This window comes from Aquarana catesbeiana, linkage group LG03 (assembly GCF_042186555.1).
Source record: "Aquarana catesbeiana isolate 2022-GZ linkage group LG03, ASM4218655v1, whole genome shotgun sequence".
Lineage (NCBI taxonomy): Eukaryota > Metazoa > Chordata > Amphibia > Anura > Ranidae > Aquarana > Aquarana catesbeiana.
In genome coordinates, this window is record NC_133326.1 from 468435053 (window position 1) to 468550873 (window position 115821).

At 44.0% G+C, this 115821-nt stretch overlaps 2 protein-coding genes across 2 annotated transcripts; both read left to right on the forward strand.

Annotated features, from left to right (window-relative positions):
* The first annotated feature begins 3998 nt into the window (after positions 1-3998).
* Positions 3999-65252, forward strand: LOC141132470 (SLC35A4 upstream open reading frame protein). Its single transcript, XM_073620867.1, has 3 exons — positions 3999-4148; positions 60825-60920; positions 64540-65252. Exons 1-3 carry the CDS (start codon positions 4134-4136, stop codon positions 64735-64737), a joined length of 309 nt encoding a protein of 102 aa, XP_073476968.1. The 5' UTR covers positions 3999-4133; the 3' UTR covers positions 64738-65252.
* Positions 65253-65397: 145 nt separating this feature from the next.
* On the forward strand, positions 65398-68108 carry SLC35A4 (solute carrier family 35 member A4). The gene has a single exon (XM_073620866.1). The coding sequence runs from the start codon at positions 65492-65494 to the stop codon at positions 66458-66460; it is 969 nt and encodes a 322-aa protein (XP_073476967.1). The 5' UTR covers positions 65398-65491; the 3' UTR covers positions 66461-68108.
* The last annotated feature ends 47713 nt before the right edge of the window (positions 68109-115821 follow it).

The window sequence follows — 115821 nt, forward strand, 5'->3', positions numbered from 1 at the left end:
CCATTCACCTAGGGAAAAAAGTGTCAATACAAATAACACACTACACAGGTTTTTAAATTAATTTATCAGGTAGCTCCGGGGGTCTCTTCCAACTTCTCTGCTCTCTCTGGCCTCTTCTCTGCTCTCTCCGGCCTCTTCTCCCGCTGTCCGGTGTCTTCTGCCGGGCTCCTCCGCTATCTTCTGCTCTTTTGCCCGCTCTTTTGCTAGCGGTTGTCCGGTCTCTTCTGTTGTCTTCTTCCCTCTTCTCCCGATGTTGACTCAATGCTCTCTCCCGCTGTAATGCCGTGTGCGCAACGACTTATATAGGCATAGGGCGGGGGAGCCCGACATCACCCGGTGACCCCGCCCTATGCCTATATAAGTCGTTGCGCACACGGCATTACAGCGGGAGAGAGCGGCGAGTCAGCATCGGAAGAAGACAACGGAAGAGACCGGGCAACCGCTAGCAAAAGAGCGGGAAAATGAGTAGAAGATAGCGAAGGAGCCCGGCAGAAGACACCGGACAGCGGGAGAAGAGGCCGGAGAGCGCAGAGAAGAGGCTGGAGAGAGCAGAGAAGTCGGAAGAGACCCCCAGAGCTGCCTAATAAATTACTTTAAAAACCTGTGTGTTTTTTGTATTGACACTTTTTTCCCCAGGTGAATGAGTAGGGGTACGATGTACCCCATACTTATTTGCATAGGGTGGGGGGCCGGGATCTGGGGGCCCCCTAATTAAAGGGGGCTCCCAGATTCCGATAAGCCCCGCCCGCAGACCCCAACAACCAACGGCCAGGGTTGTCGGGAAGAGGCCCTTGTCCTCATCAACATGGGGACAAGATGCTTTGGGGTGGGGGGGCGCAGGGCCCCCTCTGCCCCAACCCCCCATGTTGAGGGCATGTGGCTTGGTATGGTCCAGGAGAGGGGGGGCACTCGCCCCCCTTTCCTGAGCTGCCGGGCTGCGTGCACGGATAAGGGGCTGGTATGGATCTTGGGGGGGACCCCCACGCCAATTTTTTTTGGTGTGAGAGTTCCCCTTAAGATCCATACCAGACCCTTGGTATGGTCTTAGGGGGGAACCTCACACAAATTTTTTTTTTAATTTTTGCAGGGTTCCCCCCTCAAGATTTTCAGCACACAAGTCGCACCGCAAGTCGGATCCTCTTGATCCGACTTCTGGTGCGACCTCTACTCAAATCAATGGGCTCCCATAGGGAACCATTGATTTTGATTAGAGACAGAAACACTGGACGAGGCTTAACACAGCGTTAAGCCTCATTAAATCGTATTTAACACCTTTTGCCGGGATCTGACGTTTTTACAGTTCTAGCGTTGGAGCCTCAGAACGCACTGATTCTGGGTTTTTTTTTTTGCAGCTTAAAAACGGCTGTGCCATTTACAGCTCAAAAACGCCATGGTGGGCATGGAGAGGCATTTTTAAGCTGCAAAAAACGCTCAAAAAATGCGGCTGTAAAAACGTCCGTAGGCATGTAGCCTAAAGGGGAAGGAAAATCCTCTGTGGTCACTGCTACAAAAGTCTTTAAAACTTTCCTCCATAATATACTTTGTATACTGTACATAGGAGAAGAAAAAGCGCTCTCCTCCACTCCACTCTGACAGTTGACTGTACCTCAGCATCCTAGAGCCCAATGCAAGGCTACGGGCTCTACATTGTTCTTGATGATGTCAAAAGAGCTGTGCCGCTGTAGTGCAGGGGAGAAGAGGATGCAGGGACCGGTCTTAGGCTCTATTCACACCAATGTGTTCTTTTATGCTTTTTTGCAGAAAAGCATGACATTATTTTTAACGTAAAATGTAAATTTTGTGACACTCTTATGAGCAGCTATGTGTTAAAGTGGTTGTAAACCCGCATAAAAAAAAAAAAAAAAAAGACCCGTAAAACAAATGCATAATGAGCTAGTATGCTATGCATACTAGCTCATTATGTAATACTCACCTGAGATTGAAGCCCCCGCTGCGGTGGCCGTACACAGCACCGGCCGGCGACATTTCTCCCCGGAGTTACTTCCGGGTATCGCGGCTCCGGCCAATTACAGCGATGACGTCACCCCTGCGCATGCGCGCGGGAGCCGACGGTGACAGCACACTCACTGAAGCAAACGGCACGTACGTGCCATTGCTTCAGAGCGCATATGCCGATGATGTTGGCACATGCAAATACAGGGGATATCTCCTAAATAGTGCAATAAGGCTTACCTGTAGCAAAAAGTGGATTACAATTGTTTACAACCACTTTTAAACTAATTTTAAAAGCTGCCAACACCCAACACACTCCCTTTTAAAATGTGCAAATAAATCACTGAACCAATTATTTCAGGGATTATTTTTAACATGGGTTTCTATGGAGCACGTTCACATCAATGCATTTTTGTGCCTCTGCCTTTTTGGAAAGGATTAGGGACCTTTTTTAAACGCTGCTTTTTTGGTTTAATAGACATCAATGGATAAGCTGCAGAAAAGCATATAGTGTATTTTTACCGCAATTTGCATTTTTAAATCTGCTCAACAAAATAATTGCAATAAAATCACAAATATAATGCAAAAAGCACAGCAAAAAGCACTGCAGAAACACTCAAAAGCAACATGCATAGGCCTTGAAGAAGATGGGTAAGTAAAAGTGATTTTTCTTTGCAGCTCCAAAGACCTAAATAAGCATTCAACCTTTGCAAGGGGTCAACCTTAAAATCTGAGGATGTCTTTAGATTAAAACAAATTGTGCAGCTTTGACTAAAGTTGAATAATGCCCATCCTATAGGTGTAGTAGGCATTTACTTACCTCATGAAGCCTGATCTGAAAACTCCCAGGATATTACTAAGAGAGGTCCAGCTATTAGACCCCTTTCACACTGGGGCTGCTCGTGCCTTAGCGGTAAAACGCTGCTCTATTTAGCGGGCGCTTTACCGATGTTTAAGCGGCACTTTTTGGCCGCTAGCAGGGCACTTTTAAGCCCAAAGAAGGGGTTAAATACGCCGGTGTTGCGGCGCTTCCGAAGTGCTTTTCACTGCCCATTCACTGCAATGGGTAGGAGATTGCCCCAAAGATGCTGCTTGCAGGACATTTTCTAACGCCCTGCAAGCGCACCACCCCAGTGTGAAAGCACTTGAGCTTTCACATTCAGGCGGCCTGGGAGGCAGTTTTCAGGCGCTTTACAGGTACTATTTCTAGCGCTAAAACGCCTGAAAACTGCCTCAGTGTGAAAGGGGTCTTACTGTTCATCTTTACCATCACAGGAGTGAGTTCTCAAACTCTGAGCTCAGAGATATTGCATCAGGGGAGAGACAGAACATGTGAAGGTTTGAATCAGAGAAAAAGCTCACGCCTGTCACGATGAACAGCAATAGCTGGGCCTCTCTTGGCAATGTCCCGTGAGTTTTTAGGTCAGTATTCATGAGGTATGTACCTGGCCTACGCCTATAGCTAGGGCATTATTCAAAGCTGCTCAGTTTGTTTTCATCTAAAGATATCCTTTATCTGTACAGGCAGTTTTTTTATTCATCTTAGCAGTCCCAAGTCGCACGACAACTCTCACAAGTGGAAACGGTGCTTTAGGCTCGTTTCCACTAGTGCAACTTTGGACGCATAAAGTCGCATGAAAAGTCACAGCCCATTGATTTCAATGGCATCCGTTCCCATCTATGCAACTTAAAGTTTCAGCGACTTTGATTGGGGTCCTGCATTGCTTTGATGTGACTATTGATGCAACTTTGATCTAGAGACTGTAAAGTTGGATCAAAGCTGCACTCAAAGTCGCATCAAAGTCACACTCTAAATTGTGCGACTTTGGGGTTGCAAATAGTGCAAACATAGCCTAAATGAAATAAAAGCCAGGTTCTGATACTCATTTTATACACTACTTGCAGAAAAGACATTACTAGCCCACATATAAAGTAATCCTATTCTGCTTTGCACGCCTCAACCTTTCCTCATCACACACATCACAGCCCACTATCACACTGTACAGCCATCCATGTACTGGCTTGTCTCATTATCGAAGCCTATACAGTTATCACGTGGCCTGAGCGCTCAGGAAAAGTAAACGCTCTCCGAATGTTCGCTCTCAGTACACGGAGTAGACCCCGGAGCGTATCGATCACCGGCAGTGTGTCTTTCAGTGCGCCTGCCCTGGCTGGACAACATGTCGGATGACAAGGTGAGTGCGGAGAAGCGGCTAGAGCTTCGTATAACCCCATTCGCTTTGTCTTTTACTAAATACTCTGTGAGATGAAAGTCTTATCTGTTCACCCGAGTGGGGCATTGAGTGTGTTGTTCTAGTAAAGGACTACAACATGGGTGATGTAACTGCTGCCCATGCACTTCTAGTTTGGGTGAAGTTACCAAAGGGGGTAAATGTGCCAATAAAAAGCACCACAAGTGCCAGAAGGCATTTTAAATAATTTAGTCGCTTACGTTGGTTGTAAAAGCTTTTTTTATTTTTAATTTAACCACTTCAATACTGTACACTGTCATCCCCTTCCTGCCCACACCAATTTTCAGCTGTCAGCACTCTAACACTTTGACTGACGATTACTCAGTCATGTAACACTGTACCCAAATTTTTATCATTTTTTTTTTTCACACAAATGGAGATCTCTTTTGGTGGTATTTAATCACCTCTGGGTTTTTTATTTTTTGGGCTACAAGTAAAAGAAAAGCGAACATTTTGAAACAAAAACTGTATTTTTTTTTTTTTTTTTTTTAGTTTCTGTTATAACATTTTGCAAATAAGTAATTTTTGTTTATACATTTGGGCCAAAGTGTATACTGCTACACTACACATCTTTGGTAAAAAATAAGCCAAATTAGTGGATATAATTTAGTCTGTGTGAGCCTAGGTTCACATTGATGCAATTTGGCACTTCAAATCAGCAGCTATTGCTGTGTTCTATTGAGAAATGCCCCCCCCCCCCCCTGTTGAAAAATGCCTCCAATAGGTCTGCGCATCAGTCCACACAGCGCATCTTAGGAGGCATTATCCGACGCTATGCAAACAGCGGAGGGAGAACGTTCTTGTCACATTCTACATTCTGCCTTGCTGTTGCGGGGTGGGTTTTGCCTGTATTCTTCTTCTTATTGTGCATACCCATGGGGGGCATTTCTCGATAGAACACCGGCAATGGCACCGTCTGAATCGGTGCGACGCCGCACTATTTCCCAAAAGTAGTTTCTGTACTACTTTTGGAGACTTGAGCCTCGTACACACAATCGGATTGTTGGCAGACAAAGCGTCAGACTTTTGTCCGAAGGGCGTGTGCCTGGATTTTGTCTTGCATACTAACGGCACACAATTGTCTGCCAACAAACACGAACGTAGTGACGTACTATGAGGGATTTCGGCTCTTGAGCGCCACCCTTTGGGCACCTTCTGCTAATTTCATGTTTGGTTTGCATTGATTCTGACCATACGTGTTTGTACTTTCAACTTTTGTGTGACGGACTTGTGTACACACGATAGGAAAATCTGACAACAGAATGTTGTCCGCCGAAAATTTACTAACCTGCCATCCAACATTTGTTGGGGAAAAGTTGGCCAACAATTGTCTGATGGAGCGTACTAACGGTTGGATTTTAGGCAGACAGTCTGTCATCACACAATTCCCTGCTGAAAATCTGATGGTGTGTACAAAGCTTGAGGGTGCTATTTCAATAAACATCTGTGCAGGGATTCAGATATCTCTGAAATCGCCCCCGAAGTCAGACTGACATGTGCGGGTATGAAATCGTGCGTGGTCAGCTGAACTCGATTTCAATCCCGCAGCAGTGTGAATCTGGTGAGCAGGTTAAGCAGGCCATACATGGGTCGAATTTCGAAAGAATTTTCTTTCGAAAATCTTATCTAAGAATTTTCGTTCGTATTTCGCATCATTTGTGGGCTGCAGCAACAGCTGATTTTCGCGAGGCCATCGAATTTGATTAATCGGACATGTTTGAAATTTTTGTGAAAAACAAACGTTTTTCTAATCGATGATGGGAGAATCATGCAAGAAATGTAATCGAAAAAGAAATGCGCACATGCAAGAAAAGAAAATTCCTGGAAAGAAAAGAAGATTCCCAGCCACGAAAATTATTTTCTGTAGCAACATGAGGTGAAATTGAAGGCTTGGTTGGCCGAATTTCGAAATCAATGGTGGCACCATCGGATCACAAAACTCACAAAATTTCTGATTTTCAAGAAAATTCTTTTGAAATTCGACCAGTCTGGCTATGGTGCCAATCATCGAAAATTGATCACACCTGATGTACTGACGGCCTATTTCATTTCTAGAGGGCCTGAAATGTCAGGACAGTACAAATACCCCCCAAATGACCCCTTTTTGGAAAGTAGACAGTCCAAGGTATTTAGTAAGAGGCATGGTAATTTTTTTTTTTTTTTTTTTTTCTTTTAAGCGCTATTTTTTTTCCCCACAATTCTTGGGAAAATAAAGAAATGAATTTTTTTACACAGAATTGTCTTAGCAAGTTATTTCCCACACACAACGTATGCATACTTCCAATTACACCCCAAAATACATTCGGCGGCTACTCCTGTGTATGGTGATACCACATGTGTGAGACTTTTTCACAGCCTGGCCACATAGAGAGGCCCAATATGCAGGGAGCACCGTCAGGCATTCTAGGAGCATAAATTACATATATAATTTCCTGAAGACCTATCTCACTTTTTGAGGGCCCTGGAGCACCAGGACAATAGAAACGCCCCCAATTTTGGAAAGCAAACACCCCAACGTATATTCTATATATATCTTTTTTTTTTTTTTTTTTTTTTTTTTTTTTTTTTAAACACGGTTGTCTATATAAGATTTTTCTAACAAATGGCATGTACATAGCAAAAATTATCCCCCCGCACCCAAAATACATTCTGCTACTCATCCTGAGTATGGCGACACCACATGTGGGAGACTTTTACAAATCGCAATCTGGATTCAAACCCCCCCTTGATTTTAATCCGGCATTTCCACAATTCTGTCTAGCAAGTGCAGAGCCGTTCTCTGCTCAGAGCTGTAAAAAAAAAAAAAAGCCGGCAAATGTTTAGCAACATTGCTGATCAATAACTACAGTGCCTTGAAAAAATATTCATACCCCTTGAAATTTTCCACATTTTGTCATGTTACTACCAAAAATGTAAATGTATTTTACGTGATAGACCAACACAAAGTGGCACATAATTGTGAAGTAGAAAGAAACTGTTAAATGGTTATCAAACTTTTTTACAAATATGTGAAAAGTGTGATGTGCATTTGTATTCAGCCCCCCTGAGTCAGCACTTTGTAGAACCACCTTTCGCTGCAATTACAGCTGCAAGACTTTTTGGGTATGTCTCTACCAGCACATCTAGAGATTGACATTTTTGCCTGAAGGGCGTGGCCGTGAACTTGTCTTGCATACAGACTGTACACAATTGTCTGCCAACAAACATGAATGTAGTGATGTACTATGAGCTGATAAAGAGGAAATTCAATTGTCAGGCGTCACCCTTTTGGCTCCTCCTGCTAATTTCAGGTTAGTAGAAGTTTAAGTGTTGATTCGCACTTTTCATTTCGCGCTTTTCAGTTTTTTTCTGAACGGCTGTTCAACCAGTCATGTTGCGGAATCGGAGGAGATGACGTGTTTAGTATTGGCCTTGGAGTTATTGCTTTTACCCAAGTCCAGAACAGGGGGAGGATTTCTTGGACCAAAAATTGTGCCCAATTATGTCATATGCCTTTGCTGCGGGAGCTCCAGGAGAATAATCCGGATGATTTTTGGAATTATCTCCAGATGACGGATCCCTGCTTTCACCAACTCTAGGCATTGTTGACCCCCTATATTAAGAAGCAGGACACATGTATGGGGCCTTTTTTTTTTTTTGGTTGAATGATTTGATTTGTTATATTTTTGAATGCATAGAATGCACTTTTTGGTTAAGTTCTATTGGCAGATAGCATTATTAATTTTATTTGTTTTCTTTTTTTTAATGCACAATAAAAAAAATTGTGTAGAATAATACTTGGCTATGTGTTTTACTTCAAATTACAGTTTGGAAGTAGACACTTACATTTTAAAAAATACAACCTAAAATTAACAAGGGACACCAACTTAGTTGTATCTTTGATCTTAAAAACTATGGGATAATGGTGTTGTGGTCTTGTAAAAAATAACAAGCATAACAATTTTATTCTTGATATCACTATCAAGAAATCCCATGGATAAAAGGGGGGACATGCTGCTAAAGAGGGCTTGGGATGCCTCGTCAGTTGGGCTAAAGCCAACCCTTGCAGCTACTTGCGTGACCAGAAATCTGGAGTGCTGACTAACGCAATTACAGTCCCACTTTTCGGCTGGTACATCTAGACAGCAGCTTTTGAAATCATTTCCCTTACTATTTAAGGTGGTTGGCTTCCTGGCAGATGCCTCTGCAGGGTCTGTAAATTTTGGCTGCTATGTCAGCCGCACTACTAAATGCAGCTAGAAGGGCTGTATGGCTAAAGGCCTGGACAGGCGACGCCGCCTCAAAGCTTAAGCTTTGTGTGTTACACTTTTCGGGTGACCGCCTGTTTGGGCCCAGCCTCCAGGAGGCTCTGGAATGTACTCAGGACAGGAAGAAAGCATTTCCTGAGAGAAAGAAGAAAAGCGAGGGCAAACGCTTTTTTCGAGGCCCCAGGCAACAGGGCCAAGGAGAGGGATGGCCGCCCCAGGAAACATTGGACAGGCTATAAGGGGCGTGGGAGAGGAGGAATCCTATTTAATCCTCCTCAAACCACCGCAAAACCCCAGTGACTCCTGTGTCCAAGTGGGAGGGAGACTGGGAGAGTTCCTCTCACAATGGACCAGCTCAACTTCAAGTCCGTTCATTTTAGACATCATAAGGAACGGTTACAGATTGGAGTTCAATTTGGTTCCCCCCTCAAGTTATCAGGTTACCCAGAGACCGGGAAAAAGCGAAAGCTCTGGGTCTGTTATTAGGGGACCTAGTGGATCAGAGAATCCTTATGCAGGTGCCCCAGAAGGAGCAGGCTCAGGGTGTATACTCCCATGTGTTGTGAAAAAACCTTCAGGGAAGTTCGGACTAACCCTGAATCTCTGTCCCCTGAACCAGTTTGTAAGGTACAAGCGATTCAGGAAGATGTCAATATTTACTGTAACCAACCTCCTGTTTCCAGGCTGCTATATGGCCACAGTAGATCTCAGGGATGCCTACCTGCATGTCCCTATACATCAGGAATTTAAAAAATTCCTGAGACTTGCAGTCAGAATAAATTCGGAAGTTTTGCACTTCTAGTTCCGGGCACTGCCTTTTGGTCTGTCCTCTTCGCCGAGAATCTTCTCAAAGGTTCTAGCAGAGGCTTTAGCCCCGCTAAGAGTCAGGGCCATTACAGTGATCCCCTACCTGGACGATCTCCTCCTGTTTGTGGCCCCCTCTTTTCTTCAACTAGAGAGATTCACAGGAGGCCCAGAGTTTCCTGCTATCTCTCGGGTGGCTAATCAACCAGGAAAAGTCCCAGCTGACCCCGGCACAGGAGGTCCTGTATTTGGGGTACAAAATCTCTTCAGTAGAGATGGTGTTTCTTCCCAGGGAAAAGATCCTGAAGGTGGATCAGGCAGTAGCCCAATCAGGTAGCCCTGATCAGAGAGGTTATGAGAGTTCTGAGTCTGATGACATCCTGTTTCCCGGCAGTTCCTTGGGCAAGGTTTCATCAGCGCCCTGTGCAGAGTCCTCATGCTGCGTCACTGGGACGGCAGAAAACAAAGCCTAGATCAACCTATGCTCCTACCAGCAAAAATCAAAAGGACTTTATGGTGGTGGCGAGCTCATCACAGTCTAGAAGTAGGTCTGTCCTGGGCCCGTCTTGTGGCCATAGTGGTGACAACCGACGCCAGTGCATTGGGATGGGGCGCCCACCTGGAGGTGTCCTTAGCACAGGGAGCCTGGTCACCAGTAAAGGCCAGTCGATCCTCAAATCAGAGGGAGCTTCTGGCGATTCTGAGGGCTATAGAGGCTTTCCAGTCCTGGATAGGTGGACAGTGCCTACAGGTACGGACAGACAATGCGGCGGCTGTCGCATATGTGAACAAGCAGGGGGAACAAGGAGCCCTGCCCTACAGACCATAGCAAACAAGATTCTGTGCTGGGCCGAGGTGAATCTGTCCTCGTTGTCAGCCATTCACCTAAAAGGCTCTCAGAATTCGCTGGCGGATTTTCTCAGCCGCCTGCATGTGTCAGGATGAATGGTCCCTCAACATAATGTTTTCAGGGAGATTGTGCAGTGTTGGGGACAGCCGGAGGTGGACATCTTCGCTTCGAAGGGCAACAAGAAGGTGGCACAATTCTTTTCCATCCACCCGCAGGATCAGGCCACAGGGATAGAGGCCTTTGCTAATCCTTGACAGTTCAACCTGTGTTATGCCTTTCCTCCAGTGAGGCTGATAGCTGCTGTTCTCCAGAGATTTCAGGCAGAATCGACGGACCTCATCCTAATAGTGCCATTTTGGCCAAAGAGACCCTGATTTCCCAACTTGAAGAAACTGGCCATTTGCCCTCCCATTACCTCTCCCGGTCAGGGAGGACTTGATTTCCCAGGGCCCGATTCTACACCCGCAAATAGAGAACCTCAGATTAACAGCATGGTATCTGAGGAACAGCTGTTGAGAGCTCAGGGATTTTTAGAGAGTGACTAGAACTCTACTCGAGTGCCGTAAACCGGTAACCAAGAACTTTCCAAGGTATGGAAAACCAATTCCTGGTTGGTAGAGCAGGGGCTGAATCATCCTGGGATTCCTGCAGTCCTGGATTTCCTTCAGAAAGGTGTAGAAATGGGCGTTTTTGTTAGTACTTTGAAAGTTCGGACTGTGACTTAAGTATTTTCCTGCAGACCTCACTTCAGCAAAATCAATTTGTTAGGAACTTTTTCAAGGCCCTGGCGAGGTCCAGACCAGTGAGGGTGAGAGCCTGCCCCACCTGGGATCTGTCCTTGGTCCTCAGGGCACTTACTGGTAGTCCCTTCAAACCCCTGGAGAAATCCATGCTAAAATGGGTTGCACTCGAAACAGTTGTTTTGATAGCTATCACGTCAGCCAGAAGGGTGAGTGATTTGCAGGCTCTCTCTATTTAGGAGCCATTTTTGTTGATTCTGGAGGATAGGATTGTTGTTAAGACAGATCCCAGTTTCCTTCCTAAGGTAGCATCTATGTTCCATAGAATTCAGGACATTGTCCTGCCGACATTCTGTCCCACCTCAGAGGCAGATGAGGAGGAATCTTTAAGTTAGATGTTAAGAGAAGTAATAAAAAAATGTAGCGCTAATGATAATAACAATGAACCAATCAGGGGTGATATCCACTGAAACAAAAAACGCGTGTGTGACTGATATGGCACAATAAACCAATAAAGTTCAATGGTGTCCTAATAGGAAAAAATGGAATGATAGTCCCATAATGGTAGATATGTGGAATGAGTCCAACCAGAATGGAGAATCTTCACGTCTGTGTATCATTTGGTTATACGATCTTGAATAGGAAACAGATGAAATTCGCTTACCGGAAATGGTGGATTCGAATGCCGGTGACACCGAATCAAACAGGCTCAGAGATCCAAGATGGAAATGGTTGGTCCAAGAAACCTCGGATCTCAAGGGGAATCTTCCCTCTGTTATCCCAATCACGACTGCCAGTCCGGAAGGCCGAAAGGGAGTCCCAGCCGCATGGAAGTCTCAGATGAATAGGTGGTTCTCCAAAAAAATATATAAAAGCGCCAATGGTGCAGATCAAAAGATGTATTTGTTGGAAAACACCAATAATCAAAACAGTTTAAAATAGCGTGATCACATAAAAAATGTAAAATCAAGTGTAGGGAAGAGTGTAGCTCGCTTTACAGAAGCCTTTTAGTTTATTTAGAAGTCACTAGAAGCTTTAGGAACTCAGAAATCTCTTTTTGTTAATTTTACGGGGGCCCGCAATGGTTATAGGGTGTCTAAATCTTCCATTGCTAGATGGATAAGAATGGCAATCATAGAAGCTTATGAGTTGGAAGGTAGGCAAGCACCATTAGTCAAGGCACATTCACCAGGGCAGTCTCGGTTTCATGGGCAGAGAGGGCCGGTGCCTCTCCAGAGGTCATCTGCAAGGCAGCAACTTGGTCCAGCTACTCTACATTTGCTAAACATTACCGTCTGGTTTTATTGTCTGACAAGGAGCAGACATTTGGACGAAAGGTCCTCCAGGCAGTGGTCCTGCCCTGACAAAGTAAGTTTCTTGCTTATCATCTCAGAGGCTGTCCTGGAAGACGAAAGGAAAAAAACGGAGTTAGACTTACCGGCAACTCTCTTTTTCCGAGAGTCTTCCAGGACAGCCTGGTTTCCCACCCGGTGTTTTCTATTAACAGGTGTTGGAGTTATGTACTGACGTTGTGTTAGTGTGTTATGTCTTTCAGAGCCTTCCGGTAGTTCTTTGGTAAACTGAAGAGGAAGGCCTGGAGGACCACCTTTTAAGATAATTGGTATACGTGTTTCCTGTCCCGAAGGGAGGAGCCCTATGTCTCAGAGGCTGTCCTGGAAGACTCCTAGAAAAAGAGTTACCGGTACGTCAAACTCCGGTTTTTGGTCTCATCTGACCAAAGCACCTTCTTCCACATGTATGCTGTGTGCCCCACATGGCTTCTAGCAAACAGGACAACTTATGGCTTTCTTTTTGCCACTCTTCCATAAAGGCCACATTTGTGAAGTGCACAGCTAATAGTTGTCCTGTGAACGGATTCTCCCACCTGTGGATCTCTGCAGCTCCTCCGGAGTTACCATAAGCCTCTTGGCTGCTTCTCCGATTAATGCTCTCCATTGCCCGGACTGTCCGTTTAGGTGGATGGCCATGTCTTGGTAGGTTTGCAGTTGTGCCATACTGTTTCCATTTTCGGATGATGATGGATTGAACAGTGCTCCGTGAGATGTTCAAAGCTTGGGATATTTTTTTATAACCTAACTCTGCTTTACATTTCTCCACAACTTTATCCCTGACCTGTCTGGTGTGTTCCTTGGCCTTCATGATGCTGGTTGTTCACTAAGGTTCTCTAACAAACCTCTGAGGGCCTCACAGAACAGCTGTTTTTATACTGAGTTTCAATTACACACACAGATGAACTCTATACGAATTGGGTGACTTCTGAAGGCAATTGGTTCAACTAGATTTTAGTTAGGGGTATCGGAGTAAAGGGGGCTGAATACAAATGCACACCACCCTTTTTACATATTTATTTCTAAAAAAAAAATGTGAAAACCCATTTATTTTCCTTCCACTTCCAATTATGTGCCACTTTGTGTTGGTCTATCACATAAAATTTCAACAAAATACATTTACGTTTTTGGTTGTAACATGACAAAATGTTGAAAATATAAAGGGGTGTGAATACTTTTTCAAGGCACTATATAAACATTGTATCGTTTGGTTCTTTGAGAACTGGTGCCCAAAACTGAACTGCATTTGATCTAAAAGGGGTTATCGGTGAACTGTAGAAAGTGCAGAGAAGGGCAACCAAACTGATAAAAGGCATGGAGGAGCTCAGCTATGAGGAAAGATTAGAGGAATTGAATTTATTCTCTTGAGAAGAGAAGATTAAGGGGGGATTTGATCAACGTACAATTATATAAGGGGTCTATATAGGGAACTTGGTGTTGAGTTATTCACTTTACAGTCAACACAGAGGACAAGGGGGCACTCTTTATGCCTAGAGAAAAAGAGATTTCATCTCCAAATACGGAAAGTTTTCTTCAGAGTAATGCCTTGTACACGCGGTCGGACATTCCGACAAAATCCATGGATTTTTTTCCGACGGATGTTGGCTCAAACTTGTCTTGCATACACACGGTCACACAAAGTTGTCGGAAAATCTGATTGTTCTAAATGCGGTGACGTAAAACACGTACGTCTTGACTATAAATGGGACAGTAGCCAATAGCTTTCGTCTCTTAATTTTTTCTGAGCATGCGTGGCACTTTGTGCGTCGGATTTGTGTACACACGATCGGAATTTCCTACAACGGATTTTGTTGTCGGAAAATTTTATAGCAAGCTCTCAAACTGTGTGTCGGAAATTCCGATGGAAAATGTGTGATGGAGCCTACACACGGTCGGAATTTCCGACAACAAGGTCCTGTCACACATTTTCCGTCGGAAAATCCGACCGTGTGTACGGGGCATAAGAGCTGTGAAAATGTGGAATAGACCCCCTCCAGAGGTGGTTCTGGCCAGCTCAGTAGATTGCTTTAAGAAAGGCCTTAATTCTTAAATGCACACAATATAACTGGGTACTAACATTTTATAGGTAAAGTTGATCCAGGGAAAATCCGATTGCCTCAGGAAAGATTTTTTTTTTTTTTCCCCTGCTGTAGCAAATTGGATCATGCTTTGGTATGGGGTTTTTCGCCTTCCTCTGGATCAACTGTGGGTATAGGATAGGGTATTAGGGATGGGCGAACAGTTCTGCCTGAGCATAAGTTCGGGCCGAACTTGGGTTGTTCGGATGTTCTGCGAACAACGAACACTATGCGGTGTTTGGGGCAAATTCGAAAGCCGCCGGAACACCGTATAAAGTCTACGGGACACTAACGTGAAAAATCAAAAGTGCTCATTTTAAAGGCTTATATGCAAGTTAGTGTCATAAAAAGTGTTTGGGTTTTTTAAAACTGCCGTTTTTTCGGGAGTTTATTTATTCCTTTAAATATTGTGCCTGGAGGGTGTCTATAGTATGCCTGTAAATTGGCGTATTTTTCCCCTGTTTAGAACAGTACCACAGCAAAATGACATTTCTAAAGGAAAAATTGTCATTTAAAACTGATCGCGGCTGTAATGAATTGTCGTGTCTCGGCAATATAGATAAAACTCATTGAAAAATAAAAAGCATAGAATACCCCCCGCCCATTACCAGGCCCTTTGGGTCTGGTATGAATATTAAAGGGAACCCCTTAATATTGAAATTGCACAGAGCGGCCCAGATCCTCTTCTTCTCAGGTCCCTCTTTGCTGCTAGCCTCTCCCTCCTTTTGAGTGCCCCTCAGCCAGCAGCTTGCTACAGGGTGCACCCGAGTCAGAGCTCCGTGTATCCATTCAGACACGGAGCCTGACCTGGCCCCGCCCCCTCTCTCCCTTGATTGGCTGGCTGGCTGGCTACCTGACTTTGACAGGTGCGGGAGCCAATGGCGCCGTTGCTCTGTCTCGGCCAATCAGGAGGAGTGTACTGGATGGCTGAAGGGATCATGGATATCACTGGTAATTTGGGGGGGGGAGGTGCTGGGGAGGCTGCTACCCACAGAAGGTTTCTTTATCTTAATGCATAGAATGCATTAAGATAAAAAAAAACCTTCTGCCTTTACAACTCCTTTAACATGCGTTTGAATGTGATTGCTTAATTCTGAACACAGCTACATCCCCAGTTTTAAGAGGGTGTGCACACTTATGCAATCACATTATTTTAGGTTTTTTTTTATTTTGACTTTTTTTTTTTTTTTTTACATCACAGAAACCTGACATTTTAACAGGGGTAATTAATTTTTATTCTTTTTCACTCTCTTCAGTTTTGCCACAGCCAAAGGTCCCTTTCACGCGGGCTTTCCGATCAGGTCCGCCTGTCAGTTTTTCAGGCGGACCTGATCGGACCCTTCTATGTAGTGCCGAATGTCAGCGGACACGTCTGCTGACATCTGAACCGATCCTGCCCACCAAAAACAGATGGATGATGGTCTGTTTCCATCTGATTGCCCCATAGAGGAGAGCGGGACTGTGTCCACGTTCTCTGCGCATAGCGGAGCGGACACAGACCTGTCATCCGCCTGCTCAGTGAGGATCAACGGAGAGATCCCCCACTGAGCAAGCGGATTACGCTTAGCGGAGGTGCCTGTGTGAAGTGAAGTGGCACGAGTCACTGGATCTCCTATCACCCCCACATTGCTGCACTGTCCTTTCCTAGTGAGCCGCTGCCCATTGCACCATCAAGCCTAGTACACATGGACCGAATGTCGGGTAACATTGGCCGGTTCAATATAAACTGGCTGACATTTAGCCCATGTGTATGGCAGCCGGTCCAACAGAATAAATAAGAAAAAAATAATTTTTTTAAAGCTCCCCTGTGCTTGCACAGCAAAGAAACCACATACATAAGTCATGCCTGCAAATGTAAACGGTGTTCAAATCACACATGTGATGTATCGCTGCGATCATCAGAGTAATAATTCTAGCAAAAGACCTCCTCTGTAACTCTAACCTGGTAACCGTAAAAAAAATTTAAAGCGCCGCCTATGGAAATTTTTAGGTACCGTAGTTTGTCGCCATTCCACGAGTGTGCGCAGTTTCAAAGCATGACATGTTGGGTATCTATTTACTCGGTGTAACATCATCTTTCATATTCTACAAAAAAATTGGACTAACTTTACTGTTTATTTATTTTTTTTTTTTTTATTCATGAAAATGTCTTTTTGCCCAAAAAATTGTGTTTGAAAGACAGATGCGCAAATACGGTGTGATATAAAATATTGCAACGATCGCCATTTTATTCTCTAGGGTCTCAGCTCAAAAATATATATATAATGTTTGGAGGGTTCTAAGTAATTTTCTAGCAAAAAATATGGATTTTAACTTGTAAGCAACAAATGTCAGAAATAGGCTTAGGCATGAAAGGGTTAAAGTGAATCACTTATGTATTTGTACATGTTGATCATATCCCCCCCTTAATCTTCTCAAGAGAGAATAAATTCAGTTCCTCTAATCTTTCCGCATAGCTGAGCTCCTCCATGCCACTTATCAGTTTGGATGCCCTTCTCTGCACTTTCTCCAGTTCCCCGATTATCCTTTTTGAGAACTGGTGCCAAAAACTGAACTCCTTATTCCAGATGAGGTCTTACTTATGATTTGTACAGGGACAAAATTATATCTCGCTCTCTGGAGTCCATACCTCTCAATACAAAGGTCTTTTCTGGCTTTGGAAATTGCAACTTGGCATTGCATGCTATTATTGAGCTTATGATCTACCAAAACCCCCAGATTCTTCTCCACTATTGATTCCCCCATTTGTACTCCCCCCTAGTATGTATGATGCATGCATATTCTTAACCCTCAAGCGCATAACTTTAAATTTATCAACGTTAAACCTCATTTGCCACTTAGTTGCCCAATTAGACAGTGCATTGATGAAAATGTCCCTGGAAGAGATGGGGGACTCCTTTCTTTCTCGTACATCACGGGACACAGAGTAATTACTGATGGGTTATATGGTATCACAAGGTGATTGGACACTGGTCACACCCTAGACAGGAAGTTCAACCCCCCATATAACCCCTCCCCTTACTGGGGATACCTCAGTTTTTTCGCCAGTGTCTTAGGTGTTGGTCACGAATAAGATGTGCTGTGCTGAGCTCCAAAGGAATATCCTACACTGGGGCAAGCCATGCAACCGGATCCATTCAAAGTGCTTTTTCAGGCCAAATTGGATGGTACCCGGGCCTCGTGTCTGAAGAAACGAGGTTTTACCTGTAACGCTTCTCTTTTTAGAGAGCTGGACCCCGGGATCCAGTATTTGTTTTTTTCAGCCATATCCCTGGCGGGGTGCTTTACGGGACCAGAACTGCGGATCCTCCTTTTCAAGTGGGCCCCAGTCTCTGAAGGTTTTTTCAAACGGAGCCCACCGTGAGAGGTGAAGATTGGGTCTGTATAACAGAACCCTGCACCTGGATAAAGTAAGGGAGACTCCTCAAGAATTTTTTAGTTCTAGTAGGTTTTCTCCTTTAAATAAATGTATGCTATGCCTATTGTCGCCACCGGGGCTGCCAAGAGCACATACCTTTTCATGCTTGTTCTGTCTGTCTCAGTGTCCACGCTGTACGCTCCTCCAGCCAGGCTCCAGGTAGGATGGGTTGGGGGGTTCTCTCCTTAAGGATGTTTCCCCCCATGATTTAGGGGGGCCCGGGGTGGCCTATACAAACAGCGGTAGTATACCGCACTACCGCCGCCGCGTTTACGGCAGGTCCCCATCCACCGGCCCTTCTCTCTCCTCCACCCCAGCCTCCCCTCCATGCTTGTCCCGAGGATCGGAGCCTCTGCTCACGCGGGAAAGCACACGTTTTTGAAAGAAGGAGGGGGGGCAGGAGGGGTGGTCGGAAGAGGGGAGCGGAGCATTAACGCAACGTCCGGCGTGATTAGACGCCCACATCGCTGGCTACACAGGCTATAAAGTGCACTCTCTTTCAGGTGCACACAGCCTATGGAGGGACACAGCTGACGGGCGTATGTGAGGTGGGACACAGGCATTCTCCCAGGCAGCATTTACTTAAAACACCAGACTGAGCATTGGTAGCAGCGGCAGTTGCTGAACTACATAGCTCAGCAGTCAGTGTTTGTGGTACCTCCACCTTTTGTTGCTTTGCACTATGGGTAGAAGAGGTACAAATACCCGAAAACCAGAGGCTCTAGGGGATCTCCCTCAGGTTCTGAGGACCCCCCTTCGGCAGCACCTTCCCCCCCTGAAGGACCTGGGATGGCTGGCCAGGGTGAGCCGTCGGGGTCAGGGGCTGCATCTGCTTCTGGCACTTCAGCCCCTGTATACATTAGGCAGGAGGTTTTTTCCTCAACCATTAATGGATTAGAGGAAAGACTAATGGCCTTAATTGCATCTTCACTCAGTGGAAGAAAACGCACTAGGTCTCCCTCTGTTACCCAGGACCCTCAAGCAGAGGAACTCTGGGAAAAAGGAGAGGAATCCCTCTCAGAGGATCGGGATGAGACTTATGATTTCTCTTCTTGGGAATCAAGTGGAGAAGGGCCCTCTTCAGCTTCTCAGGTTGAGAAGGTGTTAGTGCAAATTCTTGCTGGATTTGTCCGCTCCACATTTAAGTTGCCCGTATCTTAGTCAAAGAACCCTCCTCTTCTTTGGGTTCACTGAAGCCTCCTCAAACAACACATTATTTTCCTGTTCATAGTTTGCTAGAAAAGCTCATTTATTTTGAGTGGGATCACCCAGATAAACATTTTTTTTCAAAAGTTTTCAACACTTTATCCTATGGAGGAAAAATTTAGAAAAATGTAGGGTATACCGGCAGTTGATGCCGCCATTTCCTCCGTAAATAAAAGTCTGACTTGTCCTGTCGACAATTCTCAGATGCTTAGGGATCCAACTGATAAAAAAATGGAATTCCTGTTAAAAAATATTTTTTCCTTAGCAGGTTCAGTAGCTCAACCTGCAGTGGCAGCAAACGGAGTCTGTCAATACTTGAGAGACCATGTTAAACAGGTCCTCAAAGTTTTACCTGAACAGCAAGCCCGGGGGTTGGCCAACCTTCCAGCGGCTTTATGTTTTGCTGTTGACGCAATCAGAGATTCCATCATCCAAACCTCTCGCCTTTCGCTTGGTTTGGTGCATATGCGTAGAATCTTATGGTTGAAAAATTGGTCAGCCGAGTCACCATGTAAGAAGCTTCTGGCTGGATTTCCATTTCGTGGTGCAAGGCTGTTTGGAGAGGATTTGGACAATTATATCCAAAAGATCTCTAGTGGGAAAAGCACACTCTTAACAGTTAAGAAAAGGAGTAAACGTCCCTCTTTTAAACGGGCTCTTTCCCCAGTGCCAGGGGCATCAGCCTCCAGGCAGTCGCGACGGCCTCCTCCGAGTCGACCCCAGGGACAAAAGAAGTCCTGGGGGAAGAAGCCTACTAGACAAGACGCTAAAGCCTCTTTATGAAGGAGCGCCCCCGCTCGCTTGAGTGGGGGGAAGATTGCTACAGTTCTCAAAGCTCTGGCAGGAAGATTTCCAGGACAGATGGGTAGTCTCCACAGTAACTCTAGGTTACAAACGGGAGTTCCGAGCATTCCCCTCTCCTCGTTTTCTCAGATCAAATGTCCCCAGAGATCCAGAGAAAAAGCAGTCTCTCCTTCTAGCGTTAGGGCGACTATTGTCGCAAAATGTCAACTTGGTGGTTCCCACGGAAGAGCAGGGATTGGGGTTTTATTCAAACCTTTTCACGGTTCAGAAACCAAATGGAGATGTGAGGCCCATTCTGGATCTAAACCGATTCCTAAAGATTCGATCCTTTCGCATGGTATCAATTCGATCAGTAGTCTCCATCCTACATGGAGGAGAATTTCTGGCGTCAATAGACATCAAGGATGCGTACCTACATGTACCCATTTTTCCTGCTCATCAAAAGTACTTGCGTTTCGAAGTAAAAAAATGCCACTTTCAGTTTATAGCCCTGCCTTTCGGGCTAGCCACTGCACCTCGGGTGTTTACAAAGATCTTGGCTCCTCCTCTGGCCAGATTAAGGGCCCAGGGTATAACCGTCATAGCATACCTAGACGACCTGCTCTTGATAGACCGGTCGGTAGCTTGCCTGGACCAGAACTTGGTCGCCACAGTCAACTACTTGGAATACCTAGGTTGGATTCTCAACTTAGAAAAGTCTTTCTTAAAACCAGTAAGAAGACTAGAGTATTTGGGCCTGGTCATAGATACAAGCCAAGAGAAGGTATTTTTACCTCAGGAATAGATCAGTGCCTTAAAAGAACTGATTCACGTAGTCAGGACAAAAAAGGGTCCTTCTGTTTGCCTTTGTATGAGGCTACTAGGAAAGATGGTGGCTTCATTCGAAGCAGTTCCCTATGCTCAGTTTCATTTGAGAATGCTGCAACACAGTATCCTGTCTGCCTGGAACAAGAAAGTTTAGGCATTAGATTTTCTGATGCGTCTGTCTCCTACAGTGCATCGGAGCCTCAGTTGGTGGTTAATACCCGAAAACCTGCAGAAAGGGAAATCCTTTTTTCCGGTTACCTGGACAGTGGTAACAACGGCTGCCAGTCTTTCGGGTTGGGGAGCAGTTCTGGAACAGTCTGCGGTCCAAGGGGAATGGTCCAAAGTCAAGAGGACCGTACCCATCAACATTCTGGAGATCCGTGCGGCGTATCTAGCCCTAAAGGCCTTGACTCTCAGGCTACAGGGTTGCCCTATCAGGATCCAGTCCGACAAGGCCACAGCAGTGGCTTATATCAATCATCAAGGAGGCACCGGGAGTCGTGCAGCTCAGGGAGAAGTAAACCAGATTCTAGTCTGGGCAGAAAAGCATGTGCCATGCATATCGGCAGTTTTCATTCCGGGGATAGAGAACTGGCAGGCGGACTATTTGAGTCGCCAGCGGTTAGTCCCAGGGTAATGGTCTCTTCACCCCGACGTCTTTTGGGCCATATGCCAAAGATGGGGGGGGTTCCAGATGTAGATCTCTTTGCATCTAGATTCAACAAAAAGATCAACAAGTTTGTGGCAAGAACAAAGGATCCTCTTGCATGCGGGAGAGATGCGTTGGTGATTCCGTGGCATTGGTTCTCACTGATTTACGCATTCCCTCCTATTCTGCTACTGCCACGACTCCTTCGCAGGATCAGGCAGGAAAAGAAGTTGGTACTTCTGGTGGCCCCAGCTTGGCCCAGGAGAACTTGGTATGCAGAAATAGTAAGGATGACAGTGGGTTCCCGTGGACCCTACCGTCACGTCCAGACCTGTTATCTCAAGGTCCAGTGTTCCATCCTGCCTTACAAACGCTGAATTTGACGGTTGGCTATTGAAACCCATGTTCTGAACAATCGTGGGCTTTCAGGTCCTGTGATCTCTACCTTGATCAATGCAAGGAAGCCAGCTTCCATAGTAATTTATCATAGAGTCTGGAAGACTTATGTATCCTGGTGTGAATCCAGGGGTTGGCATCCCAGAAAATATGACATAAGTAGAATTCTTGACTTTCTACAAATGGGAGTAAAAATGAAGCTGGCCTTGAGTACCATCAAGGGCCAGGTCTCGGCCTTATCAGTATTTTTTCAACGGCCACTTGCTTCACATTCTTTGGTCCGAAACTTTATGCAGGGGGTGATACGTCTTAATCCTCCGGTTAAGGCGCCCTTAAACCCCTGGGACTTGAATTTGGTTCTGTCAGTTTTACAAAAACAGCCTTTTGAACCAATACGTCAAATTCCCTTGGTCTTGTTGATAAGAAAGTTAATTTTTCTGGTAGCCATTTCTTCTGCTAGAAGAGTATCAGAATTAGCAGCTCTTTCCTGTAAAGAGCCTTATTTAATCGTGCATAAGGATAGAGTGGTATTGCGCCCTCATCCTAGCTTTCTACCGAAAGTGATTTCAGATTTCCATCTAAACCAAGATATTGTTCTGCCTTCTTTTTTCCCAGATCCCTGTTCTACGGAAGAAAGGTCACTACAGTCTTTGGATGTAGTAAGAGCAGTCAAGGCCTATCTGGAAGCAACTGCTCAAATTCGCAAAACTGATGTTTTGTTCGTGCTGCCAGAAGGTCCCAATAGAGGACAGGCAGCGTCAAAGTCTACCATTTCAAAATGGATTCGACAAATGATTATTCAAGCTTACGGTTTGAAACAGAAAATTCCACCTTTTCAAATCAAGGCGCACTCCACAAGGGCTATTAGTGCTTCTTGGGCGGTGCATCTCCGGGCTTCTATGGCTCAAATCTGCAAGGCCGCAACCTGGTCTTCAATGAATATGTATATAGATGGGATAATGGCGCTCCCTAAGGCTTAATTAGTCGGGTGAATAGTGAAAATGACTATAGTAGTAGGGACCAGTAACCTGGCTCCAGGCCGGGTCGCCCCACCGGAGTAAGAAAGATACCTGACAGCAGTAAGGTAACAACACTCCCTATAGGGGATATACAGCAAAGGTGAGTATGCAAATTGAATAAAGATATAGAATGATGAGAAATCATAAAATAATAAAAAATATAATAATAATAAAAATGATTACAGCCTCTTCACCATAAGTGATAGTATTGGTAGGTAAAACTACCCTGATTATACATACATTACATGTGAGTGAGACCATACATAGTGCCTTGTATAGTATAACCTTCCATATACGTGCACCCACTTTAGTGGTATATAATATTACACCTGTGAAAAGATATAGGTGGTGATAGCCTCAAAATAACCAAAATTAACGGTAAGCCTATAGGTGACCATATACGTAATCAGTGAACAAAAATCATTTAAACCTTGAATTAGTTTTAACTATTAATCAATTTGTAAATTTGTTTGTAACAATACATGATTAATAGGCAGTCCATAATTGTGAAGAAGTCTTCAACATAGTGAAAAATAAAATAAAAAATAACTCAAAAACGTGACTTGAGTGCATTCAACGTCCTGGTGACTTGGTGCTCCCCCTCAAGGATCCCCACTCACCAGATCCATTCACCCCAAAGGGGTAATTCGCATGCAGATGTGGCCTCTACGATCTCCCTGCCAGCGTAGTGGATGGGTTTCCCGGGGTGGTCCTCAGCATACACAGGAGAATGGAGCTTTGTCACTCATATAAAAAGAAGGAATGGTGGACTCCCATAGTGGAGTAATTAAAATTGAATGTATTCCAACATAAAGTTCTTCATATAAAAATACTACAGTCCAGCGCAGCTGGCTGTAGTAGTACAGCAGCAAACAGTATATTTGGATATACACACATCAAGGGCAGAGGTTTATGGGCTTGATGTGATTACCGCGAACTGCTCTAGTGGGTGAAAACTAACCGAAAAGCCCGTAGCACAGGATGGAAGTAAACCGAGCGTCTGCGCTCCACCTGCGTTCCACCGGCCTAGTTTGCGGAAATGACGTGTGCGTGGCGCCATCGTACGCGTTTCGTCATAGACGTCCTCAGCGACCTACCTTTCTACTATTCATCCGCTTAATTAAGCCTTAGGGAGTGCCATTACCCCATCTATATACATATTCATTTTTGAAGCACCTCTTGGGTTTTCCTTAGGGGGGCCGCATACCTACACATTGTCCTAAGCGCAGTCATCATACTTTATTCGCAACCTGGTCTTCAGTCCATACATTCACCAGATTTTATCAGGTGGATGTGGGAAGGCATGAGGATATCGCCTTTGGGCGTAGTGTGCTGCAGGCAGCGGTACGAGGTCCTCAGGTCTGATTACACCCTACGTTGTGTGGTCCCCTCCCCTCAAATAGCATTGCTCTGGGACATCCCGTCCGTAATTACTGAGGCCCTGTGTCCCGTGATGTACGAGAAAGAAAATAGGATTTTTATAACAGCTTACCTGTAAAATCCTTTTCTTTTGAGGTACATCACGGGACACAGAGGTCCCGCCCCTCTTCTAATACACTTATATTGCTTTGCTACAAAACTGAGGTATCCCCAGTAAGGGGAGAGGTTATATAGAGTGTGGAACTTCCTGTCTAGGGTGTGACCAGTGTCCAATCACCTTGTGATACCATATAACCCATCAGTAATTACTGAGGCTCTGTGTCCCGTGATGTACCTCAAAGGAAAAGGATTTTTACAGGTAAGCTATTTTTTAAAGTGATCCACACTGCCTTGGGGATAGAGAAAGAGAAAAGGGAGCTCTCCCTGCATGACCGGATGTACGCAGGTCTAGGAGACTCCCAAGATTGCACTTTTCCAGTCCATTCAATCATCACAGACCTGATTAAAAAAAAATGGCTGGAGCCAGAGAAGAAACCATTATTTTCACTGACCCACCCAATCTTTTCGGACGCTAGCCTTTAGTTATGGCTAAGGACTAACGTCCAAAACGCGTAGGCTGTTTCACAGCTCTGTACATGTATTTAATAAAGCAATACTATTTTGGAAGTCATCCTGAGTGCTGACCATCCCTTTTCTTATTCTGGTACATTGGAGGTGTCAGTAGCCTCAAGGTCTGCACCGTGCGGAGCTTTTATGTGAAAATGTTGCAGCACCTATACACTTGCCTTCCAATCTAGTTTTGGAACTTTGTTCCAGACGGAATCAGGATTTTCTTCAAATGGGTATCTTTTGTGGGTCAGTGAAAATAATGGTTTCTTCTCAGGCTCCAGCCATTCTTTTTGCTGACCATCCCTTTCCTTATTCCAAAACTAGAGTCTGCCTTCTCGCAGATTTCTAAGTCAACTGACCTTGCCTTTGAAGGGCATGCTAAAGGAGCCCATGGATAAGGGGATGGACCTACTTCTTAAGAGCCTGGCAATCGATTATGAACAACCTGAAGCCAGCGATGGCAACAACATGCGTTGCTAGGAATTTAGATCTCTGGATTATTCAGAGAAAATCTCGTATTACAGCGGATTTCCCAAAACAGGAGCTTCTGGACTCCTTTGCAACCTTATCGGCAGCAGTGGCATGCATTGCTGATGCTTCAGCAGAGTCCATACGTATGTCGGCTAGGTCTGCTGGGTTAACTAACTCTGCTAGGAGGTCCCTATGGCTAAAGACCTGGCCCAGAGATGCAGAATCAAAGAACAGGTTGTGTGGCATTCCTTTTGCCGAGGATTTGCTGTTTAGATCAGAACTAGAATCCATCCTTGACCGTACAGCCGATAAGAAATAGTTTCCGGTCAGGAAAAAGAAGGTTCTGACACGCATGAGTTTTTTTTTTCGTCCTCAGAGGGCTCAGCAAGAAGATAAAACACGGGGAAAAGGAAGCCACGGTCCTTCTAGAAGCCCAAAGGTAGGAGTGGAGTGCTCTTCAATCCTCCTGCGACTTTCAAAAAGTCACAGTTGACTCCTTCCTTCCAGTCAAAGGAAGGCTCCAGGAGTTTCTTCCACACTAGAGAAGCATTACACCAAACCAGTTTATTTTAAACATGCTTTCCCAGGGTTATGTAATTGAATTCACGGAAAAAACCTCCAAAAAGTTTTTTGGTGACTAACGCTCCTAGGGATCCATCCAAAGCTCTTGCCATGAAGTCCCCAATTCAGGAATCGAGATCTCAGAGAGTCATTGTTCCCGTCCCGCCAAAGGAGTTCTTCCAGAGTTTCTACTCACATGTGCTCCTCATTCAGAAACCCTCAGGAAAGTTCTGCCTCGTTTTAAATCTCAGTGCTAAATTGCTCAGTAGAGTACAGAAGATTTCGAATGGATTCCATCTTCTCAGTCAAAAACCTCCTGAACCAAGGGTACTACATGGCATCAATAGACTTACAGGATGCTTATCTCCGCATACCGATTGCCACCAGGTCCCAAAAATATCTGAGGTTGGCATTGAACATAGGGAAGACAGTGCTACACCTGCAGTTCAGGGCGCTCCCATTTGTCCTGTCATCGGCCCCAAGGGTGTTTACAAAGGTAATGGCCAAAGCATTGACACCTCTGCATCTAGAAGGAATCTCCGTGATTCCTTATCTAGACTCATTTTTTATTGTTTCGCTCAAACCAGTGAGATGCTTCAGCAGAACTTGGCCAGAGCTCATGCTCACCTATAGTCCATAGGTTGGATCTTAAACCTTCAGAAATCAAACCTTATCCCCTCTCAGGAGGTATTATTCTTGGGGTACCATATCAACTCAGTAGAGCAAAGAATTTTTCTTCCAGAGGAAAAGGAGAAAAAGCTGGTGGAAGTAGTGTCTCTGTTGCACTCCAGTCAGCTCCTGCCCATCAGAAAAATCATGTCAGCTTTGGGAACCCTGACCTCCTTCCATACCTGCAATTCAGTGGGCAAGACTTCACTGCAGACCCCTGCAGAGTTTCCTGTTGAGGGCTTGGGATCACCATCCAGATTCGCTGCACTCGCTAGTGAAGATCCCCACCTCGGAGAAAAAGGAGTCTTTGGTGGTGGAAGAACCACACAAGGTTTTCAGCAGGTCTGTTATGGTCCTTCTCATCAGAACCCTTAGTGTGTAGATTCTTCAGGATCCTCATCCGGTCCAGACTGCCGGTGATCAGATGCTTCTCAAAGTGGGACTTATCAGTTGTTCTACAGGCCCTGACCAGGGAACCTTTTGAACCTATGGATTTGGCCTCACTGAGACTGATTACATTGAAAACTAAGCAAAGAATTAGTGAGCTTCAAGCCTTGTCAATTAGAGAATCATTATTTTTGTCTCTTATTTTCAGACAGAATTGTTCTAAAAACCGAACCCTAATTTTTTTTCCTAAAGTAGGTACGGTCCAAAATCGGGCTCAGGAGATTATACTTCCTAAGTTTTGCTCTAATCCATTGGGGGGAAAAAAGGAAGAATTATTCCATACTTTGGATGTTAAGAGAGCAGTCTCAAGTTACCTGGAAGCCACTAAGGATTCAGGCACATTATTTGTTTTATATGCTGGTAGTAAAAAAGGAAGACAAGCTACCAGGGCAACCAGTGCCAGATGGCTGAGAATGGCTATCACAAAAGCCTATTCCTTTTCAGATCAAGAGTCCAGCTGGTATTCGTGCTCATTCTACAAGAGCATTAGTAGTAAGTTGGGCAGAGAATGCTGGTGCCATCCCCGAACAGATCTGTAAAGCAGCTACGTGGTCGAGTCTGTCGTCCTTTGCCCGTCATTATAGGTTAGACCTCCTGACGGCAGGGGACCAGGCTTTCGGTAAGAAAGTCTTACAGGCTGTTGTCCCACCCTTATGGGGTAAGTCTTGATTATCCTCTCGGTTGCTGTCCTGAAAGACGTTTTTGGAAAATTCTAGTTAGACTTACCGGTAACTTGTTTTCCAATAGTGTCTCAGGACAGCAATGACCTGCCCCTTTTTTTTTTTTTTGCTGTATACCAGAGATATGCAATTAGTGGACCTCCAGCTGTTGCAGAACTACAAGTTCCATGAGGCATATGACAGCCAGAAGCATGAAACCCAGAGGCAGAGGCATGATAAAAATTGTAGTTTTGCAACAGCTGGAGGTCCGCTAATTGCATATCCCTGCTGTATAGTATGGTTTAACTGTTCCTTATATGTTTCAGCTGGGGCTGGAGGTTCTCTACAAACAGCTAAAGGAAGCGGAGGTGTTCCCTGTTAGGGAGGAGCCATGATCTCTTGGGTGCTGTCCCGAAAGACTATTAGAAAACAAATTACCAGTAAGTCAAACGTTTTAATTTTTTCTAGCAAGAACTCGTATATGTGGTCTTTTATTAAACTCTCCAGTATCTTCCTGACTATAGAAGTTAAACTAACAGGTCTATAGTTACTTGGTAAAGACTTTGATCCCTTTTTAAATAAGGGAACCACATTGGCCCTATGCCAATCCAGTGGTACCATTCAAGTCATTAATTCCCTAAAAATTGGAAACCATGGCTTTGAAATGAGAGCTCAATTCTTTTAGTGGGTGGATGCCATTTGTTCCAGGTGCTTTATCCACCTTTTATTTTGTCTAAATATTTCTGGACCATATCACTTTTGATCCATTGTGGATCATTTGGGACTGTGTCAATACCATCCCCATTATTATGGACATGAGCTCCCCCATGCTCCTTTTGTATACACAGAGCTGAAGTAGACAACGGCGCAGGCGCACTGAGCGTGCCATTAGTGAACGCGATTATGCCGTCACTGACGGCTCCCGCGCGCATGCGCCTTAGTGATGTCATCGATACTCCGACCAGTCACACCGCCGGGGCAGCGATACCCGGAAGACACTGAGGGTATCATGGCGGCGACAGAAGAGGTGAATGAGGATTGCTTCGGGGGCTTTGATCTCAGGTAAGTAATTCATAATGAGCTAGTATGCTATGCACACTAGCTCATTATTTGTCAGTGGATCCGCGCTTCAGGATAATTTAGCAACTGCTGCCCCTCAATAAATAGGGAACACCTCCGTGTAACCCCAAGGGATTGAAATCAAAAGTAGGGAGTGGCGCTGTGCTATAAAGAGGGAATATCGGTATCTAATAATCCTACTAATTAAAGTGACTAGTGTATCTGTGTAAAGATTCAATCCTCTCACAAATATAAATTAACAATGTGATATTGAGTAGGTGCAAATTAATGATATAAAAATTGTTTTAAAATTAGATGCAATAGTGTGTACTTCACATATAAAGTGATAAATATTCCTTAGTGGAAAAAATTATGAACTATATATAAATATATTGGTGCAGTCATGATCCCATCTACTCAATAAGAGAGAGAGGTCATGGAATATAAGCGCTTATTGCTTTTGTGATATTCCGTCTCGTATAAATCAACCTCCAATATAAAACAAAAATGTCTGGTGCAAAATTAAAAAATTAAAAAATATATTTTAGTATATCAACCCCTATAAAGTGATGTGCAAAAATCCTAAATAAACTCAGATAATATATTGCATATTCTATAATAAATCTAAATGGACTGAAAGAGAATCTGTTATATTGTTGTAATAAATCCTCAGCTGAAGAAAAAAGTCCCATATAACGTGCAGCAGCAAGTGTTCATAAAGTGATATATTGTGTCTTCCAACCGAATTCTTCCTTTCAAATAAAAAACATGCAGTGGTTCTTAAGTCTCCCCCCGATATGATTGCACTCACCGGAGCGCTATACCCCTGCAGGGGTATAAGGGTGAGATGTTGTTTCCCAGGTTCCGATGTCCTTCCGAATCCTCAGGTATCGATATCCTTCCAATATCAAATGGCTCAATCTGGGTCATCCACCCATAGGAAGGGGGTACGTAGGGGGGAGGATACGCTGTCCCTTATTCCAATCCAATCCCATCGGGACATCCACTTTAGTATGTTATATAAAAATAAAAATGATCCACATAGCGTAACTCCGTATTGGTAACTTTATTTGTAAATGCTGATAAAAAATCCAAGGAGTACAAACAGAATCCAAGGAATGGTGTTTAAAATAACGAGCAAATAAGCACTCTTATTCTACTCGCAATCCGGGGACGCAGCGCTGCCCAAGCCCACTGCTTGCGTTCCACCGGCCGAGTAACAGTAACCACGATCTCAGGATGTGACGTTGTGCGTGCCAAGATAGTCCCGTCTTACGCGTTTGGTCATACGGACGTCATCGAAGGCGCTGCCATCTTGGTCCTCTCAACGTCTTACAACGTCTAGGGTGTATTCAACGCTGCAGCCAATCCCCCGCTAGATGCTGTTTGACGAGCGTCATGCGGATCCAATTAAAAAATTACTCACTAGGGAGATACGAGCCCAGACATCAACTTACTTTCAACCTCATGGTATTCAGAGGGATATCAGTATGTATACATGTAAGAACTCTTTAGGCGCCATCTAGTGGTATATTACAAATAATATTATTACTTTCGTGGAGTGGCAGCGATGAAAAAAACCCCTTGCAAACCAGATATTGTCTAATAAAACCTTATATAAATATTAAATATTAAAATCCTATTCAAATAACACTCGGGTATCATTAAAACCAATACATATAGGAAGAGGTGTAAAAAGATTAGTTCCAGTATACCCAAAAAAATCAGTTAAAAAATTGTATATATAAAAAACGAAGGGTAAAAAAGAAAAAAGGGGAAAAAAGGAGAAAAAGAAAAAATCTATATACCAATAAAAAATAAATATATATATATATATATTTCTTAAAAAACTGAAAATAAAATTTCTATTATGGTGAGTGTATATCATATAGTCAGAGCATATATAAATGGGAGGATTAAAAATTTTTCCGTTAGTATGAGAAATCAAAAATTCCTATCTGAAACCTTGTATATTTTCTGTGTATTGTGTTAAGGAGATCACTAAGGGGAAGATGCATTAAATACTGTATGTTATTTGAAAAATCTCCGGAACTTCTACAGAGATCCAAAAACAAGCTACATGTGAGAACCAAAGTTGATGTAACAAGTATAAATTCCACTTGTTTAAAAATTGGATAAAAAGCAATTCAGATCAATATCTAAATTCAGCCCCCTAGGGACCAAACTCCCTAGGCGGTATATCCACTTAGTTTCGTTCTGGGACACTTTTATCCTTTTATTACCACCCCTCCAGTGGTCTTTGATCAAATCGATACCGTAAAAAATTAGTCCCGTGGGGTCTCTGTTGTGGACCTCATCAAAGTGCCTAGAGAGGTTGTGTTTTGGAAAGCCTTTTTTAATATTATTAATGTGTTCTCTGATCCTGACACAAAGAGGCCTGGTGGTTCTTCCCACATACTGTAACCGGCAGGGACATTCAATCACATATGTGACGTGAGTACTTTCACAAGTAATTAATTCCCTGATTTGGTACTCTCTCCCAGATCTAGATTTAAAAGATGATTTTTTCTTTGGCTGTTTTTTGCTCACTCGACAGGGCAGGCATTTTTGACATCTATAAATAAATCTTGGCTTCTTTTAAAGTATTTCTGCCAAAACTCTGTCGGATTTTAAAATTGGCCAATATTTCCTGATTATATGTTCGACCGAACGATATTGGTTATTGAATCCGGTAATAAAAGCCATATCCATCCCGGAGGAGTTGTTATCTTTCTCCTTTTTTCTCAATAGGGAATCCCGATCCAGACCTCCTATTTCCATCATATGCCTAATTAGGGTTTCTTTTTGGTACCCTTTATCAATAAATTTCTTGATCAGAGTGTCAGCTTGTGTGTAATAGTCATCTATCTTATAGCAGTTTCTTCGTAACCTCATCAGTTGACCTTTCGGAATATTCTCCTTCCACTTGGGGTGGTGGCAACTAGATGTTGGAATGTAGCCATTGCGATCCGTTGTTTTGAAAAAAAGTCCTAGTGTTTAATTCGTTGTTCTCCTTTAAAAATCTGCACATCTAAGTAATCTATTTCTTGGGGATCGCATTTCCCACTGAAAGAGATGCCGTATTGCTTCTGGTTCATCATTCTCAAGAATTCCTGAAAGGAGTCTGCCGTACCTCTCCACACGATGATCACGTCATCTATATAGCGACAGTAGAATTCAATCTCTGGGCGTAATCTCTTATATATGTATTCTTCTTCCCACATGTCCATAAATAAATTCGCCACGCTCGGGGCATATTTTGCCCCCATGGCGACGCCCTTAGTCTGAACATAATAATCCTTCTGGTACCAAAAAAAATTACTTTCCATCGCTAGTTTTAAAGCTTCCAAAATAAAGTTGATCTGTTCTTGTTTCAGGTTAGCATCTCCATGAAGTGCTTTCTCTACCCCCTTAATACCATGGTTTTGTATAATACTAGTATATAAGGAGTTGACATCTATCATCGCGAGAAGGCAGTCACCAACCTCAGTCACATGTTTCAATTCATTGATCAATTGCGTACTATCCCTTAGATATGACCTTCCTTTTGCCACCAGTGGTTTCAGAAAACAATCAATATATTCCCCCAATCTGGAGAACAGGAAATTAATTCCGCTTACAATCGGTCTTCCTGGGGGCTTCTGTAGTCTTTTATGTACTTTCGGTAGATAGTATATAACTGGTGTCTTCGTGGACTCGCATATCAAATATTTTGCTTCCTTTTTGTTTAAAATTCCTCTATCCTACCCTTTTTTCACGAGAGCTCTCAGTTTCTTACCATAAAGTTGTTTTGGATTTCCCTTAAGTTTCTTATAGGTGTTTTCTACTGTAAGGAGGTTCTTCATCTCTTCCTCGTAGTCTTCTTTTCTTAATATGACCAGTCCGCCCCCTTTGTCTGCGGGGCGTATGACTACTTCTTTTCTTTTTCCAATTTCTTTAATTGCTTTCCATTGGAATTCTTTCTTTCAAGTTTTGCAAGATCGCTTTCTACCATCTTCTTGAAAGCATTCATACATTGGTCCCCAGGGACCTTTGGATTAAAAATGGAATTGTTCCTAAGATTGGTGTGCGTAAATCTAGATGGTTCTTCTACCGGTTTCTTATCCTTATTTAAAGCGTAGTGTTTTCTTATTCTTAATTTACGCATACATATCTGCAAATCAATGAAAACCTCAAATTTATCAATATTCCTGTCCGGTGCGAATTTCAATCCTAGGTCCAAAATCTTTAGTTCCTCATCAGAAAAAATGGCATCACTCAAGTTGAAAATCCCTTCTAATACTCTTCTTCTTTTTCTTCTTATTTCCTCCTCATTTTCCTCTTGCCTGTAACCTCTTTCTATATCTCTTGGGGTTTGGTCTGGTCCTCTGTCCTGGTTCCTGTTCAGTCCATTCCTTGTCTGTTGTGGATATCCGTAAGTCCCAGTATCCCTCTGTTGTGGATGTCCGTAAGTCCCAGTGTCCCTCTGTTGTGGATGTCCGTAAGTCCCAGTGTCCCTCTGTTGTGGATGTCCGTAGGTCCCAGTGTCCCTCGGATCTCTGTGTATGGGTGGGCCTCCTAGCCTCTGGAAGTCCCTGTTGTTCTTTCCATCCCTGTCTTCTGTAGGGAGGTTGTGCTTTCCATCTTCCAGGCGGGCTACCCCTGTGAAAATCCCTATTTTCCCAGGGAGGTCCCCTATTGTGGGGATTGTTATAGGTGCCATAATATCTCCTTTCTCTCAGAGGTGAATACCTATTTTGAGTAGGGATACTATATCTTGGAATGCCCGGGGATCTTCCATTCATAGGTTCTGGGGGGTATTCATCCCTTCCCCTCATCCAGGGTCCATTTATTCGATAATTAGGTGTACGTGGCATCTCGGTGCGTCTCATAGTGGGAGTATGTTGGAATCTAATTTGTCTCATAACATCTGATGTTTCTTCTTCCTCTACTGGACTTTCATCCATAGCTCATTATGCCTTTGTCATGCAGGGTGTATTTTTTTTTTTTAGAGAGGGTTTACTTTTTCTTTAACTGTCCCAGCAGTGCCATTACTCCAGTTAATTTCCGGGTAGTTTAAATCCCCCATTATCATCACTGTCCCAGTCCTTGCAGCCCTTTCCATCTATGCAAGGAGCTGAGTCTCCACCTCCTCGTTAACGCTGGGAGGTCTTTAACAAACTCCAAGGTTGGAGAGAGGGAGAGAGACCCCCCCCCCCCCCCCCCCACCGTGTTTTCATACTTTCATACTTTCATACTTTCGGACTGGAGGAAACCATATTTTTATATATAAATATATATGGAACACGCTATTGGGGGGGGGGTTCAGACATACATACATGACAAGCATTTGCTTGATCTCTTTCTTAAGATCGTCCGCTCAAACTAGTGGCTATTATGCAGTATTTTTTTTTCTGAATTGCTCAAACAGAAAAAATACCACATTATGGCCACTAGATAGAGCTGCCAATTATAGGAAATTACAGTATTAATAAAATACAGTCAGAATTGATTGCTGGTGGGCGAATGCTTGTCACATTTGTTTAGCAGTTTTTTTTTTAATGAGTAGACCTCTATGTATGCACATTGATGACAGTAAACCGATACGTTTGAGCATCTCCTGTCTGTCATTACACTTCTGCATAAGTGTGCTTAAGGGAGAAATGTACCTACCTAACCGCCTCTTCTAGAGAAAAATTTTTTTTGGCATGTCTGAATGATTTGCCTTTTGTTTAATATGCATTGCACCCATTATCACTTTTAGGGCAATAATGTATCCATGTGTCCACTGTCAATATTCCTGTTTATTCCTTAAGAACCAATTTAAAGAACTAGGCTGCAAGTTAAAGGGAAGGACCTTCAAAGTGATATTCTCTGAAATATTGCCTTTGCCATGCGCAACACAGGAAAGGCAGGCGGTCATTAGCGAGCTGAATGCATGGCTAAAGACTTGGTGTAAGGAGGAGGGATTTGGGTTTTTAGAGCACTGGGCTGACTTTTTTTCATTGGGGTGCAACCTATAGGCTTCATGTACATAGGACGTTTCTAAACCTCTCCTGAACGCTGGAACATCACAGCTAGTAATCCACGTTTAAAAACGTGTGTTTAGCAGCGTTTACAAGCCGCGTTTAGCTGCGTTTGCGTTCAGGAGCGTTTACTAAAGATAACCTCAGGAGACCCTCCCAAATGATTAAAAAGCACTAAAAACAAGTATTAACTATTTCAGCCTTTCTGTGAGAGAACAGTGTGAGTAGCAGCTGAGAAAGCAGTGTGCTTGTAGCTAGCTGTTATTTTTTTGGTTGGTTTGTTAATATGGATCCCATAATGAGCATGTGTGAGGAAATGCTCCTGATGTTGCTTTTGCTGAGGCTCCAAAGATGTAAAAAATTGTGTGAGGGGACCAGAGTTCGTCAATACTGGACACATCCATTGATGGCTCAACGCATATCCACAGGTTACTTTTCTAATATGTATGTAACTTCAGCGTCAAGTAATGCAAGTTGTGTATTGTACAGCATAATTGGCTGATGAGGGGTATATCAAGCTTGCATACAGTGATAATTAAATTTTTGGTGTGTTTTTTAGCATTTTCAAGGCTCAAAAGTAATGAATAAAATGTTTCCCTTTTAAAAAACGCTACTAGAAGAAAATGCGGTTAGCCACGTTTAGCGTTTGAAATGTCTCTAAACACAGCTTCTGAACGCATTTTTTTTGGATTCCAAAAAAAGCCTCTAAACGCAACTAACTGCCTAGAAACTACTATAAACTAACCTGTGTACATGTACTGATAAGATAACATAGAGGAGAGTTCAGGAGCAGTTGAAAAAAATGCCCAACTGCTCCTAAACGTCTGTTTACCAGAAACGGTGTACATGAGGCCATATGCTAAAGATGGTTTGCACCTAAATGAAAGGGGGTCTACTGCGCTGGGGGGAGAGGTTTATGGGAAGGCTGGAGGAGTATTTAAACTAGGATTGTGCGGGGAGGGTGAATTAGATTATAATGAGGCAGACAGGTCAAACAAGGGCCATCCCCTATTGGTGGGAGGAATGGGGAAAGATGGGGGAGGGCTATTTTTATTTTATTCTATGGGAGATGATATAAAGGTTCCTATGATACAAACAACCATTGAAAATGGTACTATTTGTACTAAAATAAAAAATATGCAACATACGTTTGCAAAATGTGACAATGAATTAAAGTGTTTGTTCACCAATGCCAGAAGTCTGCCAAGCAAAATAGTTGAGTTGGAAGCATTGCTGAATCTGGCCTTCATTCCTCTCTTGACTGGGCTATTAATATTTCTGGCTATGCTCTTTTTCGGAAAGACAGGGTAAAACGGAACGGTGGTGGTATCTGTTTTTATGTGAGAAGTGATCTCAAAGCGAGTGTGAAAGAGGACCTAGTTGATGGAGAGTGTGATGAGTCTGAAGCATTATGGGTGGAACTGTGCATGGGTGTGCGTACTACAAAGTAGAGCTGCACGATTAATCGTATAAAGATCGCAATCTCGATTCACACACACACACACACACCCTGCACGATCTCCAGGCTGGATTAGCTTGATATTCCGGATCTCCCCGTCAGAACCAGCGTGGAACGCAAATTGCGCCGATATCGGAACTGACGTCAGCAACCGGAACTGACGTCAGTCAGCAGAGAGCATAGTGCCCGGCCTGGACTGCGCAAGCGCAAACAACACACTGCTCGCTCCCGATGCTCGGGGCTGGTTATTCATTTAAATACAGCAAGGTGCGGATGCTTTTCTCAAAGGGGTGGATGTATGGTTATACATTGAACACAATCAACACGATGCTCGGGGCTGGTTCTTATAATGGGCGGATGCTTTTCTCAAAGGGGCGGATGTATTAAACCCTTAAACAGAGGGGTGGCTGTGGACGTGGTATACTTGGATTTTGCAAAAGGGTTTGACACAGTTCCCCACACACAGCTAATGTGTAATGTAGGTAAAGTCTACAGGCTTGGAAAGATAAATTTGTAAATGGATAGAAACCGGGCTAAAAGACAGGATTCAAGAGTGTAGTGGTTAAAGGGGTTGTAAAGGTATACATTTTTTCACCTTAATGCATTCTATGCATTAAGGTGAAAAAACTTTTGATAATACCGCCCCCCCGTTTTACTTACCTGACACCTCGAAACTCGGCCGCTCGCTCCCGACCTCCATTCAGCCGATCAGCCTGGTCGCTGATTGGCTATAGTGGGTGGATTGAAAGCAGCGCAGCCATTGGCTCGCGCTGCTGTCAATCACATCCAATGACGCGGCGCGCCGGGGGCGGGGCCGAGTGATACAGCGAGCGGCTATAGCCGCCGGCTGTATCACGGGAGCGCGCCCGCAATAACTAACCACCATGCGAGGGAGCTCGCATTAAGGTGGTTAGTTATTGCGGGGAGGAGCTGAGACAGCCGCCGAGGGACCCCAGAAGACCAGGTTTGGGGCCACTCTGTGCAGAACGAGCTGCACAGTGAAGGTAAGTATATCATGTTTGTTATTTAAAAAAAAAAAAAAATTTACATTTACAACCCCTTTAATGACACTTACTCTGATATGATCTGGTCTAAGGTTATCGGTGGTGTACCCCAAGGTTCAGTGTTGGAACCCTTACTTTTTAACATCTTTTATAAATGATATAAGGTCTGAGATAAAAAGTACCATTTCTGTTTTTGCAGATGACACTAAGCTATGCAGTGGAATAACATCCTTACAGGATGTCTCCAATTTAAAAGTTGACCTCAATGCACTGTCTAATTGGACAACTAGGTGGCAAATGAGGTTTAATGTTGATAAATGTAAAGTTATGCACTTGGGGGCTAAGAATATGCTAGGGGGAGTACAATTAGGGGAATCAATGGTGGAGAAGGATCTGGGGGTTCTGGTAGATCATAAGCTCAATAATAGCATGCAATGCCAAGCTGCGGTTTCCAAAGCGACCAAAGTTCTTTTTTGTATTAAAGTGGTTGTAAACCATTACAACACACTTTTTGCTACAGGTAAGCCTATAATAAGGCTTACCTGTAGCTACCCTGGATATCTCTTAACCACTTGCCGACCGCCTAACGTAGATATACGTCGGCAGAATGGCACGGGCAGGCAGAATCACGTACCTGTACGTGATCTGCCTCCCGCGGGCGGGGGGTCCGATCGGACCCCCCCCCCCGGTGCCAGCGGCGGTCGGCATTTCACTGGGAGCGTTGGGAGGCGAGGGGGAGACCATCCGATCGTGGCCCCTCCCTCGCGATCGCTCCCAGCCAATCGGAATCCTCCCCTGCCTGTGTGTAGTTTCACACAGGCAGAGGATGTGATGTCATCTCTCCTCGGCTTGGCAGTTTCCGTTCCAGCGCCGAGGAGAGAAGACATGTAAGTGCACAAAACACAAACACACACAGTAGAACATGCCAGGCTCATAAAACACCCCCGGACCCCCCCCCCCCCGCGATCGCCCCCCGATCCACCCCCCCCCTGTCACAAACTGACACCAAGCAGTATTTTTTTTTCTGATTACTGATTGGTGTCAGTTTGTGACAGTTACAGTGTTAGGGCAGTGAGTGGTAGCCCCCTTTAGGTCTAGGGTACCCCCCTAACCCCCCCTAATAAAGTTTTAACCCCTTGATCACCCCCTGTCACCAGTGTCACTAAGCGATCATTTTTCTGATCGCTGTATTAGTGTCGCTGGTGACGCTAGTTAGGGAGGTAAATATTTAGGTTCGCCGTCAGCGTTTTATAGCGTCAGGGACCCCCATATACTATCTAATAAATGTTTTAACCCCTTGATTGCCCCCTAGTTAACCCTTTCACCACTGATCACCGTATAACCGTTACGGGTGACGCTGGTTAGTTCGTTTATTTTTTATAGTGTCAGGGCACCCACCGTTTATTACCGAATAAAGGTTTAGCCCCCTGATCGCCCGGCGGTGATATGCGTCGCCCCAGGCAGCGTCAGATTAGCGCCAGTACCGCTAACACCCACGCACGCAGCATACGCCTCCCTTAGTGGTATAGTATCTGTACGGATCAATATCTGATCCGATCAGATCTATACTAGCGTCCCCAGCAGTTTAGGGTTCCCAAAAACGCAGTGTTAGCGGGATCAGCCCAGATACCCGCTAGCACCTGCGTTTTTCCCCTCCGCCCGGCCCAGCCCAGCCCACCCAAGTGCAGTATCAGTCAATCACTGTCACTTACAAAACACTAAATGCATAACTGCAGCGTTCGCAGAGTCAGGCCTGATCCCTGCGATCGCTAACAGTTTTTTTGGTAGCGTTTTGGTGAACTGGCAAGCACCAGCCCCAGGCAGCGTCAGGTTAGCGCCAGTACCGCTAACACCCACGCACGCACCGTACACCTCCCTTGGTGGTATAGTATCTGATCGGATCAATATCTGATCTGATCAGATCTATACTAGCGTCCCCAGCAGTTTAGAGTTCCCACAAACGCAGTGTTAGCGGGATCAGCCCAGATACCTGCTAGCACCTGCGTTTTGCCCCTCCGCCCGGCCCAGCCCACCCAAGTGCAGTATCGATCGATCACTGACACTTACAAAACACTAAACGCATAACTGCAGCGTTCGCAGAGTCAGGCCTGATCCCTGCGATCGCTAACAGTTTTTTTTTGTAGCATTTTGGTGAACTGGCAAGCACCAGCGGCCTAGTACACCCCGGTCGTAGTCAAACCCGCACTGCAGTAACACTTGGTGACGTGGCGAGTCCCATAAGTGCAGTTCAAGCTGGTGAGGTGGCAAGCACAAGTAGTGTCCCGCTGCCACCAAAAAGACAAACACAGGCCCGTCGTGCCCATAATGCCCTTCCTGCTGCATTCGCCAATCCTAATTGGGAACCCACTTCTGCAGCGCCCGTACTTCCCCCATTCACATCCCCAACCAAATGCAGTCGGCTGCATGAGAGGCATTTTCTTTATGTCCTCCCGAGTACCCCTACCCAACGAACCCCCCCAAAAAAGATGTCGTGTCTGTAGCAAGCGCGGATATAGGCGTGACACCCGCTATTATTGTCTCTCCTGTCCTGACAATCCTGGTCTTTGCATTGGTGAATGTTTTGAACGCTACCATTCACTAGTTGAGTATTAGCGTAGGGTACAGCATTGCACAGACTAGGCACACTTTCACAGGGTCTCCCAAGATGCCGTCGCATTTTGAGAGACCCGAACCTGGAACCGGTTACAGTTATAAAAGTTAGTTACAAAAAAAAGTGTAAAAAAAAAAAAAAAAAACACAAACAAAAATATAAAATAAAAAATAATAGTTGTCGTTTTATTGTTCTTTCTCTCTCTATTCTCTCTATTGTTCTGCTCTTTTTTACTGTATTCTATTCTGCAATGTTTTATTGTTATTATGTTTTATCATGTTTGCTTTTCAGGTATGCAATTTTTTATACTTTACCGTTTACTGTGCTTTATTGTTAACCATTTTTTTGTCTTCAGGTACGCCATTCACGACTTTGAGTGGTTATACCAGAATGATGCCTGCAGGTTTAGGTATCATCTTGGTATCATTCTTTTCAGCCAGCGGTCGGCTTTCATGTAAAAGCAATCCTAGCGGCTAATTAGCCTCTAGACTGCTTTTACAAGCAGTGGGAGGGAATGCCCCCCCCCCCCCCCAACGTCTTCCGTGTTTTTCTCTGGCTCTCCTGTCTCAACAGGGAACCTGAGAATGCAGCCGGTGATTCAGCCAGCTGACCATAGAGCTGATCAGAGACCAGAGTGGCTCCAATCATCTCTATGGCCTAAGAAACCGGAAGCTACGAGCATTTTATGACTTAGATTTCGCCGGATGTAAACAGCGCCATTGGGAAATTGGGAAAGCATTTTATCACACCGATCTTGGTGTGGTCAGATGCTTTGAGGGCAGAGGAGAAATCTAGGGTCTAATAGACCCCAATTTTTTCAAAAAAGAGTACCTGTCACTACCTATTGCTATGATAGGGGATATTTACATTCCCTGAGATAACAATAAAAATGATTTAAAAAAAAAAAAAAAATGAAAGGAACAGTTTTAAAATAAGATAAAAAAAATAATAATAATAAAGAAAAAAAAAAAAAGCACCCCTGTCCCTCCTGCTCTCGCGCTAAGGCGAACGCAAGCGTCGGTCTGGCGTCAAATGTAAACAGCAATTGCACCATGCATGTGAGGTATCACCGCGAACGTCAGATCGAGGGCAGTAATTTTAGCAGTAGACCTCCTCTGTAAATCTAAAGTGGTAACCTGTAAAGGCTTTTAAAGGCTTTTAAAAATGTATTTAGTTTGTCGCCACTGCACGTTTGTGCGCAGTTTTAAAGCATGTCATGTTTGGTATCCATGTACTCGGCCTAAGATCATCTTTTTTATTTTATCAAACATTTGGGCAATATAGTGTGTTTTAGTGCATTAAAATTTAAAAAAGTGTGTTTTTTCCCCAAAAAATGCGTTTGAAAAATCGCTGCGCAAATACTGTGTGAAAAAAAAAATGAAACACCCGCCATTTTAATCTGTAGGGCATTTGCTTTAAAAAAATATATAATGTTTGGGGGTTCAAAGTAATTTTCTTGCAAAAAAAAATTATTTTTTTATGTAAACAAAAAGTGTCAGAAAGGGCTTTGTCTTCAAGTGGTTAGAAGAGTGGGTGATGTGTGACATAAGCTTCTAAATGTTGTGCATAAAATGCCAGGACAGTTCAAACCCCCCCCAAATGACCCCATTTTGGAAAGTAGACACCCCAAGCTATTTGCTGAGAGGCATGTCGAGTCCATGGAATATTTTATATTGTGACACAAGTTGCGGGAAAGAGACAATTTTTTATTTTTTTTATTTTTTTTTGCGCAAAGTTGTCACTAAATGATATATTGCTCAAACATGCCATGGGAATATGTGAAATTACACCCCAAAATGCATTCTGTTGCTTCTCCTGAGTACGGGGATACCACATGTGTGAGACTTTTTGGGAGCCTAGCCGCGTACGGGACCCCAAAAACCAATCACCGCCTTCAGGCTTTCTAAGGCCGTAAATTTTTTATTTCACTCTTCACTGCCTATCACAGTTTCGGAGGCCATGGAATGCCCAGGTGGCAAAAAACCCCCCCAAATGACCCCATTTTGGAAAGTAGACACCCCAAGCTATTTGATGAGAGGTATAGTGAGTATTTTGCAGACCTCACTTTTTGTCACAAAGTTTTGAAAATTGAAAAAAGAAAAAAAAAAATGTTTTTTCTCGTCTTTCTTTATTTTCAAAAACAAATGAGAGCTGCAAAATACTCACCATGCCTCTCAGCAAATAGCTTGGGGTGTCTACTTTCCAAAATGGGGTCATTTGGGGGGGGTTTGTGCCACCTGGGCATTCCATGGCCTCCGAAACTGTGATAGGCAGTGAAGAGTGAAATCAAAAATTTACACCCTTAGAAATCCTGAAGGCGGTGATTGGTTTTCGGGGCCCCGTACGCGGCTAGGCTCCCAAAAAGTCCCACACATGTGGTATCCCCGTACTCAGGAGAAGTAGCTAAATGTATTTTGGGGTGCAATTCCACATATGCCCATGGCCTGTGTGAGCAATATATCATTTAGTGACAACTTTGTGCAAAAAAAAAATTGTCATTTTCCCGCAACTTGTGTCAAAATATAAAACATTCCATGGACTTAACATGCCTCAAAGCAAATAGCTTGGGGTGTCTACTTTCCAAAATGGGGTCATTTGGGGGGGTTTTATGCCATCTGGGCATTTTATGGCCTTCAAAACTGTGATAGGTAGTGAGGAGTAAAATCAAAAATGTACGCCCTTAGAAATCCTGAAGGCAGTGATTGGTTTTCGGGGCCCCGTACGCGGCTAGGCTCCCAAAAAGTCCCACACATGTGGTATCCCCATACTCAGGAGAAGCAGCTAAATGTATTTTGGGGTGCAATTCCACATATGCCCATGGCCTGTGTGAGCAATATATCATTTAGTGACAACTTTGTGCAAAAAAAAAATTGTCATTTTCCCGCAACTTGTGTCAAAATATAAAACATTCCATGGACTTAACATGCCTCAAAGCAAATAGCTTGGGGTGTCTACTTTCCAAAATGGGGTCATTTGGGGGGGTTTTATGCCATCTGGGCATTTTATGGCCTTCAAAACTGTGATAGGTAGTGAGGAGTAAAATCAAAAATGTACGCCCTTAGAAATCCTGAAGGCAGTGATTGGTTTTCGGGGCCCCGTACGCGGCTAGGCTCCCAAAAAGTCCCACACATGTGGTATCCCCATACTCAGGAGAAGCAGCTAAATGTATTTTGGGGTGCAATTCCACATATGCCCATGGCCTGTGTGAGCAATATATAATTTAGTGACAACTTTTTGTAATTTTTTTTTTGTCATTATTCAATCACTTGGGACAAAAAAAATGAATATTCAATGGGCTCAACATGCCTCTCAGCAATTTCCTTGGGGTGTCTACTTTCCAAAATGGGGTCATTTGTGGGGGTTTTGTACTGCCCTGCCATTTTAGCACATCAAGAAACGACATAGGCAGTCATAAATTAAAGGCTGTGTAAATTCCAGAAATTGTACCCTAGTTTGTAGGCGCTATAACTTTTGCGCAAACCAATAAATATACACTTATTGACATTTTTTTTACCAAAGACATGTGGCCGAATACATTTTGGCCTAAATGTATGACTAAAATTGAGTTTATTGGATTTTTTTTTAGAACAAAAAGTAGAAAATATCATTTAAACGGCAGAGGTGATCAAATACCATCAAAAGAAAGCTCTATTTGTGGGAAGAAAAGGACGCAAATTTCGTTTGGGTACAGCATTGCATGACCGCGCAATTAGCAGTTAAAGCGACGCAGTGCCGAATTGTAAAAAGTGCTCTGGTCAGGAAGGGGGTAAAACCTTCCGGGGCTGAAGTGGTTAAACCTGAACAGTTTAGGGGATATCCCCTGTATTTGCATCTGCCGACGTCATCGGCACATGCGCACTGAAGCAATGGCACATACGTCCGCATGCGCAGGAGTGACATCATCGCGGCTCCGGCAAATCACAGCGACGGATCCCGTGATACCCAGAAGTAACTCCGGGAGCGATGTCACTGGCCGGAGCAGTGAACGAGGACCACTGCGGGGGCTTCGATCTCAGGTGAGTATTACATAATAAGCTAGTATGCTATGCATACTAGCTCATTATGCCTTTGTTTTGCAGGTGTTCGTTTTTTTTTTTTTTTTTTCAAAGTGGGTTTACAACCACTTTAATGCCGTGTACACACAAGCGGACTTTTAGACTGGACTGGTCCAACGGACCGTGTCCGGCGGACAATTTGACCATGTGTGGGCTTTATCGGACCTGCAGCGGACTTTTTTCGGTCAAAAATCTGACAGACTTTAGATTTGGAACATGTTTCAAATCTTTCCGAAGGACTCGAGTCCGGTCGAAAAGTCCGCTCGTCTGTATGCTAGTTCGACGGATGAAAACCGGCGCTAGGGCAGCTATTGGCTACTGGCTATCAACTTCCTTATTTTAGTCCGGTCGTACGTCATCACGTACGAATTCGTCAGACTTTGGTGTGATCATTTGTAGGCAAGTCCGTTCGTTGGGAAAGTCCGTCAGAAGTCCGCTGAAAGTCTGTCAGACCATCGGACCAGTCCAGTCGAAAAGTCCACTCATGTGTACGCGGCATAAGAGAAGTATGGACTCGAGAGAGATAATTTTGCCCCTGTACAAATCATTAGTAAGACCTCAGTTTTGGGCACCAGTTCTCAAAAAGGATATCGGGGAACTGGAGAAAGTGCAGAGAAGGGTAACCAAACTGATAAGAGGCATGGAGGAGCTCAGCTATGAGGAAAGATAAATGGAACTGAACCTATTCCCTCTTGAGAAGTGGAGCTTAAAGGGGGGATATAATCAACCTGTACAAATGCATTAGAGATCCATATAGTGAACTTGGTGTTGTTATTCACTTTAAGGTCATCACAGAGGAAAAGGGGGCTCTCTTTACATCTAGAGGAAAAAAGATTTAATCTCCAAATATGGAAAGGTTTCTTCACAGTAAGAGCTATGAAAATGTGGAATAGACTCCCTCCAGAGGTGGTTCTGGCAAGCTCAGTAGATTAGGAAAATAAAAAATGGGGTGTGGCGCCAACTCCAATATCATATGCTATCATGAATTGATGCCGCACCTAAAATTAGTGATGACTAATAAACATGCGGAACAATAAAGGGCAAAACAGTTGAGCAGTATCAAATAAACTAAATACTTATTATGTGAAAACACCATGGATTAACGTGAAAAAAAGTCCATATTTATATATAAAACATTGCTGTGAAACATGAATTAATGAATCTTCTATATGTACTCCAATCACTGGAGTACTAAAGTGCAAAATGCTTCAAATAAAGTTCTTCACCCGAAGTGGTATATCAAAAAGCTCACCAGATTGCGTCAGCTACCAAGTGACCACCAGGCTTGTAGTAAACAGAAAATACTTCTTTCCAAAACGGAAAAGGAGCGGCCGCCATTGTTCTGGTAGCAGAGGAGTGCCTCAGCCATGTCCTCTATAGGAGAGGCAGCACTTCCGGGTCGGCGCGCGGCGTCATTTCCGGCTGCAAAGCTCAGAGGGGGAGGGCAGGGTCACCTGGTGCCTTACGTTCCGGTTCCAGGTCAGCGCAGCGGCGTTTTTGAATCTGGAACTGGCGTTTCTCTTCGCCATGCGTCCGCAGACAGCTATGGATAGCGATGCAGCGGATAAGGGGGCAAGCCAAGGCACCAGCAAGGTCAAGTTAAGGGTCTGTGTCCTCTGTTACTCTGGGCCGTTTTTCTGCTGTGGGGGGTCATTCACCCTTTCCCCCCCTCCCCCCACCCCCCATCTCCCTGGGAATGTTTGTTGCAGTGGCTAGTGTTAGCTTATCTGCCTAGCAGCAGGAGACCTTAGGTGGTGGTGGCTTGCTGGGCACACCGAAATAAGATGTTGTCTTTCCTAGTGCACCTGGGTGTCTTATCTGTGCTGTGTAGCAGCCTTTTAAGCGTGGTTCCTTGTCTCTTTTCTGTTTGTCCAGGCCAAAGGTTCTGCCCAACTAGTCAAGAGAAGGTGCCCTGTCTGCAAAGAGAAATTAAGTGATGTTTGGACCAAAACACTTTGTGTAGATTGCTTTGCAAAACTAGTCAGTGAGGCATACGTGATGGGATTCACGGAAGAACCTCCAAAAATATTCTTGATGACAAATGTCCCAAGGGATCCGGTCAAGGCTTTCGCCAAGTCCCTAATTCAGGAACTAAAAACCCAGAAAGTCATTGTTTCAGTCCCAACAGGGAAGTTCTTCCAAGGTTTCTACTCGCATGTATTCCTTGTTCAGAAACCTTCAGGAAAGTCTCGTCTCATCCTGAATCTAAAAATGCTTAACAAATCAGTAGAGTACAGAAGATTTTGAATGGATTCCATTTTCTCAGTAACAAACCTCCTGTATCAAGGGTGCTACATGGCATCAATAGATTTACAAGATGCCTACCTCCACATTCCTATTGCCCCCAGGTCACAGAAATATCTGAGGTTAGCACTGAAAGAAGGGTAGAAGGTGGTACATCTGCAATTCAGAGCACTCCCGTTCGGTCTATCATCATCCCCAGCGGTGTTCACGAAAATAAAGGCCGAAGCATTGTTGCCTTTGCGCCTAGAAGGAATCCTTATCTGGACGACCTGCTGTTTTTTGCTCAAGCCAGAGAAGGTCTTCAAGAAAACTTGGTCAGAGCTGGTGTTCGCCTATAATCCATGGGTTGGATCTTAAACCTTTAAAAATCAATGATTCCCTCACAGGGAGTGTTATTCCCGGGTTTCCGTATCAACTCCTTGGAGCAAAAAATTTTTCTTCCAGAAGAAAAACAGGAAAAGTTGGTACAATTGGTGTCACTGCTACAGTCCTATCAGATTCTATCCATCAGGAAGATCATGTCAGCATTGAGAACCCTGACCTCTTCCATGCTGGCAGTTCAGTGGGCAAAGCTCCATTTTAGGCCTCTGCAAAGTTTTCTGTTAAAAACCTAGGATCACCAGCAAGATTCACTAGATTCACTAGTGAAGATCCCTACAACAGTGAAAAGAAGTCTTTGATGGTGGAACAACCAGACAAGATATTCAGAAGGCCTGCTATGGTCCTTCCCAACCCAGGTAAGGTTAACAACCGATGCCAGCTCCTGGGGTTGGGGGACTCACACGAACGGTCGGTGGGCCCAGGGCTTGTGGTCCACAAAAGATGCACTGAGGTCCTCAAATTGGAGGGAACTAAAGGCAATAGAAATAGCCTTACTGACCTTTGCAAAAGAAGTCCAGGGACAGCATACTCGGATCCTGTCAGACAACGCCACGGCGGTGGTCTACATAAACAGGCAGGGGGGAACCAAAAGCAGAGTTCTGCAAGACCTAGCTAGACGCATTCTATGTTGGACAAAGCTCCATACTCTATCCTTGTCCGCGGTCCACTTAAAAGGGACTCTAAACAGGTTAGCAGACTTCCTCAGCAGGAACCAGGTATTTGAAACGGAGTGGCAATTGAATCCAGAGGCCTTCCATTTGATCGTGAAGAAATGGGGCGGCCAAGAGTGGATCTCTTTGCGACTCAGGAAAATTCTCAAGTGTCTCGCTTCTTCTCCCTGAACAGGAACGAGTCATCACTTGGAGTGGATGCTCTGGAGCACAGTTGGAAGTTTCACCTCTGTTACGCATTCCCCCCCATTTCAGCTTATCCCTCATATCATAACAAAAATCCAGGAAGAAGATACAACAGTAATCCTCATCACTCCCTTCTGGACCAAAAGGCCTTGGTTTTCATCCCTTCTACAGATGCAACTAAAACCATATTGGCAGCTTCCGTTAAGATCAGACCTCCTGTTACAAGGTCCTCTGCTTCACCAGGAAGTAGCAAAGCTAAAACTTACAGCTTGGCTTCTGAGGAGCAGCTCTTGAGGAGAAAAGGTTTCTTGGATAGATTGGCTACCCTCCTATCTAGCAGAAAGAAGGTTACAAGAACAATATATTCCAAAGTCTGGAACGTCTTCAACTCCTGGTGCACAGCATCCGACAAGATTGTCAAAACAAATTTCCTCTTTTCTGGAATTCCTGCAAGATGGAGCAGACAAGGGCCTAGTGGTCAGCACCCTCAAGGTTGAAGTTGCTGCACTGGGGGTATTTTTGGAAAAATCCATTTCATCAGAACCCTTAGTGATTAGATTCTTCAAAGCTCTCACCTGGTCTAGACCAGTGGTATTTAAAAGTTGTCCAGTATGGGACTTATCAGTTGTTCTACAGGCCCTGACCAGGGAACCTTTCGAAACCATTAATTTAGCCTCCCTGAAATTAGTTATTTTGAAAACCGTTTTTTAAGTGGCTATTACAACAGCTCGAAGAGTCAGTGAGCTGCAAGCCTTATCAATCAGGGAGCCATTTTTTTCCATTTTTTTCAGACCGAATTGTTCTGAAGACGGATCCTAATTTTTTTACCGAAGGTCGCTTCAGTCCAGAATCGAACCCAGGAGATACTTCCTACATTTTGTTCTAATCCATCGGGTAAGAAGGAAGAAGAATTCCATACCCTGAATGTTAAAAGAGCAGTCTTGTGTTACTTGGAAACCACTAAAGACTTTAGATGTTCAGACGTTTTATTCATTTTATTTTCTGGTAATAAAAAAGGAAGACAAGCTTCCAGAGGAACCATTGCCAGATGGTTGAGAATGGCAGAAGCCTATTCCCTTACAGGTCAAGAGAGTCCAGTGAGTATCCGGGCTCATTCTACAAGAGCTTCGGTCACGAGTTGGGCAGAAAAAGCCGGTGCCACCCCCGAACAAATCTGTAAGGCAGCTACTTGGACAAGTCTGACAACCTTTGCCCGTCATTATAGGTTAGACCTCATGACGGCTGGGGACCAGGCTATTGGAAGAAAAGTCTTACAGGCTGTTGTCCCACCCTAAATGGAGTAAGTCTCGATAATTCTCTTGGGTGCTGTCCTGAAAGACATTTTGGAAAAATGCAAGTTAGACTTACCGGTAACTTGTTTTCCAATAGGCTTTCAGGACAGCAGTAACCCGCCCCTTTTTTTATTATGTTGCTGTAATACTATGATATAACTGTTGCTTATGTGTTGCAGCTGGGGCTGGAGTTTCTCTACAAACAACTGATGGGAGCAATGTGGAGGCCTCCTATTAAGGATTTAATTGATGAGATATTTCCTGTGGGAGGAGGAGCCATGATCTCTCGGGTGTTGTCCTGAAAGCCTATTGGAAAACAAGTTACCGGTAAGTCTAACTTGTATTTTTCGTCTGATGTCCCATTCGTGGGTCTTACAGTATAAGCCAGCTGTTTATGGAGCAACTGGATCTCAATCCAAGCAAAATGGTGTGTATGTGTATATATATATATATGTGTGTGTGTGTGTGTGTGTGTGTATATATATATATATATATATATATATATATATATATATATATATATATATATATATATATATATATATATATATATATATATATATATATTAATTATAATTTGTGTGTATGTATAACTCCTTAGTAAAACCCGTTCACATCCAAATCATCTGCAAAGGTGGATCCTCCATGAAAGGCCACAGAAAGGCATGGATAGTTTAATAAAGTTTTTTAATAGCTTGAAAAGCAACACTTAGAAATCCAGTTCGTTCAGTGTAAGGTAGAGGAGGGCAGAAGCTGATCTGATACCATGCAGGTGATAGTGCTCGGCGTGCAGAAGCTGAGGACCCCTATAATGAAGGTGAGGCTCGACACGCATTATATGAGTCCTCTGCTTCCGCACACAGCTGAGACGCACGCTGAGCACTATCACCTGCATGGTGTCAGATCGGCTTCTGCCCTCCTCTACAGCTGCCTCTTATATCTGCTGTACCTTACACTGAACAAACTGGATTTGTAAGTATTGCTTTTTAAGCTATTCAAAAACTTTATTACACTATCCATGCCTTTCTGTGGCCTTTCATGGAGGAGCCACCTTTACAGATGATTTGGATGTGAATGGGTTTTACTAAGGAGTTATACATACACATATATATACCATTTTGCTTGGATTGAGATCCTGTTAATCCATAAACAGGTGGTTTATGCTGTAAGACCCATGAAGGGAACATCAGATGAAAGAAGTATTTTCTGTTTACTACAAGCCTGGTGGTGACTTGGTGGCCAACGCAATCTGGTGAGCGTTTTGATATACCACTTCAGGTGAAGCACTTTATTTGAAGCATTTTGCACTTTAGTACTACATGATGATTGGAGTACATATAGAAGATTCATTCATTCATGTTTCACAGCAATGTTATATATAGAAATATGGACTTTTATTCACGTTAATCCATTGTGTATGCACATACCGTATTTATTGGCGTATAACACGCACAGGCGTATAACACGCACATTCATTTTAAGAGGGAAGTTTCAGGAAAAAAACTTAAATTTTAAATAAGGAACTTTGAAGCAAAATAAGGGTCAGTGCCCATCTGCAGCCTCACCATTGCCATCAATGCAGCCTGATCAATGCCCATCTGCAGCCTCACAAGTGCCATCAATGCAGCCTCATCAGTCCACATCCATGCAGCCTCACCATTGCCATCAATGCAGCAGCCTCACCATTGCCATCAGTGCAGCCTGATCGATGCCCATCTGCAGCCCAGAGGGGACAAGGAGGGGGGCGGGACGAGCGCCGACAGATTACATACAGTGAGAATCTCCTATGATAGACAGAACAGTGGCCCAATGGTGGCCCAGGAGACGGGACTTCCTATTACAGAGGCTGCCAAGTAAACAGGAGATTCTCACTTTATGTAATCTGATGGTGCTCATCCTGCCCCCCTCCCTGTCCCCACCGAGGCAGCTAAAATTGAAGTATTGGCGTATAACACGCACCCACTATTTGCACCTGATTTTCATGGTGAAAAAGTGAGCGTTATACGCCAATAAATACAGTAATAAGTATTTAGTTTGTTTGATACTGCACAACTGTTTCGCAGTTTATTGTTTCGCCAGCTCGGTAAATTGCTTTTTAAAAAGGCCTGGATTCTTTCCTAAGAAATTTCCTAAATTTTATTCTTTCCTAAATTTATTTTTTTAACTAGATGGACTTGTCTTTTTTCACCCTAACTATGTTTGTCTGGGAGAGGAATCAGAGCTGCAAAACCTAAACTTTGTGTAATTAGGAATTTGCATTTAAAGGCGAAATAATGGCCAAATCTTTTTTAAATAGTTGGTGAGGTTGAAAAAAGACTCAAGTCCAACCTATGTGTGTGATTATATGTCAGTATTACATTGTATGTTCTTGTATGTTGCGGTCATTTAGGTGCTTATCTAATAGATTTTTAAACTATCGATGTCCCCCACTGAAACCACCGCCTGTGGAAGGGAATTCCACATCCTTGCCGCTCTTACGGTAAAGAACCCTCTACGCAGTTTAAGGTTAAACCTCTTTTCTTTTTGTTTTAGTGAGTGGCCACGTGTCTTATTAAACTCCTTTCCGCGAAAAAGTTTTATCCCTATTGTGGGGTCACCAGTATGGTATTTGTAAATTGAAATCATATCCCCTCTCAAGCGTCTTTTCTCCAGAGAAAATAAGTTTAGTGCTCGCAACCTTTCTTCATAACTAATATCCTCCAGACCCTTTATTAGCTTTTTTGCCCTAATTTGTACTCGCTTCATTTCCAGTACATCCTTCCCGAGGACTGGTGCCCAGAATTGGACAGCATACTCCAGATGAGGCCGGACCAAAGTCTTGTAGGGTGGGAGAATTATCGTTATATCCCTGTAGTTAATCCCCTTTTTAATGCCAATATTCAATTTGCTTTGTTAGCAGCAGCTTGTCATTGCATGCCATTGCTGAGCCTATCATCTACTAGGACCCCCAGGTCCTTTTTCCATCCTGGATTCTCCCAGAAGTTCACCCTCTAGTGAGGTGAAAGCGAGCTAAAACCCCCAGTTGGCTGACGTCACTCAGCTGATCCAGGCTCAGGAAAGATCCTATCCATATGGTCAGGGTCCACCCAGAAGACTGGACTGACACCTGGCTCAGCCTCAGCGATTCACTGGGAGCCTGAGCCAGCCCCTCCCACCCCCCCACAGCCAGCACTCCAGTGAGTGCTGAAGGATAGAGCAGGGAGCTGCTGACCAAACAGTCACTGTTCTCTGCTCAGAGTGGAGGGGGAGAACTGAGTGATCAGCAGTGTTTGATTGCCTAGTTCTCACTGCAGACTTGGCGGGGGACAGATGCAGCATTGGATCGTTGCTGCATTTACCTGAGTATAATTTTTTTTTTTAATTCTTAACTTCTCTTTTAAGCTGATTGTTCGAAAAGGAGACTTGGTCTTTAAGTTCCTTAACCAGTTGCCAACTGGCCCATAGCCAAATGACGGCAGCAGGGTGGTTGGATAACTCTGGGATCACGTCATATGACGTGATTCAAGAAAACTGCTCCTGCGCGCCCCCTGGGGCACGCACACGGGAACTGCGCATAACGGATCACGGTAAACGGCCGCTGATCGAGGCCGTTTACCATGTGATCACTCCGTCAAATGATGGAGCGATCACATGTAAACAAACTGGCGTCATGTCATGACGCCGGTTCCTCCCTCCCCTCTCTGTACCAATCGGTACAGAGGGGGAGAGGTCGGATGGGAGCCGCGCTGTGGGCTGGATGTGTAGTGCCCACAGCGCTGCTCGATGACATGTACAGTCACATCCATCCATCCCGCCATGCTCTGCAATGCCCCGCAATACTCTGCAATGCCCCGCAATGCTCTGCAATACCCCGCCATACCCAGCCATACGCTGCAATACTCGGTGATGCTCAGCCATACCCAGCCATACCCGGCTATACTCAGCTATACTCGGCCTTACTCAGCTGTACTCGGCCTCTGTATGTGGCCAGGCTGTGGAAGTCTCACACATGTGGTATCGCCGTACTCAGGAGGAGTAGGAGAATCTCTATTTTGGGGTGTCATTTTTGGTATGTACATGCTATGTGTTAGAAACATTGTATAAATGGACAACTTTGTGTTAAAAAAAATGTGTTTTAACCACTTCCCGCCCGCCGGCCGTCATACGACGTCCTTGACTTTGTGCGGGGATATCTGAATGACGTGCAGCTATAGGCATCATTCAGATATCAGATTTTTCAGCCAGTGATTCCCTACGCTATGAGAATGATCTTAGCGGCTGTTCCGCTGCTTGATCGTTCTTACGGGAGGCGAGAGGGGACGTCACTCCCCTCTCGCCGCCCTCAGGTGCTTCTACCGACTCACCGCTACGATCGAAGTCTTATTGACCCCATATCTCACTGTAAAGAGGACCTGTCATGCCATATTCCTATTACAGGGGATATTTACATTCCTTGTAATAGAAATAAAAGTGATCAAAAAATTATTTTTTGGAAAAAAGCATCAAACTAAAATAAAGTAAAATGAACAATAAAAAAAAAAAAAAAAATTTCCCTGTGTCCCCGTGTGCTCGCATGCAGAAGCGAACGCATACGTAAGTTGCACCTACATATGAAAATGGTGTTCAAACCACACATGTGAGGTATCGCTGTGATCGGTAGAGCAAGAGCAATAATTTTGGCCCTAGACCTCCTCTGTACCTCACAACATGTAACCAGTAAAAATTTTTAAAACGTCTCCTATGGGGATTTTTAAGTAGCGAAGTTTGGCACCATTCCACGAGCGTGTGCAATTTTGAAGGGTGACATGTTAGGTATCTATTTACTCGGCATAACTTCATCTTTCACATTATGCAAAAACATTGGGCTAACTTTACTGTTTTGTTTTTTTTTTAAAGCACAAAACTGTTTTTTTTTTTTTTTTTTAAAAACGAGTTCTAAAAATTGCTGCGCAAATACCGTGCGAGATAAAAAGTTGCAACGACCGCCATTGTATTCTCTAGGGTCTTTGCTAAAAAAACATATATAATGTTTTGGGGTTCTATGTAATTTTCTAGCAAATAAATTATGATTTTTACATGTAGGAGAGAAATGTCAGAATTGGCCTGGGTGCTCCTAGAATGCCTGAAGGTGCTCCATGCATATTGGGCCTCTGTATGTGGCCAGGCTGTGTAAAAGACTCACACATTTGGTATCACCGTACTCGGGAGTAATAGCAGAATGTGTTTTGGGGTGTAATTTGTGGTATGCATATGCTGTGTGTGAGAAATAACCTGCTAATATGACAATTTTGTGAAAAAAAAAAAAGAAAAAAAAAATCTTGATTTTTGCAAAGAATTGTGGGAAAAAATGACAACTTCAAAAAACTCATCATGCATCTTTCAAAATACCTTGGAATGTCTTCTTTCCAAAAAGGGGTCATTTGGGGGGTATTTGTACTTTTCTGGCATGTTAGGGTCTCAAGAAATGAGATAGGCCGTCAGTACTTCAGGTGTGATCAATTTTCAGAGATTGGCACCATAGCTTTTGGACTCTATAACTTTCACAAAGACCAAATAACATACACCGATTTGGGTTATTTTTACCAAAGATTTTGGCCAAAATATATGAAGAAAAAATTACTAATTTGCAAAATTTTATAACAGAAACTAAGAAAAATGCATTTTTTTACAGAATTTTTGGTCTTTTTTTCTTTTATATCGCAAAAAAATAAAGAACCCAGCGGTGATTAAATACCACCAAAAGAAAGCTCTATTTGTGTGAAAAAAAGGACAAAAATTTCATTTGGGTACAGTGTTGCATGACTGAGTAATTGTCATTCAAAGTGTGAGAGCACCGAAAGCTGAAAATTGGTCTGGTTATTAAGGGGGTTTAAGTGCCCACTGGTCAAGTGGTTAAAGTGGATGTAAGCCCTCCATGTACCCAGTGAAGTAAACAGTCTCAGATGATACACAGAGATGAAACAAATCTCCCTACATAAATTTTACATGTATATCTGCTGTCTTCACCTTTTTATATACTGTTTAGAAAGTGCACATCATGTTAGAATTTTCTCTTTCTGGTTCTCCTGTACTGTATTAGGGGATGCTTGCTATACACTGTGAGACAGGTGATTGGAGGAAAGGCACACACCCCCTCCCCACACATGCCGAGCGTGTCTGTGACTAGTTTACCTGTCTGCTAATATATCTATAGCTACCTCCCCCAACACAAACTTCTATCTCCAGTCTCAGAGAGCTTGTCAAAGTTATCAGGCTGATAACAGAAGAAGGAGCAGGACAGAGCTAAGAGACATAGTGCTTTGAAGAGATAAGAAAACTCTGCAGATATGTGCCCAGCTCAAATTTCATGAATCAGGTTTACATCCACTTTAACCCTTTCACTGCCAGAACAGTTTTTACATATTTGTTTTTAAGACAGGATGTGGGTTAGTGTTTTGTTAACCTAAAAAAACAAAAAAAGATCCTGTTCCCTTAAAGCATGTTACACTGCACAGTGCTTGTGCCTTGTAATTTGGTCCCTTCTATCCCCTAAAATACCTGGCTGATCCTGCTTGGTTTTGCCCACCCCTCCGTAAACTGACCACGGTTTATCACGGCTGCTGAGCACTGACACCATGGTCCGTTTTTACGTGCCTACGTCATCCGCAGCCCTGCTCTGTCCTTCTCTGTCTTCCTACCCTTTCCTGCCTGTCTGCTCGTGTCAGTGCCCGCCCCCTCCTGCTGCACTCATAACTACTATAAAATCCTCCCATCCTCTCTGTAACATGACAATATGTGTGCCTGTGTTATATAAAATAATATGGCGATCTGTACCTAAAATCAGAGTGGCTCTCTCTCCTCTCTTCCCCCTCCTCCCCGGCTGATGTCATCAGGAGTGCTCGGCCCCGCCCGCTGGAGCTGTCAGCCAGGCAGAGGAGAGAGCTGAGGAGTCACGTGAGCACCGGGAGACGCTGTGATATAGGTACAGATTGGCATATTTTTTATATAACCCAGGCACAGGGACACACATTGTTATGTTACAGAGGGGGTGGGAGGATTTTATAGTAGTGGCTTAACAACCACTTTAAATTGCCCCAAATGGGATACAAGTAAGCCGTGCAAATCTGGCTTGAAAGTGTTTACTATTCCCAAAATTATTAAAGGCTAACTTTTTGCAGAAAAGAAAAAGCTTTCTGTATTTTTTTTTTCTACACCAGCCCTGACCTGCTTAGTCAGTGTCATGTCATTTGTACAAACAAATCAACAGGCCGATATTAACGCTCTATCACCTCGCACCTTCTAAACGCAGCTAAATCTCTTATATCTATATACCGGAAATAAAAGTAAATTCCATCTATTGTTCAATGGTTTGGAAAAATAGATGACGTATGTCTCATGGAAAATCTTGCACAGATTTCATGTAATTCTCCTAACCACCATAGCAAGATATGGGCCTATTGGTTTGTTTTCAAAACATTTAACTTAGAAAACGTTTAGATAATGGGGGTTATTTACTAAAGGCAAATCCACTTTGCACTGCACTTGGGAGTGCAGTCGCTGTACATCCGAGGGGGACATGCAAGGAAAATAAAAAACAGCATTTTAGCTTGTACATGATTGGATGATAAAATCAGCAGAGCTTCCACTCATTTCAGATCTACCCCTTAGATTTAGAGCGACTGCACTTTCATATACTTTACACTGACTTTTACACTACCAGGTTATACTGATGTGCCTATAATTTCTGTATGTCTAGTTTAGGTTTCTTGTGCACTATCTGTAAGATACTGTATATGATATGCATGCTGGATTTATCTTATGGCCTTGCCATGGTCACCTCCCTACTGTTGTTGTACTGTCAACTTGCAAAAACGTCTAATTTAAACATATATTAAACAAATTTTGCACACCAGAGCTTGAGCATTTACATGCAATTTTTGCGTGTTTTTTCTTTTTCTGTGTTTGGTTTTTTTTTTCCAAGCGTATTCAGGCTTCAGCGTTTTTGCTTTAGCCAATGGAGAGCTAGATACAATGAGGAAGATGGTTGAAAGGCCAGCCTTTCTCAACCAGTGTGCCGTCAGAGGTTCTCAGGTGTGCCGCGGGATCAGGGGAGAGAAGGGCTGTCAGATGAGCCCGATCTCCCGATCCCCTGCCGAACTGTACATCGGCACTGTGAGAAGCTCCGTCAACCTCAGCAAAGTGAAAGTAAAGTGCAGGGAAGTGTGCTATGCTCTCTGCTTCCCCCTACAGTGCAGTACCTGGCTGAATGAGGAAACTGGAAAGGTACTGTGCTAGAAGCTAGATTCGTTTTAAAAGGGCTTTATACATGTGTCTGTGTGTGTGTGTGCATGTGAGTGTCTGACTGTCTATGTGTGTGTGCATGTGTCTGTATGTGTGTGTGCATGTGTCTGTATGTGTGTGTGCATGTGTCTGTATGTGTGTGTGCATGTGAGTGTACGTCTGTATGTGTGTTTGTACGTGTGTGTGTGTGCATGTCTGTATGTGTGTTTGTACATGTGTTTGTGCATGTGTCTGTATGTGTGTTTGTACATGTGTGCATGTGTCTGTATGTGTGTTTGTACATGTGTGCATGTGTCTGTATGTGTGTTTGTACGTGTGTGTGTGTGTGCATGTGTCTGTATGTGTGTTTGTACGTGTGTGTGTGTGTGTGTGTGTGTGTGTGTGTTTGCATGTGTCTGTATGTGTGTTTGTACGTGTGTGTGTGTGTGTGTGCATGTGTCTGTATGTGTGTGTGCATGTGAGTGTCTGTATGTGCGTGTGTACGTCTGGTCTGTATGTGTGTTTGTACGTGTGTATGTGTGTCTGTATGTGTGTTTGTACATGTGTGTGTGTGCGCATGTGTCTGTATGAGTGTCTGCATGTGTGCGTGCACATGTCTGTGTGTCTGCATGTGTGTGTGCACGTGTCTGCATGTGCGTATGTACAAGTGTCTGTATGTATGTGTCTGTATGCGTGTGTGCACGTGTATGTGTCTGTATATGTGTGTGTGTGTGTATGTTACTTTTAATGCTGACACCCCCCCCCCCCCCAATTCCTGTACCATCAGAACTGCTTTTGTAGGTCTTGTTTGTGATAGCAGCAAGGACTGCTTCTCCTCTGAAAAGCAACCTATGCACAGATCGCTTTTCAGAGGCATTTGACAGGCGGTAAAGAGGCATTATGTTGCCTCCTCACCACCTGTTTTGATGTAGCATCACTACACCGCAACCGTGCAATGCACACAGTTGCAGGGTAGTTGCAGTTCAGCCCCATTCATCCTGGGTATACCTCCAGCTGCAGCCACAACATGTGTACACCCCCAGCTTTTGTCTCTGCAGCTAAAGGGGAAGAATTTGGGGGTGGTAAAAACAGCTTAACCATGTGCTTTTACCACCCCTCCAACCCGACATGTGAACAAGCCCTTGGTTCACATCTGTGTTGCTGCAGGTAGTGCAGCCCATTCATTTCAATGGGCTTCCCCAACCACAAAAATTCAGGGAAGGAAATCCCCAACCTTTTTTTTTTTTTTTTTTTTTTTTTTTTTTTTTTTTAAATTGCACTGCACCAAAAGCACCCCACATTTTCCAATGTGTGAGGTACCATTAAAAATTAATGGCACCCCTAAAGAGCAGAGCATTTGTCTGTGTGTCAGGAACGAGTGCGATTTTGCGCATGTTCCGCGACACACAGTAACGTGAACTAAGCCTTGGACTGGGGTGCCTCAAGACTGAAAATACTTTTTAAGGGTGCCCCGACTGGAAAAAGGTTGAGAAACACTGGTTTAGGCTAGTTGAAGTCTGTGGGGTCATAAATTCCCTATTATGCTTCAAAAGTAGCTCATCTACAGTCCCTTTTCTGAGCTTTAGGTGTCAAGCTGTAGGCATCTGAATGCTCATGTGATGGGTCACAATTTAAAATCATGGCATTAATGTTGTTTGAAGCTATAAGGCCTTTTGTACACTGCTGCTGGTAAACGGCCGTTCAGAGGCAGTTGGCTGCTTTTTTCAGCTGCCCCTGAACTCATCCAATGTTATCTTATGTGTATGTGTACACAGGTTCGTTTAATGTCGTTTTTAGGCAGTTGCGTCTAGAGGCTTTTTTTTTTTAAGGCAAAAAATATGAGTTCAGACGCCAAATTGTCTGACATTTCAGACGCAAAACGCGGTACCGGCGTTTAGCTGTTTTCGTTTATAAGCGTTTTTACAGGTGCCCTATTTTTTTAACATTCCAAAACTTAAAAATGATAGCAAATGATGAAAAAACACTAAAAAAAAAATGTAAAAACCTGTAATTGCTTGCTATGCTTCATAGACCATTTATATACCCCTAGTGAGCACGATCCAATGCAATACACCACTAGCATTGCTGTTAGCCAAAGTATAATTGGAATTTGATCTATATGTTGTTAGATTATAGCCAGATGACCCCACCATTGAGCTTCACCCCCGACTTGATCATACATAGTTGCATGAAATTTAGGGTTAGGGGGTTATGGTTAGGGTTCTCCCTTGAAGAACAAGTTTACGGTTATGGTTTCTCGTTAGGGTTTCCGGTTAGGGTTTCCCAGTAGGGTTAGGGGGTTAGGGCTAGGGTTTTCCCCTTGAAGAACAAGTTAGGGTTTCCGGTTAGGGTTAATTATAAGTATTTAAAAAACTGCAATTAAATTTTGCCTAAAAAAGACAAAAAAAAATTAATTAAAAAAAATTTAATTACACATACAGCTTTAAAAAAAAAAAAAAAAAAAATTCTAATAATTGCACTTTAAATATTAAATATATTAAAAAATTGCAATTTAATTTTGCATAAAAATGACAAAATAAATAAATTAAAAAAAATGAAATTACATATACAGCTTATAATAAAAAATAAACAAAAAATATACTAATCAATTGCAATTTAAAAATTAAATATATTAAAAATTTTGCTTTTTTTTTCCTCATATATGCTCATTATGGGATCCATAGTAAAAGCACCAAAATTGAGGTAGATACATGTACACTACTGCTACTCACTCTGGTCTCACAGAATGGCTAAAATAGTTAAATAATAGTTTTTTGGGCTTTGGGAGGGTCCTATAATGTTATCTTCAATAAACGATCCTAGACGCAAACACAGCATGCAAGCGCGGCAAATCTGGCGTTTTTAAACGTCGGTTTGAAGTTGTTAAAAAATTTGTTCAGAGGAGGTTGCCTCAGTGTCCTGTGTACATTAAGCCTAAGTGTAAAGTTCTAAAACGCTCAGAGTATTTAGATCTGTATCAAGCTTGGGTTTGAGGTCCCTTTTTAAAGTTGTAGGGTTTGTTAACACTTCGGCAGTGAGTTAAAATGCAAGAAGGGTCCATTTTGGCTGGCAGTGTCAGCCTGTGCACTGTTTGTGGGGTTTTTTTTTTTTCATATGTATTGAATTACACATTTTAACTGCTTGCCGACCGCCGGCCGTCAATTGACGGCCAGGCGGCGCAGCTCTCGTGGCGGGCGGGCGTCATATGACGTCCTCGCTTTCCTAGGCCACCAGGGGGCCGGCGGCGATCGCGCGCCGTGTCACTAGGCACCCGGTGCGCGTGCCCGGCGGCCGCGATGTCCGCCGGGCACCCGCGATTACCAGTAACACAGCAGGACCGTGGATCTGTGTGTGTAAACACACAGATCCACGGTCCTGTCAGACGAGAGGAGACCGATGGTGTGTTCCCAGTACAGAGGAACACCGATCGGTCTCCTCCCCTAGTGAGTCCCCGCCCCCTACAGTTAGAATCACTCCCTAGCAACACAGTTAACCCCTTGATCACCACCTAGTGTTAACCCCTTCCCTGCCTGTCACATTTATACAGTAATCAATGCATTTTTATAGCACGGATCGCTGTATAAATGTGAATGGTCCCAAATATGTGTCAAAAGTGTCCGATGTGTCCGCCGCAATATCGCAGTCACGATAAAAATCGCAGATCGCCGCCATTACTAGTAAAAAAATTTTAAAAAATAAAAATGTTATAATTCTATCCCCTATTTTGTAGACGCTATAACTTTTGCGCAAACCAATCTATATACGCGTATTGCGATTTTTTTTTTTTACCAAAAATATGTACAAGAATACATATCGGCCTAAACTGAGAAAAAATTTGTTTTAAAGAAAAAAAAATTGGATATTTATTATCGCAAAAGGTAAAAATTATTGTGTTTTTTTTAAAAACTTGTCACTCTTCTTTTGTTTATAGCGCAAAAAATAAAAACCGCAGAGGTGATCAAATACCACTAAAAGAAAGCTCTATTTGTGGGGAAAAAATGATAACAATTTCATTTGGGTACAGTGTTGTATGACCGCGCAATTGTCATTCAAAGTGCAACAGCGCTGAAAGCTGAAAAATGGCTTGGGCAGGAAGGGGGCGAAAATGCACTGTATTGAGGTGGTTAAGGATGATTTGTACTGATTGTTGTGAATATTGAGTTTTATTTTAATTATATAGACAGCAATGTATAGTATTGCACACTACAATTTATTTAGTCTGCTCTTTTTTTTTTATTGTACATTCCTCAGGGTACCCCAAAGTTAAAGGACCTTGTCTTTCTTAAAGATCAGTTGGAAGGCCTGCAACGTAAACTGGAAAATGAGGTGCAAGCCGGGGTATCTCAGGTAAAGTCAAATTTCAATCCCACCTTTTAAAATAACGAATGTTCCTTATGTTTTAAATTGTATGTTTTTCTGGCAGCAAGTTTTCCTTGTACATACATCTGTCAGAGGCTGGCACTGAGGTCCAAAATCCATACTGGCTCATGGCCAAGAATTTTGTAATTCAGCAGCCGGAGCCTGATGGGAAACTGAGAGCCTGGTTCCATTCATGACTGCTTACCAGCACAGACATGCCCTATATTTTATTCAATATAGAAAACATCAAATGTTTAAACCTGAGAAAATGTTCCATTTTAAGAAAGATAAATTGATGGCAGCAACAGGTCTCAAAGTTGGGAATGGTACCAAAAAACTGGCAAAGTGGTACTAACAGGGAAGAGCTGGAGTAACATTTTGCAACTAATTAGGTTAATTGGCAACAGGTCAGTAACATGATTGGGTGAAAACAGAGCATCTTAGAGAGTCAAAGTAATTCTGGGCAGAGGTTCACCATTCTGTGAAAAGCTGTCTTCCTCCCCCTACCGCACCCCCCACTTGAAATCTATACGGGGAGATTGATGCTTGTAACTCCCCCCACTGCCGCACCGATGACCCCTGACTGTCCCCTGTGTCCCCCTCTGTGCTCCTCCTCCACTCCCCCTCTGTGCTCCTCCTCCGCTCCCCCTCTGTGCTCCTCCTCCGCTCCCCCTCTGTGCTCCTCCTCCGCTCCCCCTCTGTGCTCCTCCTCCGCTCCCCCTCCTCCAGTCCCCCTTCTCTCGGATCTGTCAGGATGGAGAGCGGAGGAAGGAGCCAGTAAATGTCATTTAACAGCCCCTTCCTTTTCTGAAAGCAGAGTCAGTGATCACTGACTCTGTCCATTGACAACTGAGCATAGTAAACTTTATTTACGATGCTTCAGTTTATGAATGGAGAGGATCCTCAATCTCCTGTCCATTCATCTCCAGTGCAGCTGAGGCTGCAGAGAAAGGGACTGGGGAATCTCTGTCCTCAGTCCCTTTCTGTGTCCCAAAGGGGAGATGTCAGGGGTCTGTTTAGACCCCTGATATCTTACCAAAGATGGTATTTGATCACCTCTGCCGTTTTTTAATTTTTTTGCGCTATAAACAAAAAAAGACCGACAACTTTGAAAAAAAACCAATATATTTTACTTTCTGCTATAAAACATACCCAATAAAAAAATGTAGAAAAGCAAATTTCCTTATAAGTTTAGGTCAATATGTATTCTGCTACATATTTTTGGTAAGTGTATATTGATTGGTTTGCACAAAAGTTATAGCGTCTACCAACTATGCGATAGATTTATGGAATTCTTTTTAAAAAATTTTAATTTTTGCGGGACTGTAGCAGACAAATCTGACACTAATGCCCCATACACACGGTCGGACTTTGTTCGGACATTCCGACAAAATCCTAGGATTTTTTCCGACGGATGTTGGCTCAAACTTGTCTTGCATACACACGGTCACACAAAGTTGTCGGAAAATCCGATCATTCTAAACGCGGTGATGTAAAACACGTACGTTGGGACTATAAACGGGGCAGTGGCCAATAGCTTTCATCTCTTTATTTATTCTGAGCATGCGTGGCACTTTGTCCGTCGGATTTGTGTACACACAATCGGAATTTTGTTGTCGGAAAATTTTATATCCTGCTCTCAAACTTTGTGTGTCGGAAAATCCGATGGAAAATGTGTGATGGAGCCTACACACGGTCGGAATTTCCGACAACAATGTCCTATCACACATTTTCCGTCGGAAAATCCGACCGTGTGTACGGGGCATTAGTGTTTCTGTACTAAAGACACAGGGAAAGGGGCATTTAATGAGTTGAAAGACAGAGATCAGTGTTCCTGCTTAGCTTCTCTTTTTTTTTTTTTTTCTCTATACATGTACATTTTGCAAGCACGGTTAGGCAGAAATTTTTTAGGAAGGGTGACACCTAAACCTTATAAGCAGACCATACATTTTACTGCAAGGTCCACTTTAGCAATTACTATATACTGTATATGTATATATTTTTTTTAAGTGAACAGATTTTATTATTTTTTTTTTTTAATATAAATCTCTATTTAAGAACTGAATCATCCTTTCCATCAGCTCCTTGTACTAACTTAATACATATGATTGTTTAGCAACTTGCTTTGGGAAAACTGTAGGGCTGTTGGTGTGTATTCCCTGTGGTGTATTTATTGTAAACCAGCAGTCATGTCATTGAATCCTCTGGAGCTGCATTTGTCATTGTGTGTTGCAACTATAAAATAAAATAAATGCTTAGGACCTAGCCATAAATAAGCAGTAATAAATTTTGATGTCCCAACTGACCAACTGATAGACAATGAAGACGTATGACATCAGTCAAGTGGGCACTTGGTCCCTGATACTGTTATGAATATTGTTATTGTTATTATATAAGTAAACTAATTCTGTCAAATCAGAGACAAAGGTGCTGCTTTATATTCTCAAAACATCTTGCTGAATTTATTTAGGTAGCCCCTCATGTTGAAGGACTTATAGACAGGGAGATTGGGGGGGGTAGGCAGTCCTTGACTTTATATAATTAATAGTTAGCATTCTACAGATTCGGGTAGCTTCGGGGGCACTCCTTCAGAAAAAAAAAATACATAAAATGTAATAGTGGTTTAAAGCCTGGCATGTCCCTTACAGTTAAGGCCAGAGGTGTGGCCTGTCTGAGGTTATACTTTAAAAAGGCTGTTGTTTCATGGTGTGGTGTGTGTGTTTTCTTTTGGTTTTTTTTTTTGCCCGTTTACTATGCCATTTGAGCTTGACTGACATCTGGAGGGATCATACTAATTGTCCCTTGGGATCCCTTTATTCGTATTGGTCCAATAGATACTTTATTCAACAATACTAACTACTTATGAATGGGGCTTTAATAGTGAAGCATTACATTAGTTTTGTGTGCAGGATAGACTCTAGTGGACCTAATCTGACCCAATTATTTAAGTCCCCTTCCACATGGAGTGGACGCCCGCTGGGATCCTCTTTGGCAATGTTTATGGGGGGGAGGGGGTGATCTGAGAGATATTTGGGCCCCTCCTTCCACCGCAGTCTTCTGAGACACATCACAGGTCCTAGAAGACTACGGAACAATTCACAAGGTGCGGCTAGCGCATGCGCAGTAGGGAGCCAGCTGTGAAGCCACAGGGCTTTGCTTTCTGTTTCCCTTACTTGCACCTGCATCCTAAGCCAATTGAAAAATCGGTTTGGGTGAGAACATCGCTAAATCCCTGGACAGGTAAGTGTCCTTTATATTAAAAGTAATTGTACCTGCTAGGTATGCTAGCATAGCCTTGTAGGGAAGAAGTATTTGTAGCGGGTTCTTCATGCTCTGAGCTCAAAGGAAATGGGTTGAATGACACTGAGCATTATTCAGTCCAAGCCAGTGCTGGACTACAGGGGAAAAGGTGTTGTAGGGATGCTAATGGGGGGTAATGCGAATACTGCTTTGAAACTTCCTTTTTATATGTGGGGAGACTGTTTTATAGCGATTTTAGAAGGTGCTTATTATAACAAGGTTAGGTTATACATGCAAATGTGCACCCCCCCTCTCCTCCCATGTACTTTCTAAGGCTATAATATGAATTCTACTTTCTTGTTTGCAGGAAGGCTCTTTCCTCAGCTCTCCATTCCTAAAGGGGTTCCTGGCTGGCTATATCGTTTCCAAACTCCGAGCTTCTGCTGTGCTGGGCTTTGCAGTGGGAGCCTTCACAGGAATTTATGCTGCTCAGGCTTATGCAGTACCAAACGTGGAGAAGACCATCAAAGACTACCTTGGCTCTTTAAGAAAAGGGCCTGATTAAGCCAGGAGGAATATGCTGACACTCCATTAACTGCTCCTTCCATGCTTTAAGTGCTTTCTTGGAACTATATTCCATATTGGGTACCTCCTAATTGCATACCGTGTCACGTGTGCAGTTGTCTAAACTGGATATGCAGCAGGTAGTAGGAATTGGCTCAGCACGTCTGATAGCACACTGTTAAGTGCTTTCTCTAATTTTACTTTTCTAGATTCAATGCAAATTGTATTTTGGATGAAACATTACAGAGCAGTGTTGAAAAAGTGATAAGAACATTGCTATTGGCACATTTTGCACTCATTGTGGACAATCAGCAGATTGACTTAAACTGGTCATGAATTTTAAATAACATGTCTAAATCTCAGTAGTGTCATCTCTAACTTTGTGGACAAGTATTGCATATAAACCTTTTTAACACATTACATATTAACCCACACGGTACAGTCTGTAGCTTTTTTCCTTAACTTCAGCTGTGCAAATATACATGAATGTACATGAATAAATGAGATTTGATTCCACTATTGTATGTATTTGCATAGCTGTCTTCTATGTTTTAAAATACAGGGAGTGGGGTGGATATGTTAATGTTGTGAACCATTCAGTCCAGTCCACAAATAGGCATTCTAGGAGTTGCAAATCATGTTTTCCCATTGACGGCAGTAGAAAAGACATGACCATTGAACAGTAGTCTATTTGGTGCCTTGCCTATCTGTGTTCCCTATGATTTAATTCTCTCTAATGTACGGATACAGCTGTAATGATTGTGATCGATAATGTAGGTGCAGAGGTATCCTCAAGATCCCCCTCTGCAGATATGTTGAGAAGAGTACAGTGGGCAATTATGTTACTACTGTCTGTAGTCATCTATGGATCTCATGCACCTCTGATATCTATTTGTAGAGTGGATGGGGTGATACCTTTCAGTTCATCAGCAGTTGTCCTTCTCATTGAGGTATTGAAATTTATAATATCTTTGGCATGTCACTTGATCACAGAGAATAAACCATTTGATATGTCCGTGTCATGGAGGTTTGCTCTCCCCTATGCATTTCCTGCCATTCTCTATGGTGTCAACAATAATTTGGTGATTCACATGCAGCATTTCATGGACCCCAGCAGTTTCCAAGTGTTGAGTAACCTTAAGATAGTCAGTACTGCGCTACTCTACAGCATCTTGCTGGGTCAGAGACTTTCCATTCGCAAATGGTTTGCCATTTTTTTGCTGACAGCTGCTGGTGTATTCTACAGCTATGGTGGTATTCAGGATGTAGAAAAGGCCTCAGCTGCTGCGCAACTTTACATCACTCTTCCAGGGTTACTGATAATGGTTATCTATTGCCTGATCTCTGGAATGTCTGCTGTTTACACTGAGATGACACTAAAGACTCAAAAGATCCCTCTGAACTTGCAAAACATTTTCTTGTATTCCTTTGGCATTGTAATAAATTTGCTAGCCCATTCGTCAGGCAGTCACAATGGTGGTTTTTTAGACGGGTTTTCCATTTGGGTTTTTGTCATAGTCCTCAGTCAAGCTTTCAATGGTTTGATCATGTCTGTGGTCATGAAGCACAGCAGTAACATCACCAGACTTTTCATCATTTCCTGTTCCATGCTAGTGAATGGACTTCTGTCTTACATGTTACTTCAGCTGCAACTTACTTTTCTTTTCTTCTTAGCTGTCGTTCTCATTGGATTTGCTGTTTATTTGTTCTATGGCATTAGATGAAATTAGAAGATTCAACTAGTGTTTATGATAGTACTAGAGCTGCACGATTCCCAATAAAATGAGAATCACGATTTTTTTTTTCTTTTGCTTAGAATGAAGATCACTATTCTCACGGCTTAACATCTTTCACATTATACAAAAAAATTGAGCTAACTTTACTGTTTTTTTTTTTTAGATTAATTGAAGTGTATTTTCTCCCAGAAAATTGCGTTTGCAAGACCGCTGCGCAAATACAGTGTGACATTTTGCAATATGACAATGTGACAATATGTGACATATTGCAATGTCCGCCATTTTATTCTCTAGGGTCTCTGCTATAAAATGTGTGTGTGTGTAAAAAAAAAAAAAATATATACACACACATACATTGTTGATAAACATATCTGTCAGCTTTTTTTTTTTTTTCATGACAGCTCGGCTCTGCACTGTTTACATAGAATCGCGGAAACAGCTGATTAGGACCTGGAGGGGGTTGAATCGAGATTGTGATCTTTTAATGATTAATCGTGCAGCTCTAGATCGTACTATCAATTACTTTCCGTTATCCATTAACATTACATTCAGTTAAAAATGGGTGGTGAATCTTAGGTGAAAACATTGACAAATAGACCCCTATGTGCTCCAAGTTGCATATGTTTTTCCATTTTATAATGCAGCAAAAATAAGGATTCATACTGGTTAAATTGATTCAACTGTTTTGAGTCTGTCTGCTGCCTCGTTTTCTTGTAATTTACCTGTCTATACAATTACAGTAATAACTTGGATTACAAGCATAATTCATTCCCGAAGTATGCTTGTAATCCACTCATATATCAAAGCGAGTTTCCCCATAAGAAATAATGGAAACTCATAAGATTTGTTCCACAACCACTGCTGGTGTATGCAGTACTGTATGTGGCCAGAGGTGTGGGGATGCTGGTGTATGCAGTTACTGTATGTGGTCAGAGGTGTGGGGACCAGAGGTGCCCCCCGGACCTCTGGCCACATGCAGTACTGCATACACCAGCGGCTTTACTACATGGATTGTACTGCTTGTATATCAAGTCAGCACTCGCATATCAAGTCAACATTTTTTTTTAAAAATGTTGCTCGTCTTTCAAAATACTCGTATTCCGCATTACTCGTAATCCAAGGTATTACTGTATTATATGATTTTTGCTTAGTCTTCCACTTGATAGTGTGTGAATTTCAATCCTCGTTTCTTTTGTATTTCATTTTCCAAACATTAGAAGCCTGTTCTAATAAAGACTAACAACCTATACTCCATTAAAAAAAAAAAATACATTTCCAAAAGTTTAGTTGACTGTGCAGCTATCACATCCTTTGTAACTGTCAACTGTAAAGACAGCATTTTTTAAAGCAGAGCATATTGTTCACTTGTTTCTTTGAGCTTCCATATAATCTGCTGCCTTGGTAGCACAGCTCCTGTGTTCTCAGAGCAAGTATGTCTGCCACAGGTGGTAAATGGCCCACAATTTTGGGAAGCATATGAATGATATCCTGATTCTAAAAATGGGCACTTTCATTTATACAGTCTTTTACATCCCATGTATTATACCTTAAGCTGAGAATGTATAATAGGCTGGTTATGTTTAAATATATTAAATATATACTGCTGTTTTACCAATAAAATACAACTTATTTTTCATGATGCTGTTTTTATTTATGAAGGGGGCTTGCATTTTGGGATTATTTAAATTCCTATTTAAGCTCAGGTCCAGAGTTCAGCTTTAATATCAGAGGAACAGCACTAGAGCCAAGGAAATTACAGTATTTTAATCATACAGTACTGGACACAGGCTGAGTATTCATAGACACTTGGTAATAGGCTCGTACCTTCGGGTGATTCGCAAAGCTTTTGACAACACGTCCCCCTGGGTACCTCCACTTTAACCACTTCAGCCCCAGGAGGATTTGCCCCCTTAATGACGGGCTATTTTTTGCTATATGGCACTGCGTCGCTTTAACTGACAATTGCGCGTTAATGCGACGCTGTACCCAAGTAGAACGGATATCTTTTTTTCTCAAATCGCCTTTCAGGACAACCTTGAAGAGAGCGCAGCTCCTCTTTCACCATGGCTTCAGTTATTGTGGTTTCTCCGCCATGGTGGAAGTGCATGCTGGAACCAGGGAGCTGCGCTCTCTCCAAGGTGGAGAGAGAAGGCTTACCTTTGTGGAGTTGTGCAGTGACCATCCCAACACCCCCCAGTATGGGCGGGGGGTGTTCCGGAGTCCCCGGTCTCTCCAGCTCAGGGTATACAAGGGCCTGCAGGAGGCATCGGCATCATGCGCCCGGGGTCCGCTAGCAAGATCCCGGTGGCCGGGCGGGTGACGCTGCTGGTCAGCTGCATGTCACGCATGACGGTTCCGGGTCCCGGCTGGCAGGTGATGTCATGTCAGGTGACGCGGCTTCCTGCAGGGGTGTGGCACAAGTGGTTGCAAGCGCCTGGAATGCAGAGATTAGAGGGCTGGTCTGCCAACCGGCCCTCGTTGATGACACTGGGTGATTCAAAAACCAGATGGGATTTCTCAGTACCCCGCTGCGCTCTCTGCTAGCATGGAGGAGAGACCGACAGCTACGGCGGAAGCAGGCGCCCCAGGCACCGGTCAGGCCCAGGTAAGAGAGGTACAGTGGTGCCTTTATTCTTGTCCGTATGGGTTTGTGGTTGTTTTTGGGATCCTCCCTGCAAGGGAGCCTGTGGCTGCACGGTCAGAGATTACTTCGCTCGGACCCTGCAGTTTGGACTTGGTGGTTTCTGGGGGGATTGCACTGCTCAGGGCACTGTTTCCTTCTGTCTGGTGGTGGTCTAGTTGTGCACTAAGGGTTGCAAAATTGTGTCAGAGGAGGAAGAGGGCCTTTTTAGGTGAGTTTCATTTTTCTCATTGCAGGAAAAAGCTTTAGGAAAGTCCGAGCATTCAAACCCACCAAGTCTGAGGAAATGTCATTCCTGCAAGAATCCCCTCAGAGATTCATGGCAGAAGGCAATGTGCAGGTCCTGTGTTAAGGACTTGGTTGAAGAGGAAAGATCCCAGCAATACAAGGACTTGTTCTCTTCAGTACGGGAACTTACAAACTCGTTGAGTTTGGTCAAGTCTATGCTGGTATAGGGCCCGGCAGGCCAGGTTGAGCCCCAGCATCCACCATCCAGCCCAAGGGCATCCACCTCTAGAGCAGTAGAGGTCGTGGACTCAGGGGATGAAAGGGCAAGTACTCTTCCCTTCCTCAGGGGTTCAGACAAGGAATAAGAAGACGATAGCCGAGCCTCTAGGTACAAACTATCTTTGGAGGAAGTGGACGACCTGAGAGCGATCTACACTACCCTCGAGATCCAGGAGGAAAAGATGCAACTGTCGGTTCACAATAAAATGTACCAAGGACTGGATGACACTAAACATAGTGTTCCCAGTTCATAGAATCCTCTCGGACACGGTAAAGAAAGAATGGAAGGACCCTGAGAGAGGCCCCTTTTTTTCCAAGACCCTTAGGAGAAGGTTTCCCTTCGAAGATAAGGAGTCAGAGGTATGGAATTAGAAACCCCGGGTAGATGCCGCATTCTCGCAGGTTTCCCATCGCACAGACCTAGCATTTGAGGACATGGGGGTGCTGAAGGATGCGATGGATAAAAGGGAACAGACTCCCTCTTGAAAAAAAGCCTGGGATTCCACATCGGCCAGCCTCAAACACGCTATGGCTTCCACAGTTGTCACAAGGTACATAAAATGCTGGGTAGAGAAGCTGAAGAGCCACGTAGAGGCAAGTATGTCGCGGAAAGATCTTCTGGAGTCCTTCCCATTGATACTGAAGGCAGTAAAGTACATGGCTGATGCATCAGCCGAATCAGTTAAGATTTCAGCAAGGTTGTCAGCGCTGTTGAATTTAGCCAGACCTGCTGTCTGGCTAAAAACTTGGTCTAGTGACACAGCTTCCAAGATTAAGCTATGTGGCCTACCTTTTCTCAAGTCATCTTCCAGGACAGCACCCTGAGAGATGACTGGTCCCACCCAACAGGAAACAAAATCATAGAGGTTAAAACCCCCGCCCTGTGCTCCCCAGTTTTTGATTGTGTTTCCCCACAGTGAAACCGTTTGTTTTTTTTCTATAGGACTTGAAGCCTGGGGCTGGTGGTCTCCTGCTGGGAGCCGGACCACAAGCTTGGGAAGCCTCTGGGTCCAGTAGGATATTTTTATCCTTGGGGCTTTCCCCATCTATTTTCCTTAGGAGAGGCAACATTGGGAAGAGCCCCCCTAAGGACTGAAGGGACCCTGGATACAGTGGTGTACCCAGAACTTCAGGGGCCATTATCCTGTTTCCCCTCCTTACCTGTTCGGGGTGCTGTTCAAAAAAGGAGTCCTGGTTATCCTTCTGTGTATGCAGCAGATGGTGGTGTTGTCCCCCCTCTCCTGAAACTCCTCGTGGCTCGCGTGGGCTGTTAGCAGGAGATGGCGCCATTCGTTTAAACTAAAAGTGCCCGGCGCCATTTCTTTGGCGTCTGGTGGAGGAATGACATTGTTTCCTCCCCAGCGCCGGAAGTGAGCTCATCGCGTCATTTCCAGTTCCGGTGTCCAGCAAAATGGCGGCGGCAGCAAGGATGGTGGAGAAGCAAGACACTGTCCTCATACAGATAAAGGATTTAAAGCCAGGAGGAGCAGGCGCCCGCTTCTGCACACGGCAGCCAGGTGAATGTCAGACTCTATCCATTATACTGACACCGGCAGCAGATGGAGCGCGAGGAGAGGCCCACAGGGTCCACGGCCATGAAAAAGACCACGGGGTGAGTCAGACCTGCCGTCAGAGGTTTTGATGGGGGAGGGTACCCCGACTCTTTCCTCTGTGTGACACAGTGCTGTTTTTAACCTTGTGCCTGTGTATCTGAAAGAAAAGTATAATATCTATAATTCTAGATATTATCATTTCTCATTCTCAGGGGCGTTTCTGGATGTATAGCAATGTCTTTGTGTTATATGTTATATAAATATCAGTGTCCTCTCTCCTAGAGGGTAGGGTGTATAGGAGATATGTTTCTGTACTTTGTCCAAGGCCGCATTTCCAACTTACTTTTAGGAATTAGTTTCTTAGTAGAAATTGAAGAATCCTTCGTTCATACGATGCTTCCAGAAAGGTTGTTTATTTGTTCAGAAAGACAAGCAAAGACCAGACTTACATCGATAACATGTGGCATGGTGATGGTCTCAGAAGGAGGAGGAGGAGGAGGAGACATCTTGATGTTACATTCTTCAAAGTGTTGGGTTACTTCTCTCTCTTCAACCCTACTCCATTCCTATTCTACCATGAATCTGATCCATTCTTATACTGTTTCAAAATGTTACGTCAGCATATCCTAGTAATACCCATATTTGCATATATACTTTAAATGGCTATAGTCTAAAGATAAGCAACATTACTCCACCCATTGTCCTGACATAGCAACTCAAAATAGAAATATCTACCCAGCTAAACCACTCCTCTGTCCTCCATCCTGTTAACCTTCAGAAACCATCACAAATTACATATAACATTTATGTGTTTCATATATTTTTTCAGAAACTTTTATCACCTAAAATAATAATGAACTTAAAATCTTCTAACAATTCCCCCTCAATGCACTATAATCAACAGATATAATAAGTGCATTCATCTTAAATAATAAATGTCTCTGATCCACATTTTCAATACAAACAATACAATAAACATTAATACAATACAATAAACAGTAATACAATTTAGTGTGTCAGATATTGTACATAAACATTTTCCAAAACTCAGATATCCCTATGAAAAATATTTAACTATTTCATTCCATTGAGAAAATTTAAATTATTATATTAATTAATTTTAATTAATTCTCCATCTAAATCATGTAATATTAAAGATTTTCTTCCTTCAACTTCATAAATTAATTTAACTTCCTGTGAAAACTCTTATGACTTTAACCATATAATTTGACTATTTTAATATAAAGATGAAATACATATCTTTGAAAAATCAAATTATATCGCTTTGTAATATAAATTATTAATCAATAAATAAAATTTCTTCCATTCCTGGAAATTTCAATAACCAAATAACTTCTACAATGTAAGTTTTTATACATTATCCTTGACACAGAACAATTATAAACATAATAAATAATCTACTCGTCTGTAGATACATAAAAAACATAAAACTTTCCCATTATTTGATTGTCATGTTTTATATAGTCTATCCATCTTTCTATTTATTTATCTATCTAATCATGTTCTTTAAATTTAGAAACGAAAGACATATCTATAAAAGAAATTGAAAACAAATATCAAATTCTTATAAAAATATGTTTTCCTTAGAAATTTTCATTATTTAATATAAACTATTCTAGATTGATAATCCTTTCTATGTTTACCCATTTTATTCTTATTTTTACCAATTATTTTTATTTATTTTATTACCAATTCTTTAGAAACAAAAAGTATAATTCCAATGTACCTTAAAAATACAAAATAATCTTTCCAATTGACATCCCAATTGACATCTGTTTGCATCCCTGGTACCTTCAGATCTATAATTCTTAACCATAACTTTAGCTACTGGAATAAATTACTAAACATACTCATTAGAAGTAGAAATCTCATTCAAGACATCATTTCTATTTAAATTTAGCAAAGGCCTAGCCATAATTTGTGAACAAACTTCTGAAATATCTGCACCTGTTGTTTGCAAAGTTTGCAACCACACTTCTTTCTATACAACAGATTATATAAAAATAACAAAGTATGCTAATCTCAAAAGACATCCTGTCATTAACTTAAAAAGTTAATAAACCCTATGTTTACAAAATAATAAAGTTTTTCAACTAAAACTGTAGCAGGTAAATAAGTCACCCAATCTTTACCTTATTCTTGAATCATCTTACCCTATTTAGACTTTATAATGTTATTCATACGTTCTACAATACCTGAGTATTTAAGATGATAAGAAACAAAAACTTTACTAAATACCTAAAATTGCATACATATGCTGCAAAATTTTAAATCATAATCTGATTCCATGGTTTGAAATCCAACCCCAATGGAATATGACATAAGTTCACAACAACTTAGCTTTTGTTAAAAATATTATTTTTTCTAGAATAACCTCAATTAATTTATCAAAAAGAAACATTAACTAAAAAAAAAACAAATCCTAATATCCTCCTTTAGTAGGTGGAAAAAAACTAATATAATCAATCTATATAGATTTGCCAAATTCCTCAATACTTTGTAGTATCAGGTTACTCTTTCCTATTGGATTGCTCTATAAACAAATAAAACACTATTCAGAAGTTTGATGACAAAGTGTTCTAAAATGAGTAGTTCAGAATTTCTTTCATTAGCTTAAACAAAAAAATCAATCAATCAGTCAGTCAGTCAGGTACCTGGATATGCAAAAAGTAAAAATTTCATTTAAAAATAACTCTATCCATTATTGTTGAAATCAATTATTTTTTACCATACATATTATCTTCATCAGTCTGTACTGATTCTAAGACAAAATGTCAGTCCCCCTCTTTATCCTGTGACTAATATTAAATTGTGTAAAAGAATAATCTTACCAGATTATTGTATTGTTTCCTTTACACTGACAATTGGGGAGGACACCACTACCCATGGGGTTGCCAGCCGCCCTGTTAAGACCTCTGCCCGCTCTAAAAGATGCGGGAATTGCAATGAGAAGTTACCCCTGGACCATTCAAAACCCTTTTGCTTTAAATGTATTCAGAAGCTAACAGGAAGGAAACATTTCAAGTTATGAGGGATTTTCTTACAGTCCAAACTGAGATGCTGTCTACGCTTAAGGCTTTTCAGACCTCCCTCAAATCTAAGGAACCAGAACCTCATACTAGTAAAGAGGGTTCCTCCTCCCAGGAGGGCTCTGCCTCATCCAGGGGCCTTAAGAGGCGGCCAGAACCTCCGAGATCTCTCCTTTCTCAGGATTCTGAGGAGGAAGAAGATTCTGAAGCCCCTGATCAGGGATTTTCTGATGAGGGTCTAGTAGACAGCCAGGAGGAGGAGGGAGAGGACTCCCAAGACCGGCAGACATATTTTTTTCAGCCGATGACATGGAGAGCCTTCTTAGGGCAATTTATGTGTCTGAGGAGACACAGGAGCCCGCAGCTCAGGTATCTGCTCAAGACAGAATGTATAGAGGCTTAATCAAGCCCAAGTCCAGAGTCCTTCCAGTCCACCAAGCCCTTAAAGATATTATCCTGAGGGAATGGAAGGAACCTGAAAGGAGGCTTTCCACGTACAAGACTTGGAAACGTAGGTACCTCTTTAAAGAGGTAGTTGAGGAAAAGTTTTTTAAAAGCATCAAAGATCAGATGGATCGGCGAGCTGAGACCATTTTGCGCAGAGCTTGGGAAGCTAATGCTGCGGCTATGAGCCCTGCATTGGCTCCAGCCTGCGTAGCAAGAAACGCAGATATGTGGATCTCCAAATTAATCACGTATCCCATACCTCCAAGTCTGAGGAGGTCCTGGATTCTTTAGAAGTGATGGGTAGTGCGGTTTCCTACCTAGCAGATGCAGCAGTTGACAGTGCGTACAACCGCAAAATCTGGTGCTCTGTTGAATTCAGCAAGAAGAGCCCTGTGCCCTGTGGGTCAAGACCCGGGATGGGGCTAATTCATCGAAGACCCGTTTGTGTGGTCTCCCATTCGAGGGTCCCTCTTTTTCGGTACAAGTTTAGATCAGGCTCTTGCTAGGTCTACTGAAAAAGGTAAAACATTTCCCATTAAGCCTAAAAAGGACAAAAGGATATTTTTTCGAGGCCCCCAGGCTAAGAACCGTTTCCCAGATAAGAAAGACTCCGTTAACAGACGTTGGGGGGTTGGAAGAAACAAGCAGAAGGGAGGTATTCTCTTTTCCAACCAAAAGTCGTCCGACAAAGTCTCTAAGTGACATAAGAGTAGGGGGAAGGCTTTCTCTCTGTGGGAAGGGATTACGCAGAGCCCCCATATTCTCCAGATTATAAGAGAGGGCTACAGGCTGGAGTTTCTCTCATCTCCTCCCCCGAAGTTCCCTTCAACCCACTTGCCCAAAGACCCCCTCAAAGCAGCAGGTATTCTGCAAAATGTCAGAACTGGCAGAACAGGTGCGTCATAGTGCCAGTCCCAGGGGGACAATGGGGTCAGGGTTTCTATTCTCACATCTTTGTTGTCCCAAATCCCTCAGGGAAGTATCACCTTATTATAAATGTAAGGAGTCTGAATGTTTCCCTCCTGTATTGATTTGTATTGTAAGTGTACTGTCTGCCCTCATGTTGTAAAGCGCTGCGCAAACTGTTGGCACTATATAAATCCTGTATAATAATAATGTTTTCATGTGGTACAAGAAGTTCCGCATGGAGAGCATTTATACTCTCAGAAAGTATCTTCTGAAGGACATGTTTATGGTAATATTAGATTTGAAGGATGCCTATTTCCACATCCCGAGCTTTCCGGAACATCAGGTTTTTCTCAGGTTCGCAGTTGCCTCAGCGCAGGGAATACAGCACTGGTAGTTTGCGGCTCTTCCTTTCGGACTGGCATCCAGTTCAAAGGTGTTTACGAAGGTTATGGCAGATGTGGTTGCCTTCCTGCATCTCCAGGGGGTAGCGTTGATCCCATATCTAGACGACATTCTGATTTTCAACCACAGTCAAGATCACCTGCTCTCTGACCTAGCCAGAGTAATGAGTACATTGGAATATCTGAGGTAGATCATCAGCAGGGAGAAATGCTCGTGGGTGCCTTCCAAGACGAAGGTCTATTTGGGATTCCTGGTGGATTCCTCAGAACAGAGGATGGTCTTACCGACCGGACAAGGTAGAGGGCATCATTTCAGCAGTTACATCCCTGTTAAGGGCAGAAAGGGTCTCTTACAGAGGGATCATGAGGGTTCTGGGTTTAATGACATCTTGTATCCCAGCAGTACCGTGGGCTCAGCTCCATTCCAGGACTCTCCAGCACTTTCTCCTGTCCTCCTGGGACGGGGAGAGAGGAACGCTGGACAACAAAGTTCCCATTCCAGGCGTAGTAAGGGAATCCCTACAGTGGTGGCTTCATCCTCAGAAATTGCAGGGGGGGTCTCCTTTGGGGCCAGCTTCAGTCGACAGCCGATTCTCCAGGTAGAATGGGAGTTGAATCCCGAAGTATTCTCCCTGGTGTGCTGGCACTTCACCGAACCAGAGATCGACCTCTTCGCTCACAGAAAGAACAGAAGGGTAAGGTGATTCTTCTCTCTCTCCCGCGAATTAGAATCGGAGGGCATGGATGCATTGGCCCAAGTTTGGAACTTCCACTTGTCCTATGCCTTTCCCCCCTTGGGCCTAATCCCGAGAGTACTGCAGAAGCTGTATCGCTCAGAGGACAGACTGATCCTAATCGCCCCATGGTGGCCCAAGAGGGCCTAGTTCCCAACCTTGGGGAATTGGTCCATAGCTCCGCCTCAGCATCTTCCTCTTCGGCAGGACCTTCTCCGTCAGGGTACAGTCTGCCACCCAGATCCTGGCTTCTTCAAGCTGATGGCCTGGCTCTTGAAAGGCAGAACCTGCGGGAGAAGGGCCTGTCTGATAGAGTAGTTGATACTCTCCGGCTAAGTAGGAAGCCAGTTACAAGGCGTATTTACGCAAAGGCCTGGGTGTTTTCTCGCGCTGGTGTCAGGCGAGAGGGACTTCTCAACGAGATCCCTGCCATCCTGTATTTACTCCAGGATGGCACAGATCAGGGTCTGGCAACCAAGACGCTTAGGGTACAGGCTTCAGCTTTGTCCTGTTTTTTGGACAGGAGATTGGCTCTGGACCCCCTGATCAAAAGGTTCTTGTCGGTCAGAGACAGGCTGTCCCCAGTACAGATGTGTAGATTTCCGCCATGGGACCTTACTTTAGTTTTAGAGGGACTAACCAAGGCTCCGTTTGAACCGTTAGATCAGATTCCTCTCAAGTTCCTCACTTTTAAGTTGGCTTTCCTACTGGCTATTACAAAAACCAGGAGAATAAGCGACATTCAGGCTTTTTCAGTAAAAGAGCCATTTTTTCTTTTACTTGATAACAGGGCTGTACTTAGGCAGGACCCCCTGTACCTCCTGAAGGTAGCCTCGAAGTTCCATAGAACTCAAGAGATTGTGCTTGCTTCCTTTTTCAACAATCCTCAGAACGAGAGGGAAATATCTTTTCATTGTCTAGATGTCAGACGCTGTCTGTTAATTTATTTAGAGAAAGTTAAAGAGTTTAGAAGGTCCAGCCATTTATTAATTTTTTTGGCCAGAAGGGCCATCAAGCATCTAGAGCATCCATAGCAAGGTGAAATAAGCATACTATTTCCTTAGCCTATGAGCACTCTGGTACGGCAGTCCAGAGGGACCTTAAGGCACATTCCACCCGGTCTCTGGCGACCTCTTGAGCAGAAAGGGCCGGAGCATCGGTTGAACAAATATGTAAAGCAGCTACGTGGACAAGCCAGAACACCTTCCTAAGACATTATAGAGTGGAGTTGCTGTCTCCTCAGCATCTGGCATTTGGCAGGAAGGTCCTACAAACTGTTGTCCCGCCCTAAGGAAGGCCTGAGCTACTTGCACTTCTCTCGGGGTGCCGTCATGGAAGACGACTTGAGAAAATGACCAGTTACACTTACCGGTAACGGTGTTTCTGCGAAGTCTTCCAGGACGGCAGCATACTTCCCACCCCCTCTTTTTAGGTATATTCATAATGTAGAGTTTTGTGGTGTTTTCAGTCTCGTGCACTGGTGTGGGTTAATACTTTTCATAACTGGGGACTTGAGCATAGGGAGGGTTTCCTGTCGGGTGGGACCAGTCATCTCTCAGGGTGCCGTCCTGGAAGACTTTCCAGAAACACGGTTACCGGTAAGTGTAACTGGTCATTTTTCGGGTGATCTTTTTGGACCAGACCTTGAAACCCTCTTGGACAGGACAGCCGACAAGAAAAAGGCTTTCCCTCCCAGAACAAATCAACCAATCAAAAATAATTTTCGTGCCGCAAAAAAAGGGATCAAGACCACAAGAACCGCTGGGTCTCCTAAAGGGGTAAGGGAAGAGGAGGAGTTCTCTTCAGATCTCCCCCAGACCAGCCCCTAAAAACAAATGACAATATCCCCCCCAGTAGGGGAAAGATTGTCGGCCTTTCACCTACAGTGGAACAAAACAACTACAAGCCTGTTCGTGAAAAACGTCATCTCCCAGGAATATAGTCTGGAGTTTTCAGAGCCAGCCCCCCCCCCCGAGCAGCTTTTATGTTACGGCTCTTCCAAAGGATCAAGAAAAAGCTTCCGCAATGATGAGCCTGCTACAAGATCTAATTCAACAGGAAGTGATTATCCAGGTCCCAAAACATCAGGAAGTCCGAGGCTTCTATTCCCACATCTTCTTGGTGAAAAAGCCTTCAGGGAAGTATCGGTTGATTCTGAACTTAAAGATCCTGAACAGATCGATCCGCTACAAACGTTTCCGGATGGACACGATTCATTCAATCACGAAATTACTCACTCCAGACTGTTTCATGATATCCCTAGATCTAAGGGATGCCTATTTGCACGTCCCAATAACTCAGGCTTTCCAGTGCTTTCTCCGTCTGGCCCTCAACCTGGGGACTTCAGTCTGGCATCTCCAATTCAGAGCTCTGCTGTTCGGACTTTCATCCTCCCTCAGGATCTTTACAAAGATAATGGCGGAAGCCCTGGAGCCTCTGAAGCTAAGAGGGATTTCAGTCATCCCATATCTGGACGACCTGTTTTTCACGGACTCCAAAGAACAGGTCTTGATAAATCTCCAGGTGTCTCAGGCTCACCTCAAGAACTTAGGGTGGCTCCTGAATCTAGAAAAAATCAAATCTAGAACCCACGCAGGAGATGAAGTTCCTGGGCTATATAAACTCTGTGCTTTAAAAAGTTTTTCTGCCACAGGAGACGATGAAGATCCAATCTGCGGTGAAACGGATTCAAACCAATCTCTCAGTTTCAGTCCGATCAGCCATGGCAGTCCTAGGCCTTCTCACAGCATCGATCCCAGCTATTCAGTGGGCCAGATGATATTCCAGACCTCTCCAGATGAATATCTTACAAAGATGGTCGCATCAGGAGTTGCTAGAAAAACAGATCAAACTTACCTCAAACATAAAATGGGCGCTCTTGTGGTGGAGGGATTCAACCAACCTGGCAAAAGGTCTCTACTGGGTTTTTCCCCTAGACAAGTGTCTAACAGACTCAAGTTCTTGGGGCTGGGGAGCCCACCTGAGTGGCCAAACCTCTCAGGGGGCCTGGTCCAAAGCAGAAGCAAATGGGAGGGAACTGAAGGCCATTTTTCTCGGTCTCCTAGTCTTTCAACAAGTGGTAAAGGGGCAACACGTTCAGGTTCTCCCAGACAATACAACTGCAGTAGCTTATGTATTGAAACAAGGAGGAACCAGGAGCAGTGGACTCCTGGAACTGTCCAGTCAGCTACTTACCTGTTCAGAACCGAATGTGGCCTCATTGTCAGCAGTCCATCTGAACGAATCCCAGAATCTGTTAGCAGTCCTACTAAGCAGAAGGAGAGTGGTGGAAGCAGAGTGGAGTCTGAACCAAGAAATTTTCTTGATGATCTCCGAAACTTTGGGGCAACCTCAAATAGAACTGTTCGCCAGCCAACAGAACTCGAAAGTACAGAAGTTCTTCTCACTCCACCGAGAAGACCAGGCGGTAGGCATAGATGCTTTCGCCCATCTGTGGTAATGCCAGCTGTGCTACGCCCCCCCCCCCCCCTTTCCCCTGATACCACTGGTTCGAAGGAAATTCAAGGAGCAAAAATACCAATCTGATCCTGGTCACTCCCTTCTGGCCAAAAAGAACCTGGTTTGCGACACTACTAAACCTGGCTGCAGAGCCTCCCTTGAAGCTGCCGCCCAGAAAGGGCCTGCTAACGCAGGGGTCTGTGTAATATCCGGAAGCAGACCGGCTACATCCAACTGCTTGATTTCTGCAGAAAACCTCCTGAAAGCCAAGGGACTGTCTGATATATTAGTGAAGACCCTACTTTCCAGTAGAAAGGAGGTAACTCGGGCCATATACCTGAAAGTTTGGAAAGAAAATTCCTGGTGCACTTCTAAGGGCCTCCAGGTCAAAAATTTAGTGTCAGTCTTAGAATTTTTCCATGATGGAATGGAGAGAAATCACTCTTTGCTTAAGTAGTTTTCTACTTGTATCTTTTAGATTCTTTAATCAACTCTATACTTTTAATACAAAGTAAAGCATCCGGATCAGTAAGACTTTGGGATCTACCCAGACCCCACACTGTGGTGACAGCCTGTAATGTTGCTTTGGGAACTCGCCTCAACACTGCTGTCCAGGGCTGTGGCCTATTACTATGGAACTCAGACCCTGAAGACTCCTCCAGGGGTATGCCCACTGTCATAGATGAAACCAGCATTGTGGACAGGCAAGACGAGGGTCACCCTGTGTCCTTGACCTGTACTGTAAAGGCAGGCATTGTGTTTGGAATATATTCACTTCTACAGTGTAAACTTTGTGCTAAAAAGGTATACACTCAGAGCTCAGTTTCTGGTGGATGACCAGGTGTTGCATCCCACCACTGGTCACACTTTTCCACCACTTCTGTATAAAGCACCTTGTAAGGTACTCAGACTCTTCTTCCCACCCTTTCATCTTGAGGACATTGCTACAGCACAGTCTGCACCCAGGTTACTGCATTCGTCTTCCGGACAGGCTTATATTTATGCAACCTACTCCATGTGTACCGCACAGGAGATTACCCTAACCTAGAGCAGTGGCGGAAACTAGGTGAAAGGGAGCCGCAGCAAATACTCAGGCATTTACTTTGTTGAAGGCATGCACAACACTCAAGCTATGCAAAGTATGGTTTAGCTCTGGGTCAGATACATGAAACAGCAAGCAGGCAGGGGCAGAGTCTTTGGATTCACACATGGAGATGTTAAATGAGATGACCTGCTGCAGGTGGAGGGGTTAGTCTGTTTCTCATTCCCTAAATTAAAACAGGAAAATGACTTCTACCTGCTATTGGAAAGGTAACAGTGTTGTTTATGTACAGAGTAGATATGTTAAGAAGATAGGAGGAGTCTTGTTGAGGAAGGAAGTGACATTTAAAGGTACAGCCAAAAGGGGAATTCGGGCAGTGCTAGGATGTAATTTGCTAGATATCCAACATTCTTTGTATCCTGACTTTTGAGCATAAGCATACTTAAATTTTAGCAGTAGCATCTTATCAGTAAAACTATCTCTAACTTCTCTTTTTCCTCTACTTCTAACTTCAGAAGTGTTTGTGTCGGTGTGTCCTTTTCCACAAATGTTTTTGATCGCACCCAAATCTTCTGGGTGGTAAATACAGTTAGTGATGATCCATGTGGGCAGAAACACCACCAGAGAGATCAGGAGGCAGAATGCCTTGCCAGAAGTCTGTGGTGAAATAAGCGAGGTCATCTTTTTCAGAGACTTGGCCACCTATTTTGCTCACTGTTCGAGGACTTATATCACCTGCTTCACCTCTCTGTACTTTCTTTGTCCTTGTCTTACTTCTTAGGGTCCTGGCTGACCTTTTTTACCCGACTGGCATGGATCCAGGATTGGCAGTTGTCCACCAGTATGGCTGTTCTGGTCACTGCGATCACTGTGGTAGGATGTCCAAAGGGATACTCTTGCTTCTTATTTCTGTTCAGCCGCTGGACTACCACGGTGTCTCCCACCTTAAAGGGATGTGTAGCAACCTGTGGAGAAAAAGGAGAGGTGCGAGCAACATTTCTCTCAACTGTATCCAATGTTTCAACCAGTTTTCTTACATACTCTTCCTGTATCAAATTTAAATCTCCCTTTTCTACCATCAGGGCAGGGGAAAGGTCTACCCATCAAGACTTCAAAAGGTGAGTATCTTGTTTTAGAAGAAGTCATCCTTATTTCGGCCAGGACTGCTGGGAGAACCTTTTTCCAGTTGGCAAAGGTTCCTTCTGTGGCTTTTCTTATTTTGTCTTTTATTGTTCTGTTCTTTTTCTCTACTATCCCTGAACTTTGAGGATGGTAGGGAATGTGGAACTTCCAGTCTATTTTAAGAGTTTTTACAAAGTCTCGGAAAACTTTTGACACAAATGCAGGGCCATTGTCTGAGTTTATTTGAAGTGGGCATCCCCATCGGGGAATAATCTCTTGAGTGAGGATTCTCACTACTGTTTGTGCGTCTTCCTTTGTGGTTGCAAAAAGTTCAACTCATCTTGAAAACATGTCCACAATTACCAAAAGATATTCCTGTCTTTTGCCTAATTTGGGCATGTGTGTGTGAAATCGATCTGCATATGTGTGAATGGAGTTGTTGGATATATCAGGTTGTGTTCATGTTTTGCCTTGTGTGGGTTGTTTCTGATACATGTGATACATCTGGATACAAAGTCTTGGGTTAAAAATGGAAGTTCTGTAATGTAAAAGTCTTTAGCAGATCACTAGTAGCCTTTGAACCTCTGTGTCCTATTCCATGGTACTGTGAGATGAAAAGTGATGCACTGGCCCTTGGTATACGCGGTTTCCCCTCTTTGCGGAGAAGTACAGTTTTTGGATCTTCCTGCAATAGTGACTATGCTTTCCTTCCACCAGAGCAGGACCTGATTTTTAACACTAATCTCTGCATCTGATTTTACCTTCATCCTGTGTATGTAACATGAGGCCTACCTGGCCAGGGAGGAATTTTCTGCAACTACTGTATGTCACAATTCCCATGGATAACTGATGACTTTAATACAGCCTATATCAAAACTGAGTCTGGTTATGGACCACACACCCCTTACAATTGTCTATAGATGAACGATGTTCTAACTTCAAACGGGATACCATTACTTTTAATTTTTTTTTTTTTTAAACATTATTTTGTGATGTGTATGTAAATAAACTATTTTGATTTTTACCAACTTTGTATTTTTGGGAGTCCTTATTGCTGACAGTTTAAGCGGCAAAAAAAAGTATTTTTTTTTCTTTTCTATGGTTTTGACAGCCATCTGTGTCCAGAGCTTGGAAACGTCAGGCTCTTTCTCCATCCCCACTGCCACTACTTGACTTAGATCCCAATATTACCACCCCAACAGAGGTATACCTAGAAATGGAAAATGAGGATCCAGAGACTGTATTATAGCAGGCAGTGAAAGATCTCTCTCCCCAAGGCTCCTATGCATTTGATAATGATATGGCTTCACACAAGATGCTTGCCGATTTATTAATATGCTTAACATTCCGCTGTGAGGAAAAAAACCTCTACAAAATCGAGCTTGATTCTCCTTTTAGTCCAAAAAGTAATTTCCTGTTCAGAATGAATAGGGTGTTCATTTTATAATAATTGAGACAATCCTGAAAAGATTTTCACTCTTTTTTTAAAAATAATTGTTTTGTCCAATTGAAAAGAGTTCACTAAAAAGTGGTCAGCTTAGAGATCCTGTCGTCTCCCACTGTTCCAAATAAAGATGTTCCTACATCCAAAGGTCCTGCAGATAGGAAGTTTGAGATGCGTTTAAAAGCTCTCTTTAGACTTTTCTCTTTCAGCTCTGCAACCAGCTATCCGCTGCTATTTCTATCTGTCAAACCACAGCCAATTGGACTTAGGCAACATACAACCATCACAATCTAGTTTTCCAAGATCGTGCCCTAACTTAGCAAATTACCCCCTGCCATGCTTCTTTGTACTGATGCCCCAGATCTATTCATGACACAATTTCTAGAATAGCTTTGATTTCCATTCATGTGCAAAAACAATCATGTGGCTCAAATCCTGGTCAGCTAAAGCTACCTATAAAAAAAACTTCCCACATGTATGTCCTTTTGAAGGTGGCCATCTCTTTGGTGAGGCGCTTGGCTCTTTCACTCCATTCCCTCCCCGTGAGCCTCTACATCTTCAAAACATAGAGCATCTAATCAATGCACCCAGAATTCAAATTCAAAACATGAATTCAGCCTTTCCTATTGGTGTAAGATTTGGCCCATGAAGCCTACCAAGTCATTTCCAACTCATTTCCCAATAAAGACCACACTCCTAAGAGTGGGGGATAAATTGTTAGTTTACCTCTTTCTGGGTAATAGATGTCCAAACCTGTGGTTTCAAAGAGGTACAAAATAGAGTTCAAAACTCTACCCCCTCACGTTTTCTCAGAAAAACAACAAAAATCTGCCCAAGGACAGTCAGATTTGCAAAATGCCCTGAACAATCTCTTGTCCCAGGGACTAGTCTTGCCAGTACCCCCACAAGACAGGTTCAAAGGATTTTATTTAACCTGTTCACTGTACCAAACCCCAGTGAGTGTACAGGCAGGTCCATAAGTATTGGGACATCAACACAATTATAATCTTTTTGGCTCTATATACCACCACAATGGATTTGAAATGAAACAAACAAGATGCGCTTTAACTGCAGACTTTCAGCTTTAATTTGAGGGTATTTACATCCAAATCAGGTGAACGGTGTAGGAATTACAACAGTTTATATATGTGCCTCCCACTTTTTAAGGGACCAAAAGTAATGGGACAATTGGCTGCTCAGCTGTTCCATGGCCAGGTGTGTGTTATTCCCTCATTATCCCATTTACAAGGAGCAGAGAAAAGGTCCAGAGTTCATTTCAAGTGTGCTATTTGCATTTTGAATCTGTTGCTGTCAACTCTCAATATGAGATCCAAAGAGCTGTCACTATCAGTGAAGCAAGCCATCATTAGGCTGAAAAAACAAAACAAACCCATCAGAGAGATGGCAAAAACATAAGGTGTGGCCAAATCAACTGTTTGGAACATCCTTGAACAGAAAGAATGCACAGGTGAGCTCAGCAACACTAAAAGACCCGGAAGACCGCGGAAAACAACTGCGGTGGATAACCAAAGAATTCTTTCCCTGGTGAAGAAAACACCCTTCACAACAGTTGGCCAGATCAAGAACACTCTCTCCAGGAGGTATGTGTGTCAAAGTCAACAATCAAGAGAAGACTTCACCAGAGTGAATACAGAGGGCTCACCACAAGATGTAAACCATTGGTGAGCCTCAAAAACAGGAAGGCCAGATTAGAGTTTGCCAAACAACATCTAAAAAAGCCTTCACAGTTCTGGAACAACATCCTATGGACAGATGAGACCAAGATCAGCTTGTACCAGAGTGATGAGAAGAGAAGAGTATGGAGAAGGAAAGGAACTGCTCATGATCCAAAGCGTACCACCTCATCAGTGAAGCATGGTGGTGGTAGTGTCATGGCGTGGGCATGTATGGCTGCCAATGGAACTGGTTCTCTTGTATTTATTGATGATGTGACTGCTGACAAAAGCAGCAGGATGAATTCTAAAGTGTTTCGGGCAATATTATCTGCTCATATTCAGCAAAATGCTTCAGAACTCATTGGATGGCGCTTCACAGTGCAGATGGACAATGACCTGAAGCATACTGCGAAAGCAACCAAAGACTTTAAGGGAAAGAAGTAGAATGTTATGCAATGGCCAAGTCAATCACCTGACCTGAATTCGATTGAGCATGCATTTCACTTGCTGAAGACAAAACTGAAGGGAAAATGCCCCAAGAACAAGCAGGAACTGAAGACAGTTGCAGTAGAGGCCTGGCAGAGCATCACCAGGGATGAAACCCAGCGTCTGGTGATGTCTATGCGTTCCAGACTTCAGGCTGTAATTGACTGCAAAGGATTTGCAACTAAGTATTAAAAAGTGAAAGTTTGATGGATGATTGTTAATCTGTCCCATTACTTTTGGTCCCTTAAAAAGTGGGAGGCACAGATACAAACTGTTGTAATTCCTACACCGTTCACCTGATTTGGATGTAAATACCCTCAAATTAAAGCTGAAAGTCTGCAGTTAAAGCACATCTTGTTCGTTTCATTTCAAATCCATTGTGGTGGTGTATAGAGCCAAAAAGATTAGAATTGTGTCGATGTCCCAATATTTATGGACCTGACTTTATTTGTCTTATTCTGGATCTAAAATCCCTCAACAAATACCTTCAAATTTCAAAATGTTGCATTGAATCTGCAAGCTCAGTTATTGCCTCTTTGAAATGAGGGGAATACCTAACAACATCTGTAAACATCCAAGATGCCTATTTCCTTATTCCCATATATCCACTTCAGCATTTTCTGTAATTTGCAGTGGCAGACAATCCTTTCCAGTTTGTCACACAGACTTTTGGCCCGTTCTCTGCTTCTTGAGTGTTCACAAGAATCCTAGCACCTCTTGCTCTTTTTAAGAAATCAGGGCATACAGGTTCTCTAGACCAGTGGTTCTCAACCTCAAGTACCCCAAACAGGCCATGTTTGCAGGTTTTCCTTTATCTTGCACATGTGCTTTAAATCAGAGTTAATGGCTTGGTATTTTGGACAGCTATTTTATCTAGGAGAAATTACCAAAACATGGCCTGTTGGGGTACATGAAGACTGAGGTTGAGAACCACTGATCTAGATATCAACCTTCTTCTGAAGGACTCCTTCCTTCCAGCAGACTGCAGATGTCCATATTTAACAATGGTAGGGGGTGCTAAAGTGCTGACAATAATCAGTGAAATGTCAAACATCAAACCTTTTGCAATTCCAAATAAAGTGCACTGTGCTTAATAAGTGAATAAACAGTAGGAATATAATCCTTCAAAAGTCCATAAACTCTTCTGTGATATATTGCCAAATCATAACGCCATCACCATTGGCAATAATTTTTGCAGTTGCACCCGATGTGTGTGGTTGTGATTTCCTACTCCCTAAAAAGACATGACCTTTTAACTAAAAAGGTTGGGGTAAGCTTGGTTTGTGGGTGTTTAAACTTGCTTGAATATCAACTGGAGATAAACCAAGATAACCTTCCATACAACAACCTCCTCTCCACCATATTATCCCATTAAAAATCGAACAGAAAGTGCCATAGCATTACTATTGTAACATATTTATTATACTGTTTATATAAAAACGCATTTGCAAAATGCCAAATGGCTGCTTACATTTAAAAGTGCCTTATCCTACCACTGAGGATACTCGCTTGTATTACTAAGCAGGGATCATCAGCCGCCCAGCTTGAGCTCATGGGTCGGTGTGCGTTCCACTGCCGTAATGTGAAAAACTTGACGTTCAGGATCCGGAAGTGACGTGACCGGAATACGCCTCAACGTAAATTTCGTCTTACAACCTCATCAGAAAGCTTTGAAACGTACGTCCTAAGACGAAATGTACGTTGAGGCGCATTCCGGGCGCGTCACTTCCGGGTCCTGAACTTCCGGTTTTTCACATTACAGCGGTGGAACACACGCCGACGGTAGGAAATCTCAACCACACACATCGGGTGCAACTGCAAAGATTGCTACTAGGGTCGCACCAATACAGGCATCGGTGCCGATACTAAGTATTTGCACTAGTATCGGTACACGCGCAAATGCGCGATTCCCTCGTTGACAGATGAAATGTATACAAAAGAATGCAGGCAGTCATTAGTAGTTAAGGAGCGGGGCTACCGAGTCCTTAACGACCAATGATGTTTCAACTGTCAGTGGGGATTTCCCTTGCCCGCAGTCTATCTGCCCTCCCCCTTAGCTTCGTTTTTTGTGTCCTCTGCGATGTGCTTCTCCTCCTCGGACTCCTCTGCGGGCAGCTGCCAGGTGACTGATCTGCCTGCCTGGTGAGTAGTGTGTTCTGCACTGAGCCAGGCTTTGCTGCTGCAGAACTTCTTGGAGGAGGAGGGGAGGTTTGCTGGGTGCTATAGTGCAGTGATTGGCAGTGTGTGGGTTCCCAAATACCCCCTTCCCCCCCCCCCCCTCCGCCCAAAACAATAACCCCCCTCCCTGCCCTAAATAACCCCCCTCCCCACCTCTCCACCCTAAACAATAACCCACCTCTCCACCCTATATCACAAAAGAATTTATGGACTTTTGAAGGATTATATTTCTACTGTTAATTCACTTAAGCACGGTGCACTTTATTTGGTATTGCAAAGGTTTATTTGATGTTTGTGACATTTCACCGATTATTGTCAGCACTTTAGCACCCCCTACCATTGTTAAAAATCAGTTAAGTTAGCATTGTCTATACTTTAAGGGGAGCAGCTTTTATTAATCACAATTTTATATTATCTATAGCACGAGGTTCACATAATAATTTCACTGCAGATGTCCATAGACAATTCAGATGCTCCAGGCTGGGTAATCCAATATCCAAAAATCTCTCCAGCCTTCTTTTAGCCTGGATTGTTTATGTCCTGAAGATTTTCCTTGCAGAGAATAAAATGCGCACTCTCAGAACTTGTGCTTCGGAAATAAGGTTGAAGAGACATCCCTCTGTAACATTCCCCATGAGCGTTTTAGGCCATGTGTTAGCCCCCTATGAGGCTGTACAATTCGCTTATTTCCATTCAAGGCCATTCCAGCACAAAATCTTGTTGACCTGAAAGAAGCATGCTTCTTTTTTCGATTTTCACATGCTTCTGTCCAACCAAGCAAGCAACTCTGCCTTGGTGGATCTCAAGCTCGGCCTTAAAGCGGAGTTCCGCTTAAAAAAAAAAAAATTAAAAGTCAGCAGCTACAAATACTGCAGCTGCTGACTTTTAATAATCGGACACTTACCTGTCCCAGGGTCCAGCGATGCGGTGGAACGAAGCCCCGCTCGTCTCCCCCTCCTCTCTGCGGTGCCGGCATTGTCACTGTGGGCACCCGGCTGTGGTTTCACAGCCAGGCACTCACTGCGCATGCACGAGCCATGCGGTTCACTGTGACTGGCCGGTGTTGTAATATGTTGTAATGTTCACCGATTTATGTGGGACATTGTTGTGTGTATGTACACATGCAGTCAATGTTGACCAGGCCAGAATGACAATGACAGAATGGTTGATTTGTCCAACTGAATTTTAACAGCTGAAGACTCTTTGATGTGTTAATCTTATGCAAGTCTATTTGAACATCTCAAAGGGTATTCAGGTGGTATCTCTTAATCTAATCTAATTACATATATCTAAAGGGAACTTGTTGATGTTGATATGCGGGAGTGCAAATTGGGGTGGTTCACGGCTGGGGGTTGTTGTCTGTTTGATAGACTAAAGCTTATCAAAGTCCTAAATTGAAACGGCCAATCAAATTGCTCAGCCATTCAATGCCTGGTGAATATAACACGGCATTCAGTCTATAGGTAAGTGAGGCTTGTCTGTGTATGGCTGGGAAGACACAGACCTAGGAGATGGGTTTCTGAATTATATTTCCTCTGTCGGATTTCTTTGTCATCTGTGGACTTTGGACTTGGTTCTGTGTTGGAAGTCAATAAAGTGCATCTCTCTGGAAGAATTGGGTTTCTGCGGAAGAGTACTTATATCATCATTATAATAATACCTAAATATTAATTATCTATACACCCAATACATATTTATACCCGATCACTACAGCCGGGCAATCATCTGGGACCTGTGACGTGTCCCAGATGATTGCCGAGAGGGAGGGGGAGAGGTGAACTGACTTCCGGCGCCGCGGAGCCCTGGGAGGAAGTGGGAGCTGGAAACCTCTAAAAAGAGTTAGGGTGGAACTCCGCTTTAATGAAGGACTGACTTTCCTATTGTTATCACTTGATAACAGATGACAGGCTTTTAAGCTGGGGAGGAGTATTCCAGTCCTTCACAGTCCAAGGGCACATGGTCATCAGTGGAAGCTAAGTTTCCCCTCACTGTCTTGGAGCTCAGAGCACTGAAAATATCTCTCCCCTTCTACACAGACATACTATGAAGGTGAAACCGGAAAATGCTACAGCTTTAGCCTACATCAACCACTAAGTGAGCACCCGGAGTCATGCAGCTTTGAAGAAAGCAAGTCAGAGTATCTCTTGGACAGAGACTCGCTGTCCAGTGATCTCTGCAGTCCACAGCCTGAGAGTGGACAACTGGAAAGCAGATCACCTCAGCCTTCCCAGCCTAAATCAAGAGGAAGGTGCCCTTTACTCTGATATCTTCAACTTGATATGTCAGAAATGGGGGATACGTGATGTGGCTATCCTGAACTCCAAATTCAACAACAAACTACAGTGGTACCTTGGATTACGAGCATAATTCATTCCATAGGAAATCAGGGAAATTCAGATAATCCATTCTGGTGGCACTGCTAGTGTATGCAGTACCACATGTAACCAGAGGTGGGGCGGCCCCTGAGACATTCGGATACACTCTGAGAGCACTCGGGAACGGAGTCTTTCCGAGTGTTTCCAAACAGCTCAGAGTGTCACTGGTGTCTCCGCACCTCTGGCCAAATGCGGTACTGCACACCCCAGAGGCTTGAATCCTGCTCATTTTGTGAGACAACTTGCGCAAACCGAGTCGGGATTTAAAAAAAATAATAGCTCGTATTGCGAAACGCTCGTAAATCACGTTACTCACAATCCGAGGTATTGCTGTACCTCTGTTTGTTGCAAGGTCCAAAGATTTTTTAAGCACTGGCATCAGTTGCCATTTAAATCCTCTCCTCCTGCACTTTTACACAACCGCTCCACCAGTTCGGTTGCAGTTTCCTTGCCATTCCAGCACCAGGCTTCTGTAAGGATATCACATGGTCTTCTGTTAATACCTTTTCAAAGTTTTATCAGGTGGATGTCCAAACTTCTGCAGCTGCAGCCTTCAGTGCAAGGTTCTTGCAGTGGCACTCTTAAGTTGGATCTGTTGGCACAGATCTGTTTGCCTAGTTGTTGCTCACCCCTTTACTGTATATTTTATATCTTGGAGTACAGTACAGGACACAGGCCAACCTCCTTTTCTTCCTTGGTTATTCTGCAATACGTGCTACTACACGGAGCACTCATGGAGTGGAGTAGGGGCATGTCCTCAAAACCTTTTCAGTGTCCAGTCATCTGAAGGTTGGACAAATGCCCCAGTAATGTCATCTTTTGAGACGAAACGTATTTCGGTTCAAAGGACATAGTGGTGACGTAAGTACTCCCGCTGGGGCACAGGAAGGTTGTATAATGCCTGAAGTTTTTATCATACCTGCACAAGCGATTGTGTTCCTTTCTCCATATGGGCCTGGTTGATAAATGGTGATATCTTACCAGCCGCATGATCCAGAGATTCCTCTGATGATAGATCTGCCATGGGGGACCTTTGGAGGGAGCCCTATCTTCATGCCCCCAGTGGGGAATTTTGCTCGCTGATGCGTGGCTAGACCTTGTTACAGGGGGTCTCTGTATCTGGTAAGAGTCCATTTATTACATGTGGTGAAGCACTGATAAATGATCACTTTGAGCACTATTTGGACGGAATAAGGTGTGCAGCACCTTTTGTCGCCACCGACATTGGAATTTGGACTATTCCTGTTTCGGTTATTACAGTGAGGGAAAAAAGTATTTGATCCCCTGCTGATTTTGTACATTTGCCCACTTACAAAAAAAGATCAGTCTATAATTTTAATGGTAGGTTTATTTGAGAGACTAACAACAAAGGAAATACAGAAAAAGGTATTTCAAGAAAGTTATAAATTGTTTTGCATTTTAATGAGTAAAATAAGTATTTGACCCCTTCACAAAACATGACTTAATACTTGATGGCAAAACCCTTGTTGGCAATCACAGAGGTCAGACATTTCTTGTAGTTGGCCACCAGGTTTGCACACATCTCAGAAGGGATTTTTGCCTCACTCCTCTTTGCAGATGCTCTCCAAGTCATTAAGGTTTCGAGGCTGATGTTTGGTAACTCGAACCATCAGCTCCCTCCACATATCTATGGGATTAAGGTCTTGAGACTGGCTAAGCCACTCCAGGACCTTTTAATGTGCTTCTCCTGGGGCCACTCCTTAGTTGCCTTGGCTGTGTGTTTTGGGTCATTCTCATGCTGGAATGCCCATCCACGACCTATTTTCAATGCCCTGGCTGAGGGAAGGAGGTTCCCAACCGAGATTTGACTGTACATGGCCCTGTCCATCGTCCCTTTAATGTGGTGATGTTGTCCTGTCCCCTTAGGAGAACCCCCCCCCCCCCCCCCCCAAAGCATAATGTTTCCACCTCTGTTTGACGGTGGGGATGTGTTCTTGGGGTCATAGGCAGCATTCCTCCTCCTCCAAACACGGCAAGTTGAGTTGATGCCAAAGAGCTCGATTTTGGTCTCATCTGACCACAACACTTAAATCCACTTCTCCTCTGAATCAAACTTCAGATGGGCCTGTACATGTGCTTTCTTTAGCAGGGGGACCTTGCAGGATTTCAGTCCTTCACAGCGTAGTGTGTTACCAATTGTTTTCTTTGTGACTATGGTCCCAGCTGCCTTGAGATCATTGACAAGATTATCCTGGGTAGTTCTGGGCTGATTCCTTACCGTTCTCATGATTGTTGAAACTCCACAAGGTGAGATCTTGCATGGAGCCCCAGACCGTGGGAGATTGACAGTTATTTTGTGTTTCTTTCATTTGCTAATAAGCACACCAACTGTTTATCACCCTCTCACCAAGCTGCTTGGCAATGGTCTTGTAGCCCATTCCAGCCTTGTGTAGGTCTACAATCTTGTCCCTGACATCCTTGGACAGCTCTTTGGTTTTCGCCATAATGGAGAGATTGGAATCTGATTGATTGCTTCTATGGACAGGTGTCTTTTACACAGGCAACACGCTGAAATTGAGAGCACTCCCTTTAAGACTCCTTTCACACTAAAGGCGCTTAACAGGCGTTTTAGTGCTAAAAAATAGCGCCTGTAAACTGCCTCCCGTGCCTGTGAAAGCCAGATTGCTTTCACACTGGGGCGGTGCACTTGCAGCACGGAAAAAAAAGTCTTGCGAGCGTTTAACCCCTTGTTAACCCCGTCTTTGGGGTTAAAAAAGAAGCTGACAACACAGAACGCATCTAGCGCCTTGAGGCGATTCAGTTCGCTTTTGCAGCGCTTTACAAATCATTAATTCATTCATTCAAAAGCACCCCGCTCCCGCCCGCACAGCGCCGGTCAAGCCCTGCTAAAACGAGCGGCGCTTTACCGTTCGCGCGGGGCGGTCTTCAGTGTGAAAGGGGCCTTAGAGAGTGCTCCTATCTCAGCTTGTTACCTGTATATAAGACACCTGGGGCCAGAAATCTTGGTGATTGATAGGGGATCAAATACTTATTTCACTCATTAAAATGCAAATCAATTTATAACTTTTTTTAACCACTTCAATACAGGGCATCTTCACACCCCCTTCCTGCCCAGGCCAATTTTCAGCTTTCAGCGCTTTTGCACTTTGAATGACAATTGCACGGTCATGCGACATTGTACCCAAATTAAATTTTGATCATTTTTTTTCCCCACAAATAGAGCTTTCTTTTGGTGGTATTTGATCACCTCTGCGTTTTTTATTTTTTGCACTATAAACAAAAAAAGACCGTCAATTTTGAAAAAACACAATATTTATTACTTTTTGCTATGATAAATATCCCAATTTTTTTTGTTTTAACTATTTTTTTCCTCAGTTTAGGCCGATATGTATTCTACATATTTTTGGTAAAAAAAAATCTCAATAAGCGTATATTGATTGGTTTGCACAAATGTTATAGAGCCTACAAAATAGGGGATAGATTTATGCCATTTTTATTTATTTTTTTTTTTACTACTAATGGCGGCGATCTGCGATTTTTATCGTGACTTTGACATTGTGGCAGACAGATCGGAAACTTTTGACACTATTTTGGGACCAGTGACATTTATAAAGCAATCAGTGCTATAAAATTGCACTGATTTACTGTATAAATGTCACTGGCAGGGAAGGGGTTAACACTAAGGGGCACTGAAGGGGTTAAATGTGTGTCCTAGGGAGTGATTCTAACTGTGGGGGGAGGGGACAGATGAGGGGAGGAGACCGATCGGTGTTCCTATATACAAGGAACATACGATCAGTTCACCTTTCCCCTGACAGAACGTGGATCTGTGTGTTTACACACACAGATCCACATCCCTGCTCTGTGATGAACAATCGCAGGTGCCCGGCAGACATCACGGCCGCCGGGCATGTGCATTGGGTCCCCAATGATGCGGCAAGCTCGCGTGCACTCTCCACAATGCCGGGAAGCCGAGGACATCACATGATGCCCACCCGGAGGGAGGAAGGCTTCCTGTGGCCGTCGTTTTACTATGGCCCAGTATGGAAGTGGTTAAATGCGTTTTTCTGGATTTTTTTGTTCTTCTGTCTCTCACTGTTAAAATAAACCTACCATTAAAATTATAGACTGATTATTTCTTTGTCAGTGGGCAAATGTACAAAATCAGCAGTGGATCAAATACCTTTTTACCTAACTGTAATTATCTCCTTATGCCACACTGCTGGATTTGGCATTTTAAATGAACTTTTAATGTTTTGCACTAACTTGGCACTTTATCTGGATATTATCATTTGCACTTATAACTTGGCACTTTATCTGGATATAATCAATTTTGATTGTATATGTGTATATATAAATATATTAATTGTTTGCACTTCTAGGCACTTTATCATCATCAGTGTGGGAGCACTGCATTATTTTGAATATTTTTGCAGCACATTAACAGCGCCACACTATTTCTGGATGTACCTGAAGGTTGAAGCCTTTAACCCAGGGTCTATGAATACCCATGTCTTGTACTGTGCTTTAAGATATGGAATTTACAGGTAAGTCAAAATTTCTCTTTTCATGAGAATGTCTTCATTAGCGGGCCCATTTATGTTCAAAAGGAAATAGACGTAGACAGTTATCAGTGTCAAACTGCATCTTTTAAAATAAATTCATAAGAGAAATACTGTGTAAAATTTATAATCTCCTCTAGAGAGTCCTAGGTGCATGCCTCCTATAGTGCTTCTCCAACTTTAGATTGTAGGCCTAACAGAACAAAAAAAAACAAATTCAGCACTTCTCTACAATATGTACTATACAGTCACTTTTTCTTATATTTTGGCATGAAAAAAAGCTGCAGCTACAGAACCAAAGTTATTGATCATATCAGAATTCCAGTGAGCTCCTACCTTCCTATATTAAGCTGACTGAACACCCCCTTATGTTATAAGTATATGATGTAGTCCTGGTTGGGATTGCAGCAGAGGAAGTGTTGTCAGAGGAAGTTGGATATATATCACTGATTATCTGTCAGGATCAACAGGTATTTCTCTGTACTTCTGCTTGTTTAATGAAAGAGACCAAGGGTAATTGTGTAAGTATTGCAGAGATGTACCGCATTTGTCCCCCTTCCAGACATCTTTGTGCTCCTATTTACATGCTTTTCATAAAAGGCATTACCCAAGTATGGTTGTAGTACAGTGAAATTCACTACTGTAAAATACCCAATTCAATGGCCACTATGTAATGGTTTGGCAAGGGTAGTCCCTGCTGAACCAGACAAATTTCGATCCATGTATGGCCGACTTTACTCTATCCAAAATGTGAAAAAAGTTTTGCCTTCATTTCCAATTAAAGCGGTAGTAAACTGCAGCATTTAAAAAAAATGCCTTGCAAGGCAATGGCATAATGTGCTAATATGCATTGCATACTAGCACTTTATGAAATACTTATCTTAGAACAAAGCCCTCCAGCGGTGCGCTGTCACCACTGACAGGGCTTCCATTTTCCCCCAGTCCTCCTTCCAGGTTTGCGGGCTCTGGATGTATGGGTGGCTGAGGCTGCAATGACATCAGTCCCATACATGCGGCACAGAACTCTAAAAGCCCAGCATGGTATGCCAGACCTTCAGAACGCATGCGCCGATGATGTTACCGACTGCATCCAGTGCGAATATCTCCTAAACACTACAGGTTTAGGAGATATTCACTGTACCTACAGGTAAGCCTTATTATAGGCTTACCTATAGGTACAATTGCAAAAATGACTTTACTGCCACTTTAAACGGTCCAACTCTGCTCTTCGTTTGTGATTTTAGACATTAATACTTTAATGCAATAAATATGAAGAGCGCCAACCCAATGATCAATACACCACACTTTTTAATCAAGGCTGCTGCCCCTTTAAGTGCAAAGAAAACACTAAAAGAATGTAAATATGAAATACTTTTTATATTTACATGAATACTATAATTGACAAAGATTTACCAACATAACTGAGTATTGTCCTTGATGTGTGTGTGTTTTTTGTTTTTTTTATTGTACTAACAGTTAACTTTGCAGTACATGCTTCTGTGGGTCTATTCCCCTCTTCTAGGTTCAAGCAGCACTGACACACACCGGTTTAGCAATAGAAAACTTTGACGTGGGCTAGTCAATCAAAGGAAGGTGAAAAGCCACTTATGTACTACTTTCGTTAATAATCTATCAAGCAAGACCTACAATTGACAGCAGCTGAATCGCCATTATCAAGGATGGGTGGATGGTTCCCTGCCTATTGCGCTTAGAGGGAGAACTGGACTTCTCTGCCACACACTATGCTGTTGATTTACATCAACCTACAGGAGCATAACTGACCTCTAAGTGAAAACTATCTTACTTTTTCATACGTACATCATGGGACACAGAGTCAGGCTAATATTCATTTCCTACTGGGTTATACTCCATCACCAGGTGAATAAACACTGGTAGACCAAAGGTCTTCAGACAGGAAGTGATCCCCTATATAACCCCTCCCACACAGGAAGCACTTCAGTTTTTTACCAGTGTCTGCAAGGTGGATGGCACAATTTGTTTGAGCTCTCTGAGCTCCAGGTCTCTAGTCCCACCAACGTTTCTTAAATGAATCAAGGGATTGACCGATCGGATCCATTTGACACAGGCTTATATGCTTACATAAATGGTACCCGAGACTCCAGATCCTGCAAGGTTTTGCCTGTAATGCGCCCTCCGGGTGCTGGACCCCGCGAAGTGGAATCCTGGACACCACAGCGCTAAGGCATTCCTGCAGGGTGCTGTACAGGTCGAAGGGAGTGGACCCTAAACATGAAAAGTGTACCCAGTCCTTGAAGGTCCTCAAGTGAAGTTTGGGCTCTTAGTTTCTAAGCTGCCCTGCACCTGGACGGGTAAGTGAAACCCCTTTACTATTATTGTGGGGTGTCCCAGTGATTGTAACAATCAGTCAAGCTAGCTAGAAGCTGAACACCTATGTGCGGTGACCAAACGGGGGAGTTTTGGGCTAGCTGTGGGTGTTTGCAAAGTACCTTTTTTGCTTGTGTCTGGCTGATTTTTACCTGTATGATAGCGCAGCTGGACTTAGTTTGTTTGGCAGCCATGGTGCACGCAGCTTCGCCGCACATGCGCATGTGGGACCACACATGTGCGTGCGCATGCACAGAACGTTCCTGCGCACAGTCAGCTTTTTTAAGCTGTGTATAGGCCAAGCATGCGGCGCTTCCAGAAGGCAGCTGTGGGACACAGAGCAGGTTCTGAACAGACACTTGCAGAGGTTCACTCTTTTCTTACCAGGTCACGTGAGTCAACAAGTGTTGCTTAGCAGGATTGTTACATAGGGGCTTGGGAGCCCTATTATTCACTTCAGCCCCGGACCATTTGGCTGTCCAAAGACCAGAGCACTTTTTGCGATTCGGCACTGCGTCGCTGACAATTGCGCGGTCGTGTGAAGTGGCTCCCAAACAAAATTGATGTCCTTTTTTTCCAACAAATAGAGCTTTCTTTTGGTGGTATTTGATCACCTCTGCGGTTTTTATTTTTTGTGCTATAAACAAAAAAAGAGCGTCAATTTTGAAAAAAAAGCAATATTTTTTACTTTTTGCTATAATAAATATCCCCCAAAAATCTATAAAAAAAACTATTTTTTTCCTCAGTGTAGGCTGATATGTATTCTACATATTTTTGGTAAAAAAAATCGCAATAAGCGTATATTGATTGGTTTGCGCAAAAGTTATAGCATCTATAAAATAGGGGATAGTTTTATGGCTTTTTTATTATTATTATTTATTTTTTTTTACTAGTAATGGCAGCGATCTGCAATTTTTATCAGGACTGCGACATTATGGCAGACACAATTTTGACACATTTTTTGGACCATTGTCATTTTTACAGCGATCAGTGCTATAAAATTGCATTGGATACTGTAAAAATGTCACTGGCAGTGTAGGGGTTAACCACTAGGGGGCAGTGAAGGGGTTTACTGTGTCCTATTGTGTGTTCTAACTGAAGGGGGGATGGGACTGTGCAGGGGACATGACAGATCGCTGTTCATACTATATATGAACAGACAGTCTGTCTGTTCTCCCCTCAGAGAACTGGAAACTGTGTGTTTACACACACAGATCCTGGTTCTCCGTGTGCCCCGAGCGATCGCAGGAGCCTGGCGGTGAATGCGACTGCCGGGCACTCGCATCGGCTCCCTGGGCGAGCAGGGGGCACACACGCGCCCGCTAGTGGCCGTCTATGGTACCGACGTACCATGACGGCGATTCGCACAGCCGAGCCATGTTGCCGCGGTATAACTGCGGCGGCTGGTCGGCATGCGGTTAAAGGGTCTCCCTTCTGAGGTGTTTTAATACTACACCCAAGTACTCTCTTTTTGTGGCGGGTAAATGTCTTCAAAAAAGAGGAGTGGGACTAACACTATAGGGAAGGGCACACCGATCTTGTCAGTAGTTCCTGATGAACCTCGTCGTATTCCTAGTGTTGTATCCCCTGAAAGACCAGAGGCTTCAGGGCAATCTGAGCCACTGCGCTTATCTGGTATTGTGCCTACAGTCAACGCTGCTGCTTCACCCTTTATCACTAAGGATGAACTGTCCTCGGCCCTAGCCAGGTTAGAGCACACCTCAATTATATCCCGCAGTTACAAGCTGGAGTTGCGGGGGGTTCCCCCTCAGAGGTTTTTAAGATCCAGCGTTCGCTCGGTTCCTCTAAAAAGAAACTTATTGCTTCAGGCACTACATCATCTAGTAAATCAAGGAGTGATTGTAGAGGTTTCCGGTATCCAAAAGGGGCACAGGGTTTTACTCAAACCTGTTTACGGTTCAGAAACCAAACGGGGACAGAAGGCCCATTTTGCACCTAAGATCCCTGAACGAGTATCTACTGATACAGTCCTTCCGGATGGAGTCTGTCCGCTCAGTAGTAGCCTCACTCCAGAGGGGAGACTTTCTATCCTCTATCGATATAAAAGACGTGTATTTACACATACCTATCTTTCAGCCTCATCAGAGGTTCCTACGTTTTACAGTAGAGGAACGTCATTTTCAGTTTGTGGCTCTACCCTTCAAGCTGGCTACGGCTCCCCAGGTGTTCACAAAGGTCCTAGCACCAGTACACCGGCTCTTTTAAGGGCCCAAGGGATCCTGGTGCTCGAGTATCTGGACGACCTCCTACTCAGAGATCATTCATTACAGGCTATAAAACAGAGCATAATATGCACAGTGCGGTATTTAAAAAGCTTAGGCTGGATCATAAATACCGAAAAGTCAGCCTTAAAACCAGCTCAAAGTGTAAAGTATTTAGGTCTGATCTTAGATACGGTTCAAGCAAGAATATTCTTGCCACCTGTAAGAATCTGTGCCCTGAAGGTTCAGGTGCATCAGATAAGGCGCACTAGATAACCCTCCATTCGGCTCTGTATGAGTCTTCTAGGGAGGATGGTATCCTCCTTCAAGGCAGTGCCCTATGCCCAGTTCCATTCCAGGCCTTTACAACAAGACATCTTGTTGGCCTGGATCAGAAGAGGAAAAGCCCTGGATTATACAATGTGCTTATCTTCTCGGGCACGCTTAAGCCTAAACTGGTGGTTGCAGGATCAGAACCTGCAAAATGGAAAATCCTTTCTCCCGGTAACTTGGAGAGTACTGACTACAGTCTCTCAGGCTGGGGAGTGACCCTAGAAGGGCTCACAGCTCAGGGGAAATGTTCAGGGAAAGAACAGATCCTGCCCATAAACGTCTTGGAATTATGGGCAGTACGTCTGTCCCTACGGTCCTGGACGGTGGAGCTTCATGTCTGCCCTATCAGGGTTCAGTCCGACAATGCCACTGCAGTGGCCTATATAAACCACCAAGGCGGTACCAGGAGTCGTTCAGATCTGAAGGAGATGAACCACATACTAGTCAGGGCAGAGGGACATGTGCCGATTTATATCTGCAGTCCATATCCCGGAAGTAGTGTTACAGAAACAACCATTTGAACCTATCAAGGAAATTCCATTAGACTTACTGTCACGCAAGCTAGTCTTCCTGATGTAGAGTATGACTAAAAGTCCAAAAGAACAGTCGATACGTTGGAATTGAGTGGGTTGCTACCCCGAACGTGAAGTGAGGAGCGCCTTCACCAACATATAACAGTTTCAAAAGGTAGCGTTCTTTGGTATATATGAAGTTTCATCAATGCATTGAATAGTCCATTTTATAATCAAACTCATATCCCACACCACTGTGTCTTCAAAACATGCAGTGCACTTGAATATTATAGATGGAGGCTTACCGGAGGGTTTGAACCCAAAACAGCATATACTGTGAGGGTCAAACCAGCTTTTATTGCACCCTGGCAATGGTGGGAAGATCTTTGTGGCCTGAGGATAGTGAGAAGGTCTTTTCCAAAGATGTATCCTATCCACACGTGATGCTGGATCTCACCAACCCGGGTTCATAGAGGGCACAAAAAGGGACTGTCTCCATGTGTTCATCTCTAGAGATGAACACATGGAGACAGTCCCTTTTTGTGCCCTCTATGAACCCGGGTTGGTGAGATCCAGCATCACGTGTGGATAGGATACATCTTTGGAAAAGACCTTCTCACTATCCTCAGGCCACAAAGATCTTCCCACCATTGCCAGGGTGCAATAAAAGCTGGTTTGACCCTCACAGTATATGCTGTTTTGGGTTCAAACCCTCCGGTAAGCCTCCATCTATAATATTCAAGTGCACTGCATGTTTTGAAGACACAGTGGTGTGGGATATGAGTTTGATTATAAAATGGACTATTCAATGCATTGATGAAACTTCATATATACCAAAGAACGCTACCTTTTGAAACTGTTATATGTTGGTGAAGGCGCTCCTCACTTCACGTTCGGGGTAGCAACCCACTCAATTCCAACGTATCGACTGTTCTTTTGGACTTTTAGTCATACTCTACATGTATGTTTATATGCACACTATACTTTAAGTATAGGCCTTTATACTTATTAGTTTTAAGGTATCTTGTCATTTTAGCGCTACACATTTTTGTATAATTATTTATCTGTTGGGCAACGATTCTAGTTGTTGTGTTAGCTGCTTACAACTTTTAGACTTGTTTCAGAGTAAGCGCAAATTTACTAGTAGTGCGATTTTTAGTCTTCCTGATGGCCATAACCTTGGCTAGAAGGGTGTTGGAGTCGGCGGCCCTTTCGTGCAGGGAACCATACTTGATCCTTGACCACGACAGTATTTTGATCCTTTTGCCAAAAGTGGTGTGGCCTTTCATTTAAATCAGGACATGATTTTGCCTTCTTTTTTCTCTCAGCCTCATTTGGTGGAAGAGAGGCCTTTGCATTCTTTTGGACGTTGTCCGTGTAGTCAAGGTTATTTGTCTCGATCTGCGGAGATCCGAGGATCAGACTCCTTTTTTGTTTTACCAAAAGGACCCAAGAAAGGGCAGGCATCCATTGCCAATTGGGTCCGTCAATTGGTCATTCAGGCCTATGGTCTGAAACGTAAAGCTCCTCCCTTTAGGGTGAGGGCTCGTTCTACCAAGGGTGTAGGAACCTCCTGGGCTTTTCGCCATCCGGTATCTGTGGCTCAGATTTGTAAGGCTGCCACCTGGTCTTCAGTGCATACGTTCACAAAATGTTATCAAGTGGATGTTCGAGCAGCCGAGGATTTGGCTTTTCGGACACAGTGTACTGTGGGCTGCCGTATAAATTCTGATGGCTATTGTTTGGCAGGGTGTCTCTCTCACCTCAAGGGTATTGCTCTGGGATGTCCTAGTAGGCAATGAATATTAGCCTGACTCTGTGTCCCATGATGTATGAAAAAGAAAATATTTTTTTTTCGTCATGCTTACCTGTAAAATCCTTTTCTTTGAGTACATCATGGGACACAGAGATCCCTCCCCTCTTTTTTTTTTTTTTTGAAGATGCAGCTCTTGCTACAAAACAGTGCTTCCTGTGTGGGAGGGGTTATATAGGGGATCACTTCCTGTCTGAAGACCTTTGGTCTACCGGTGTCCATTCACCTGGTGATGGAGTATAACCCAGGAGGTAATGAATATTAGCCTGACCCTGTGTCTCATGAAGTACTCAAAGAAAAGGATTTTACAGGTAACTATGATGAAAAAATACTATTTCTAGTAGCCCAAGTGGGATCATACTTTTATAAACCACATGTATTTTCCTACTATACACATCGTCAGTAACATAACTTTTGTTTAATAAGCTACGTTACAGCATCCCTATTTATTTATAGAGTCCAAAATGTGTGTGAAAGTGCCATGATGTATCTGATTATCCTGTTATAAGCAATTGTGTTATCCTACAAGAAGAACATGCTCAGAAAACTGACACTTTATTTCCATTGTTCTCTGGAGGGATCACTTTCTCAGGAGAAGCAGACAGGAATTCGCAAATCAAGCATTGTAGACTATAGAAATCATTACAGAGGCTGTTGTCTGGCAGAGAAAACAAAATATTCGGATGCCAATGCTGATCTTTGTTACTTGATTGTCATGCTGATCTTTTTAAAGCATATGAAACCCCCAAAAAAACACATTTTAATATATTGCAGTTCACCAAATTTTGGATGTTGTGGCTGCCTTCATTTTCCTTTTTTTCGGCTTTTTTTTTTTTTAACATTCACCAGTAGCTCTGACTAGTAAAACACTTTGGGGGTCATTTACTAAGATGAATGCACTGCGCTGGTTCAGACCTTAATTGGTGCGTTGGATAGATCCTTAATCCAGCGTGTGAACCAGCACAGACACAGGAGTACCTGCACACGAGACGAGAATGTTTCCAGCGCGATGGGATCGCGCTGGTTCTCGGCGAGGTACATCTCGCGCTCGCTGCAATAGGAAAAATACTCTTCCTATTAAAGCAGCGCGAGAAAAACTGGCATGGGCTCCCCCTTCGGGTGCATGCCAGGCCCTTCGGTCTGGTATGAATTTCAAGGGGAACCTCCTATGCCGAAAAAACGGCGTGGGGTCCCCCCTCAAAATCCATACCAGACCCTTATCCGAGCACACAGCCCGGTAGGTCAGGAAGGGGGGTGGGGACGAGCGAGTGCCCCCCCATCCTGAACCGTACTAGGCCGCATGCCCTCAACATGGGGGATGGGTGCTTTGGGGAAGGGGGGCGCGCTGCGGACCCCCCCACCCCAAAGCACCTTGTCCCCATGTTGATGAGGACAAGGGCCTCTTCCCAACAACCCTGGCCATTGGTTGTCGGGGTCTGTGGTCGGGGGGCTTATTGGAATCCGGAAGCCCCCTTTAATAAGGGGGCCCCCAGGTCCCGGCCCCCCACCCTATGTGAATGAGTATGGGGTACATGGTACCCCTACCCATTCACCTAGAGAAAAAGTGTCAATAAAAAAAACACACTGCACAGGTTTTTAAAGTAATTTATTAGACAGCTCCGGGGAGGGGGGATCTTTTTCCGCCTTCGGGGGGTCTTCTTCCGGCTTCGGGGGTCTTCTTCCGACGTCAGGGTCTTCTTCCGTCTTCGGGGGTCTCTCCGGTTCTTCTCCACTGTCTCCAGCCTTTTCTCCCGTTGTTCGACCTGTTCTCCGCGCTCTCCGGGTCTTCTGCCGGGCTCCTCCGCTATCTTCTGCTCTTTTGACGCTCTTTTGCTATAGCGGAGGAGCCCGGTCTGCTGCCTTCTGCCTTCTTCCCTCTTCTCTTCTTCCGATGTTGACAACACGCTCTCCGGCTGGAATGCTCTCTGGGCGCTCCGCTCTGACTTATATAGGCGGTGACCCCGCCCCCTTATGCCGTCACAGTCCCTTGGCATGCTGGGACTGTGACGTTTTAGGGGGCGTGGTCAACATCACCCGGTGACCACGCCCCCTAAAACATCACAGTCCCAGGAGCGCGGAGAACAGGTCGAACAACGGGAGAAAAGGCCAGAGACAGAGGAGAAGAACCGAAGAGACCCCCAAAGACGGAAGAAGACCCCGAAGCCGGAAGAAGACCCCCAAAGCCGGAAGAAGACCCCCACGCCCCGGAGCTGTCTAATAAATTACTTTAAAAACCTGTGCAGTGTGTTTTTTTTTTATTGACACTTTTTCCCTAGGTGAATGGGTAGAGGTACCATGTACCCCATACTCATTCACATAGGGTGGGAGGCCGGGATCTGGGGGCCCCCTTATTAAAGGGGGCTCCTGGATTCCGATAAGCCCCCCGCCCGCCGACCCCAACAACCAATGGCCAGGGTTGTCAGGAAGAGGCCCTTGTCCTCATCAACATGGGGACAAGGTGCTTTGGGGTGGGGGGGCCCCCCTTCCCCAAAGCACCCATCCCCCATGTTGAGGGCATGCGGCCTGGTACGGTTCAGGAGGGGGGCACACGCTCGCTCATCCCCACCCCCCTTCCTGACCTACCGGGCTGCGTGCTCGGATAAGGGTCTGGTATGGATTTTGAGGGGGGACCCCACGCCGTTTTTTCGGCGTAGGAGGTTCCCCTTGAAATCCATACCAGACCGAAGGGCCTGGTATGCCCCTGGGGGGGAACCAATGCCGTTTTTTTATTTAAAATTTGCCGTGGAGTTCCCCCTTAAGATTCATACCAAACAATGCCGGGCATTGGCGGGGATCCAAGTCGGATCCCCGTTCAATACAGTCAGTACTCTGTCGGGTTGCTATGGAAATGGCAAACCGCAGCTAATCGCCCTGTACCAATGCAGCTGATCGCAGTGCCTGGAGTTAGATTTCACAAAAAAAAACATGCCTTTAACTGCGGCAGTATAGCTGTCCGTGTCAAAGGCGCCTAAGGCCCCTTTCACACTGGGGCGTTTTTACGGCACTATAGCGTTAAAAATAGCGCCTGAAAAACACCCTAAATAAATGGCTCTATTCACTCCAGTGTGAATCGGGCTTTCACACTGGAGCGGGGCGCTAGCAGGACAGTAAGGCTCGATTCACATCTATGCATGTTGCTTTTGAGTGTTTCTGCAGTGCTTTTTGTGGTGCTTGTCATGTTTTTGGACCCGCGTTTTTACTGCGATTTTTCTGCAATTTGCGTTTTTTTACACTGTATATAGCCAGTTGCTAAGGAGGGGACCAGGAAGCCGGCCGCCACATCCTTAACAACCCATGAGTCATCAGCTGACTTCCCGCTCAATGAAAAAAAAAAAAAATGCCGGCTAAAAAAAAAAAAAAAACGAGAAAAAAAAAACAGCGTGGGGTCCCCCCCCAGGTCCATACTAGGCCCTTGGGTCTAGTATGGATTCGGAGGGGACCCCCATGCCAGAATTTAAAAAAAAATGGCGTGGGGGTCCCCCCAAAATCCATACAGACCCTTATCCGAGCATGCAGCCTGGCAGGTCAGGAAAGGGAGGGGACGAGCGAGTGCCCCCCCACTCCTGAACCATACCAGGCCGCATGCCCTCAATGTGGGGGGATAGGAGCTTTGGGGCAGGGGGGGCTCTGCGCCCCCCCACCCCAAAGAACCTTGCCCCCATGTTGATGGGGACAAGGGCCTCTTCCCGACAACCCTTGCCCGGTGGTTGTCGGGGTCTGCGGGCGGGGGGCTTATCGGAATCTGGAAGCCCCCTTTAACAAGGGGGCCCCCAGATCCCGGCCCCCCCTATGTGGATGAGTATGGGGTACATGGTACCCCTACCCATTCACCTGTAAAAAAAAAAGTAGTGTAGTGTTAAAAAATACAGTAGACAGTTTTTGACGAGTCTTTTATTATGCAGCTCCGGGGGTCTTTTCCGACTTCTCCACTCTCTTCTCCGCACTCTCTGCCTTCTGCCGGGTTCTTCTGCTCTTTTGCTAGCTCTTACCCGGTCTTCGTCATCTTCTCCCCTCTTCTCTTCTTCCGATGCTGACTCGTCGCTGTCTCCCGCTGTAATGCCGCGTGCGCCGTGCCCAATGACTTATATAGGCATGGGGCGAGGTCACTGGGTGATGTCATCCGGTGACCCCGCCCCCATATGACGTTACAGCCTGGGGCATGATGGGTCTGTGACGTCACAAGGGGGCGTGGCATTCTGATGACGTAATCCGGTTGCCACACCCCATCGTTATTTAAGAAATGCAGGACATCGGCGCCGACAGATCAGCAGGACGCAGCATCGGAGGAAGGTCGGCGGCGGGAGCGGAGAAAGAAGAGCGGAAGAAGAAGCAGGGGGAGAAGGAGAAGAGCGAAGGATGAAGATGCGGGTGAAGATGGAGGAAGAAGCGGAGAAGAAGATTTGTAATAAAGACTCGTCAAAAACAGTCTACTGTATTTTTTAACACTACACTACTTTTTTTTTTACAGGTGAATGGGTAGGGGTACAATGTACCCCATACTCATTCACATAGGGGGAGTGGGATCTGGGGGCCCCCTTGTTAAAGGGGGCTTCCAGATTCCGTTAAGCCCCCGCCCGCAAACCCCGACAACCACCGGGCAAGGGTTGTCGGGAAGAGGCCCTTGTCCCCATCAACAGCAGAGCCTCCCCGCCCCAAAGCACCCATCCCCCCATGTTGAGGGCATGCGGCCTGGTATGGTTCAGGAGGGGGGGCGCTCGCTCGTCCCCTCCCTTTCCTGACCTGCCGGGCTGCATGCTCGGATAAGGGTCTGGTATGGATTTTGGGGGGACCCCCACACCATTTTTTTTTTAATTTTGGCATGGGGGTCCCCTCCGAATCCATACTAGATCCAAGGGCCTGGTATGGACCTGGGGGGACCCCACGCTGTTTTTTTTTTCATGATTTTTTTTTTAACCGGCATTTTTTTTTTTTACATTGAGCGGGAAGTCAGCTGATGACTCATAGGTTGTTAAGGACGCGGCGACCGGTTTCCCGGCCCCCTTCTTAGCAACCAGCTATATACAGTGTAAAAAAAAAAAGAAATGTAAAAAAATGCAAATCGCTGTAAAAACGCAGTACTTGCGTTTTGGATGCAGGTCCATTGAAATCTATTACAAGCAAAACGCTGCATTTTGCGGGAAAAACGTCCCTGACCCTTTCCAAAAACACAGAGGCACAAAAATGCATTGATGTGAACATGTTCCGTAGGAACCCATGTTAAAAAATTCCCATGCATTTCTGCAAAATGCATCAAAAAACGCATTAGTGTGAAAAGAGCCTAAGGCCTTTTTCACACAGGGGCGGGGGGGTGTCTGCGGTAAAGCGTCGCTATTTTTAGCGCCGCTTTACTGTCGTTTTAGCTGCGTTATTCGGCTGCTAGCGGGGTGGTTTTAACCCCCTCTGCTAGCGGCCAAAAAGGGGTTAAATCCGCCCGCAAAACGCTGCTGGATCGGCATTTTGCCGGCGGTATCACAGCGATGCCCCATTGATTTTAATGGGGAGGAGCAGTGAGTTCACCGCTCCAAAGAAGCTGCTGGCAGGACTTTTTGTGATGCCCTGCCAGCACACCGCTCCAGTGTGAAAGCCCTCACTGGAGTGAATGGAGCCGCTTCTTTAGGGCGTTTTTCAGGCGCTATTTTTAGTGCTGTAGCGCCTAAAAACGCCCCAGGGTGAAAGGGGCCTAAAAAAAAGTCCTGCTAGCAGCATCTTTGGAGCGGTGTATGAACCGCTCCTGCCCATTGAAATCAATGGGACAGGGCGGCTATACCGCCAGCAAAACGCCGCTGCGGTGGCGTTTTGAGGGTGGATTTAACCCCTTTTTCGGCCACTAGAGGGGGTTAAAACTGCTAGCGGCCAAATACCGCCGGTAAAGCAGCACAAAAAATAGCGCAGTTTTAACGCTGCCGCCCGTACCGCCCCAGTGTAAAAGGAGCCTAAGGCTCCCCTCACAAGGACGGACCTTTCAGGTCCGCCTCGGACCTGAACAGACACTCCATAGACCTCTATGGAGGGTCGGATGTCAGTGGTGACATGTCCGCTGACATCCGACCCACTCCAATCCTAAAAAGTGTAATGGAGGAAAAACCTATTTTTCCATCCATCTGCGGATTGGATCGGGTGACGACGGACTCTACGGTCCGTCGTCATCCGATCCTCCATAGAGGAGAGCGGCACTCTGACAGGTCTGTCCCTGCACAGTGTGCAGAGACAGACCTGTCATCTGCCTGCCCAGCGGGGATCGACGGAGCAATCCCCCGCTGAGCAGAGCGGGCTCCGTACACGGGATACAAAGTCCGATCGTGTGTATGAGGCTTAAACACCAGAAATTCAAGTTTTCATATCTTTAAAGGTCACCATACACAGGCCAATCAGTTAGATCTTCCATAAATTTGATTCAGTGCAAGAGCCGGTTTGGTTTTTTACAATTCAAAGTAATTCTTACAGTGCATCTTCCTATTACCGCTTTAGCCTAATGCTCTCTTTCCACTATTTCAACCCCAAAGTTGCATGATTTACAATGTGCTTTTTCGGCTTGTTTTCCACTATTGCAACTTGTCATGCCACTAGGGACTGAAAAGTTGCATCACAAGTTCTACCCCATGATTTACAATGAGTACCATTCATATGTGTGCGACTTCAAGTCGCAGCAACTTCAAAGTAGTCCCTGTATTACTTTGGTCCCACTTTGATGCGACTTGAGGTCCATAGACCTCAAAAATACACAGGCATTGCTTAAAGTTTTGGCAAAAAGTTGCGGGAAACTCGCGGCAAAAAACACGCAATTTTGGGCTTGCAATAGTGGAAACCGAGCCTTAATGCCGTGTCATGCGACTAATTCAAAACATCTGAGAAAAAGTTGCACTGAAGTTGGAACAAAGTAGTGCAAGAACTTTTTTTGGAGTTGCACCAATTAGAATGGGGGAACATTGAAATACATGTGTTTTGACTTGTCCTGCGACTTCACATGTGTCAAGTCACACAACAACTCGCAGTAGTGGAAAGAGAGCTTAAGGCCACTTGGGACTGAAAAGTTGCATCACAAGTTGTACTCCATGATTTACAATGAGTACCGTTCATATGTGTGCGACTTGCTTACGCACATGCCGTATACACAGTGGGCACACATCTTTATTACCGAAATCAATATTTGGCATGGAAATTAACCACTTGCTTACTGGGCACTTAAACCCCCCTGCTGTCCTGACCAATTTTCAGCGCTAATCCATTTTGAATGACAATTGCGCGGTCATAATTAGCCAAATGGTTTTTTTTTGTTTTTTTTTTAAGTTCCCACAAATAGAGCATTCTTTTGGTGGTATTTGATCACCTGTGTGTTTTTTTTTCTTTTGTTCAAACAAAGGAAAAGATAGATTTTTATAAATAATTTTGTATATTTTTGATTCCCTATATCTTGAGATTAAATTTTGCAAACAGGTAATTTTTCTCCTTCATTGATGTACGCTGATGAGGCAGCACTGATTGGTTACACTGATAGGCAGCACTGCTTGAGATCACTGGTGGGCATTGATAGGTGGCACTGGAAGGTGGTACTGGTGGGCACAGATGAGGCAGAATTGCCTCTTCGGGACCAATGTCCCTTGCACCTAAGCCTCAGCTTTTATTTTTATCCTCATGCTGTCAGCGTGAGTAGAAAAAATAAACAGATTGGCGCTTACTTCGATCTGTGATCACCCGAGTCTCAGTGACTCAGTGCGCGCCCTGCAGGGAGCACACGGGGAGCCCGTCCTATGACAGCCTCCCAGAAATTCAGGTCCATGCTGTGGCCGTCGTTTGGCTATAGCACAGACACCAAGTGGTTAATAGAAAACCAGATGCAGATTTCTAGGACTGGCCAAAAATAATGCTTAGAGTCAAAGGCAACTGATGACTTTCTAATAAAGGTCTAAATGGGCCATTAACATGCATCACAATTGAACTTAGGAATGTGTCTTTGCAAAGTTAAACTCATTAAAATCCTTTCTTATTTTTGCTTGGGGATAGACTGCAGAGGTATTATAAGTTTTGGGGGATGTCTACACCTCTGATAGGGTGAAGACACCTACCAAATTTTGCCAATTTCGCATTCAAAATTATTCACTTCCTGTCACATAGCCAAACAGGAAGTGAGAGTAAAACCCTACCAATGTATGTCCTTGAGGACACACAGGTCAATCCTAAATAGTTTCCCCATTCGGGAAAATGCACTCTAGCATTTTGCCATGTACATCCCAAATTATTATGTATCTTGGGGTTTAATTACTAAAAGGTAAATCCACTTTGCACCACAAGTGCAGTTGCTGGAGATCCGAGGGGGACATGCAAGGAAAAGAAAAAAACAGCATCTTTGCCTCTACATGATTGGATGATAAAATCACCAGTGCTACCCCTTTTCATCAACTACACTTATATATTAAACCCCCTTAATAACCAGACCAATTTTCAGCTTTTGGTGCTCTCACATTTTAAATGACAATTACTCAGTCATACAACACTGTATCTATATGAAATTTTTGTCCTTTTTTTCACACAAATAGAGCTTTCTTTTGGTGGTATTTAATCACCGCTGGGTTCTTTATTTTTTGCGCTATAAAAGAAAAAAGACAGAAAAATCTGTTTAAAAAAATGCATTTTTCTTTGTTTCTGTTATAAAATTTTGCAAATTAGTAATTTTTCTTCATATATTTTGGCCAAAATTTATACCGCTACATATCTTTGGTAAAAATAACCCAAATCGGTGGATATTATTTGGCCTTTGTGAAAGTTATAGAGTCCAAAAGCTATGGTGCCAATATCTGAAAATTGATCACACCTGAAGTACTGACGGCCTATCTCATTTCTTGAGACCCTAACATGCCAGAAAAGTACAAATACCCCCAAATGACCCCTTTTTGGAAAGAAGACATTCCAAGGTATTTAGAAAGATGCATGGTGAGTTTTTTTAAGTTGTCATTTTTTCCCACAATTCTTTGCAAAATCAAGTTTTTTTTTCACAAAATTGTCATATTAGCAGGTTATTTCTCACACACAGCATATGTATACAACAAATTACACCCCAAAACACATTCTGCTATTACTCCCGAGTATGGCGATACCACATGTGTGAGACTTTTACACAGCATAGCCACATACAGAGGCCCAACATGCAGGGGAGCACCTTCAGGCGTTCTGGAGCACCCAGGCCAATTCTGACATTTCTCTCCTACATGTAAAAATCATCATTTATTTGCTAGAAAATTACATAGAACCCCAAAACATTATATATTTTTTTTAGCAAAGACCCTAGAGAATACAATAGCGGTCATTGCAACTTTTTATCGCACGATATTTGCGCAGCAATTTTTGGAGCTGTTTTTTTTGGAAAAAAACAGTTTTGTGCTTTAAAAAAAAACAAAACAGTAAGGTTAGCCCAATGTTTTTGCATAATATGAAAGATGAAGTTACGCCAAGTAAATAGATACCTAACATGTCACCTTTCAAAATTGCACACGCTTGTGGAATGGCGCCAAACTTCGCTACATAAAAATCCCCATAGACAACGCTTTAAAATTTTTTACTGGTTACAAATTTTGAGTTACAGAGGAGGTCTAGGGCCAAAATTATTGCTCTCACTCTGCCGATCGCAGCGATACCTCACATGTGTGGTTTGAACACCATTTTCACATGTGGGCGGGACTTACGTATGCGTTCGCTTCTGCATGCAAGCACACGGACAGGGGCCCTTTAAAATTTTTAAATTTTTTTTTATTGTTCATTTTACTTTATTTTAGTTTGACACTTTTTTCCCAAAAAATTTTTTTTTGATCACTTTTATTCCTATTACAAGGAATGTAAACATCCCTTGTAATAGGAATATGGCATGACAGGTCTTCTTTACAGTGAGATATGGGGTCAGTAAGACCCCACATCTCACCTCTAGGCTGTGCCTGAAATAAAAAAAAAAAAAAAGATCCTGGCTTCGATCGTGGCGGTGAATTGGTAGAAGCACCGGGGGGCGGCGGGAGGGGGGGGACGTCCCCTCTCGCCTCCCGTAAGAACAATCAAGCAGTGTAACAGCCACTATGATCATTCTTATGGTGTAGGGAATCGCTGGCTGAAAAAGCTGATATCTGAATGATGCCTGTAGCTGCAGGCATCTTTCAGATATCCCCGCACAAAGTCAAGGACGTCGTATGACGGCAGGCGGGAAGTGGTTAAAACGTTTTTTTTTTTTTAACACAAAGTTGTCCATTTATACAATATTTCTAACACATAGCATGTACATACCAAAAATGACACCCCAAAATATATTCTCCTACTCCTCCTGAGTACGACGATACTACATGTGTGAGACTTCCACAGCCTTGCCACATACAGAGGCAGAGCATGGCTGAGCATGGCTGAGCATGGCCGAGCATGGCCGAGCATGGCCGAGTATGGCCGAGCATGGCCGAGCATGGCCGGGTACGGCTGAGCATGGCCGAGTACGGCTGAGCATGGCCGAGTACGGCTGAGCATGGCTGGGAATTGCGGGGTATTGCAGAGTATGGCTGGGTATGGCAGAGTATTGCAGACTTTTGCGGGGTATTGCAGAGTATGGCAGGGTATGGCTGGGTATCACCGAGTATTGCAGAGTATGGCTGGTATTGCGGGGTATTGCAGAGTATGGCTGGTATTGCGGGGTATTGCAGGGTATGGCAGAGTATTGTGGGGTATTGCAGAGTATTGCACAGCATTGCAGGGCATTGCAGAGTAGTGAGGGATGGCTGAGCATGGATGGATGGATGGCTGGATGTCACTGTGCAGCGCTGTGGGCACTACAGATGCAGCCCACAGCGCTGCTACCATCCATCCATCCCCCTTTCCGCTCACAGTGTACCGATCGGTACACAGGAGGGGAGGAGAGGAACCGGCGTCATGACATGACGCCGATTTGTTTACATGTGATCGCTCCGTCATTTGACGGAGCGATCACATGGTAAACGGCCGCGATTAGCGGCCATTTACCGAGATCCGTGATGGTCCAGAGGACCCGGCGGTCACGGATGCTCTCGAGTGCGCGCCCGAGAGCGGAATTCTGGGAGGACGTCCTCCCAGAGTTAAGCAACCGCCCTGTAGCCTTCATTTGGCTATGGGCCGGTTGTTAAGTGGTTAATAAACACCAAAATACCTAATAATTTGGGGTGTACACAACAAAGTGCTAGAGTGCAATTTGCATAATGGGGGCATTAGATTGACCTGTGTCCCCAAGGAAAAATATTAGGGTTTTACTCTCACTTCCTGTTTGGCTATGACAGAAAGTGAAGCCAATTTTAAGAAAGGGACACAAAGCCCAACCTTTAAAAAAAAAAAAAAAATCTTGATTTCCCTCAAATGTCCACAATTAGAATAGGATTGGCTTCAGCTTGATTTTAGTTCAGTGCTCTAAATCAGTGCTTTTCAACCCTGTCTCCAAGTACCCCCCAACAGGCCATGTTTGCAGGTTTTCCTTCATCTTGCACAGATGCTTTAAATCAAAATCAATGGCTTTGTATTTTGGACAGCTATTTTAGATAAGATACAATTTCCTAAACATGTCCTGTCAGGGGGGTACTTGAGGACGGGGGGGGGGGGATATGGTACTTGAGGACTGAGGCTGAAAACCACTGCTCAAAAAGAAAATTGAATACTTACCACTCTGAAATGTTACTTTCCTGGTCACTATCCATACGCACTATCCATGCATGTGCTACCACGAAGGCACCAGGAAAGTAATTTAATAATAAAAAAAATTAGAAAGGGATTTGTCCAAGACATGCCAATCAGCCTAGTTAAGCTGCAGCTGGGAAATCCATTTCATGAAAAGAACACACATAAAACAAAGAATTTGAAACAATTTTATTGGTCCAAAAAAAATAAAATAAAAACAGGACTTGGAAAAGAAGCAAGGAAAGCAAAATACACACATGTATGTTAATTTGAGACACTAACAGAATAGGTTTGACCCTTTTGCAGTGTAAATTAACCACTTGACGACCGCCGCACGACGATATACATCGGCAGAGCGGCACGGGCAGGCAAAAGGACATACATATACGTCCTTGCCTTCCCGCGGGTGGGGACCCCCCCCGGTGCCAGCGGCGGTCGGCCTTTGGTCTGGCAGCGATCAGAGATGAGGGGGAGGCCATCCGATCGTGGCCCCCCCTCGCGATCGCTCCCAGCCAATGGGAATCGTCCCCTGCCTCTGGGAATCGTCCCCTGCCTCTGTGTAGTACACAGAGGCAGAGGATGTGATGTCATCTCTCCTCGGCTCGGCAGTTTCCGTTCCGGCGCCGAGGAGAGAAGACTTCAATGTGAGTGCACCAAACACACACACAGTAGAACATGCCAGGCACACATTACACCCCCCTTTACCCCCCGATCACACCCCCCCCCCCCCGTCACACTGACGCCAAGCAGTTTTTTTTTGTTTTTTCTGATTACTGCATTGGTGTCAGTTTGCGACAGTTACTGTGTTAGGGCAGTTAGTGTTAGCCCCCTGTAGGTCTAGGATACCCCCCTAACCCCCCCTAATAAAGTTTTAACCCCTTGATCACCCCCTGTCGCCAGTGTCACTAAGCGATCATTTTTCTGATCGCTGTATTAGTGTCACTGGTGACGCTAGTTAGGAACGTAAATATTTAGCTTCGCCGTCAGCGTTTTATAGCGACAGGGACCCCCATATACTATCTAATAAATGTTTTAACCCCTTGATTGCCCCCTAGTTAACCCTTTCACCACTGATCACCGTATAACTGTTACGGTGATGCTGGTTAGTTCGTTTATTTTTATAGTGTCAGGGCACCCGTCGTTTATTACCGAATAAAGGTTTAGCCCCCTGATCGCCCGGAGGTGATATGCGTCGCCCCAGGCAGCGTCAGATTAGCGCCAGTACCGCTAACACCCATGCACGCAGCATACGCCTCCCTTAGTGGTACTTAGTATCTGAACGGATCAATATCTGATCCGATCAGATCAGATCTATACTAGCGTCCCCAGCAGTTTACGGTTCCCAAAAACACAGTGTTAGCGGGATCAGCCCAGATACCTGCTAGCACCTGCGTTTTGCCCCTCCGCCCGGCCCAGCCCAGCCCACCCAAGTGCAGTATCGATCGTTCACTGTCACTTACAAAACACTAAACGCATAACTGCAGCGTTCGCAGAGTCAGGCCTGATCCCTGCGATCGCTAACAGTTTTTTTGGTAGCGTTTTGGTGAACTGGCAAGCACCAGCGCCCTAGTACACCCCGGTCGTAGTCAAACCAGCACTGCAGTAACACTTGGTGACGTGGCGAGTCCCATAAGTGCAGTTCAAGCTGGTGAGGTGGCAAGCACAAGTAGTGTCCCACTGCCACCAAGAAGAAGACAAACAGGCCTGTCGTGCCCATAGTGCCCTTCCTGCTGCATTCGCCAATCCTAATTGGGATCCTACCACTTCTGCAGCACCCGTACTTCCCCCATTCACATCCCCAACCAAATGCAGTCGGCTGCATGAGAGGCATTTTTATGTCCTCCCGAGTACCCCTACCCAGCGAACCCCCCCAAAAAAGATGTTGTGTCTG

What these genes read in the sequence shown, in the direction of transcription:
- LOC141132470 (XM_073620867.1), top strand. An exon ending in TGCAAGCCGGGGTATCTCAG is followed by an intron (nt 60,921 to 64,539) that starts GTAAAGTCAAAT and finishes TCTTGTTTGCAG; the next exon opens with GAAGGCTCTTTCCTCAGCTC.
- SLC35A4 (XM_073620866.1), top strand. Translation starts at nt 65,492, where the DNA reads ATGATTGTGATCGATAATGTAGGTGCAGAGGTATCCTCAAGATCCCCC.